The 120,335-nt window shown below is 42.9% G+C and overlaps 2 protein-coding genes, 1 non-coding gene and 1 pseudogene across 19 annotated transcripts; 2 read left to right on the top strand and 2 right to left on the bottom strand.

Moving 5' to 3' along the window:
• Positions 1–12,974: 12,974 nt before the first annotated feature.
• Positions 12,975–60,349, top strand: LOC129033625 (zinc finger protein 620). Of its 7 annotated transcripts, XM_054482423.2 has the most exons (9): positions 12,988–13,180; positions 13,739–13,824; positions 17,714–17,867; positions 18,439–18,555; positions 22,634–22,763; positions 44,973–45,045; positions 50,400–50,526; positions 51,337–51,450; positions 54,774–60,349. In XM_054482423.2, the coding sequence occupies exons 2-9, from the start codon at positions 13,801–13,803 to the stop codon at positions 55,775–55,777; spliced, it is 1,743 nt and encodes a 580-aa protein (XP_054338398.1). In that variant the 5' UTR covers positions 12,988–13,180; positions 13,739–13,800; the 3' UTR covers positions 55,778–60,349. The 7 variants fall into 7 exon arrangements, with proteins under 7 accessions (XP_054338399.1, XP_054338398.1, XP_063517337.1 ...); XM_054482424.2 differs by lacking the exon at positions 17,714–17,867 and having other exon boundaries at positions 12,975–13,180; XM_063661269.1 differs by lacking the exons at positions 12,988–13,180; positions 44,973–45,045; positions 50,400–50,526; positions 51,337–51,450; positions 54,774–60,349 and adding an exon at positions 18,081–18,200 and having other exon boundaries at positions 13,194–13,824; positions 22,634–26,992.
• On the bottom strand, positions 37,770–37,881 carry LOC129034291 (U5 spliceosomal RNA). Its single transcript, XR_008501797.1, has one exon. It is a non-coding gene; the product is annotated as a U5 spliceosomal RNA (small nuclear RNA).
• A 3,379-nt stretch (positions 60,350–63,728) lies between the features above and the next one.
• Positions 63,729–76,366, top strand: ZNF621 (zinc finger protein 621). Of its 11 annotated transcripts, none has more exons than XM_063661272.1 (6): positions 63,772–63,956; positions 64,696–64,781; positions 67,278–67,379; positions 68,222–68,348; positions 69,115–69,222; positions 70,936–76,366. In XM_063661272.1, exons 2-6 carry the CDS (start codon positions 64,758–64,760, stop codon positions 71,994–71,996), a joined length of 1,422 nt encoding a protein of 473 aa, XP_063517342.1. In that variant the 5' UTR covers positions 63,772–63,956; positions 64,696–64,757; the 3' UTR covers positions 71,997–76,366. The 11 variants fall into 11 exon arrangements, with proteins under 11 accessions (XP_054338408.1, XP_063517342.1, XP_063517341.1 ...); XM_063661271.1 differs by having other exon boundaries at positions 63,772–64,192; XM_054482433.2 differs by lacking the exon at positions 67,278–67,379 and having other exon boundaries at positions 63,729–64,192.
• Positions 76,367–120,229: 43,863 nt separating this feature from the next.
• LOC129032898 (large ribosomal subunit protein uL18-like) overlaps positions 120,230–120,335 on the bottom strand; it is a 929-nt pseudogene continuing 823 nt past the window's right edge.

The following is a 120,335-nucleotide window of genomic DNA, read 5'->3' as shown; positions in this document are numbered from 1 at the left end:
ACTCCCAAGTAGCAGGGGTTAAATTCGTGCACCACCATGCCTCTCTAATTTTGTATTAGAGATGGGGTTTTGCCATGTCAGCCAGACTGGTCTTGAACTCCTGACCTCAGGTGATCTGTCCACCTTGGCCTCCCAAAGTGCTGGGATTACAGGCGTAAGCCACTGCTTCCGGCCAGGAATACATTTTAAATAAGTTCATTTTCTAACCAAAAGCTAGCTTCAGGCTTCACTGGGGTAAAGGAAAAAGCACATTGATTTGCTTGATAATAGGCAAGTGGTATGGTGTAATAAGGAAAATATGGACGATTTGGGATTACCTGTTCTACTCTGGGAGGTAGAGAATTGTCTAGAGAAAGTGGAATCTACAGCTAAAATAAGAAGGTGGTGGTATAAGGGGAAGAATGACATGAGATAGGAAATAAACGAACTGATAGTGTAGAGGACTGGCTTGGGACCACAGCAAGGAAGTAGGTTAGTGGTTAGATCGTGTGGGGGAACACAGGAAGCTACTGAGGGTTTTTTTAAATGGCATGATATCTCAGATTTAGATCATTGAACTGTTAAGACTGAATCTTACGGGATCAAGACTGGGAATGCTGGGGTTGGCAGTATGAAGTTTGGCAGTAAACCAAGGAAGTGGCAGTGGTAATGCCATTTAGGTGGTCTTGATCATGCATTGGACTGCAGAAATAAGGGAGAAAACAATGTGTCAGGGCTTCTGGTTTGTACCTCTGGTTCATTGGTTGTGAGGGAACATGAGGCAGGGTAAAGTTTATCCAGGTAAAATGAGTTAGATATCATGTGGACTATCTGGGTGTATATGCAAAGACTGCAGACAATCTATACTAAAATCCTGGCTCTGCCTCTTGAAAGCTATGTAGTTTAGGCACATAGTCAAAATCCAGTTTCCTCATCTATGTGGTACGCTTCAGAGTAGTTAATCATGATATGTAGTCCAGTGACTGGTTCCCCTGGGAAGAGCTGTGATAATGACACAAGGAGGAGAGGTTTCAGGACAGACTTGGGATTCATGAATATATAAGTGGTCACTGATTCCCCAGGGGTAGAATGACAACAATCGAGATGAGTAGAGAGGTCAGAAAGGAGTCATGAGGGGTGGGAAACTAGTAGGGGCACATGGAAGCTAGGGAAAGAATTTTGCTTGAGATCGTCAAAGTGAGGGGAAGAGGGTAGTAAGTGAAGGAGAAATGTTATATGGGGTTCGGAGGTTTTGTGTTTGTAAATCTGGAGTGATGGGCATGTTCAAATGCTTCTGGGAAAGGAGCTAATAGGAGAGAAGCTTAGCCCTTCGAAAAACAGGAAGGGATGGATCCTAGGGGAGAGGAGGAAGGATTAGCTTTAGAGGAAAGATGTCCTTTACATGAGGAAAAGGAAGAAAAGGTGGGTTTAGATACTAAATCTGTAGGTTTGCTGTTAGGAAATTAAGGACTTTTCACTTTGATCTCTGAAATTTCTCTGGAGTTAGCAAGGCAAGGTCATACACTGAGAAGGAGGGATGAGGGAATGTAGATTTGCAGACATACAGGTTGTAATTCTTTATGAAGAAAAGGGGAGAGCACTTCTGTCAGACTGCCCACGGCTTTGAGAGCCCTTTGGCCACAGTCCATGAGGTGCTCAGAGAATGAGAAGGCTTCAGGGTAGAAGCAGTATTCAAGCTGCACCTAGAAAATAGTGCAATACAGAACAGTGGAAATTGGAAATTCCAATCTTGGAATCTCTAGGAAAGTAACTGAGGCATACGATGCCTGAAAAGGAGTAGAAAATAAAATTAATAAGGTGGGACTGTATGATAAAAGATTTGAGGCCGGGCACTGTGGCTCACACCTGTAATCCCAGCACTTTGGGAGGCTGAGGCAGGCGGATCACCTGAGGTCAGGAGTCTGAGACCAGCTTGGCCAACATGGTGAAACCCCGTCTCTACTAAAAATACAAAAATTAGACGGGCATGGTGGAGCATGCCTGTAATCCCAGCTACTTGGGAGGCTGACACAGGAGAATCGCTTGAACTCAGGAGGTGGAGGTTGCAGTGAGCTGACATTATGCCATTGCACTCCAGCTTGGGCGACAGAGGGAGGCTCTGTCTCAAAAAAAAGACTTGAGCAAGGGCGTAATCTTCAGGAAGTTCAGTCTAGTAGCATAGTGTGGATTGGGTTGGGGGATGGGGAAGGAGAGCAGAAAATTATCGAAAATATCCAGGTACATAAAAGTCTACTTTTATGGAGAACTACACACTTGTTCAGTCACCCTCATTGGAGATGGGGGATGGCATACGAAAAGAATGCTGATTTCAGGCTGGGCACGGTGGCTCACGCCTTTAATCCCAGCACTTTGGGCGGCTGAGGCAGGTGGATCAGGGGTTCAAGACCAGCCTGGCCAATGTGGTGAAACCCTGTCTCTACTAAAAATCCAAAAAAAAAAAAAAAAAATGCTGATTTCAGAGTCATATTCAGGTTTAAATTCTGTCATTCAGCCCAAACTCATTACTTTATGTTACTTATGGGAACCTCATCTAAAAAGCAAGGATCCTGATACCTGCCTCATATTGTGGCAAGGATCAAATGAGTCAAATAAGATGCTTGTGAAAGTGAGGACAGGATCTATCCTCAACACCTGGTGCAATTCTTTTTACACATTAGGTACTTAGTAATTTGGATTGAATTGTGTTGAACTAACCTGGCGGTATAGGCAAAATTTGGAAGTTTGGTTTTCAGAAAGTCTTGACTTCATCTTATCTCTTAAGTAATTGGCATGTCCTCTAATTCATATTTTTCTCCCCTCATCTGTTGGGTGAAATACTGTTTATCCTTTACTACTAAAATTAAAAGTTACCTCATTCTTCTAGCTAGGTGATTTCTTTTTTAATCTAGACTAAATCATGAGTGCATTTACATTTAAATAAAATATTACAGTTGAAAGTAAAGGGTCCTTTCATTATCTCCACTTCCAATTCCAGTACCCTGTGTAAAGGAAAACATATACATCTTGCAGACATTTTTAAATGTATTTGTAGTATAGGCACATAAAAATATATGTGCTTGTTTTAAGGAAATTTCATACTCTGCAACTTGCTTTTTTTCTTAATACATTCTGGAGATCTTATCTAGTCAGCCTCTAAATTAGAGTTCAGAAAAACATCCAATGGGATGGATGAATGGGCTCAAGAGATTATGGAAACCAAGAAGTCCCACAAAATACCATCTGCAAGCTGGAGAACCAGGAAAGCTGATTGGGATAATTCAAACTGGGTCCAGAGGCCTGAGAACTGGAAGTGCCAGTGGTGTAAGTCCTGGTCTGAGACCAAAGGCTTGATCAAGAATCAAGAGCATCAACAACCGAGGGCAGGAGAGAATGGGTTTCCCAGATTTAAAAAGCAAATTCACACTTCCTCCCCCATTTTGTTCTATTTGAACCTTCCGTGGATAGGATGATGCCCACCTGCATTGGTGAAGGTCATCTTTACTCAGTCTACCCATTCAAATGCCAATCTCTTCCAGAGGTAATCTCACAGATTTAGAAATGTTTCGCCAGCTAGCTGAACAATCCTTAGCCCAGTCAAGTGCACACATAAAATTAACCATAACAATTCTTACTAATCTACCTCATTCTTTTTTATCTTCTGCATAATAATCCACAACATGAATGTTCACATTTGACCTCTATTGATAGACATTTAGGATGATGCCAATATATTTTTCTGGTTTTTTTTTTTTTTTTTTTTTTTTGAGACGAGGTCTTGCTTTGTCGCCCAGGCTGGAGTGCAGTGGGTGGGATGATCTCGGCTCACTGCAACCTCTGCCTCCCAGGTTCAAGCAGTTCTCCTGCCTCAACATCCTGAGTAGCTGGGATTACAGGAGCGTGCCACCACACCTGGCTAATGTTTGTATTTTTAATAGATACAGGGTTTCACCCTGTTAGCCAGGATGGTGGATTGGCATTTGAATGGGTAGACTGAGTGATCCTGACCTCGTGATCCACCCCCCTCAGTCTCCCAAAGTGCTGGGATTACAGGCGTGGGCCACCGCACCAGGCCCTCTTTTTCTATTTAAACAGTGCTTCCATGAATGTCCTTGTATATACCTCCTTCTGTACACAATGGTGTTTATCTGACGCACATTGCCAATCAGTGCACTTCCTGGATTGAAGAAAATGAGTGTTCGTATCACTCTTTCAGTAGGCTGTACCAATTTAGACTTGCTCTACCAATTTAGATTTCCATCGGCAGTAAACAAAGACATTCCTGCCTGGCAGTCTTGAACTCCTGCTATTATCTCCTAAATTTTTGTCAATGTGTGAAAAGTAGTATCTTACTTTAACTTGCATTTTCCTGGTCCAATAGTGCACTAAATGCCCGAGTTCTGTATTTATTCTATTTGGATAGCCGTTAGATAGCCATTAAGTCCACTCAGAGTTATTTTAAATGTTTTCCTTTAGTTTCCAACCACATTTTCAAATAAAATTTAGAATTAGCTTGTCAAGTAAGTTAAGTCATATTGTGATTTTTGAGATTGCATTGAATTTATAGATGTGTTAGATAGAACAAACTCACCGTCTTCATAATACTAACTCTTCCATCCAGGAGTATGGTATATTTCCAATTACTTGGGCCGTCATTCTTTTCAAAATTAAAAAAAAAAAACAAAAAAACTGTATCTTGGCTTATTCCTGGTGATTTTTTGTTTGTTTGTTTGAGATGGAGTCTTGCTTTGTTGCCCAGGTTGGAGTGCAGTGGTGCGATCTGGGCTCACTGCAAGCTCTGCCTCCTGGGTTCACGCCATTCTCCTGCCTCAGCCTCCTGAGTAGCTGGGACTACAGGCGCCCGCCATCACTCCCGGCTAATTTTTTTTTTTTTTTTTTTTTTGTATTTTTAGTAGAGACGGGGTTTGACCATGTTAGCCAGGATGGTTTTGATCTCCTGACCTAGTGATCCTCCTGCTTTGGCCTCCCAAAGTGCTGGGATTACAGGTGTAAGCCACCGCGCCCGGCCTCTGTTTGTTTTTGAGACGAGTCTCCCTCTGTTGCCCAGGCTGGCATGCAGTGGTATGATCTCGGCCCATTGCAACCTCTGCGTCCTGGGTTCAAGTGATTCTCCCCCCACAGCCTCCCAAGTAGCTGGGATTACAGGTGTGCACCACCACACTGGCTAATTTTTGCATTTTTAGTAGAGATGGGGTTTCACTATGTTGGCCAGGCTGGTCTCGAACTCCTGACCTCACGTGATGCACCCGCCTGAACCTCCCAAAATGCTGAAATTACAGGTGTGAGCCACCACGCAGGCCATATTCCTAGTGATTTTGAACTAGTATCAGTTCCTAGTTTTTTTTTTTTTTTTTTTTTTTTTTTTTGAGACAGAGTCTTGCTCTGTCGCCCAGGCTGGAGGGCAGTGGCGCGATCTCGGCTCACTGCAAGCTCCGCCTCCTGGGTTCACGCCATTTTCCTGCTTCAGCCTCCTGAGTAGCTGAGACTACAGGTGCCCGCCACGACGCCCGGCTAATTTTTTTTTTTTTTTTTTTTTTTTGAGACCGAGTCTTACTCCATCGCCCAGGCTGGAGTGCAGTGGCAAGATCTTGGCTTACTGCAACCTCCGCCTCCCAGGTTCAAGCAATTCTCGTGCCTCAGCCTCCCAAGTAGCTGGGATTACAGGTGCCCACCACCATGGCTGGCTAATTTTTGTATTTTTAGTAGAGATGGGGTTTCACTGTGTTGGCCAGGTTGGCCTCGAACTCCTGACTTCAAGTGATCCACCTGCCTCGGCCTCCCAAAGTCTGGGATTACAGGCATAAGCCACCGTGCCTGGCCCCTAGTATCTTTTCTAATTGGACGTTGATGGATGTAAAGGGGCTGAGGATTTTTGTATTTAACATCTTATGTGTGTCCACATTGCTGAACTTTCTTATTCTAATATAATTTTTTAGTTGATTTTTTTTTAAATTTTCTTTTCTTTTTTTCCTTTTTTTCCCCCCTTGAGACAATGTCTTGCTCTGTCACCCAGGCTGAGTGCAGTGGTATGATCATGGCTCACTGCAGCCTTGACCTCCCAGGCTCAAGTGATCCTCCTGTCTCAGCCTCCCAAATAGCTGGGCCTACAGGTATGTGCCACCATGCCCAGCTAATTTATTTTTATTTAATTAATTTATTTATTTTTGAGATGGAGTTTTGCTTTTTTTGCCCAGGCTGGAGTGCAATGGTGCAATCTTGGCTCATTGCAACCTCTGCCTCCCGGGTTCAAGCGATTCTCCTGCCTCAGCCTCCCGAGTAGCTGGGATTACAGGTGCCACCCCCGCCCCTCCCACCACCACCACCGTGCCTGCTAGTTTTTTTGTATCTTTAGTAGAGATGGAGTTTCACCATGTTGGCCAGGTTGTTCTCAAACTCCTGATCTCAGGTAATCTACCTGCCTCGGTCTCCCAAAGTGCTGGGATTACAGGCGTGAGCCACAGTGCCCGGCCTTTTTTAATGCTTTGTAGAGACAGAGTCTCACTATGTTGTCTAGGCTGATTTCGAACTTCTGAATGCATACAGTCCACCTACCTTGGCCTCCCAAGGTGCTAGGATTACAGGTGTGAGCTACTGCGCCTGGCTGGATTTCTTGGATTTTCTGTGAGGATGATTTTCTGTGAGAATGATGATGAAAATTGTATTACACATCAGTAGGTATAGAAAATCTCAATAAAATGATATATTCTTAGATATTTTAATGGATAAACATGCAACTCTTTTCAAATCTATATTATTGCCACTCCTTTCAAATAACTGTTTGGAACATTGCCCTCCCGGATGAGTACCACACTGTCTTATCTCCCATTCCTTCATGTCACAAGGCCCCAAGGCAATTCTTGGAAAATAACTGCCTGATTTTATATCTTTATAAAACAAATCCTGTAACTGTGACGTGCTAAGGAATAGAAGTGTAATTTACCCAGCCCCTGGTTAGTGAAAATTCCTCCTTTCCTCCAGTGAACATTTCATAATAATGAAGTCTTATCGTTAAATTCTGAGTCTGTGGTCTTTTCTATAATAATAATTATGTGATCTACAAATAATGATAATTCTGTTTCCTGTATCTGCTACATGTTTTTATTTATTTATTTTTATTTTTGCTTTTTTTTCTGATTTCTTCATCCTGTCCAACTGAAACTTTGTACCCTTTGACCAGCATGTCACCATTTACCCATCTCAGCTGCTGGCAACCACCATTTTACTCTCTGCTTCTGTAAGTTTAACTTTTTTGAGAGAAAGAGAGAGTCTTGCTTTGTCGCCCAAGCTGGAGTGCAATGGCGCAACCTTGGCTCACTGTAACCTATGCCTCCTGGGTTCAACTGATTCTCCCGCCTCAGCCTCCTGACTAGCTGGGATTACAGGCATGCACCACCACGCTCAGCTAATTTTTTTTTGTATTTTTAGTAGAGACGTGTTTTCACCATGTTGGCCAGGATGGTCTCGATCTCTTGACCTAGTGCTCTGCCTGCCTTGGCCTCCCAAAGTGCTGGGATTACAGGCGTCAGCCACCGTGCCTGGCCAACTTTTTTAAGTTCTACATATAAGTGAGATCATACAGTATTTGTCTTTCTATGCCTTATTCACTATGCATAATATCCTCCAGTTTCATCCATGTTGTCACAGTGACAGGATTTTTTCCTTTTAAAGGAGGAATAATACTTCATTTTGTGTGTGTGTGTGTGTGTGTATACACATTTTCTTTACCATTCATCCATTGATAGACACATAGGTTGTTCCATGTCTCAGCTGTTGTGAATAATGCTGCAATTAACATGGAAGTACAGATATCTCTTTGACATACTGATTTTATTTTCTTTGGAAATGTATCCATGTAATAGGATTGCTGAATCATGGTATTTCTATTTTTAATTTTTTTTAGAAACTTCCATACTGTTTTCCATGATGGTTGGACAAATTTACATTCCCATCAACAGTGTACAAGGGTTCCATTTTCTCCACCACCTACATGTTATCTGTTGTCATTTTATTTTATTTTGAGATGAAGCCTCACTCTGTCACCCAGGCTGGACTGCAGTGGCATGATCTCAGCTCACTTCAAGCTCCGCCTCCCTAGTTCAAGTGATTCTCCTGCCTCAGCCTCCCGAATAGCTGGGATTATGGGTGCCCACCACCACCGCCATCATCTGATTTTTGTATTTTAGTAGAGACGAGTTTTTGCCATGTTGGCCAGGCTGGTCTCTAACTCCTGAGCTCAAGCGATCCACCTGCCTCGGCCTCCCAAAGTGCCGGGATTACAGGCTTGAACCACCACACCCAGCCATCTGTTTCATTTTGATAACAGCCATTCTGGTTGGGCATGATGTCTCACGCCTGTAATCCCAGCACTTTGGGAGGTCGAGGTGGGTGGATCACTTGAGGCCAGGAGTTTGACATCAGCCTGGTCAACATGGCAAAACCCGGTCTCTACTAAAAATACAAAAATTAGTCGAGTCTGGTGGCATGCACCCGTAATCCCAGCTACTTGGGAAGCGGAGGCATGATAATTGCTTGAGCCGGGGAAGCAGAGGTTACAGTGAGCTGAGATCACTCCAGTCTGAGCAACAGCGAGACTCTGTCTTAAAAAGTAATAATAATAATAATACAGCCATTCTAAGAGGTTTATGGTGATTATCACATTGTGGATTATCACATTTGCATTTCTCTGATGATGAGTGATGTTGAGCATTTTTTCATCTTTCTGTTGGTCATTCATATGTCTTCTTTGGAGAAATGTCTATTCAGGTACTTTGCCCATTTTTTAATCTAGTTATTTGTATTCTTGCTATAGAATTGAGTTTCATATATACTTTCTTTTCTTTTTTTTTTTCACACAGGGTCTCACTCTGTTGCCCAGGCTGGAGTGCAGTGGTGCAATCTCGGCTCACTGCAACCTCCGCCTCCTGGGTTCAAGTGATCCTCGTGCCTCAGCCTCCCAAGTGGCTGGGATTACAGGCGCCTGCCACCACACCTTGCTAATTTTTGTATTTTTAGTAGAGACGGGGTTTTGCCATGTTGCTCATGGCTGATCTTGAACTCCTGACTTCAAGTGATCTGCCTGCTTCAGCCTCCCAAAGTGATGGGATTACAGGCATGAGCCACTGCGCCCAGCCAAGGTACATTCCTTCTTTTTTATTTTTTTGAGACGGAGTCTAGCTCTGCTGCCCAGGCTGGAGTGCAGTGGCACAGTCTCAGCTCACTGCAACCTCCGCCTCCCAGGTTCAAGCAATTCTCCTGCCTCAGCCCTCTATAGTAGTTGGGATTATAGGCGTGCACTACCATGCCTGGCTAATTTTTCTATTTTTAGTAGAGACTGGGTTTTGTCATGTTGGCCATGCTGGTCTCAAACTCCTGACCTCAGGTGATCCACCCACCTCGGCCTCCCAGAGTGCTGGGATTACAGGTGTGAGCCACCGCGCCTGGCCTGAGCCACCGTGCCTGGATGTACATTCCTTCTATATCTAATTTGGTGAGAGTTTTTTTTATCATGAAAGTATTTTGAACTTTGTCAAATGTTTTTTCTGTATCCATTGAGATGATCATATGATTTTTATTTTTCATTTTATTAATGTGGTATATCACACTGATCGATTTACATATGTTGAAACATTCTTGCATCTCTGGATGGTCAAGGTATATGATCCCACCCTATCATGGGCAGGAGAATCGTTTGAACCCAGGAGGGGGAAGTTGCAGTGAGCCGAGATCGCGTGACAGAGGGAGATTCTGTCTCAAAAAAAAAGAAATCAGAAAAATAAGAATAATCAAACATGAAGTATGAGTAAAACAGAAGAAAGCTTATAGACATAAATACAAGTATGAGAGAACCAAAAAGCTATAAAAAATTAGGCATGCTATTCAAAAAAAGCTAGAAAAAGAATATACGTCTCCCAAATTTTAAGAAATAATAATGATAAAATGAAACACAATGATATGGTATTAGAAGTGTTCATGAAAAAGAAAAAAATGATATTAAAAATCAATGATATAGAAAAAGCAATGAAATATGAGAAAAAAACTAAAAGTTGGTTCTGTGAAAAATTCAATAAAAGAGAAAAAGTATAGGTAAACAGTAATTGATACAAGAAAAGGGACAAATCCCTTCAGACATGGACATATAAAAAGTAAGATGATTTTGTATCAGTAAATTTGACAGCCTATGCCAAATTATTTTCTATGGAAAAAAGTACCAAAATTGGTTAAAGGCATTAAAAACCTGAATGGACTAATAACCACACAAGACACGGAAAAGTTGTCAAATATAAAAAGGTGTTGGGTCCAGAATGACTTATAACAGGTGAAATTTTCATACCTTTATAGAACATTTTGGCCCTCAGTTATGCTTTCCTAAATAATATGAAACTGTATATATACCTTCTATAGACATGGTCTCACTCTGTTGCCCAGGCTGGAGTTCAGTAGTGTAATGAGTTTCTTGGTTGGATGCAAACTGGTGCATTCACTGAGGTTGGGGAACCCTGGAGGAGGAACAGGGGGATGAGGGAAGGATGATGAGATTAGTTTGGAGCATTTTGAATTTTAGGCTCTTGTGGAATAATTAGAAATCAACAGGCAGTTTCAAACCCAGACCTCTAGCTCCAAGCTATCTGCACACTGCCTGGCCAATAGGAAGCACTATTGCCATGAGTATTATTAAATCTGGACTGCAGAAAGAGATACGGGAGTGTTTTACAGGAGAGTGGTGAGATACGCAAGAATAATAATAATGTCAGCAATAGTATAGCACTTATTTTGACTTAGTTTGGTACGGAACTGGACTCTGTCCATAAAAAGAGTCAAATTCTGTAAAATATTTAAAGAGATTTATTCTGAGCTAAATATGAGGACCAGTGACCCACGACACAGCCCCAGGGGGTCCTGAGATCTTGTGCTCAAGGTGGTCAGGCTACAGCTTGGTTTTACATGTTTTAGGAAGATAGGATGTACATTAGCTCCATCTGGAAAGGAGGGACAACTCGAAGTGGAGAGTGTGGGGGCACCTTCCAGGTCATAGGTGGATTCAAAGATTTCCTTTCCTTTTTCCTTTCCTTTCTTTTCTTTTGAAGATTTCTAACTGGCAATTAGTTGAAAGAGTTATGGACTGGGCACGGTGGCTCACACCTGTAATCCCAGCACTTTGGGAGGCCGAGGCCGGTGGATCACGAGGTCAGGAGATCGAGACCATCCTGGCTAATACTGTGAAACCCCATCTCTACTAAAAATACAAAAAAATTAGCTGGGCATGGTGGCGGGCGCCTGTAGTTCCAGCTACTCGGGAGGCTGAGGCAGGAGAATGGCATGAACCCAGGAGGCGGAGCTTGCAGTGAGCCGAGATCGCGCCACTGCACTGCAGCCTGGGCGACAGAGCAAGACTCTGTCTCAAAAAAAAAAAAAAGAGTTAGTAGCTAAAGACCTGGAATCAATTGAAGGGAATGTCTGAGTTAAGATAAGGGGTTTTGGAGACCAATGTTCTTATTATGCAGATGAAACCTCCAGGTAGCAGGCTTCAGAGAGAAACGATTGTAAATGTTTCTTATCAGACTTCAAAAGGTGCCAAACTCTCTTAGTTAATTCTCTACTGGATCAAGGAAAATACTTTGAAAGTGAAGGGGATTCTTTACAGGATGTAGATTTTTGCCACAAAAGACAGCTTTACAGGGCCATTTCAAAATATGTCAAAGAAATACATTTTAGGGTAAAATACTTCAGTTTATTTCAGGGCCTGTTATCTGTCACGTGAGACTATACTAGAGTCAGGTTAGAATTTGGTGTCTTATTGCTCTAAAGAGTTTGTTTTGGGCTGGGCCTGGTGGCTCACACCTGTAATCCCAGCACTTTGGGAGGCCGAGGCGGGCGATCACGAGGTCTAGTTCAAGACCAGCCTGGTCAACATGGTGAAACCCCGTCTCTACTAAGAATACAAAAATTAGCTGGGCGTGAAGAATACAAAAATTAGCTGGGCGTGTTGGTGCCTGCCTGTAATCCCAGCTACTCAGGAGGCTGAGGTAGGAGAATTGCTTGAACCCGGGAGGCAGAGGTTGCAGTGAGGCGAGATCAGGCCACTGTACTCCAGCCTGGGCTACAGAGTAAGACTCCATCTCGGAAAAAAAAAAAAAAGTTTTAGTCTCAAGATCTCTGTTTTAATGTTAATGCTGGTCCGTAGTGCCTGAATTCCAAGGGCATAATGAGGCAAGTCCGATCCCCTGCTTCCCATCATGGCCTGAACTAGATTGCCAGGTTTTCTTTGGAATGTTTTGGCCGAGAGGAGTGGTCCATTCAGTTGGTTGGGGGACTTAGAATTTTATTTTTGGTTTACAAAACTGTTGCATGAATTGACTCAGTTAATCCACTGAATTTATAAATTACAAACTTTTACTATTCTCAACTGATAAATTGAGGCAACAATTTAAGTATAACTTGAGCAAGTCCATATAGAGTGGAGCCAGGAACGCAGACAATGAGACACCATACCCCATGGTCTTAGGTCACAGTCATTAAGTGGGAGACAGGGGCTATAAATTCATTAGAAGGTTAAGTTAGGAATTAAGTAATTAGGTAAGGAGTTAGGAATTCAGTTAATTAAGTTACGAATTAATTATTAAATATGGAGGAATTTATCATGTAGTTGGGGAGTACTAAGACATAAGAGAAAATAATAAAAAAAACAGGAGCGGCCGGGCGCGGTGGCTCACGCCTGTATTCCCAGCACTTTGGGAGGCCGAGGCGGGCGGACAGGTTGAGCTCAGGAGTTCGAGAACAGCCTGCGCAACATAGCGAGACCCCCGTTTCAAAAAACACACAAAAAATTTAAAATTAAAAAACAAACAAACCAGACGTAGAGCGGTTGTGGAGAAGGGAAGCGAAGGGTGGGAGTTTGGTTTCGGGGGAACCATAGAGAAGGGCCAGCCTCCCGGCTTCCTAGAGAGGCTGTAGGGACCGACGGCCGGCCAGCTAATGCTTCCGTCTTGGCCCCCTTGCGAGCGCTCGGGTTGAGTTTCCCGGGCTTCCCTGACTCGGCTACCTGTTCTGGAGGTCAGGCTTTGGGCCCTTGCAGAGGTCGCCGGGGAGCGCGCGCCGCCGCCAGAGCCTGGGCCCAGTCCCCAGTCTTCAGAGACGCACTCGACCTTCCTGCTCCGAAGAGCTGGCCTGATGCCCTCGGGTCGCGGTATTCGTGGGGAGGATGGGAGCCGTGACTATAGGGTCTCCTGCTTCCCAGGGTGGAGCTTTCAGATCCCAGTTAGGTCTTCGGTCAGCATCACCCGCTGGGACATTGAGCGTCTTACCCTTGTCACCCGGGGCTAGGTCCACTTATATTTTGTCCTGCAGCCTGTGGTTTGTTTAGGGGTCCCCGTTATATCCTACTTTCTCTCCAGAGACTTGTTTTGGGTTTTTGCCATGAACACTAGAAGCATTCAATACAAACTACTTAGTAATGCATTCATAGTGGGGCCAAGAATTTTTTTTAAAAAACAGCCACGAATCCACTGCAGTTCTTGACTCTTGCTTTACAGATATTCTTTCTAGAGTTTCCAGTGTCACCAAGCAGATCTATAGGAGAATATGCAGAGGGAGCATTTGCAGCATCCCATGAATCAGTGGAGAGGGTGAATGACAACAGCTAGTGTGCCAAGAATATCTGCAGTGCTAGTGGCAGGAGACAGAGGGGAAGAGGCGGCAAATGTAGAAGACAAGACAGATCAGTCTCATTGTGGTTCTCTCTTAGCTCCGCAGGTTCTTACTTTTCCAAACCTAGAGGGCAGTGCATGAAGCCAGGGGTCATCAGCCATGCTCCAGACAGTGTGGTTCCAGGTGAGCAGAGCTTTCTTTCAGCTTTCCATACTCAGAACAGATATGGAAGGTCAGTACAGCCCCAGTAGCCTGACTTGGCCAGTCTCATGCTTAGTTTTACACCCTTCAATAGAGTATGTAAAAACAGTATGCGAGGGGAGTTTATGAACGAGAGTAGGTGAATTTGGGAGGGTCAGGTAGGTTGGAAAAGAAGGAATGAATTATCCTAGAAAGTGGGAATCTGCATTCATGAGAACTGAAAGTGTGGCCTGGAGATGAGCAGCTTTTGCATTACAGAGGGCGCTTGATAGGCAAAATGTCAGGCCCCCTCCCCAGATCTCCTAAATCAGAATCTACATTTTTACAAGATCTGGAAAATTAAAGGGCAGATTAAAATTTGAGGAGTGCTAGTCTGCGTCACAGTACACAAAGAAAAGCCATTTCTGAGGTTAAATAGACACTTCCAAGGGAGGAGTTTACCCTGCAGACCACTCAGTAAAGGTACAGTGAAGCCAGAACTGGAAACATCTGGAAAATGTAGTTTGATGAGGGAGATGTATTTTTGGAGGAATGATGAGTTTGGAGCTGAAGCCAGTGCCTTTAGCTCAATGCGAAGACATCAGTCTAACCTCTGTGAGAGTCTATATCCTTTCTTGGCTATAAATTCATGTAGCATTGGGAGCACTTTTCCCTCCAGTTTTCTTGGTGGTAGATGATGGTTTTACTGGATTTTTCTCCAGTGTCCTAGATCATGGAATGAGAAAGCTGAGTTTATCATGTGATGGATGTATCTTGTAATGAGAAAGCTCCATCCCAAGGACTTAAAAACAATGTGTGTGTCCTTTTGGTGGATATTGGACCATCCACTTCTGTTGGAGAACTTCAGCGAAAATTCATTCCTACAAGTCAGGAAGTGTGCTGTGGTGGTATGCTGTGCTCTCCTGGTGCTTTGCCTGACGTACAGTAATCACTTAGGATTAGATTCCACAAAGAGGACCCCAAATGACAGTGGATTAAACAAGATAAAGGCTTCTCTCTCATACAAAAGTATCAAGAGTCAATCCAGAGCTAGTGTGGCAGCTCCTCTATTATCATGCTCTCAGGCTCTGTCTTTCTGCTCTACCATCCTAGCAGTGTCTCACCTGCTCTAGGCCACTTTATTGTCCAAGGTGGCTGCTTGATCTCTAGCCATCATGTGTGCATTCCAGCTAGAAGAGGAGCTGCCCAAAAAAAGGTGAACCTGTCTCTTTTAGGAACCTTCCCATAAGTCCCCAACAATATTTATACTTGCATTTCATTGGCCCCACTTCGTTGCCAGGGTTGAGTGCAACCTCAAGTAAAATTAGGGTTCCAATACTAAGAAAGAAAGGGGGTACACACACACCTGTCAGTCTTTGCTACAATCTCTAAGAGGAACATTTGTCATTTAGAATCTTCTAGGAAGTTCCCCCAATCTCATCTGTGGTTGTAGTAAGTGCTGAGATTTAGATGATATCATGTGCCAGGTGATATCTTCGTGCGTTACAGATAATAACTTATGCCATCCTTGTAAGAGTCCTGGGATACTATTGTTATCCCAGTTTTACAAATGGGGGCAACTGAGGCACAGAAAGTTTAATTGTCTCATCCAAACTCATCCAAACTCTAATACTTATTAACAGCTAATGAGTATTAGAGATACTATTTGAACTTAGGGAGTCTAGCTTAGAGCAGGGTTTTTCAACCTTGGCATCATTTACATTTGGGCCAGATAATTCTTTGTTTGGGGGATGTCCTGTTCATTATAGGATATTCAGAAATAGCCCTGGCCCACTATCTACTAGATGCCGGTAGCACTACCGTTACCACCACACTGCAGTTGTAACAACTAAAAATGTCTCCAGACAGTGCCACATAGTCCCTGGGGGACAGAATTGCCCCCATGTTGAGAGCCACAGCCTTAACATCTGTGCCATTTGCCACTATGTTGTGCTGCCCCTGTAACCCACTTCCTATAGAAGGGAGTCAATAGCCCCACTAAATGGAGAAAGAGTAAGTGCAAGTAAAGGACAGAAGAAGAGTGATCACAGATAGAGAAGATCTGGAGAAGCTAAGTGTTTCAGAAAACAAGGAACCAAAGAATGTGCTGATAATTAGAGGGATGTTTCAGAGGTATGGAGAGGTAGAGCATAATGTCAAGAAAAGGTGGGGTCCATATTCCCAGCTAGTTGTTGACTCTGAAGGAAGTAAGAGAAGAGTATTAACAGATGTATCTGTTCTGCACTGTCCAGGAAGGTACGCCCTGGCTACATGTGCCTATTTAAATTAAAATCAATTAAAGTTCCTCAGTCATGCTAGCCACATTTGAACTTTCTGGCTAAGGGGTAATCTGATTACTGTATAGTTACTGTTTTCCTCTTGTAACTAATAAGCAATCTATGAGGAGACATTTAAGATCATACAAATATTCTGCTTCTCATCAAAATTTCCTCCTAGATTTAGCATCCATTGATGATTTTTGCCCAAACCAATCTTTACAATGATGACTGCAAATCTTCTAGTACTTCTTTTTTTTTTTTTTTTTTTTTGGAGACGGAATCTTGCTCTGTCGCCCAGGCTGGAGTGCAGTGGCGCAATCTCGGCTCACTACAAGCTCTGCCTCCCGGGTTCACGCCGTTCTCCAGCCTCAGCCTCCCGAGCAGCTGGGACTACAGGTGCCTGCCACCACGCCCAGCTAATTTTTTGTGTATTTTTAGTAGAGACAAGGTTTCACCGTGTTAGCCAGGATGGTCTTGATCTCCTGACCTCGCGATCTGCCCGCCTCGGCCTCCCAAAGTGCTGGGATTACAGGCATGAGCCACTGTGCCCAGCCCAAATCTTCTAGTACTTCTATGTTAGATTTCTTCACTCAGAAGAGGCTTAAGTACAAAGAGAAGGTTGTTGACATGATGAACTGAGAAAGACTACAGTGTGAGTCAGAGATAGATGTTATAATGGGACTAATTTATATAAAAGTGGTCAGTTCATTTTGAACTTTTTGCTTCCTTATACAACCTTGTAATAAATACTCAAAGAGGACTCCTTTTAGTCTATTTCAAAGTGCTTAATATTGCTGATTGCCATCATCTGAAAATGGAAATAATAATTCTTATTTCACAGATGTGCTATAATGATTGAGCAAATTGATTTAAAAGTGACTGACACAGGACAAAGCTTTAAACAACCTGTGATGGTGTCCTTCTTTCCTGAGAAGCTGGAGGTGGTTTTAGTGGGAAGCAGAAAGAGAGAGACACGTAGTGAAGAGGACAGCATTGGCAGGTCAGACAGAGCTTAGGTGATCAGTGGGCAGATCTCTGCGGATGGGAGATTGCCATCCTGTCCTGGAGTGAAGTGTGTTAGGAGACAAAGAAGTAACACTGCACATCACCTTCAAGGGAGAACTATTAATAGCTTCTGATAAGGCAAGATGATAGAAAGGGGAGAAATATCCAGGATGAAAGGAACTTTATCCACATGAAATCACTCCTCTGTCTGTAGCAGAAGATGTAGAGGAGGAAGACCAGAAAGAAGCTGGGTGGAGGGCCCTGATACGTGCTTCAGGATGGATGGAGGCAAGGTGAAAGACAGCTACCTGCTGTGGTCGATTTAGAAAGCATGCCAGAAAAATATACCTGGCCTGTGGAACCAGACATGGGTTGACATGATCACCCGGCAGAGAACAGCAGGTGCTGGGCTGTGTACTTAGGATGATAATATTAGGGCCCCAGAGGTATGCACATGGAAAGTTGGAATGCTGGCTCGGGGCTGCCCCTGCTGGGGTCCTGTGTGGCTCTCCTTGCCAGTACAAACCTTCCATGGGGCTCAGTGCCATGGATTCCAGTAAATTTATCCCTTTCCTGGAATTCAGGCCTCTCCCTCTGTTCTTGTGCAGGGCTTGAGCAGGAACCTGTTGTTTCAGGAGCCAGTAACCTTTGAGGATGTGGCTGTGTACTTCACCCAGAATGAATGGGCCAGCCTGCACCCTACGCAGAGGGCCCTATACAGGGGGGTGATGCTGGAGAATTATGCAAATGTGACTTCCTTGTGTAAGTCCTCCTTCCTCTCTGAAACTCAGCTTCTGCCCTTGGGGGCTCCTAGATTCCTCCTTAGCGGAACTAGGATCTCTTTAATACCATCAGAATTGATGCCCTATGGGCTGAGCTCCCTAATCCCCAGTGCCAGGGGTAGCTGGATGGAGAAAGAGCTGGGTTCACTTTGGTGTTTAACAGGACTTTTCTCTTCCCTGATTCTTAATGGAGACCCAACTGCAGGGGGCTTTCCTCTGGGTACAGAGAGAACTGAGAAGGTTCCTGGTGCACTGTCTTCATTCCTTCCATCTTCCAGTTCCCTGGAGCTGATCTTGGCCCTATTGCCTATGTGTGAGTCCCCTAGGGCCCTCGTGTACACACCCCCCAGTGACTCTGGGAGCATTCTGTCCTCTTAGAGGCCAGAGTAAGCTTCAAGCCCTTCCTTAGATTCTGCAGATTCACTCCTCCCTGACTTCACTTAGTCTCCTGGGCCATCCTCTTCTATTTTCATCTGGCAAAGCAGAGAGTAGTCTGAGGGAGGTCAGTGTTGATTCTCCTCAGCTTCATGTTCCTTTTCTTTCTCCTGTAGCAGCATTTCCATTCCCCAAACCAGATCTGATATTCCAGCTGGAGCAAGGAGAAGCAGCATGGGGCCCAGATCCCTGGACACTTGATGGGGGAGAGGCCCTGAGAGGCATGTGCACAGGTGAGCAGGAGAGCCTACCATCCTCCTTTCCAGCTTTGCCTCCTCCTTTCTTTTAACAATTTAGCATGAAAAAGGCTTTTCCTTGTCATATGATGGTTGTGGGGATTAAAATAGTCACTCTTATTCAAAGAAGTGTTGCTTACCAGAACTTCATCCCCAAACTAGAAAAGACGAGTCCCGCCATTTTATTTCTGCCATTTTTCTTTGTAAAGCTAAAGGATTTCAGGCTGGATGTGGTGGCTTACACCTATATCCCAGCACTTTGGGAGGCCAAGGTGGGAGGGTGCTTGAGGCCAAGAGTTCAAGACCAGCCTGAGCAACATAGCAAGACCCTGTCACTACAATAAATAAATAAATTAGCTGGGCATGGTGGCATGTGCCTATAGTGCCAGCTACTCAGGAGGCTGAGGCTGGAGGATCCCTTAAGCCAGGAGTTTGAGGTTGCAGTAAGCTAGGATCACACCATTCCACTCCAGCCTGGGTGACAGAGTGAGACCCTGTCTCTAAAAAACAAAAGATTTCCAACAGGCATCTGTTGGTTGGTCAACTCAGGAATATAAACACAATATAGTAAGAACTTGGTTTTGGTTTTTTTTTTTTTTGAGATGGAGTTTCGCTTTGTTGCCTATGCTGGAGTGCAGTGGCACAGTTGTGGCTCACCACAACCTCCGCCTCCTGGGTTCAAGTGTTTCTCCTCCCTCAGCCTTCTGAGTAGCTGGGACTACATGTGCGCGCCACTATGCCTGGCTAATATTTGTATTTTTAGTAGAGATGGGGTTTCATTGTGTTGGCCAGGCTGGTCTCGAACTCCTGCCCTCTTGGTCCGCCCCACCCTCAGCCTCCCAAAGTGCTGGGATTACAGGTGTGAGGCACCACGCCTGGCCAAGTGCTTGGTTTTTTAAAAATAAATTTATTTATTTGTTTGTTTGTTTATTTTTTGAGACAGAGTTTCACTCTTGTTGCCTAGGCTGGAGTGCAATGGCGTGATCTTCACTCACCGCAACCTCTGCCTTCCAGGTTCAAGCGATTCTCCTGCCTCAACCTCCCAAGTAGCTGGGATTATAGGCATGTGTCACCACACCCAGCTAACTTTGTATTTTTAGTAGAGATGGGGTTTCTCCATGTTGGTCAGGCTGGTCTCGAACTCCCAACCTCAGTTGATCCACCCACCTCAGCCTCCCAAAGTGCTGGGATTACAGGCATGAGCCACCGCACTTGGCCTATTTATTTATTTCTTGAGACAGAGTCTTGCTCTGTTACTCAGGCTGGAGTGCAGTGGCACTATTTTGGCTCACTGCAACCTCTGCCTCCCAGGTTCAAGTGATTCTCCTGCCTCAGCCTCCCAAGTAGCTGGGATTACAGGCGCCCACCGCCACACCCGGCTAATTTTTGTAGTTTTAGTAGAGACAGGGTTTCACCATGTTGCCCAGGTTCGTCTTCAACTTCTTACCTCAAGTGATTCTCCCGCCTCAGCCTCCCCAAGTGCTGGGATTACAGGCATGAACCACCGCGCCCAGCTATAACTTGTTTTTATAAGAACATTTTGTGTGTGTGTGTGTGTGTGTGTGTGTGTATAAAACTATATATGTAAATGGAATTTTTCTAAATTCATAAACACTGAATTTTACATTTATGTATTGGGAATGAATGGTTTTCTTTTTTGAAAGATACTGAATTGAGTTAAATGTAAAGACCAATCAGAGATTTGGTATACAGCTTTCCTCATTCTGTGGGCTCTGTTATCATATTCTGTCAATCTTTTATGCTATTCAGAGCCTCTGTAAGGCAAATGCTCCTTTCTAATTTCCCCACTTTGCCTTAATCAATACCTTAAATTGATTTCAGCATTTCAGATCATCTAGGGGCTTTCCCAGTATCCTTCCTGCAATTGTTAGTGTTTCCCCTTGCCACAGGTGTACATTTTCTATTTAGCCTGCCAGGTGAATCACATGAACACCTGAAGTGTGCCTAGTGCAGCTGAGGAACTGAGTTTTTAATTTTATTCCATTTTAATTAATTTACATTTAAGTAGCCACATGTGGCTAGTGGCCACCTTTTGGGAAAGTGCAGCCTTAAACAATGAAAAGAGCAGCCTCAATCTGTTTTTTGTAGTTTATTGATTAGTAAATTTCAAACTCTGGTATGTATCAGAATTACTTGCAGAGCTTGTTAAAACACAGATTGCCAGGTGCCACCTCCAGAGATTCGAATTCAGTAGACTGCTGTGGGGCTGAGAATTTGCATTTCTTTTTCTTTTTTTTCAAGATAGGGTCTTGTTATTTTGCCTAGGCCGGTCTCAAATTCCTGGGCTCAAGTGATTCTTTCACCTCTGCCTCCTAATTAGATGGGACTACTGGCACACACCACCAAACCCAGCCCCATTAATTTGCATATCTAACAAGTTCCTAGATGATACTGGTCCAGGGACCACCATTTGAGACCACTGTTCTTGACGATCTAGAAGCATATTCTTTAAACTCTGGGTTGCAACTCATCAGTGAGTTGTTACCAGCATTTAAAAATTAGACTACATTGTATTAGGTGTAGATAAAGACTAAAGTAGTATAAAGTCTATTGTGAATGCATCACTTTTTTTTTTTTTTTTTTTTGGAAACAGAGTCTCGCTCTATCCCCCAGGCTGGAGCGCAGTGGCGCAATGTTGGCTCACTGCAATCTCTGCCTCCTGGGTTCAACCGATTCTCATGCCTCAGCCTCATGAGTAGCTGGGATTACAGGTGCCCGCCACCACACCTGGCTAATTTTTTGTATTTTTAGTGGAGACGGGGTTTTGCCATGTTGGCCAAGCTGATCTCGAACTCCTGACAGGTGATCCACCTGCCTCGGCCTCCCAAAGTGCTGGGATTACAGGCATGAGTCACTGCGCCTGGCATGAATACATCACTCTTAAGGACATTGTTTTGTTTCGGTTTCAGCTGTGTGTTTGTGTGTGTGAGCATATCTGTATTGTTTTAGGATCCAAAATGTGAGTCATGGTCAACAAGCCTCAAAAAACACTAAGATGAAAGTTTCATTTGTCAGATCTTTGGTGCTTGACAGGCAAAAAAGGTTTCTATGTTGTGGTGCTACCAGTGAAAGCATGATCCCCATACCCCTGCTCCAACTGCCGTCTCCATTATGGGCAGGTTCTTGGCTGGGCCTTTTTTCCTTTCAGAGGTCACTCTCCCAAAGGACAGCACTTGGGTTTTAAAATTGTGGTCTTCTCATGAACCCTTTGTAAGCAGCAGTGCTACAAACTGCTTTCTGTCCAGCCAGGCTTGTGATAGAGAACTAGAGAACATTTATTTAAACATTACAGAATATTTTAAAGTATTTTGACAGGTTTTATGCCTTGATTGGACTTTGAGATCCACTGTTGTAGACAGTACCTCCCAGCCCTCTGGATACTATGTGGTGCTAGAGCTGCCTACCCATCTTTCTCTTCTCTGGTTTAGAGATTGCTTTTCTCACCTTTGGCTTCCTCTACTTTTCTTCATTGCTTCCCCTTCCTGCAACTTCACCCCATTCCCATTTTTCTTTAACCATTTGCCTCAATTAATAGCTTCTGCCATCCACACTGTTTTTGTCATCCATATGGGATTGCTTACCTTCTCAACCTCCAGTTTGTTTACTTTCCCTTTGAGGTACCATCAGGTGGCTCTGTCTCTCTCAAAAAATTCATGTGTCTTGTGGGCGTGGTGGCTCACACCTATAATCCCAGCACTTTGGGAGGCTGAGGTGGGCAGATCACCTGAGGTCAGGAGTTCGTGACCAGTCTGAACAACATGGAGAAACCCCATCTCTATGAAAAATACAAAAAATTAGCCAGATGTGGTGGCACATGCCTGTAATCCCAGCTACTTGGGAGGCTGAGGTAGGAGAATCACTTGAACCTGGAATGCAGAGGTTGTGGTGAGCCGAGATCATGCCATTGCACTCCAGCCTGGGCAACAAGAGCGAAACTCCACTCAAAAAAAAAAAAAAAAAAAAATGCATGTGTCTAGGGCAAGCTGATACTGATTAACCCTTTTCCCTTCTGGAATAAATAAGGGACTCTTGTGTTTTCTTTTTATCATGCTAGGTGGTAAAACCAAGACTAAGAATGAGGAACAAACTGCACAGCTAAACATTTCTAAAGAATCAGAGTCCCACAGACTGATAGTGGAGGGACTGCTGATGGATGTTCCCCAGCACCCTGACTTCAAGGACAGGTTAGAGAAGTCACAGCTACATGATACAGGGAATAAAATAAAGATAGGGGATTGCACAGATTTGACAGTCCAGGATCATGAATCTTCCACCATTGAAAGGGAGGAGATAGCCAGGAAATTGGAAGAAAGTAGTGTCAGCACACATCTCATTACAAAGCAGGGCTTTGCCAAAGAACAGGTGTTTTATAAATGTGGTGAGTGTGGCAGTTACTACAACCCACATTCAGACTTTCACCAGCATCAGAGAATTCACACTAATGAGAAGCCCTACACATGCAAAGAATGTGGGAAAACCTTCAGATATAACTCAAAACTGTCACGGCATCAGAAAATCCACACTGGAGAGAAACCATACTCATGTGAGGAATGTGGACAAGCCTTTGGTCAAAATTCCCACCTTCTTCAGCATCAGAAGCTCCATGGTGGACACAGGCCCTATGAATGTACTGACTGTGGTAAAACCTTCAGCTATAATTCAAAACTGATTCGGCATCAGAGAATCCATACTGAGGAGAAGCCATTTAAATGTAAGGAATGTGGGAAAGCCTTCAGGTGTAGCTATGACTGCATCATCCATGAACGAATTCACACTGGGGAGAAGCCCTATGAATGTAAGGAGTGTGGGAAGAGTTTGAGTTCTAATTCAGTTCTGATTCAGCATCAGAGAATCCACACTGGGGAGAAACCTTATGAATGTAAAGAGTGTGGCAAGGCCTTCCACTGCAGTTCAGTATTTCTTCAGCACCAGAGGTTCCACACTGGGGAACAACTCTACAAATGTAATGAATGTTGGAAAACTTTCAGTTGTAGCTCCCGCTTCGTAGTGCATCAGAGAATCCACACTGGGGAGAAACCCTATGAATGCCAGGAATGTAGGAAGACATTCAGTCAAAAGATCACTCTGGTTCAGCATCAGCGAGTTCACACTGGGGAGAAACCTTATGAGTGTAAGGAGTGTGGGAAAGCCTTCAGATGGAATGCAAGTTTCATTCAGCATCAGAAGTGGCATACTAGGAAGAAACTCATCAATGGAACAGGGCTATCTGCAGTTAAGCCCTACTGTCCCTCCGCCATCCTCTCTCCTCTGCCTCCCCAACATACCTGCTCTGCCCCAGCCCCACCAGGGCCTCCCTTATCTTCTTCACATGCACTGGTACTTCCTCCCTCTGTGCCTTTCTTCCTGCTGCTTCCCTCATCTGAAAAGGCCAGCCCTTCACCCGTCCAAATAGTACATTTTTTTCAGGATCTCGCTTTTCCTGGGAAGTCATCCCTTCAAAGCCCGAATCCTTTGTCTCATTCCCTGTAAGCCCCATCACGTTCTCAACATCCTTTGCACCTCAAGTTAGGGATTCCACTTGTCTCCTGATTGTGTCTATTGATATTCCTCTGGTCTTGTCTTGTATAAGTTGTTACTGTTTTCCTAACTTCATTTTAAATTCTCACACTTAAGGACCATGTTTGATTAGTTTCTTTTAGCCCCTGGCAGGAAATGGCAGTACTTATTCTTTATCGTGTCCACATTTGGGCTGTATTATCAATCTGCATCTCTCTTCTGGGGCTACTGGAGTTGGAAGAGTTTGCAGAACATTTTGGGGTTTAGGGCATATGGCATTATGATTATGATGAGATGGGGCATTATAATTAGAGACTAGGAGAAATGCAAAGCCTAAGGGAGAACATAATCAGATAAAGTGTCCAATGATTGCTTTCAAGAGTTTTTTTTGGGGGGGGTGGGGGGCCGGAGTTTCACTCTTGTTGCCCAGGCTGTTTGCAGTGCTGCGATCTTGGCTCACTGCAACCTCCGCCTCCAGGGTTCAAGTGATTCTCATGCCTCAGCCTCCCGAGTAGCTGGGACCACAGGCATGCACCACCATGCCCCGCTAATTTTGTATTTTTAGTAGAGACAGGGTTTCAGCATGTTGGCCAAGCTGGTCTCAAAATCCTGACCTCAGGTGATTCACCTGCCTCAGTCTCCCAAAGTGCTGGGATTACAGGCATGAGCCACTGCATCTGGCCTGCAGGAGTTAAGGAGGGCCATTTGGTGGACCAGAGGCAAGGCTCACTGAAAGAATGTAAGACTTGGAATTTTTTATTACCTTGATAGTACAAAAAATTATGAGGGTCCTGTTTATGCAAAAAGAAAATGAAGTGATGAGTTGGCATTGATAGCAATAATGTAAAATTATGTCTTTGAGCTTTATTGGAAGGGGGATATGGTTTTTCAATTTGGGTTCCTTCTCTGTTTTCATTTTCCTTTTTTTGAGACAGGTTCTTGCTCTGTCATCCAGGCTGGAGTGCAGTAGTGTGATCATGGATCACTGCAGTGTTGACCTTCGGGGCTCAAGCATTCCTCCCACCTCAGCTTCCCAAGAAGCTGGGAGGTAGTGCAGCCTCCCAGCTTCTCAGAGGGCTGAGGTGGGAGGATTGCTTGAGCCCTGGGGGCATACACCACCACACCCGGCTAATTTTTGTATTTTTTGTAGAGACAGAGTTTTGCCATGTTACCCAGGCTGGTCTCAAACTCCTGGACTCAGATGATCCTCCCACTTCAGCCTCCCAAAGTGCTGGGATTACAGGCATAAGCCACCATGTCCAGCCTCTATTCCTTTTCATATCTGTTGAATTTCAGTACCCACTCATATATGCAGGTACAAAAAGTGACTTGGACTTGTACCCCTTAGGGTAGATGCCTGAGTATAGTAATCTCTAAAGCTGTACATGGATGGAACTTGTTGGCATCACACTGGTGAGCACCAGAGGCAAAGAAGAGAAACCTGACCATGACTTGCTGTAGTTCCTCAGAAGTGAGTCCATTCCTGATGAGTTACTATGCAGGCCCTTGGATATGTCCTCACACCTACTCCAGATTTCCCTATGATTAAATCTGAATTTTATTGGTGGCACTTTTAAATTAATTTTATAAAGAACTGTTTTGGTGACACCAAGAAATGTTTTTAGTGTGCAGATTGCTATCGTTTGAATATCCCCAGCAAAATTCATGTTGAAACTTAATCCCCATTGTAACAGTACTGGGTCGGGGGGTCTTTAAGAGGTGATTAGGATTAGCTAAGTTCATCAGGGTGGAGCCTCCACGATGGGACTGGTGGCTTTATGAGGAGAGGAAGAGCAACCAGAACTGGGACACATGCTTGCTCTGTCTTGCCTTTTGATGCCTCCTGCCATGTCATGATGCAGCAAGTAAGCCCTTACCAGATGCCTGCACCTTTATATTGGACTTCTCAGCCTTCAGAACTGTGAACTAAATAAACCTCTATTCTGTATAAATTACCCAGTCTGTGGTATTCAGTTAGAGCCACACAAAATGTAACAAGACAGAATATTGGTAGCCATAAGTAGGTTTGCTGCTCTGACATTTACATAAAAATGTAGAAGTGGCTTTGGAACTGAGTAATGGGTAGAGGCTTGAAAAATTTGGAAGATCAGGTCAGACAAAGCCTGTATTATCTAATGGAGCATTAAGGGTGATTTTGGCCAAGGCTTAGAAGAGAAGACTAGGGAAAGTCTGAATCTTCTTAGAGATTACAGTAGATCCTTGAACAACTTGGGTTTCAACTGTGTGGGTCCACTTATGGACTTTCTGCCTCTGTCACCCCTGAGATGGCAAGACCAGTCCCCCTCCTCTCCCCTTCTCAGCCTGCTTAACAAAATGACAAGGATACAGACCTTTATGATGATCCATATAATATAGTGAATTTTATTTACTAAATATAATTTGTCTTATGATTTTCTTAATATTTTCTCTAGGTTTATTATAAGAATATAGTGTCTAATACGTATAACATAAAAAATATGTGTTAATCGACTATGTTTCAGTAAGGCTCTGGTCAACAGTAGACTATTAGTAGTTACATTTTTGGGGAGTTAAAAGTTATACATGGCATGGGGGTTGGCGCCCATAACCCCTGAGTTGTTCCAGGGTCAACTGTACTTAGGTGATCATGACAAGAATGTTGATATAAATATGGACAGTAAAGGCCATTCTGATGAAGTCTCAGATGGAACTGAATAAAATGGTATTGGAAACTGGAGCAAAGGCCATCCTTGTTATAAAGTAGCAAAGAATTTGGCTGAGCTGTGCCTGTGCCAGGCTTTATGGAAGGCAGAATTTAAGAGTGATGAACTGGAATATCTGATGGAAGAAATGTCTAAGCAGCAAAAGCATATAGGCTATTGCATGGCTAGTTTGAACTGCTTACAGTAAAATAAAAGGAAAGAGATGATTTAAAGACAGCTTACAACTGAAAGGGAAGTAGAGTGGAAAGATCTGGAAAACTCACAGCCTAGAAGACTGCCACCAAGACCCCCAAACTATAGAGCTACCAATGTGCAATACCAGCATGGAAGAGCTGTGGTCATGAGACTCCGACTTCAGAGAGCTGAAGTGTGGACCCAGCCCAGCAAAGCCATAGGGGTGGGGCTGCCTGAGGCTTTGGAGGCCCAAACTTCTGAGTGTGTCCAGAAGATTGCACATGGACTGAAAGAGCATTCTGAAGTTTTAAGATTTAATGGCTTTTTTTTGGCTGGGTTTTAGACTTACTTGGGACCAGTTACCCCTTTTTTTCTTGCCTGTTTCCCCCATTGGAATGGAAATGTCTATCTTATGCCCGTTTCACCATTGTATTTTGGGAGTAGATAACTTGTTTTGACTTCACAGGTTTACAGCTGGAGAGAAATCACTTCGGGAGGAATCATCCCTTGAGTTACGCCCATATCTGATTCAGATGACACTCTGGACTGTTTGAGTTGATAGCTAAGTGAATTAAGACTTTTGGGGCCAGTAGGATAGAATGAATGCATTTTGTATGTGAGAAGGTCATGAGTTTGGAGTCAGTTGGCAGGGGCAGAATGCTGGGGTTTAAATATCCCAACCAAAACTCACGTTGGAACTTAATCCCTGCCGAGCACGGTAGCTCACGCCTGTATTCCCAACACTTTGGGAGGTGAGGAGTTCGAGACCAGCCTGGCCAATGTGGTGAAACTCCATCTCTATTAAAAATACAAAAATTAGCCGGGTGTGATAGCAGGCGCCTGTAATCCCAGCTACTCAGGAGGCAGATGCAGGAGAATCGCTTAAACCCAGGAGGAAGAGGTTACAGTGAGCTGAGATCACGCCACTGTACTCCAACTTGGGCAACAGAGTGAGACTCTGTCTCAAAAAAAAAAAAAAGAAAGAAAGAAACTTAATCCCTATTGTAACAGTATTAAGAGGTGGGGCTTTTAAGAGATGATTAGAACTAGACACAGTTATCAGCTTGGGGCCCCTATGATGGGACTGATGGCTTTATAAGAAGAAGAAGGGAGACCTGAGCTGACATGCATGCTCTTGCCATCTTGCCATGTGATGCTTTCCATCATGTTATGACACAGCAAGAAGGCCAGATATGGCCCCTCCACAGTTCCCAGCCCTCGGAACCATGAGCTAAATAAACTTTTCTTTATAAATTACCCAATCTGTGATATTCTGTTATAGCAACAGAAAACAGACTGACACTGATCTTACCAGACATTATGATCTCACTGGTTTGGCCTACTGCCTAGAGACTGACCCTTCTCAGAATCACTGCGTCAGGACAGTATAATGACATGCAAAGGTTTATTTATTTATTTATTATTTTTTGAGATGAAGTTTCACTCTTGTTGCCCAGGCTGGAGTGCAATGGCGCAATCTTGGCTCACCACAACCTTCGCCTCCCAGGTTCAAATAATTCTCCTGCCTCAGCCTCCTGAGTAGCTGGAACTACAGGCATGCGCCACCATGCCCGGCTAATTTTGTATTTTTAGTAGAGATAGGGTTTCTCCATGTTGGTCAGGCTGGTCTCAAACTCCCGACGTCAGGTGATCTGCCTGCCTCAGCCTCCCAAAGTGCTGGGATTACAGGCATGAGCCACCACGCCCAGCCACAAAGGTTTTTTTAAAAATGTAGCGTTTTTTAAAAAACAAAGGTTTTTTAAAAAAAACCTTTGTGGCCGGGCGCGGTGGCTCATGCCTGTAATCCCAGCACTTACTGTAAAAAAACAAACTATGAAAAATATTTCAGAGACGTTTAACCTGAGCCAATGTGAAGTGACCATGGCCTGGAGAAAACACAAACCCAGGAAACCTTGAGTAAGTAGTCCTGAGGCAGTCAGAATGTAACTCTGTTTTATACATTTCAGGGAAGCAGAAGCTACACAAAAAGCCATCAATCAATACATGGAGGTTATACATTGGTTTGGTCCCAAAAGGCAAGATATCTTGAAGCAGGGGAATACAGGTCATAGGTGGGTTCAGAGATTCTTTTTTTTTTTTTTTTTTTTTTGAGACAGAGTCTTGCTTTGTTGCCCAGGCTGGAATGCAGTGGTGCGATTGAGTTGAGACAGGGTTTCACCATGTTGGCTGGGCCTGTCTCGAACTCCCGAACTCAAGTGATCCGCCCGCCCCCGCCTCCCAAAGTGCTGGGATTACAGGCATGTGCTAAGATTACACACGTGAGCCACCGTGCGGGGCCAGAGATTATTTAATTTGTAATTGTTTAGAAGAACAAAGTGTGGTCTAAGAACTTGGAGTTACCAGAAAGGAGTGTTTAAGTTAAGGAAGTTTGTAGCCAGATGTGGTGGCTCACACCTGTAATCTCAATACTTTGGGAGGCCAAGGTAGGAGTATCACTTGAAATCAGGAGTTCAAGACCAGCCTGGGCAACATAGGAGAACTGTGTTTCTACTAAAAATAATTTTTTTAAATTTAATTTAATTTAAAAAAGGATAATGCTAAGCATCATGTGATGCTATGCTAGAGTTGAGTTGTGAGACCAAGCCACTATATATATATTTTATAAAATATATATAATATAGGCTGGGCGCAGTGGCTCACGCCTGTAATCCCAGCACTTTGGGAGGCCGAGGTGGGTGGATCACCTGAGTTTAGCAGTTTGAGACCAGCCTGGCCAATATGGTGAAACCCCGTCTCTACTAAAAACACAAAAATTAGCCGGGCATGGTGGTGGGCGCCTGAAATCCCAGCTACTTAGGAGGCTGAGGCAGGAGAATCGCTTGAACCTGGGAGGTGGAGGTTGCAGTGAGCCAAGATCATGCCATTGCACTCCAGCCTGGGTGACATATCTGGAAAAAAAAAAAAATATATATATATATATATATATATATACACACACACACACACATATATGTGTGTGTGTGTGTGTATACTGTGTGTGTGTAGTGGGTATGTGTTTGTATATATATAGTGTGTGTGTATATATTTTATATATATATATATAAAAAATATGCACACATATATAGTTGACTGGCCTGCTGACATGACTTTCCAGGCCTCTTAAGGAGTTTGAGTAAAGAGTAAAATATGTTAACACCATAAAATTATGTATGCAAGAGAGGGCATAGAGAGATTTTGTTTTTGGTTTTGGTCAGGTTTATTGAGATACGCTCTACATACAGTAAAATTCACCCTTTTTAAGATGTACAGTTGATGACTTGACAAATGAATATAAATGTATAAGCAAGGAATTAGAAAATTTCCACCACCCCAAAAAGTTACCTTGGCATAGGGATAAATTAAATGGTTGGTGAGATGTTGGGGACTTTATTTTCATTCCTCGATAAGGTTTGTACAATACATAGAATTTAGGAGAAGAAAAAGCAAAAACCAAATTTGATTTTCCAGCTGTAGTCAGATCTTGCAGAATACGCAAAGAACCCAGAATTACTGCTAAGAAAAGCAGTCAAAATGTAGGAATATGACAGTGAATTTAGTTTCTTTGTATATTTTGGACATAGACACATATACAAAATTTTAGTTCTATTTACTTCTCCAAAGCACCATTAAACAGAAATGGCCTTAGGGGTTCTGGGAGGATTATAGCAAGGAAGAGGGAATGAGAGACCTCTCAACTAGCCAGGCTTCATCAAAGAGGAGCTTCTAAGTATGGTTTGGAGGATAGCAAATTGTAAGAGGAGAAGAAAGCAAGGAGTGTAGGGAAAAATAAATGGATCTGCCTACTTTTCATAGCCCAGAGATTTATGGATTTGACTGGTGAAGTTTATTTTCTCATTTATTTTTTTCTTTATTCATTGAACAGGTATTTAGAGGAGTTCCCCTCCCCCACTGCATTGTTACACAAATGTTATTACACAGCTTCCACAGTACTTATAGTAGGTGCTGAAAATAGATGAATAATTTGTCATTCTTTTTAATTCAGGTACTAATGATGCCCGGTTTTCTGATACTTAATACTCAGGTGTTTTCTGATAGGGGCCATGAGTTTCACAGTGGGAACAGATGTGTAAAAATAAACTCATTATCACTGAAATTCCAACATAGTGCTCTTCCAAGGAGTTTCTTTTTTTTTTTTTTTTTTGAGATGGAGTCTCACTCTGTCGCCCAGGCTGGAGTGCAGTGACGCAACCTCGGCTCACTGCAAGCTCCGCCTCCCAGATTCATGCTATTCTCCTGCCTCAGCCTCCCGAGCAGCTGGGACTACAGGCGACTGCTACCACGCCCGGCTAATTTTTTGTATTTTTAGTAGAGATGGGGTTTCACCGGGTTAGCCAGGATGGTCTCAATCTCCTGACCTTGTGATCCGCCCACCTCAGCCTCCCAAAGTGCTGGGATTACAGGTGTGAGCCACCGTGCCTGGCCCTAAGGAGTTTCTATTTCTTCTTTTTCTTTTTCTTTTTTTTTTTTTTGAGATGGAATTTCACTCTGTCACCCAGGCTGGAGTGCAATGGCGCAATCTTGGCTCACTGCACCCTCCGCCTCACGGATTCAAGCGATTCTCCTGCCTCAGTCTCCTGAGTAGCTGGGATTACAGGCATGAGCCACCACGTCTGGCTAATTTTTGTATTTTTACTAGAGACAGGGTTTCACCAACGTTTGCCAGGCTGGTCTTGAACTCCTGACCTCAGGTGATCCGTCTGCCTCGGCCTCCCAAAGTGCTCTGATTACAGGCATGAACCATTGCACCTGGCCTTCTATTTCTTCAGAAAGTGAAATGGTTATAGCTAAACATACTGACTTTTCCCCCTGTGGTACTGTAATACAATAAGAAAGATATATTTGTCCTTTTCCCCAGTTTCTGGCATAAAGCTGCTAAAATCCTTGTAATTTCCTAGTAATAAGAGCATCTTTTGTTATAATATTCAGTCTTAATTCTTGGCACGTGAACTTCTGAGACCCTTACAACCTCTAGAGTGATGTGTCTTTTGTATGCTAATGAGATGACTGGTAGCTGAGGTCCCTGAGATAGCTTAGGGTTGGGGTCTGGTGGCAGAAAGATCAAGGAATAATTAGAGGGCTGGAACATTCAACCCCAGCCTCCAACCTCTGGGAAGGGGAGAGGGGCTGGAAGCTGAGCTAATCATCAATGGCTAATAATGTAATCAATCATCCGTATGTAATGAAACCTCCATACAAACCCTAAACAAGGAGGTTCAGAGAGCTTCCTGGTTTGTGAACACATGGAAGTGCTTGAAGGGTGGTGCATGGAAGGTCCATGCCCCTCCCTCCATACCTTGCCCTTTGTGTCTCTTCCATTTGGCTGTTCCTGAGTTGTGTCCTTTATAATAAATCAGTAATAGGAAGTAAAGTGCCTTCCTGATTTCTGTGAGCTATTCTAGCACATTATCAAACATGAGAAGAGAGTTACGGGAACAGAAGTACAGTGGCCCAGAACTTGTGATTGGCATCTGAAGTGGGGACAGTCTTGTGGGACTGAGGCTTTAACCTGTATGGTTTGATGCTAACTCTGGGTAGTTAGTGCCAGAGTTGAATTGTTAGACACCTAGCTGGTGTCCAGAGAGCTGAAGAATTGGTTGTCAGTGTGGGAAGAAACCCAAATATTTATGTGAGAATTTGAGCAAAAACAGTTCATACTCCCCTCTACTTGCTAGTTCAAGATTTGCATAAGGAATGTCCACTTTCTTCAGGAAAGACATAGATGGATGGCTATTAACTAAGTTGTGTTGTTTTCAGACTTTTGCCTTTAACAGTGACTTAGCTAAGTGTGCTATTTAGGATTCTGTTTAAAAATAGCAGAAACCTACTTGAATTAACTTAAATACACTTAATTTATTATGAGGATTTCTGCATGTACCCTGGCACCCAAAGGCAAGAATGCAACTAGAAGTTCTGGAGCGTGGAAAATCCAAGCAATCAGGAACAACAGGCAGCACACTCAGGTTCAATCTCAGCTCTTTCCTCACTTCTGATCCCTTTTTTGCTCTTTGCTTTCCTGCTTTCTCTGATCCTAGGCATAGGGCAGAAATTGCCAGAGGTCCCAAGTTTACAACTCCATTTCAGAGACCAGCCCAAATTCAGTTAGAATCTCTCAGACTTAATTGCTAATTCTTGGGAGAGAGAATCGGATTTGCTCAGTTTGGGTTGGGTGTTCACTTCTGGTCTGCTCCTATGGCCCGGGGGGCTGGGTCATGTAATGTAAATGAAGCTTCCAGGGCCCCATCCTTTGGGAGGGGGTGGTTAACTGGGCTGATCAGACACCCAAAAGGTGCCTGTTGCTAATTAGATCACAATCTTTTCCCTCATTTCTATTGCTCCATGTCTCCTGACAACTGAGATAACTGAGTTGAGAGAAGCTTCAGGATTTTTTTTTTCTCTTCTGCCTGGAAGCTTTCATAAATTTATCTTTGACAATTCATTCTGCCTTGGTGTTGGTTATACTCTATTAACGTTTTTTGGCTCTCAGTGATCTCTCAGACTGCATTCAAATCTTCCTCTGATGATAGTTTGTGACTGGCCAGTGGGTGGAAGAGCTGGTGGGGTTAGGGAAATGGGGATATAGTCTCCTCTGATTTCCTTGGGGCTCTGTCTTTGGGGTAAACAGCCACCTCTGGCCATAGCTGAGTGAGTTGGGTCTTTCTGTTTGGGATATATGTGTGCAAGCAACTCAACAGTAGCAAGGCTGGCTCTCTGGCTATAGCTCTCCATTTGATTCAGTTCTGGTTATCCCTCCCCTCCCCACTCCTCTCCTTTTTTTTTTTTTTGTATTTTCATATCCACTCCAATATGGAAGCTGTCTTGGTGGTAACAACAACTGTGTGGCTGCATGATTTCTCCTTTAATTCTGTCACTACTGCCATTCCTCCTAATAAGTCTCTGGAATCTCCTATTCTACCAGAATAGGTCTCTGGTAGGGTATTTCCTGCCTCTCCTTGAATGCCCCTGCCCCTAGCCATCATATTCCCAAGCTGAGATTTCTTAGTAGCACCTTCAGACACATCTCATTCCATAAACTCCCCGTTCTCTATATCTTTTTTTTTTTTTTTTTCCCGAGAGGGGGCCTTGCTCCCATAGCCAGAGTACAGTGGTATGATCTCGGCTCACTGCAGCCTCCACCCCCTGGGTTCAAGTGATTCTCCTTCCTTAGCCTCCCAAGTAGCTGGGATTACACGCATGTGCCACCACGCCCAGCTAATTTTTGTATTTTTAGTAGAGACGAGGTTTCGCCAATTTGGCCAGGCTGGTCTCGAACTCCTGACCTCGTGATCCCCCCACCTCAGCCTCCCAAAGTGTTAGGATTACAGGCATGAGCCACCGCGCCCGGCCTGTTCTTTATATCTTAACAGCAGTTAACAAGCTGTGGGGGAAGAACCCTGCCTCTTACAGTTCAGTCCAAATTATAATAAGCTTGGCTAATACATCTCTGCACTTGAGAGTATGAAATTGGGCTACTTCTCTAGTTTGTAGGCTTCCCCTTGGGGGAGGGTAACACTCAGTATGTCAAAGCTTGCCGTGTTAACAAGGACTTTAGAGGGAATGGCGATGGAGCACAGACTGGAGATGGTTAGATTCATCTTTACCAGTCCAGCCCCCCTGGACAAGGTCCTAGGAATGGTGAGGGCTTATAAAGAGATACAAACAGCTATTAATATTTCCCTATATGATGCCATGCCTTGGAGGCCAAATCCTCCTCTCCTCTTTTTTTTTTTTTTTCCTTGACAGGGTCTCACTTTGTCACCCAGGCTGGAGTGGAGTGGGGAGATCTTGGCTCACTGCAGCCACCTCAACCTCCTGGGCTCAAGCGATCCTCCTGCCTCAGTCCCCCAAGTAGCTGGGACGACAGGCATGCACCACCATGCTTGGCTAATTTTTTTTTGTTTTGTTTTGTTTTGTTTTGAGACGGAGTCTCGCTGTGTTCCCCAGGCTAGAGTGCAGTGGCATGATCTCAGCTCACTGCAAGCTCTGCCTCCTGGATTCACACCATTCTCCTGCCTCAGCCTCCCGAGTAGCTGAGACTACAGGCACCTGCCACCACACCCGGCTACTTTTTTTGTATTTTTTTAGTAGAGACAGGGTTTCACTGTGTTAGCCAGGATGGTCTTGATCTCCTGACAGCCAGGAAATGATAACTGTAATGTTATAGTATGGATTGATATATGGGTACAGCAAATTTCCTTTTTCCCCCAAAAATATTCTTACTAGTCTTTTCATCTGTCCCTCTGTATAAGCTTCATAATCCAGATTCTTTAGAACTTTAGAATAAAAAATTATTTCCTTTGGGATTGCAGTGACTTATAGATTAAATGAGAAATGACAGTTTTAGGAAAATAATGCTTTCCACTTATGAACATGTTCTCTCTCGTCATTTATTCAGTTCTTCTTTTATGTTTTTCAGTGAAGGGGTGTGTGTGTGTGCGTGCATGCGTGCACATGTGCATGTGTGTGCTATAGGTCTTGTCCATCTTGCAACTGAATATTGGGGTATACTATTGATTTTCTATCTTGGTCTTCATCTAGCCATCTAATTATCTACAGCGCATCTGCCTCCTTCCCGCGTTCCCCACCCAGGGCTTGAGTAGGAATCTTTTGTTTCAGGAACTAGTGACCATCAAGGATACAACTTTCTATTTCACCTACAAACAATGGGCCAGGCTGATGCCTGCTCAGAAGACCCTGTACAGAGATGGTATGGGAGATATAGTCCTGTTGCTTCTCTGGATGAGGCCCTCTCTAGGACTCAGCCTTTGTACTTTGGAGCTTCCTGGCTTCTTTCCTCTTATAGGCTGAGGTATCTTTCATAAGCTCATTTTCAGAATTCCATGAGCTGAGTTTCCCAGCTCACACGCCTCAGGGACTGCTGGCCAGGGAGAGCCCTAGGTTCTCTGTAGTATTGAAACAGATGTCCCCAGTTCCCTAGTAGAAGCTCTGCTTTGGGCAAAATGGGAAATGAAAATTTTTTTGGTGCCCTAATTGAGCCCTCTGTCCCTACACTATCCCTGTTTTCTTGAGATCTTAAGACTCCTACCATGTGGGTGGGATACTACTACTTTTTCAGCCCACACTCTCACAGGGCCACATGTGTTATGCTCCTTCCTGAGTAAGACAGTTGGGCTCCTTTTGTAGAGTGCTCCACTTTCCCTGAGATCCCGCCTCACTTGTTCTCCTGGGTGTTCCAGTTCTTCCTCTACTTGCTAAAGGCAGAAGATGGGCTGAAAAGAGTTCCAGATATCAACTCTGGTTGACTCCCCACATTTTCCTCTTCCTTTTTTTTCTCCTTGAGAAACATTTTATTCCCAAAGCAAGTTCTGATATCTCTGCTGGAGCAAGGAGAATACCATGGGGCCCAGATCCCTGGGTGCTGCTTGGCAGAGAGGCCCTGAGAGGTGTCTGTTTTGGGGAGTGAGAGAACCTGTGAGCTTCCCTTCCTGCTTTTCCTCTTTGTTTATTGTTGTTTTTGTCTGTTTGCTTGTTTTAAGAGATAGGGTCACCAGGCACAGTGGCTCATGCTTGTAGTCCCAGCACTTGGGGAGGCTGAGGTGGGCGCAGCACTTGAGGTCAGGAGTTTGAGACCAGCCTGGCCAACATGGTGAAACCCAGTCTCTACTAAAAGTACAAAAATTAGCCAGGCGTGGTGGCAGGCACCTGTAATCCCAGCTACTAGGGGGTGCTAAGGCAGGAGAATTGCTTGAACCCGGGAGGCGGAGGTTGCAGTTAGCCGAGATTGTGCCACTGCACTCCAGCCTGGGTGACAGAGTGAGACTTTGTCTCAAAATAAAAAATAAAAATAAAAATAAAAATAAAATAAAATAAAAAGAGATAGGGTCTTGCGATGTTGGCCAGGCTGGTCTCAAACTCCTTACCTCAAGTGATCCTCCAGCCTCTGCCTTGCAAAGCACTGGGATTATAGGCATGAACCACCATGACCAGTCCTTTGTTTTAATAATTTGTCATGCAAAAGGTTTTTCTTCTTTTATATGGCTGCTATGAAGGATGAAAGTGGTCACTCTTACACAGACAAGTATTACAGAGCACCCCCTACACGCCTTTTTCTACTTAATGGGAGAATTAAACTTTCTACTATTTTTAAAATTATATTTTAAGTTCTGGGTTACATGTGCAGAACGTACAGTTTTGTTACGTAGGTATACGCGTGCCATGATGGTTTGTTGCACCCATCAACCCGTCATCTACATTAGGTATTTCTCCTAATGTTATCCCTCCCCTAGCCCCCCACCCCCCGCAGGCCCTGGTGTGTGATGTTCCTCTCCCTGTGTCCATGTGTTCTCATTGTTCAACTCTCACTTATGAGTGAGAACAGGCAGTGTTTGGTTTTCTGATCTTGTGATAGTTTGCTGAGAATGATGGTTTCCAGCTTCATCCATGTCCCTGTAAAGGACGTGAACTCATCCTTTTTTATGGCCACATAGTATTCCATGGTGTATATGTGCCACATTTTCTTAATCCAGTCTATCATTGATGGACATTTGGGTTGGTGCCAAGTCTTTGCTGTTGTGAACAGTGCTGCCATAAACATACGTGTGCAGGTGTTTTTATTGTAGAATGATTTATAATACTTTGGGTATATGCCCAGTAATGGGATTGCTGGGTCAAATGGTATTTCTAGTTCTAGATCCTTGAGGAATCACCACACTGTCTTCCACAATGGTTGAACTAATTTACACTCCCACCAACGGTGTAAAGCATTCCTATTTTTCCACAACCTCTCCAGCATCTGTTGTTTCCTGACTTTTTAATGATCGCCATTCTAACTGGCATGAGATGGTATCTTAAGACTCAGAGTTGTTCCTCTGCATGGAAATCTTTAGTAAAAGGTGAAAGATTTATATGATCTGAAGAGAAACCAGAGTATAATTTTCTACTATTTTCAATACAAAGATGTGTTTTCATTACAATTAGAGGAATATAGGCTTCTGTGAGCTAGCCTGGAAGCAAACATAATCATTATTGTTCATTGTTTCTGTGAGAAAATGTAATGCTGTTTCTAAATATTGACCTAAAAATAAACTCTGAGGAATTCATGATTGTAACTGGATAGAAACTGGCTTTCTTCATTTGAAATAAATTAATTGAACAAGATAAAAAAAATCCAGAAACATATATTTTGGCTTTTCTTCTTATTTTCAGCCTGTTCCAATTTCAAGTCAAGCTATACAGAATCCTTTTATAGCATAGTGCCTTTCAATCCAGCCCCACCATTACCTTGAAGCACTCCATTCCCAGTAATGACCCTGCCCTAGGACTTAAGGCTATTTCGGTAAGAAAACTTCCCAACAGTCCTTCTGCATCTACTTGTGAATCCTCTTTGCTGCAGCTATAGGTCATCTGATTAGTCCACTAATGGCCTTCATTAATGAAAAGAATAGCCTTCTAAAATTGTAAGAATTTTAGAATATTCCTTATTCTAAAACTAAGAATATTCCTTATGCAGCCAGTAGCTTTCTTATCTGCTTTCGGTATCAGCCAACTTTCTGATGAAGATTTTCTCTCTTATCACAGAATATTTCATGGGTAATATTTGAACATAGAATTTTCTGGAAGTAAGAGTCGTTGGTTGGGTGTTGGAACCCTCGGTTCCTGGTCTGTGCTTCTCAACCTGCTGGATCTGGTGTGGTGCTGCAGCTGCTTACCTAGCCCTCTCCTCTAGACCCAGGCACATCCTGTTTCTTCTTCCCATGCTCTTGCTGCTGCTTCTCCCTCTTCCACCTCACTCTTTTCTCTAACCTCCTTCCCATCTGGAAGGGACCTGTTCATCTCCCTCTACACTCTTTAATTCTTGTCGCTCTGCTTCTGGAAACAAAATAGCTCCTCTTTTGACCCATCCCGTTAATTACCAGCATCTTCAGTTTTCTGTGGGATCCCATTAGGTCTCTGTCCTTGTTTCCTCTGGCCCTTATGCAGCCATTTTAGTCTGTTGGGAAGAAACCATGTACTCAGAAAGTAACCTAGTAACACTTGATTGACTTTCTCCTCTAGCCCAGCTAATGATTGAAATTTGACGCTTCCTTCCCTCCTTCCTTTCCTTTTCCTTCCTTCCTTCCTCCCTCTCTCCCTCCCTCCCTCTTTCTTTCTTTCTGAGTCTTGCTGTCACCCTGGCTGGAGTGCAATGGTACAATCTTGGCTCGCTGCAATCTCTGCCTCCTGGGTTCAAGCGATTCTTGTGCCTCAGCCTCCCAAGTATCTGAAACCACAGGCACACACCTCCATGCCCAGCTAGTTTTTGTATTTTAGTAGAGATGGGGTTTTGCCATGTTGGCCAGGCTGGTCTCAAACTCCTGACCTCAAGTGATCTGCCTGCCTCGGCCTCCCAAAGTACTGTGATTACAGGTGCAAGCCACCATGTCTGGCCTTGTCTTTTCTTTTTGTTATATCACCAGATAAGACCAGAATTGTCATTAAGGGACTAATCCACAGTTGCCAACTTGTGAAGAAATAGAACCCCAAGGACTGACATCAGCAAGGGATGCAGTCTAGCACTCTGACCATTAGGGCAGCTTAGAGTGGCAGCAGGGTCATTGCACAAGGAAGAAAAAGACAAAGAAGAGAGGTTTCATAGATGTATCAGTCAGGCAATATAGGTCCCTCCACTGTTCAGAAGAGAAGTGTAAGAAATTAGGTAAAATCATTAGTGACAGCATGCACCTTGTTACAAATCTGAGAGTTCATATAGAACAGATGTAATGAATGTGGTGAGTGAAGCTGATCTTTCAAACTAAGGTCAGTCTTTCACCAACATCAGAGAATTTACCCTGGGAAGATATCATACAATTGTAAAGAATGTAGAAAAGCCTTTAAATATAGGTCAGAGCTTTCACAGCACCAGAAAATCCACATGGGGAGAAACCGTACACCATGTAGGGGAGTGGACAAGCTTTTAATCAGAACACCCACCTTCTTTTTTTTTTTTTTTTTTTTTGAGATGGAGTCTCATGCTGTCACCCAGGCTGAAGTGTAGTAGTACAATCTTGGCTCACTGCAACCTCTGCTTCCCGGGTTCAAGCAATTCTCCTGCCTCAGCTTCCTGAGTAGCTGGGATTACAGGTGTGCATCACCACACCACACCTGGCTAATTTTTGTATTTTTTTTTTTTTTTTTTTTTTGTGACAGAGTCTCACTCTGTCGCCCAGGCTGTAGTGCAATGGCACGAGCTCAGCTCACTGCAACCTCCACCTCCAAGGTTCAAGCGATTCTCCTACCTCAGCCTCCCGAGTAGCTGGGACTCTAGGTGCCTGCCAGCATGCCCAGCTAATTTTTATATTTTTAGTAGAGACGGGGTTTCACCATATTGGCCAGGCTGGTCTCAAACTCCTGACCTTGTGATCCACCCGCCTTGGCCTCCCAAAGTGCTGGGATTACAGGCGTGAGCTACCGCGCCCGGCCTAATTTTTGTATTTTTAATAGAGACAGGGTTTCGCCATGTTGGCCAGGCCAGTCTCGATCTCCTGGCTTCAAGTGATTGGCCCGTCTCTGCCTCCCAAAGTGCTGGGATTACAGGCATGAAACACCTGCCTGGCCAGAACACCCACCTTCTTTAGCATCAGAAAACTCCACAGTGATGATGGCAGCTGTATAAATGGATGGAGTGTGGAAAAAAACTTAAGCTCCAAGATTGCCTTGAATTCTGATTCATTCTGTACCAGAAACTAAACATTCAGAAGACACTTGTTCAAGGCCAGGCACAGTGGCTCACACCTGGAGTTCAAGACCAACCTGGCCAACATGATGAAACCCCCTCTCTCCTAAAAATACAAAAATTAGCCAGGTGTGGTGGTGGGTGCCTGTAATCCCAGCTACTTGGGAGGCTGAGGCAGGAGAATCACTTGATCCCAAAGGTGGAGGTTGCAGTGAGCCAAGATCGCACCATTGCACTCCACCCTGGGTGACACAGCAAGACTCTGTCTCAAAAAGAAAAAAAAAGACACTTGTTCAAGAGTAGGGCTGTCTACAGTTAGACCCTGCTAAGGAATGACTGTTCGTTATCTCAACTCCTAATTACAGGGAGAGAGTGTGGTTTGGCCCCACTCAGATCATATATTCATTCTTGATTAATTCAACTATGGGTGGGGGAGCAGAATTACACAGTATTTACACAGCTATCTGGGACTCACTGCTGTTGGTGAGGAGGCAGTCAAGGGGCTGTTGTATACTGATAGGTACTCTAGAAAGACCGTAGCATGTTGAGCATATACTTCTTAGACTAAGTTCATTTCCCTCAACACTCCATACCAGAGGCTCTTAACCCAACTGCCCATTAGAACCACTTGGGGTGTTGTGTTTTTGTTTTTGTTTTTTAATACCAATGCCTAGGCTGAATCCTAGACCAATTATTTCAGAATCTCTGGGAGTAGGTCCCAGGTATCAGTATTTTTTTTTTTTAACTCCCTAGGTAATTATAAGGTGATTCTACAAAGAACCACCTTTTTTTTTTTTTTGGAGATGGAGTCTTGCTCTGTCACCCAGGCTGGAGTGCAGTGGCGTGATCTTGGCTCACTGCAACTTCCACCTCCCAAGTTCAAGCAATTCTCCTGCCTCACCCTCCTGAGTAGCTGGGATCACAGGCATGTGCCACCATGCCCAGCTAAATTCTTTTTTGTATTTTTAGTAGAGACAGGGTTTCACTATATTGGCTAGGCTGGTCTCAAACTCCTGACCTCAGGTGATCCACCTGCCTCAGCCTCCCAGAGTACTGGGATTACAGGTGTTAGCCACCGCGCCCAGCCAAATAACCACTTTTGTAGACCTTTGCTACTCAAATTGTCACCTGAAGACCAGCAGCATTGGCATCACCTGGGAGATTTATCAGAACTACAAGCTCACTGAATCAAACTCTACTCTTTGACAATGCTACCAGGTGACTTTGTGGACACACTAAGGTTTGAGAAGCATTACTCCAGACCCTGCTCCATGTGTGTGTCTTGGCATCTAATGTTGCCAAGAAGAAGTCTGAGGCAGCCTGATTTTGCTTCCTTTTCAGTCTGGAAATTTGCAGAACTTTAAATCTTAAATTTTTGTAATTTCACTAGGATATGTCTTGTTGCTGGTTTTTCCCCATTAAAATTTCCTAGAATTTAGAGAGCACTTTCAGCCTGCAGATTCTCCTCCCCGATGAATGGCTTTTTCCTTCAAGCTTGTCGTATCAGGATTAGAACTAGGGTTAGATTTAAGGACACAACCCATTTTAAGATTATGTTGTCTTTCTAGTATGTATATATTTTTTAAATTGAGGTATCACTGACATACAATAAGCCATGCATAAAGTGTAAAATTTGATAAGTTTTGCCATATTATTTTTTTTGGTGTGATGTCTTTCACACCACAGAATTATTTTGAGATTCACCCATGTTGTTGCATATATATCAGTAGTTCATTCCTTGTTATTACTGAGTAGTATTCCACTGTATGGATATGCCACAATTTAACTCAAATGATGGCCATTTGAATTGTTTCCAGTTTTTGGCTATTATAAGTAAAGCTGTTATGAAAATTTGTATGCAAGTCTTTGTAATGTAAGGACATATGTTTTCATTTCTCTTGGGTAAATAACAAGAGTGAAATGGCTAGATAATAACGTAGGTGTATATTTAATTTTTAAAGAATCTTCAAAGTTTTTCCAAAGAGACTGTGCCATTGTTCATTTCCATCAGTATTGTATGGGTTCCACTTCTGATACATCTTTGCCTACACTTGATGTTGTCTCTACTTTTAGCTTTTCTAATAAGTGTGTAATACTGTTTCATTGCGGTTTTAATTTGCATTTCTCTAATGACTAACAATGTTGAGCATCTTTTCAAATATTTAATTGCTTTCCATATATCTTCTTTGGTGAAGTATCTGTTCAAATCTTTTGCCTATTTTTAAAAATTGGTTTATTTTCTTATGAGTGAGTTTTGAGAGTCCTTTATATATTTTGGAAACAAGTCTTTTATAAAATATTTTCAATATTTTCTCCCAGTCTGTGGCTTGTCTTTTCATTCTCTAAAAGTATCTTCTGAAAAGCGAAGATTTAACTTTGATTAAGTCCAATTTATCATGTTTTTTTCCACTGGCTAATACTGTTTAGAATTTGTGGTGTATATGTATGTATATTTATGTGCACCCACATATGCATGTTCATTCATGGTAAATGTTCATTTTAATAGGTTTAGTGAAGGAACAGTATGCACATGTATGTCCTTGTCATGCCATTGTTTCTGGAAATCTAATTATCTAAAACAATTGCTGTGCATAAACTTTAAAGTAAGAATACTATAGATTTTATAAAATGAACTGTTTCTGTGACAGTTAAAATCTCTGTGCTAGGTGGCCCCACAGTGGCTCCCAATGATTCTCATATCCTGGCGTTCAAACCCTTGTGTATCTCATCCCACACTGGATCATGACTAATCTGAGGAGAATGTATTGAGGAAATCATGGTGCATGATTTCCAAAACTAGGTCATAAAAGCTTTGGCCTTGGCCTCTTGGATTGCTCACTTTGGGAGAAAGCTACATGCCATGTTGTGAAAACCCTCACATGGGAAGGAACTGAGGCTTCCTGCCAACAACCAGCACCCACTTGACAGCCATGTGAGTAAACCACCTTGGAGGTGGATCCTCCAAATTCAGTCAAGCTTCAGATGACTTCAGCCCCACATGACACCTGACTGCAACCTCAGCAGAGACCCTCAACCAGTACCACCCAGCCAAGCTGCTCTTGAATTCTGGGTCCACAGAAACTGTCAAAGATAACAATGTTTATTGTTTTTAGCCACAAAGTATTAGAGTAGTTTATTATCCAGCAGTAGATACATAATATACTCTCCATGGCAGGACTTGTTTTGGAGGTGGTGGATAAATCTAATTCCTGTGGAAGGAATAACTAAAATCTGTCTCCAGGCTGGGCCTGGACACACATCCCAGTACAGGGCAGGAAAGGGCTCTAAGCCAAATGTTAGTAGCCCTTTCGCTAAACTTCGAAAATTGTCTTTAAAAAAAAAAAAGCTATTTCCCTAAAGCACGCCACATATTGGAGTCCCAGCAGCACCTATTTTTTGTCTTCAAAAAACACAATTGGAAAGCAAAACAATACAAACTCACGGGCACATACTATGTGCCAGGCACAACTGTAAATAATTTGCCTATCAATTAACTAATTTAATGAATTAACCGTGAACAGCCTCAAGAGGTTGGTACCACCATCGTAATACCCATTTAATAGACAAGGAAACCGGGGCAAAGAAACTTGCTGCAGGTCACACAACCAGTAAGCGGTGCAGCTGGGTTTCTGGACCTACGTAGTCCATACACATTCGGCCTTCTGAGTGATGGGTCCGACTTTCCCCACACCCACTTTTCCCACTGCAGCGCACCCACACAATCCTGATAGCTTTGGCGCATGTGAAGGGCGCGATGGTCCCTTCATTATCTGGAAGGACACCCAGAGTGGCAAATGCCAGATAAGCACGAATAATACCCAGGATAGTAACCATTCTGTGAGCTGGCCAGACGTCATGCCCCGAAGGAGCTACCAGGTGTGGGCGCTGCAGGACCCCCGCCTGGGGTCGCCCGCTCGGGCCCGTGTTGTCTCCGGTAGTAAGGACACTGGCGCTGGCGGCTGGGGTAGGAAACCACAGAGACTGGCAACTTCCCAGGTTCCTAGAGAGGAGGGGCATGGAAAACGCACTTCCGGCGGAGGGTCTCAAGCTTTCCCCAGTGTCGGCGGCAGGTGGAATTTCCACGCTTTATCTGCGCCTGCGCCGCGCGGGATTCGCGGTGGGAGCAGAAGAGGTTCGCGGTCCGGGTAACTGATTGGTTTCCCTGGGGCTTGTTCTGCCTGGTTTTCCAACCCCTTTGCTTTGTGGGGTGAGGGGTTGGCGGAACGGAGAGGGGCCCAAGTCGCACAGAGGGCATTTGCGGGGTGCGAGGTAGCATCAATCTCACCGGTGCGTCTTTATTTTCTCTTCAGTTTCACTTCTCCGAACCCCGAGGCAGTGTGTGAAGCTGGGACGCCAGCCATGTTCCAGACCGCTTGGCGCCAGGTGAGTGAGCATCCTCTCCCTCCCTCCCACCCTGCTATGTCAGGAGAGAGCAGGTGTCACTTCTGCATTCAGATCTTGAGTTGTGTAGGCCAGTGGCTTCCATTGTGCATCTGTCACTATGAGAGGGATGGAGAGGTGAGAATGCCCAAATTAAGACTAGAAAACTAGTGAGTGTGGGAGGATTGGTTGGGATTTGGCAGTTGAAGCCAGCTTAAAAATAAAAATTATGAAATGTGGAAATCTGCATTGTTACATCCAATAAAGACCCCTTTCACCCTAGTCCGCAGGCTTGGAGAAGTATTTATTTCTTCAGTATAGCAATTCTAGTAACTGTTTTGTAGATTCCATTGTATTTTCTACATAGGTCATCTATAAGTAAAGATAGTTTTACTCCTTTCTTTCCAGTCTGGATGCCTTTTATTTTACTTTGTCTTGCCTTACTGCCCTGGCTAGAAGCATTATTTCAATATTGAACAGAAGTGGTGAGAGCAGATATCTTTGTCTTATTTATGCTTTTAAGGTGAAAGCATTCAATCTTTCACACTGAAGACTGATGTTCACTGTAGGTTTCTTGCTTTTTTGTTTTGTTTTGTTTTGTAAATGTCCTTTATCAGGCATTCTCTTCTATTACTACTTTGGTGAGAGTTTTTATAGGAATGGATGTTGGATTTTGACAAATGCTTTTTCTGTGTCTATTTAGATGACCATATGATTTTTCTCTTTTTTTTTTTTTTTTTTTTTTTTGAGATGGAGTCTTGCGCTATCGACAGGCTGGAGTGCAGTGGCACGATCCTGGCTCACTGCACCCTCCATCTCCGGGGTTCAAGCGATTCTCCTTCCTCAGCCTCCCGAGTAGCTGGGACTAAAAGCACGCGCCACCACGCCCAGCTAATTTTTGTATTTTTAGTAGAGACCAGGTTTCACCATGTTGGCCAGGATGGTCTCGATCCCTTGACCTCGTGATTCCCCCGCCTTGGCTTCCCAAAGTGCTGGGATTACAGGCATGAACCACCATGCCCAGCCTCTCTTTGTTAATGTGGTGAATTACATTATTTTTCTTTCAAATATTAAACCAACTCTGCATTGGGATAAAACCGACTTCGTCATGGTGTATTATTCTTTTATTAGTACTATATATTGAATTTAATTTGTTAAAATTTTATTTAGAATTTCTGTATCTATGTTTATGAGGTATTGATTTGCAGTTTTCTTGTGATGTCTTTGTTCCATAGAATGAGAAATATTCCCTCCTCTTTAATGTTTTGGAAGAATTTATGTAGAGTTGACTGCATTTCTTCCTTAAATGTTTGGTAGAATTCAACAGTGAAGCTATCTAGGCATGGAGTTTTCTTTCTGATAAGGTTTTTAAGTACAGTTTTGAGTCCTTTGGTAGATATAGGGGCTACTCTGGTTATCTGTCTCTTTTTATTTATTGATTGATTTTTATTTTTTGACACGGTTTTCTCTATGTTACCCAGGCTGACCTCAAATTGGGCTCAAGCGATCCTCCCCACTCAGCCTCCCAGGTACCTGGGAGTACAGGCATGCATCACTATGCCCAGCTTAAATGAGTTTTGGTAACTTGTGCCTTTCAAGGAACTTATCCATTTTTATCTAAGTTGTAGAAATTATTCACATAAAGTTGTTCATAATATGTCCTTATCTTTTATTATCTGTAGTGATGTCACTTCTTTTATTACTAATATTAATGATTTGTGTATTCTTTCTTTTTTTCTGGTCACTGGCTAGAGGTTTATGAATTTTATTCATTTTTCTTTAAGAACTAGCTTCTGGTTTCATTACTTTTGTGTTTTATGTCATTAGTTTTCACTTTGATCTTTAATGTCTTTTTTATATTTATTTTGTGTTAAATTTGCTATTCTTTTTTTAGTTTTAAGGGGGAAGCTGAAGTCACAGATTTGAGATCTTTTTTTTTGTTTTGTAAAATAGGCATTTAGTGCTATACATTTCCTCCCAAGTACCACTTTAGCATTATCCCGCAAATTCTAGTACATGGTGTTTTCATTTTCATTCGTTCAAAATACTTTGTACATTCTCTTATGGAAGTGTGCTACTGACTTTACAAATATTTGGGGATTTTCCAGGAGTCTTTCTGTGATATTAGTTGCATTACAGTCAGAAAACATACTTTGTATGACTTGAATCATTTTGATTTTATTGAGCTTTCTTTTATGGCCCAGAATATGGACTGTCTACCTATCTGCATTGTCTTATATGAATTTAGCCACTGCAGCTTTTTTTTTTTTTTTTTTTCTTTTGAGACAATCTTACTCTGTCTCCCAGGCTGAGTGCAGTGGTGCAATCACAGCTCACTGCAGCCTGCACCTCCCAGGCCTAAGTGATCCTCCCAAGGAGTTGAGACAAGTTGAGACTACAGGTACAGACCACTGTGCTTGGCTATCTTCTTTTTCCTACAGACAAGGTTGCCCAGTCTCGTCTCAAATTCCTAGATGCAAGCCATCCTCCCGCCTCCACCTCCCAAAGTGCTGGGATTACAGGCATGAGCCACCATGCCTGGCCTTACAGTTTTCTTTGGCTAATGTTGTCATGGTATATCTTTTTCTATTCTTTAGCTTTTAATTTATCCCTGTCTTTATATTTAATGTACATTTCTTGAAGGTGGCAGATAGTAGGTTCTTATTTGTTTAAAAATCCAATATGACAATGTTTGCCTTTTTGGATGTTTAGATTATTTACATTTGATACCATTATTGATATGGCTGGATTTGGGCCTATCATCTTTCTACTTGTTTTCTAATGGTCCCATCTGTTCTTTGTTTCCTTTTATTCTCTTTTTCTATTTTCTTTCTTTTCTTTTTTTTCTTTTGTTTGAGACAGAGTCACTGTGTCACCCAGGCTGGAGTGCAATGGTGTGATCTCGGCTCATTGCAATTTCCGCTTCCTGGGTTCAAGCGATTCTTGTGCCCCAGCTTCCCACGTAGCTGGGATTATAGGCACACACCACCATGCCTGGCACATTTTTTGTATTTTTAGTAGAGATGGAGTTTCATCATGTTGGCCAGGCTGGTCTCGAACTCTTGGCCTCAAGTGATCAGCCCACCTCAGCTTCTCAAAGTGCTGGGATTACATGCATGAGCCACCGTGCCTGGCTCTTTTTTTTCCATTTTCCATAGGATTAATGGTGTGTAAATATCAGGCATTGTTCTTTTCAGTCTTTCCAAATGATCCTTTCTCTGGCCTTGGTTAGTTTTCCCACACCCATGTACTGACCTGTATTTTGTTGAATACTCTAAAGGGACCTTCTGCTTATAATTGAGATTCCATCTTTATGCAGCCCTCTCCTCTCTGGCATTCTGTCCTATAAACTCAAGCTGCCTTGGTCTCTTCAGACTCTACAAAGAAATATGTCAGGTTCTGCCTCAGTTCCCCCTTCCTGTGTTGCAGCCTGGAAATTCCTCAGGGTAGTAGCTTAGGGAATTATAGGGCTCACTTCTTTTCTTTCCTGTTTCTCAGGGATTGTTGTCGTTTTTTGCATGATATCTTGAAAATTATTGTTTTTCGAATTCAGTGTTTAGCTGATACCACAAGGTAGTATCCTAAAATTATGCTGTAAAAGATATAAAGATGCTGTAAGTGACTCAGAAACCTAGTGACTTTGTAATGCAGTTGATTCTTAGAATACTGTCACTTTAACAGAATAGGAGCTAGGAATGAAGAAATATTTATTAAATTACTAAAATAGAAAATTAATTGATACATGTAAAGTGACATTTGCTTAAATATTGAAAAATTTGCAGTACTATTTCCTTGCTTTAGAAAATTATTGTTTTATATAATTTGTCCGGTTATTTTGTTTCAGGCAGGAGGGGAAATCCAGCCCCCTTGATTCCACCTAGATAAGAACTGGAAGTTTTCCCTTAGCATTTTTTTTTTTTTTTGAGACAGTCCCACTGTCACCCATGCCAGAGTACAGTAGCACGATCACGGCTCACTGCAGCCTCAACCTCCCCTAGGCTCAGGTGATCCTCCCACCTCAGTCTCCCAAGCAGCTGGGAGCACCACCTTGCACGGCTAATTTTTGCATATTTTGTAGAGACAGGGTTTCACCATGTTGCCCGGCTGGTCTCGAACTTCTGAGCTGAAGCAATCTTCCCACCTTGGCCTCCCAAGGGGCTGGGATTACAGGTGTGAGCCACCGCACCTGGCCTACATTTTCAAAAACACTACCCTTTTACTTTTGCTGTTTAGTCTGTTGCCATCTCGACTTCCCAGTCTTCCTGTGTGTTGTTTTTCCTTCTCTGAAAGCCTGTAGGATCTGTTGTGTATTCTCATTTTTCTGAGATGTCTCAGTTACATGTCTATGTGTAGATATTTTTCATTCATTGTCCTAAATACTTTGTTGGTCCTTCCTTCTCTATGTTGCTTTTAAGGAGATAGAATATTTTACCAAGTTATAAACAACAGTGCACATTTACAAAATCCTTAGCTCATCCTTAGTTCTGTGGTGTGAATTGGGCCCCTTTTTGTTTGCTTCCCCTTCTGCCAGAAGTTGAGTTTCATCTTTGTCTGCTTTTCTAGTCTAGTTATCATTCATTCTCTTTCTGCCTTCTAAAATTCTGTTTATACCTCTAGTTGGCTTTGATTCTTCTCTCTCTCTCTTTTTTTTTTTGAGACAGGGTCTCACTCTGTCACCCAGGCTGGCGTACAGTGGTGCAAACACAGCTCACTGCAGCCTCAACCTCCCCAAGCTCAGGTGATCCTCCCATCTCAACCTCCCAGGTAGCTGGGACTACAGGCATGCAGCACCACACTTGGCGAATTTTTGTATTTTTTGTAGAGAGGGGGTTTCATCCTGTTGGCCACATCGCCAGGCTGATCTCAAGCCATCCGCCCGCCTCAGCCTCCCAAAGTGCTAGGATTACAGGCGTGAGCCACTGTGCCCGGCCTGCTTTGACTCTTCTCTTGGGCTATTATGTTACTATCACTTTAGTGGGGTTAGGGAGAGAGTGAAGATCAGTACAAAAGTGTTATTCACCATGTTTATACAGATGTCCCCTGTGCATGTGCACACAAAACCCACACTGGGGAAAGGAGCCCAGAGGAACAGATGGGCACACAGAGCAGGGCACAGTGGAGGCAAACAGAGATCAGCAGATGAAAATAGAGCTGTTTTCTGGGGATGACCACAAAGGGGTGCAGTGACCCTTGGACTCCCCTGTTGGTGCGGGCAAAGATGGCTGAGAGCTGGCCTCATGGTGGAGTGCCGGATAACTGTCCTTGGCAATACCACTAGACCCAGTAGATCTCTGCCCCACTACTTAGCCTGGTCCTCTGCCCTCACGCAGGGTTTGAGCAGGAACTTGTTGTTTTAGGAACCAGTGACCTTTGAGGATGTGGCTGTGTACTTCACCCAGAATGAATGGGCCAGCCTGGACTCTGTGCAGAGGGCCCTGTACAGGGAAGTGATGCTGGAGAATTATGCAAATGTGGCTTCCCTGGGTAAGACATTTCTTCTTGTTTTTGGCCTCTGCCCTTTGAGCGTCCTGGCTTCTTTATTCCTTAGAACTTTGTGGGGTTTCTTTTTTTTCTTTTCTTTTTTTTTTTTTTTGAGACAAGAGTCTCACTCTGTCGCCCAGGCTGGAGTGCAGTGGTGCAATCTCAGCTCACTACAACCTCCACCTCCCAGGTTCAAGCGAGTCTTCTGCCTCAGCCTCCCAAGTAGCTGGGATTACAGGTGGGCGCCACCATGCCCGGCTAATTATTGTATTTTTAGTAGAGATGGGGTTTCTCCATGTTGGCCAGGCTGGTCTCAAACTCCTGGCCTCAAGCGATCCTCCTGCCTCAGCCTCCCAAAGTGCTGGGAAGACATGTGTGAGCCACTGCTCCTGGCCGGAGAACTCTGGGGGGTTTCTAATAACTCTGTTGCCCTGAAGGCTGAGCTGCCTGGAGGTTTCTGGGTGGAGAGAGCCCTGCGTTCCCAGGTTTTGAAATCAGCTGTCCCTCCAACCCTGGGAGGGGCTGTACCCAAAACATGGGAGGGAAAGGAGCTCTTGGGAGCACCGCAAAGCCCCTTGTGTCTTCCAAGTTCTCTGAAGAAAACTTGAGATTCCGTTATGTGAGTGTGGGATTATTCTGGGACTCTGTGCCACTTTGTGGAAAATTTCTGTCCTCCAGCAGCATAGATTAAGTTTCTCCCTGACTCACCTTGTCTCTCACTACCTGGCTCAGCAGATAAAGATAAAGGGGGCTGCGAGAGGATCCTGGTTCCTGATTCCCCTTACCTTTTCCTGTTTCTTTCTCCCTGGGCAGCATTTCCATTCACCACACCTGTTCTGGTCTCCCAGCTGGAGCAAGGGGAACTGCCATGGGGCCTCGATCCCTGGGAACCTATGGGCAGGGAGGCTCTCAGAGGTATCTGTCCAGGTGAGCATGAGAACCCACTAGCTGCCTTTTTGGATTGGCTTGCTTTCTTGTTTTCACATTTCATTGTGCAAGAAGTGTTTCTTCTCTTGGGAGACTGTTTTTGTTCCTGTGGAATCATTACATGTGATTCTCTGAGTTCATGGTGGTAGCCTACCTCAACTGGGGAAGGGCCAGTCTCTTTTAAGACAGGAATGACTGTAAGATTTCTTTGCATATTCGTCTTTGCCTCTCCTCCTCACAATCTGCCAAGGGAGACTGTCTGATTGGGCAGCACTTAAACCAGCTCATTTCTTCTCTGTCACATGAAAACATTTTATTTTTCTGCCAGTTTGTTTTTGCAAAGATGAGGATGTCAGCCACCTTTGGAGGAAAATAGGCTTCTGGCAACATGGCTGGCCATCTGCATATCATAGGCTATATTGTTTAAGCACTGACTTAAATAATAAAAAGTTTGTTTTTATAATGCAAATTTTCAAATATATGCAACCACCAGCATAATGCACTCCATGTATCCTTCATCCAGCTTCAACAGTCACCAATATCCTTTGATTCTTATTTCATCTTTCCCCCACAGATACTTAAAAAAATTTCTGAAGCAAAATTTATTGTAAATTAAAGGTGAATAACTTCCTCACTTCGATGGCTATTGATATAAGAATTAAAAATAGGCTGGGCATGGTGGCTCATACCTGTAATCTCAGCACTTTGGGAGGCCGAGGCAGATGGATCAGTTGAGGCCAGGAGTTCGAGACCAGCTTGGCCAACATGGCGAAACCCCGTCTCTACTAAAAAAAAAAAATATATATATATATATATATATATATATGGCCGGGTGTGGTGGTTCATGCCTGTAATCCCAGCACTTTGGGGGGCCAAGGTGGGTGGATTACCTGAGGTCAGGAGTTCGAGACCAGCCTGGCCAACATGGTGAAACTCCATTGCTACTAAAAATACAAAATATTAGCATGGACGTGGTAGCACATGCCTGTAATCCTAGCTACTCAGGAGGCTGAGGCAGGAGAATCGGTTGAATCTGGGGAGTGGAGGTCGCAGTGAGCTGAGATCGCACCGTTGTACTCCAGCCTGTGGGTGGCAAGCCACCCAGGTGCCAAGGCAAGAGACTGAGGGCACAAACTGTTCCAGTATAATAAAATATATAGAATAAGAATAATTATACTAGAAATAGATTATAGATATGATTATATATTAATATTATTAATCATTAGTTTGTAGCATTACTCTTTATTCCAGTATTATAATAATCTCTGTTCTACAATTATAACCTAGGAAAAACCAGGCCATACAGAGATAGGAGCTGAAGGGACACTGTGAAAAGTGACCAGAAGACAAGAGTGTGAGTCCTCTGTCAAGCCCGGACAGGGCCACTAGAGGGCTCCTTGGTCTAGTGGTAATGCCAGTGCCTGGGAGGGCACCCGTTATTTAGCATACCTTGGTCTAGCGGTAGCGCCAGTGCCTGGGAAGGCACCCGTTACTTAGCAGACCGGGAAAGGGAGTCTCCCTTTCCCCGGGGGAGTTAGAGAAGACTGCTCCACCACCTCTTGTGGAAGGCCTGACATCAGTCAGGCCCACCCGCAGCCATCCAGAGGCCTAACCATCTCCCTGTGATGCTGTGCTTCAGTGGTCACACTCCTGGTCCACTTTCATGTTCTGCCCTGTACACCTGGCTCTGCCTTCTAGAAGAAATAATGACGTAAGCTGTCCCCTCTCTCTCTCTCCACCTCGGCTACCAAATAGGGAAGGGCCCCCTGTCTGGTGGACACGTGACTCGTGTGACCTTACCTATCATTGGAGATGACTCTCACTCCATACCCTGCCCCTTTGCCTTGTACACAATCAACAACAGCACAGCCAGGCATTCGGGGCCACTACCAGTCTCCGCATCTTGGTGGTAGTGGTTCCCCGGGCCCAGCTGTCTTTTCTTCTATCTCTTTGTCTTGTGTCTTTATTTCTAAAATCTCTCGTCTCTGCACATGAGGAGAAAAACCCACAGGCCCAGTAGGGCTGGACCCTACACCTCTGTCTCAAAAAAAACCCAAAAACATCAAAAATTAGCCGGGTATGGTGGTGTGCACCTGTAGTACCAGCTACTGGGGAGGCTGAAGCATGAGAATCGCTTGAACCCAGGAGGTGGAGGTTGCAGTGAGCCAAGATTGCACCACCACACTCCAGCCTGGGTGACACAGCGAGACTCTATCTCAAAAATACATACATACATACATACATACATACATAAAACATAGTATATTTTTTAATCTTTCTTATTCTGCTTCACCCCTTCTCTGCTTGTGAAAATTTTCTGTGCTCTTCTGCAGAGAATGCCCATTACTGATCCACTCCCAAGTCTTGAGTTTAAGTTGTACCTTTCTGGATGTGACCTCAGGACCCTACGTCATCTGAGTAAAAATATTTTCTGAACAATTTTTTGTGAATGCATGCAGGCTGAAGATTTTATTTAGTCTGCAAAAGGTTTTGATAGTGGAGGGAATATTTCTCTTTGGTTTTCCCTTATTATCATGTGAGTTTAGTAGTTCACTTTTCAAACTGTTGTATTAAACAAATGCACAACCTATGAGACCTTTTAGGAAAAATGGCAAGCATTGTTACCAGGCCCTCTTTGGGACTTACATTCACTCTTGGAAGAGTTCTTCACATTTCCAGTGCTTTTTGGTTTTAAAGGCAAGCCTCCAAACCTTCCTTTCTCCTGGATGCTGTGGTGGTTGCCATGCATGGCGTCCTCAACCACTGCATGGGAGCCTGCTGCTTTACTAAAGCCAGCTTGATGGTAGAGATCAGCTCTCTTTTCAAGGTTATGACATGCATGATGTCTTTTAACAAGCATCTCTTAAGGAATCTCAGCCTGTGGGACCTGTTGTAGTACTTGAGCTGCTCAGCCTGCCCCTTCTCTAATCTCGGGAGTCTTCCTCTCACTTATGGATTTCCATTTGTTACTTTTCTATGTTTGCGTCTTTATCCACCTCATTCATTTTTCTCTTAGTCTTTCTGCCCTAATTAACAGTCTTTGCAGTTTTCTGATTTTCACACTGTTTATGGGAATGCCTCCTGTCCTTGCTTGCTTCCCCTCTCATAGAGTTTTCATGTCCCTTGCAGGGCTCTGTTGTGTGGTGATCTTAGGCAGCCATCTTGTGAGCATATTAGAAAATATCCATATACTCAGGGCAAATTAGAACCACTTGATTCTGTTTCTTCTTCAGCACAGATATTGTGTGTGTGTGTGTGTGTGTGTGTGTGTGTGTGTGTGTGTGATATCAGGGACTGACACTTGTATTTTCTTTTTGTGATAGGGGATGAGGCCAGAACTGAGAAGGAAGGATTAACTCCAAAGGATCATGTGTTCAAAGAAACAGAGTCCTTCAGACTGATGGTGGGGGAGCTGCCAGGGAATGTTTCCCAGCACCTTGACTTTGGGAGCAGCCTAGAGCAGCCCCAAGGTCATTGGATAATTAAGACAAAGTCAAAGAGGAGACATTTCACAGATACCTCAGCCAGGCACCATGAGGCCTATGCAGTCAAGAATGGAGAGAAGTTTGAGAAATTAGGAAAAAATATTAGTGTCAGCACACAACTCACTACAAATCAGACAAATCCTAGTGGTCAGATATCTTATGAATGTGGACAATGTGGCAGATATTTCATTCGAATGGCAGACTTCCACCGACATCAGAAATGTCACACTGGTGAAAAGTCTTTTGAATGCAAAGAATGTGGAAAAGACTTCAGATATAACTCATTACTTATTCGGCATCAGATAATTCACACTGGAAAGAAACCATTTAAATGTAAAGAATGTGGAAAAGGTTTAAGTTCAGACACAGCCTTGATTCAGCATCAGAGAATCCACACTGGAGAAAAGCCCTATGAATGTAAGGAGTGCGGGAAGGCCTTCAGTAGCAGCTCTGTCTTCCTCCAGCACCAGAGGTTCCACACTGGGGAGAAGCTCTATGAATGTAACGAATGTTGGAAAACTTTCAGTTGTAGCTCAAGTTTCACTGTCCATCAGCGAATGCACACTGGGGAGAAACCTTATGAATGTAAAGAGTGTGGAAAACGATTAAGCTCCAACACAGCCTTGACTCAGCATCAGCGAATTCACACTGGGGAGAAGCCCTTTGAATGTAAGGAGTGTGGGAAGGCATTCAATCAGAAAATAACCCTGATTCAGCACCAGCGAGTTCACAGTGGCGAGAAACCTTATGAGTGTAAAGTGTGTGGTAAAACCTTCAGCTGGTGTGGAAGATTCATTCTGCATCAGAAACTACACACTCAGAAGACACCTGTCCAAGCATAGGGCTATCCATAGTTAGGCCCACTGTGCCTCTCCTTTTTTCTCTTTATTTTCATGCTTTTTATCAGTGTCCTCGCTGTCCTTCCTGGGTAGACACTTGGCTTTCATCATGAAATCTTCCTTAAGTTTTTTGAACCTGTTTCCCCAACATGAAGTCTCTTCATGGTTAGAGAAGACCAAAAAACAAACAAACAAACTTAGAAACAAAAGGAAATGTAAGTTAAAGGATATGCTGGGTGCCCAGCAGGATGGATTCAGGGGAAACCTACATTAAGGAAAATTGCTGTGAATTATGAAAACACCAAGTTTGAATAAGAGGATCATGGATTAAAAATGAGACCCTAAAAAGTTTCTAGAGAGAGAAAACAAAAGATCAGAAATGAAAGTGGGGCCAGGCGCAGTGGCTCGTGCCTGTAATCGCAGCACTTTGGGAGGCCGAGGCGGGTGGATCATGAGGTCAGGAGTTCGAGACCAGCCTGCCCAATATGGTGAAACCCTGTCTCTCCTGAAAAAAAAAAAATACAAAAATTAGCCAGGCATGCTGGTGCATGCCTGTAATCCCAGCTACTAGAGAGGCTGAGGCAGGAGAATCACTTGAATCCCTGAGGCAGAGGTTGCAGTGAGCCGAGATCACACCACTGCACTCCAGCCTGGGCGACAGAGTGAGACTTTGTCTCAAAAACAATAAAAAATGAAAATGGCATTAGATTTTTCAACAGCAACCTTCAAAGTCAGATGACAATGTGTATGCCTTCAGACTTCTCATGGAAAATGTTTTCCCCTGCAATTCTATACTCCAAAGTATAAGTATAGAATAAACGCATTTCAGACCCTTTAAATCTGAAATCTTTATCTCCCATGCATCCTTTCTCATATGTGCAACACTACACAAGGAGTAAACCAGTAAATAAAAAGACAGATATATGGATTCCCTATTGCAGTCCGTATGTCAGAAGTCTCCTAAATTCAAAAACGGGCCCTGTCCATGTGGAGCCAAATGCATCTTGGAAGACATTTCTAGTAGGGTGCAAACTTCCAGAGACTTATCTCAGGTTCAGTGTCCACCCACCCTACTTATTCTTCAGTTTGTCTTCACTAGACAGTTGTAGTCTGTGCCTTTGCAAAAGTCAGGATGTATATAGTCTTTGAGTCAGGTGCAAGGCACCATTTGTCTTAAATTTATTCTTATTGCTGTTTCAAGTGACCTCAAAGCAGGCAGCATTTTCTTGCAATTCCATCTAGTTATTTTTTATGATCATGGAAGAACCTACCATTATTGCTGTTATCTGTGGAAATGAGGGAAGATGTAAATGTGTTAGGTTTTAGCATCCCCTCTGGCAGCCAGCTTGATTTTGCCCATTGCAGGAAGCAGAGAGTAGTGATTAATAATACAGAGCCAGGCAGACTTTGGTTTGAGCCCACGTGTTTGTCCTTGGTTAAGTTACAAAAACTGCACTAGTTTCCTTATCTGTAAAATGAGGATGACAGTTAATCTACCTCATAGGTTTGTGTTGGGGATTAAATGCATTAATACTTGTAGAAGTGTTTCAAACAGTGACTACATATAATAAAAGTATTACCTATTATTGGCCGGGCGCAGTGGCTCATGCCTGTAATCCCAGCACTTTGGGAGGCTGAGGTGGGCAGATCATGAGGTCAGGAGATCAAGACCATCCTGGCTAACACGCTGAAACCCTGTCTCTACTAAAAGTACAAAAAATTAGCTGGGCGTGGTGACATGCGCCTGTAGTCCCAGCTACTTGGGAGGCTGAGGCAGGAGCCCGGGGAGGCAGAGGTTGCAGTGAGCCAAGATCATGCCATTGCACTCCAGCCTGGGCAACAGATTGAGACTCCATCTCAAAAAAAAAAAAAAAATTATTACCTATTATTATAATCCTATTGGTAAGTTTTGACTTATCAATATACTAGTGAAACAATTATCACAGTTCAAGATAATAATCAGCCACCACCCCAAAACTTTGCTTGTACCCCTCCATAATCCCTTCCTCTTGGCCCTTCACAGGCAACCACTGGTTTGCTTTCTGTCACTTGGATTAATTTTCCTTTATTTTTTGGTCTGGTGTCTTTCACTCAGCATAATTACTTTGAGATTCACCCATGTTGTTGCATATATATCAATAGTTCATTCCTTTTTATTGCTGAGTAGTATTCCACTGTATGGATATGCCATAATTTGTTTATTCATTGACCTGTTGATGGCCATTTGGATTGTTTTCAGTTTTTGGCTATTACAAATAAAGCTGCTATGAACATTTGTGTCCACATCTTTGTAAGAATATATGCTTTCATTTATCTTGATACCAGGAGTGGAATGGCTAGGTCATTAGGTAGATTGGTATAGATTAAATGTTTTAAATTTTTATTAGATTTTTATTTTTTAGAGGTTGGTGGGGGGCAGTTCTTGCTTTGTTGTTCAGGCTGGACTCAAACTCCTGGGCTCAAGGTATCCTCCTGCCTCAGTCCCTCTGTCCTACTCTTAGTAGCTGGGACTACAGGTATGCACCACCATACCCTATTTAACTTTTTGAGAATCTTCAAAACTGTTTTACGAAAGAGATTGTGCCATTGTACATTTCCACTTGCATTGTATGACAGTTGTACTTCCAATACATCTATGCCTACACTTGATGTCAGTTTTTAAAATTTTAGCTATTCTAATTGTTTAATGCTATCCCATTGTGGTTTTAATTTGCATTTCTCTAATGACTATTGTGCTTATTTGTGTTCCATATAACTTATTTGATGAAGTGTCTGCTCATATTTTTTGCCCATGTTTTTATTGTGTTGTTTTTGTTTTATTAATCTTCGAGAGGTCATTATTTATTGTGGATACAAGTCTTTTTCAGATATGTGATTTTTAAATATTTTCTTCTAGCCTGTGGTTTGCCTTTTCATTCTCACAACAGTGTCATTTTTTTTTTTTTTTTTTTTTTGAGATGGGGTCTCACTCTTACCCAGGCTGGAGTGCAGTAGCACCATCTTGGCTTACTGCAACCTTTGCCTCCCAGGTTCAAGTGATCCTCCCACCTCATCCTCCCGAGTAGCTGGGATTACAGGTGCACATCATGACAGTGTCTTTTAAAGAGCAGAAGACATTAATATGCATGAAATCCAATTTATCAGTTTATTTTTTATTTTTAAATAGAGATGGGGGTCTCACTATGTTGCACAGGCTGGTCTTGAACTCCTGGGCTCAAGCGAGCCTCTTGCCTTGACCTCCCAAAGTGCTGGAATTATAGGCGTGAGCCACTGTGTCTAGCTTGTTTTTTTTTAATGGATCATGGTTTCAGTGTCAAATCTAAGACATCTTTGCTGTACCCACATTTGCAAAGATTTTTTTCCTAAAATTTTCCCTTTAAAAGTTTTATAGTTTTTTTGTTTGTTTGTTTGTTTTTTTGACAGAGTCTCACTCTGTTACCCAGGCTTGAGTGCAGTGGCAGGATCTCAATGAGTGCAGCTTCGGAGGTTGCTCACTGCAACCTCCACCTCCTAAGTTCAAGCGATTCTCCAGCCTCAGCCTCCTGAGTAGCTGGGATTACAGGCATGTGCCACCATGCCTGGCTAATTTTTGTATTTTTAGTAGAGATGGGGTTTTGCCATGTTGGCCAGGCTGGTCTCGAAATCCTGACCTCAAGTGATCTGTCCACCTTGGCCTCCCAAAGTGCTGGGATTACAGGTGTGAGCCACCGCACCTGGCCAAACGTTTTATAGTTTTAGGTTTTACATTTAATTCTATCATCTATTGAGTTAATTTTTGTCTGAGGCATGGATCCAAGTTTTTTTCTTTTTCTTCATATAAGTATCCTATTGTAGCACCATTTTTTTTTCTTTTTTAAGAGATGGGTCTCACTATGTTGCACAAGCTGGAGTGCAGTGCTATTCACAGGCATGATTACAGTGTACTGTACCTTTGAATTCCTGGTCTCAAGTGATCCTCCTGCCTCAGCCTCCTGAGTAGCTAGGACTACAAGTCTGTGCCACTATTGCCTGGCCTGTAACACCATTTTTTGAAAAAAGTTCCCCCACTGAATTGCCTTTGTACCACTGTTGTGAAGCAGAAGTCCATATATGTATGGGTCTATTTCTAGATTCTGTTCCATTGATCTGTTTGTCTGTCTTGATGCCATTAAGGCACTGCCTTTATTATTATAGTTATCTAATAAGTGTTGAAATCTAATAAGTGTTGAAGTCATATTCTTTGTCAAGGTGTTTTGGCCGTTAGAGGTCCTTTGCATTTCCATATGAATTTTAGAATCAGTTTTTCAGTTTCTACAAAACACCTCCTGGGAGTTTGATTGGGATTGCATTGAATATAATGATCAACTTATGGAGAATTGACAAATATATAGAGTCTTTTGACCCATGGACATGGTAGATCTCCCCATTTATTTAGATATTTATTAATTTCCTTCAACAATGTTTTGTAATTTTTACTGTGCAGAGCTTTCACACTTTTCCTCAGATGCATCTAAAAATTTCATCTTTTTCATGCGTAAGTACTTAATAACTTATGATACTTGTAATAATAAACAGTAAATTTCCAGTTTTTGCTGACGTATAGAAATTTAATTGGTTTTATTTATTAACCGCGTATCCTGCAACCTTGCACAACTCACTTATTGGTTCTAGTAACGTTTTATAGATTCCATAGGATTTTCTAACATTGAGAATCGTGTTTGCAAATAACAGTTTTACTTCTTCCTTTCAAATTCTGGATGGTTTTTTATTTCTTGCCTTATTATAGTGGCTAGTGGGTGGGGATAGTGTGTTTTTAGGGAGAGCTAATCTCTCTGGCATTGATCAGGTGAGAGACATTCAGCTCCAGAGACTTTAATTTTGCTGTTATGTGAACCGACTCACAATTGCAAAGTCTGAAGTTTCCCATATCTTTTGGTTCACTTTGCCCTTTAGCTTCCTCTAGGCAGCACTGCCTATAGTTTGTTTCTGTTGAGGCTGTTCTGGAAAAGAATGGGCCTCTTGTAGCATGGTCCCAATTTTCTCCTCTGACTGCTCATGATTCCTGTCATGGTTCCAACCTGGGGATTTTAGGCACTTAGCCTTGCCTACCAAAACTTTCATCTCTTCTCTCTGCACCATAATACCAAATGGAGGAGTTACATGTCCAATCTTGTTCCCTCTAGTTAGTTCAAGTTAGAACTAATTGTAATAACTGTCTTATACTCTTTAGAGTTTGTGGTGTAAAAATGTGTATGTGTATGTACACCAATATATGTGTGTCCATTTCTCTAGATTCATGGTAGATACTCTTTTTGATAGGCTTAGAGAAGGGGCAGTATATAAATATATGTTCTAATGCTATTGTTCTTGGAAATCTAATTCATCTATTTAAAAGAATTGTGCTTCATAAATGTTACAATAAAAGTACTATAGATGATAGAAAGGACCATTTCTGTGGTAGGTAAAAAATGTGTTTAGCCAGCTCCCAAAATGGTCCCCAGTGATTCTCATTCTGGCATTCACACCCTTGTGTATCCAACACTGAATCATGACTGGCCTGTGATGATAGTATATTGAGGAAATGACAGAGTGTGACTTCCAAAGCTAGGACATAAATGATATTGCCCCTTCTGCCTTGGCCTCTTGGGTTGCTCACCTGAGATGGAAGTGGAAGTCTGCTCCTGTGTTGTCAGGAGACTCAGCCATGTACAGATACCCGGTGTGCAAAGGGAGGTTTCTTTTTCTTTTCTTTTCTTTTTTTTTTTTTTTTTTTGAGACAGTCTTGCTCTGTATCCCAGGCTGGAGTACAGTGGCGGAATCTTGGCTCACTGCAACCTCCGCCTCCTGGGTTCAAGTGATTCTCCTGCCTCAGCCTCCCAAGTAGCTGGGATTACAGGTGCCCGCCACCAAGCCCGGCTAATTTTTGTATTTTTAGTAGAGACAGGGTTTCGCCATGTTGGCCAGGGTGGCCTCAAACTCCTGACCTCAGGTGATCTGCCTGCCTTGGCCTCTCAAAGTGCTGGGATTACAGGTCTGAGCCACTGCACCTGGTGCAGGAAGGGAAGTTTCACACTAATAGCTGGCATCTATGTGCCAACCATGTGAGTGAGTTACCTTTGGGGCAAATCCCCAGCCTCAGTCCAACTTTCAAGTGACTGCAGTCCCGGGTGACACCTGACTAGACCCTCATGAGAGATCCCAAGCCAGTACCATCCGGCCAAGCCACTCCCGAATTCCTCATCCACAGAACCTTTTTTTTTTTTTTCCTTTTTCTCTTTTTAGGACTGACTGACCTATGTTCACTGATTCATAGAAACTGTAAGAGATAATAAGTGTGTTTTGTTTTCAGCCATAAGGTTTTAGGGTGATTTGTTATGCAGCAGTAGATACCTAAGATACTCTCCATAATAGGACTTCATAAGTCAGTCTAATTCTTAAGAAAGGAATAGCAAATCCAAGAAGTGGGACCCCTGTAATAAAGCAATATATCTAGATATCCAGGATCATTTTTTATCTTTTAGTGATGGGAGACCAATTCCCCTTTATAGCATGGAAATGCTTGGTGGTGAGGAGCCTGGTATCTGGACCTGTGTTCAGGAGAAGTATCAGCGTGATCAAGGTAAAACAAAGTCTGGGCCGGGCGCGGTGGCTCACGCCTGTAATCCCAGCACTTTGGGAGGCCGAGGCACGCAGATCACAAGGTCAGGAGATCGACACCATCCTGGCTAACACGGTGAAACCCCGTCTCTACTAAAAATACAAAAAATTAGCCGGGCGTGCTGGCGGGCACCTGTAGTTCCAGCTACTCGGGAGGCTGAGGAAGGTGGAAGGAGAACGGCGTGAACCCGGGAGGCAAAGCTTGCAGTGAGCCGAGATTGCGCCATTGCACTCCAGCCTGGGCGACAGAGCGAGACTCCGTCTCAAAACAAACAAACAAAAAAGCAAAAAAAAAAAAACCAAAAAAAAACAAAACAAAGTCTGTCCATCTTAGCAACCACTTTGATGCTGGAGAAAGGCTCCTGTCCAGAAGGAAGGGAACAGTAGTGAGGTACTTGCCAATGAGCTGGGTAGAGCTGCCACTGGCTGGCTTCGGGAAGTGTTTATCACTGACTGGCTCATGTTCAGAAGCTTGGAGTGAGGCTGTTGCATACTGGTTGATTTTCAGAGTACGTGTACTGATCTAAAATTATGTAAATTAATGGCAAGTACTTGTTAGTGACTTGGGACTTTGGTCAAAAAACAGTCTTCTCCTTTCCTGAATACGAAAAATAAGTTCTTTTAATTAGCAGCCTCCCCACTTCACTGTTTTTTCTTCCTGCAGTCCAACTAACAGAACAGACCATAAAGGATTGTCCAGATCATTATTTGTGGAAGTATGAGATATATATATTTCAGCTGGTGTTAACATTTATTTAAGTGCCAGTTACTGAGCAGAAAAATAGCTGTAACTACGAGTTTTTGTAATTTATTGGAAAAAGCTAAATATAAGACATTTAGGGTGTCCTGCCAAAGTCAACACAGGACAAGATCATTTAATATAGGACATGTCTTGTGTATACAGGATGCCTAGCAACTGTATGTAGCCACGGGTGTTCTGGTTGTTAAATGAATCTGTCCTAAAAGGTTCCACGCACATCTAGGTCCTTGGAAGGGAGAGGGCTAAAACGGTGAGTGGAAACCATGGTTTCCCTGAGGACTGCCCAGCTGAGGACCCAAGCAAGATCCTGGGCTTGGGCCTCTTAGAGATGACAAAGCAGGCGCCATTCTCCCCTCACCTACACGGCCCAGGCTTCAGGTGAGCCACGGGGTGAAGGCGGCCAACAGCTGAGGCGCAGCCCGTGAACTGGGGCCCCACTTGTGCCTAGAGGGCGAGGTCTAAGTAGAGCCTGGCTGCATCAGTCCGTGACACTCCAGCCCGAGGCGATGCCGACGGCTGCCGGAGAAAGCCGGGCTTAGAGCGCCACAATTCCACGCCCACCGCCGGCCTCTCAGCCCAGCCGGTCGCCGCAACCTCGCCTCTTTCGCAGGGCGGGGCCAGCCATGAGAGGCGGGGCGGGTCTGGCCGCGGGGCGACCGAGATGGCGGCCTCCGGGGGCCTAGAGGGACCCTGGGCACACACTCGCCTTTCCGGCTCGGCGTTTAGTTAGTGACCAGCTTCTCCGTGTTCTGCAGAGCGTGGGTTTCAGCGAGTTCTACGTGCCAGGTCCGCCCGGTGCCGGCTTCCTCGCTGCCGCTGGCGGCTCGTCAGCCCCCACTACCCCTGAACTTGGTCCCAATGGCGGCCCGCCCCTCCTTCACCCGGACCGTGGGCATCTGGGCCTCGCCGAAGCCGCCAAGGTGGCTGCTCGGGCTTCTAGAGCCCGTGTCCAGCCCTTTGCCACCGAGGCCTGATCCTCTTTTCTGCCCTAACGAACTTGCCCTGACAGCCTCTCGCTCCCGGTACTGACGTTTCTGATGTTTGGGGTCGCCTGCTTTCTTGGGTGGAGTGTTAAGATCCCGGTTGGGTGGGGTCTCCGGTCAGCATCACCCACTGGGACGCTGAGTATTTTACCCTTCATCCGCATTCAGCCACCCCAGTCCCTCTTCTCCTGAGGTTCTTTCTTTTGGGTCAACGTCATCGTCCCTGTAAGCATTCTGTAAAGACTCTCTACGTTTGTAGGGACCCAACACAATAAGGACAGGGCTCTTGGGTACCTCAGTTTACCCGTACGAATGGGCTCAAAGAAGCTCTTCGGACTGAGCAGGCAGGTGGAAGATTGTCCTGAAGACCAGGCAGAACAATTCATAAGAAGTCTGGGGCTATCAGCGTGAGAACAATTAGAGGGAGTCCTAGTAGAATCTCCGTGCATCCAGTGCTGGAAATGTGGAAACTGGGAGGGCCATAGGTTGCCGTAGGTGGTGGACGACGGGGTCCTTAGCACTCATGGCTCTTTTTCTCTTAGCTCCTGAGGATCTTGCTTGTCCAAACCCAGAAGAAAGTGCATGAAGCCAGGGGACATCCGCCATGCTCCAAACAACTTGGCCTCAGGTGAGCTGAGCTTCTTTCAGTTTTTTTGTTTGTTTTTGTTTTTTTACTCACATTAGCTATCAGATAATCAGGAAAGGATGAGGAAGGCCTAACTTGGCCAAGCTGTGTTTTCCCCTTTGTATCTATCTCCAGGGCTATGGCAGATGTAAATATGTGCTGGGGAAATAAAAGTTTTGTGTATAGAGAGTGGTGAGTTTGGATGTATAGATTTAAATGGAAGAAAGGGGACCTATACCAAGAAATTCTTTCTGAATGTGGAAATCCAGATCATGTTCTAGAAATTAAAGTCACCTACTGAAATCAGACTCTTTTTTTGTGAGACGGAGTCTCGCTCTGTCACCCAAGCTGGAGTGTAGTGGCACTATGATCTCGGCTCACTGCAGCCTCTGCCTCCTGGGTTCAAGTGATTCCCATACCTCAGCCTCCTGAGTAGCTGGGATTACAGGTGTGCGCCGCCACGTGTGGCTAATTTTTGTATTTTCAGTAGAGACGGGATTTACACTACGTTGGCCAGGCTGGTCTGGAACTCCTGAGCTCAGGTGATCCGCCCACTTCGGCTTCCCAAAGTGCTGGGATTATAGGCATGAGCCACTGCACTAGCCTGAAATCAGAAATTCTTTATTGGAGAGATTGCCCACAAATTGTATTGTATGTATTCCAGAGAGACTAGTATTGTTGCTTTAATATACGTTTTCTAAATGCTAGATGCAAGGACTCTGAAGTTGGAGAGAAAGCTGGATGTACTCTAGAAACTGGAAGGGGTCAGAGAAAGTGGTTCAATATGAGATGGAAGAAATAGATACCTGTATTATAGGTCATGGTGAGGACAGTGGTTTCTGTACTGGTTCATTGGGAAGGCACTGAAGAATTTTAAGCAGGGGGATGACATGGTTGGATTTATATATTAAAAAGATTTTCCCAGCCCTTAGTGGCAAACTGACGGTAGAAAGGTGTTGGTCAATTAAGAAGACATTAAGTGTTGTCCTTTTTTTTTTTTGTTTTTGAGACGGAGTTTCCCCTTTGTTGTCCAGGCTCGAGTGCAATGGCACTATCTCGGCTCACCGCAACCTCCACCTCCCATATTCAGGCGATTCTCCTGCCTTAGCCTCCCAAGTAGCTGGGATTACAGGCATGCACCTGTTTTTTGTTTGTTTGTTTTTTTGAGATGGAGTCTCACTGCTACACCCAGGCTAGAGTGCAATGGTGCGATCTTCGCTCACTGCAACCTCCACTTCCCTTGTTCAAGTGATTCTCCTGCCTCAGCCTCCCGAGTAGATGGAATTACAGGTGCCCGCCACCACGTCCGGCTAATTTTTGTATTTTTAGTAGAGACGGGGGTTCTCCATGTTGCTCAGCTGATCTCGAACTCCTGACCTCAGGTGATCCACCTGCCTCGGCCTCCCAAAGTGTTGAGATTACAGGCGTGAGCCACTGCGCCTGGCAAGTGTTGTCCATTTTTAAATTTTTTTTATTTTTGAGACAGAGTCTCACTCTGCCACCTAGGCTGGAGTGCAGTGGCACGATCTCAGCTCACTGCAACATCCGCCTCCCGGATTCAAGCAATTCTCCTACCTCAGCCTCCCGAGTAGCTGGGATTACAGGTGCACGCCACCATGCTGGGCTTATTTTTGTATTTTTAGTAGAGGTGGGGTTTTACCATGTTGGCCAGGCTGCATTTTACTTTTTAATTTAATTAATTTATTTGTATTTTTATTTTCTGGAGCAGTTTTAGGTTCACAGCAAAATTAAATGGAAGGTACAGAGATTTCCCATGTATTCCCTGCCCCTACACATGTATATACAAGTTCTGATAGAAGTTCAAATACAAGTCTGGTATCAGCACAGTACAATGTCAGTGTCTTTAAAAGAATGGAAATGCTTTTTTTCTTTCCTTATACTCTGATATGTCCTAAACAGCATATGCAGTTTGATTGAGAAATAACTTACCCTAAAACTATTTAACACTGGTACTTAAAATAGTTTTTTAGAGCAGTTTTAGTTGATAACAAAATTGGGCAGAAAGCAAGAGTTCCCATTTATCTCCTGCCACCACAAAACACACAACCTTCTTCAATATTAATATTCCACACCAGAGTAACACGTTTATTACAGGAAGTGAACCTACACTGACACATCGTCATCCAAAGTCGATAGTTTACATTAGGGTTCACTCTTGATGGATGACACGTATCCACTATTATAGTATTATGCAGAATAGTTTCACTGCCCTAAAAATACCTTATGCTCCTCTTACCCGTCCTTACTTTCCCCTTAGTCCCATCCCAATTGACAACCATCAATTGATTTTTGTATTCTTTTCATAGTTTTGCCAGTTCCAAAATGTCATATAGCCAGAATCATACAGTATGTAGCATTTTCAGATGGACTTCTTTCATTTAGTGATAATGCATTTCGTTTCCTCTGTGTCTTTTCGTGGCTTGATAGATCGTTTTGTTTTAGTGCTGAATAATATTCTATTGTCTATATATACTACAGCTTATCCATTCACCTACTGAAGAACATCTTGGTTGCTTTCAAGTTTTGGCGGTGATGAATAAAAGCCCCTGTAAATGTCCATGTGCAGGTTTTTATGTGGACGTAAGTTTTGAACTCCTAAATTTAGTTAAGCACCAAGGAGCATGACTGCTGTGTTGTATGGTAAGAGTGTGTTTAATTTGTAAGAAATTGACAAACTGTCTTCCAAAGTGGCTGTCCCATTTTGCATTCATTAGCACCAGCAGTGAATGAGAGTTCTGTTGTTTCACATCCTGGTCAGCATTTGGTGTTGTCAGTGTTTTGGATTTTGGCCTTTCTGATAGGTATGTAGTGGTGTCTCACTGTTTTTATTGCAATTCCCTAATGACATATAATCTTGAGCATAGTTTCATATGCCTATTTGCTATCTGTATATTTACTTTGTTGAGGTGTCTGCTGAGGTCTTTTGCCTATTTCTTAATTGGCTGGTTCATAAAGAGTTCTTTGTACATTTTGGATAATAGTGCTTTATCAGATATGTCTTCTGCAAATATTTTCTCCCAGACTTTAGCATGTCTTCTCATTTTCTTAATGTGTTATCCTTTTAAAATATAGTTTAATTCCCCCTCATTTTGTTTTCAATTGTTTTTTCCAAAACATTGTTTGCTAGTTTTTCACACATGCCTGTAATCCCAGCCTGGATGCCAGGCTGTAAGAATCAGCAGCAGTTAGGGGCTCCAGAGCTGGGTAGATGGGAGAGTGTTGGGGCTCCCCATTTGAAAGTGGAACTCTACTGGCTGAGGGCTCGCCCCTGGCTGTGGTAGTGGATGTTCTTGTTTGAGCAGACCTTCCATGGCACTCAGAGTTGTGGACGCAGGCAGGTTTATCCCTTCCCTGAAGCTCAAGCTGCTCCCTTCTTCCTTCTACTTTTCACTCAGAGATTGAGCAGGAACCTGTTGTTTCAGGAGTCAGTGACCTTTGAGGATGTGGCTGTTTACTTCACCCAGAATCAATGGGCCAGCCTCGACCGTGCGCAGAGGGCCCTGTACGGGGAGGTGATGCTGGAGAATTATGCAAATGTGGCTTCTCTGGGTAAGGCCTCCCTCTGTGGCCCTTTGTAACAGTTTGCTGTCTTCCTCAGATATTTTGGGGATTCTAGTAGCCCTTAGGTTTGATGACTTCAGAGGAGAGTTTTGCAATCACCAGCCTCCAGAAATACTGGGTAGGGAAATCCTTGGTTCTCTTTGGTTTTTGTTTGTTTGTTTGTTTGTTCTGTTTATTTGTTTGTTTTGAGGCAGAGTCTCGCTCTGTCACCTAGGCTGGAGGGCAGTGGCATAGCTATAGCTCACTGCAGCCTCAAATTCCTGGGCTCAAGCAATTCTCCTGCTTCAGCCTCCCAAGTAGCTGGGACTATAGGCATGTGCCACTGTGCCTGGCTTCTCTTTGGTTTTGAAATTAGACTTCCTTATACTCCAGGAACAATGTGGTCCTGGGCCTGAGGGAAAGCATTCTTTCTGGCACCCTAGGTGAGCCCTTTGTTCCTTTGTCCATCCAGTTTTCTGGGGATGTTGGCCCTCCCTTTGTGGAAGGTTCTCCCAGGGGAGCAGTAGGTACATTTTTCCTGAGGGAGTTTGCCTTCTTCTGAGTCAGGGCCAGAGTGCAGTTTCTTTCTGAGGAGAATCATACCTCCTCGGCTTTATTGTGGAGCACAGTTTGGACCTCCTTGTCAGAACTCTCACTTGGTCTGCTGGTGTTCAATTTCTCTCCCAGGTAGCCTGATGGAGGGTGGGCTTAGAAAGATCCCAGGAATAGCTCTGGACATCTCCCCTCAATTTGTCTTTCTCTTTTCTTCATGAAGTAGCGTTTCCATTCCCCAAACCTGCTCTGATCTCCCACCTGGAGAGAGGGGAAGCACCATGGGGCCCAGATCCCTGGGACACCGAGATTCTGAGAGGCATCAGTCAAGGTGAGTATGAGAATCCAGTAGTTAAGTTTCTTGTTTTGCCTTCCTGGTTTACTAGGTAAGAAGTGTTTCTTATGCTGCAGGGAACAAATCTCCCAGTTATTTATAAGTCGATACTTACTGTACTCTCTGACCTCACACTGAGTTCTGACCCTGAGCTTTGAAAGACCGCCTCTAGGAGTACATGGCCTCACGCTGTCTGCACATTCATGTGGCTGTCCTCCAAGGCAGAAAAGCTGTGACCCAGTAGCTCCTAAACCATTTCTTTCTTACTTACTGGTGGAAAAGTTTTAACTGTATGCCATTTTTCATTGCAAAGAAGTGGGGTTTCAGCCAAATTTAAGGAAAATATGATTTTTGGGGGCCAAACTGATTTATTTGTGCTATAGCTATAAATTTTACTTTAGGCCTTCAGTCCTGAAAAGAATGGCTTTAATTTGCCTTTTTAGTATCTAAATCACTTAAGAGTTTCATTTCCCATAATCTTTAGATCTACATTATATTTACCATAGCTGGGACTATAGAGGAAAGGGCTAGGAATATTCTCCCATCATAGCCCCCTACGCACACACATGCATACACACAAACACACGCACACATGCATATGTGCACACACACATCACCTAAAATTTCCCTGAGATGGCTTACCAGTCCTGGAAGGTTTTGTTTACTTGTGTTTCCGTTTCTTCAGAAGAAAATTTTCAAGCCTTCTCACACATTGATGCTTTTGTATATAGTGGTTCCTTTAGCACAGGTACCACAGTGGCTTACAGCTCTCTGATCCAACTTCTGTTCCAGCTGACTTTCTGAAACTAATCATCTTTTATCCCAGAATATTGTGTGGGATATTTAAATATAGGATAATTAGGACATTGTTTAGAATTTGGGGTGATTGCCTGGGTTACAGGTAGGGCACTGGGATCCAGTTTTTTCCTGGTTTGTGTTTCTCAGTCTGCAAGACCTCTTGTAGTGCTGGAGCTGCTTCTCTATTCTTCCCAGTCTCTCATTCCTTTCTCCTCTTCTGGGTTTCTGTCTCTAAACATTTTTCACATTTCTTGCTGTTCTTTCTTATTCTCTCCTTCTTTTTTCCTTTTTGTCCCTCCTGCCTTCTTTCCTTCTCATTCTTGATTCTCCTTCTTCCCATTTCACCTACCTTAGTTCAATTTTCCAGCCTTCCTCGTGGGGAGCACTTCCTGGATATCTTTCCTGTTCCATTTCTGTGTCTTTACTTCTCCAATTCTATGTCATTATTTTTCTGTTTTTTTGAGACAGGGTCTAGCTCTGCTGCCCAGGCTGAAGTGCAGTGGCATGATCTCCACTCACTGCAACCTCTGCCTCCCGGGCTTAAGTGATCCTCCCACCTCAGCCTCCCTAGTAGCTAGGACCACAGGTGTGCGCCACCATGCCCGGCTAATTTTTGTATTTTTTTGTGGAGACGGGGTTTCACCATGTTGCCCAGTCTGGTCTTGAACTCCTGAGCTCAAGCCATCCGCCTGCCTCAGCCTCCCAAAGTGCCGACATTACAGGCATGAGCCACCACACCTGGCCTGTCATTATTTTTCTTTGTCTCTCTCATCTTCCTTTATAGATGCTTGTATATAACCATTTCACAGGTATATTTTTAAAAATTACATTCTACAAGAGAAAATTAGGAACACTGGATCCTACTTTTCTTCCAGTTTTGTAACTAGGAGCACTTGTGGTTTCTTTGGTCAGGTGGTGAGTCCTGGATCAAAAATGAAGGGCTAGTTATAAAGCAGGAAGCCTCTGAAGAAACAGAGTTGCACAGAATGCCAGTAGGAGGACTTCTCAGGAACGTTTCTCAGCACTTCGATTTTAAAAGGAAGGCACTGAAGCAGACTTTCAATCTAAATCCAAATCTGATACTTCGAGGTGGAATGAAGTTCTATGAATGTAAAGAATGTGGGAAAATCTTCCGATATAACTCAAAGCTTATTCGGCATCAGATGAGTCATACTGGGGAAAAGCCCTTTAAGTGTAAGGAGTGTGGCAAAGCTTTCAAGTCCAGCTATGACTGTATTGTACATGAGAAAAACCACATTGGAGAAGGGCCCTATGAATGTAAGGAGTGTGGCAAAGGTTTGAGTTCCAACACAGCCTTGACTCAACATCAGAGGATCCACACTGGAGAGAAACCCTATGAATGTAAAGAGTGTGGAAAGGCTTTCCGTAGGAGTGCGGCATACCTGCAGCATCAGAGATTACACACGGGAGAGAAACTCTATAAATGTAAGGAATGTTGGAAAGCTTTTGGTTGTAGGTCACTTTTTATTGTCCATCAGAGAATTCATACTGGGGAGAAACCTTACCAATGTAAGGAGTGTGGCAAAGCCTTCACCCAGAAAATAGCCTCCATTCAGCATCAGAGAGTTCACACTGGGGAGAAGCCTTATGAATGTAAGGTGTGTGGGAAAGCCTTCAAATGGTATGGAAGTTTTGTTCAGCATCAAAAATTGCACCCTGTGGAGAAGAAGCCAGTCAAGGTCCTTGGGCCATCCCTGGTCAGTCCCCAGTGCCCCTCTCCAGCCTTACCTCCTGTTCTTCTCCAGGGATCTTGTTCTGCTTCAGCCGTGGCTGTGCCTTCACTGACCTTTCCACATGCTGTGCTCATTCCTACCTCTGGGAATTTGTTCATGCTGCTGCCTACATCTGGAATACCTTCTTCATCTGCCCAAATAGTGCGTGTCTTCCAGGGTCTTACTCCCACTGTGAAACCTTCCCCAGTTATTCTCACCCCTTCTTCTCACTCCTCATGAGCTTTATCTTGGCAGTCTTATGGCTCTTATGCCTAGCAAATCTCCAGCCTAATTTTATATATTTTTTTGAGACAGGGTCTTGCTCTGTCACCTAGGCTGGAGTGCGGTGGTGTGATCTTGGCTCACTGCAACCTCCCCCTCCTGGGTTCAAGCGATTCTCCTCCTTCAGACTCTCGAATAGCTGGGATTACAGGCGCGCCTCACCACGCCCAGCTAATTTTTGTATTTTTAGAAGAGATGGGGTTTCGCCATGTTGGCGAGGCTGGTCTCAAACACCTGACCTCAAGTGATCCACCTGCCTTGGCCCCCCAAAGTGCTGGGATTACAGGAGTGAGCCATTGTGCCCAGGCTCCAACCTAATTTGAGTTTCATTTGTATTTTTTTCCTCACCTTACATGTGTTACAGCTGTGTCAACATAAACTCCATTATAATCTATATACATTTAAAGACCGTGTTTACATAATCTCTTCTGGGTAGAAAATGGAAATACTTAACCTTTGCATTGGTCCCTTTCAGGCTTGAACAACAGTGGCTGTATCTGCATTGTGGGGTTGCTGGTGGTAGAACACTTTGGTGTTAGGAAAGTTTGGAAAAGAGGATATCCCTGTATTAGGCCATTATGATCAGAGATAAACAGCCTGGGAGAAACATACAAGACCTGTGGCTACTGGTAGAGAATTGGAATAAGCTTCCAACAAAGGACTGTAGAGATGAATGGAGATTGTTTAGTGGGCCCATGGCTAGGTGGGGTATTAATACAGTTGAAGTTATGTTGCCCTTGGCACAGATCTTTGAGAATCTCATACATCTATGCAAAAGACAATGTGAAATAGTAAAAAAAAAAAAAAGTATGTTGATGGCAGTGAGAGTAATATGTCTTTAAACGTGAAGTTTTTTTTCTTTAGTTTTGCTCTTGATAGCTAGATGTTTCTTTTAACTTTTATTTCCTAAGTAAATATACACAAAGGCATTCATCTTTGTTGAATCTGTTGTGCAGATTTTTCTTGATGAGCATTCTGTTTTTTTTTCTTTGTGAGCACTGGCTTCTATATTTTATTTCATATTTATGAATTGTAAATATGAATTTAATGAATTACTAAAGAAATAAAAATAATGATGTCAAGCCAACTCGAGGGGAATCTGAATAAGCCTCCAAAATTGTTTTTTTTTAAGAAATAAAGGGAGCTGTGTAGTGGGTCAGTGGCTAGGCTTATGTGGTAGGTTAGTGAAGTGGAATTTGGGGTTGCTATTGGAAGTGGCCTTGATGAGGATCCTTTACAACTATTCAGAGGACTGTGTGAAGTAATTACTGGAAAAAGAACTTGAATTTTGCATTTACTGGCATTAATGTAAACATTAAGTCCTAAGCATTGATGGAAGGGTCCATACATTTTTTTTTTTTTTTGCTGCTGTTGCTATCTAGATGTTTCTGTATAGCAATTAATAGCAAAACCTTTACATTCTTGGTTTTTAAACTTTACCGTGTGCCTGAATTACATAGTGTGCTTGTAAAAAGAAGAGTTTTCTGTCTTGTACAAATTCTGATTTTGGCTATCTGTGGTGATGGCCAGATCTTTAGCATGGACCATACTCTGAGAGATATGCTTCAAACAGAAAATGCCCACCCCTCCTCCTTTACCCAGCATAAACTCTATGGTTAATTCTTAAAATAATTGCCTTACAGTCTCCGTTAACTCCCTTGCCCTTCTCTTGCTTTGTCATGCTCGCTTGGCAAAACCTCATCTCTGACTAAATGCAGTTCTTTGCCTTCTCTTTTCCTGCACCAAAAGTGATCAGGAGAAAGCATATTACCAGGCTGAATTGTCACTTTAAATTCATGACCAGTAACTTCATGGAGGCCCTTAATGTTTCCTGATGGTCATACTACAATTTTTGGAGTCCACTTAACTCCCCTGCTTTCCTAGGCCACTACTTTATACTTCCTCTCTTCTGTAACTTCCAGAGCATCCCTCTCAGTTCTCATGCTCAGCTGATGGTTATGTTTCTGCCTTTGGCGAGAGAACAGCAAGCTCCAGAAAGTGGCTGCGCCTTCAGCCCCATGCTAGAATGAGAACATATGGAGCCAACTTGAGTTCGGAAGGGCTGTGGCCACCTCGTTTCGCCCATCTACTTTTCAGCTTGCCGTATCTGATTCTTCACCACCATATTCTCAGTCACTTCCACTAAACAGTGCCACTGTTTTAAGGTTCTGTCACTCTCAGTAACCCACTTCTGGTTCCTCATTCCATGTCAGTGATCAGCAGTAGACTGAAGAATCCACCTTAGATTTGCTCCATACTATTAATTAGCTTACAAAATGTCTAAGAGGAGCTAAGCTGGGATGCCACATAGGCAGAAGCCAGGAAAAATGACCAACCACAGAACCAAGTGGTTCCAGTGGAAACTCAGCAGCTGCTGGTGCCTGCTACTGGACTGCCACCCCCATTGAAGAGACTGGACCACCAGGAAGGTCGTTTCACATTCTGTAGTAAAAATACCCCTACAATCATTTTGGTAGGGTCTTCTGTCTTCAGCTAGGGTGTACCTGCTCGATGGGAGTTGGTTATATATGTATGTCCAAGTTGCAGGGGCTTCTGGGAAATACAGTTTTTGAATTCTGCCTGGGAAGAGAGTCATAATATGAAGAAGTCTGAAAATGGGGAACGGATTTTCAGAATATGTTGGGCAGCTGTAAAATATCAGATACCCATTATAGGCATTGAAGGTTACCTAAATGACAGAAGGATGCACTATATTCATGGGTAGGAAAGATTAGTTTCATCAAGATTTCAATTTTTATCAATTCATAAATTAAAAACAATATCAAAATTCCAGAGGGGTGTGTGTATAGAGAGGCAAAGGACACAGAGTAGCTAACCCAGTTTTGAAGAACAAGATGGGGGGTTTTATGCTACCAGATATTATATACAATGATCATCAAACACAGAACAAAGCAAAAAACAAACTCACCAAACCCAAGTTGAAACAAAAAAAAACCCCACACTGTAATAGTATTATTATTTTTTAAGATGGGATCTTGCTCTGTTGCCCAGGCTGGAGTGCAGTGGTGCAATCTTGGCTCACTGCAACCTACACCTCCTGGGTTCAAGTGATTCTCTTGCCTCAGCCTCCTGAGTAGCTGGGATTACAGGTGTGTGCCACCACGCCCAGCTAATTTTTTAATTTTTAGTAGAGACAGGATTTTACCATGTTGGCCAGGCTGGTCTTGAGCTCCTGGCAGCCTCAAGTGATCCACCCACCTCGGCCTTCCAAAGTGTTGGGATTACAGGCGTGAGTCACTGCACCTGGCCTGTAACATGATTTGCTGAAATTTTTAAAAATCTAAAATAATGTACTGTTTAGAAATATACATATTTTATACAAAATTACAAAGAAAGCATAGAGAGGTAAGCATTAGTGGCACAGCTGAGAAGATATAAAAGGTGGTTCTGTCTCTATCCTGTCTCCTTTATTCTGCTACTGCTCTCATTCTGTCTCATCCCAGGAATCCAGTCCCAAGTGCTGCCTGCCAATTGTCCAATACCCTCCACCTTTGCCACTTATTTCTTGTTGTAAAACAGATGTTTATTTCTAAAATATAATGAATTAATGATTATCAAAGTACAGTCATACCTCATTTTATTGCAGTTTTATTGTGTTTTGTGGATATTGCATTTTTTACAAACTGAAGGTTTCTGGCAAGCCTGTGTTGAGCAAGACTATCAGTGCCATTTTTTTTCAACAGCATGTGCTCACTTCATTTTTCTGTGTCTTACACAGAAACTTACAATATTTCAAACTTTTCATTATATGTGTTTTGGTGATTAGTGATCTTTTATGTTTCTATTGTAAGTGTTTTGGGGTGCCACAGACTGCATCCATGTAAGACAGTGAGCTTAGTTGATGTGTGTGTGTGTGTTCTGATTACTCCACTAACTGATGGTTCCCCATCTCTCTCCCTCTTCTCAGACCTCACTATTCTCTCAGACACAACAGTATTGAAATTAGACCAATTGATAACCTTAAAAACACCTTTAAGTGTTTAAGTGAAAAAGTCACATGCCTCTCACTTTAAATCAAAAGCTAGAAATGATTAAGCTTAGTGAGGAAGGCTAATGTCAAAAGCTGAGATAGGCCAAAAGCTAGACTGCTTCTGCCAAACAGTCAAGTTGTGAATGCAAAAGAAAAGTTCTGGAAGGAAATGAAAAGTACTACTCCAGGGAACACATGAACGATAATAAAGTGGCCGGGTGCAGTGGCTGACACCTAGAATCCCAGCACTTGGGGGAGCCAAAGTGGGAGGATCTCCTGAAGCCAGGAGTCCGAGATCAGCTTGGGCCACAAAGTGAGACCCCTGTCTCTACAAAAATTTAAAAATTTAGCTGGGTGTGGTCGTGCATGCCTGTAGTCTGATCTACTTGGGAGGCTGAAGTGAGAGGATCCCTTTAGCCAGGGAGTTCGAGACTGCAGTGAACTATGATTGTGCCACTGCACTCTAGCCTGTGTGACAGAATGAAACCGAAAAAAGTGAAACAGTGTTATTACTGATATGGAGAAAGTTTTAGGGGTCTGGATCAAACCAACCACAAATTCCCTTAAGCCAAAACCTAATCCAGAGCAAGGCCATAACTTCCATTGTATGAAGGCTGAGAGAAGTGAGGAAGCTGCAGAAAAGTTTGAAGCTAGCAGAGGTTGGTTCATGAGGTTTAAGAAGTCATCTTATCATAAAAGTGCAAGGTGAAGCAGCAAGTGCTGGTGTAGAAGCTGCAGCAATTTATCCAGATCTAGCTAAGTTAATTGATAAAGTTGCTACACCATGAGATTTTCAGTGTATTCCAAACAGCCTTCTTTTGGAAGAAGAAACCATCTAGGACTTTATGGAGAGGAGAAGTTAATCCCTGGCTTAAAAGCGTCAAAGGACAGCTCGTCTCTCTTGTTAGGGGTTCATGCAGCTGTTAACTTTAAGTTGAAGCCAATGCTCATTTACCATTCAGAAAATCATAGGGCCCATAAGAATTACCCTAAATCCACTCTGCCTGTGCTCTAGAAATGGAAGATCAAAGCCTGGATGACAGCACATCTGTTTACAGCATGGATTACTGAATATTTTAAGGCCACTGTTGAGACCTATTAAATATTAGGAAAAAAGAATTCTGTCAGGTGTGGTGGCTCACACTTGTAATCCCAGCACTTTGGGAGGCCAAGGCAGGCGAATCACTTGAGGTCAGGAGTTTGAGACCAGCCTGACCAACATGGAGAAACCCTTTCTCTACTAAAAATACAAAAATTAGCTGGATGTGGTGGTGTGTGCCTGTAATCCCAGCCACTTGGGAGGCTGAGGCAGAAGAATTGCTTGAATCCAGAGGCAGAGGTTGCAGTGAGCTGAGGTTGCACCACTGTGCTTCAGCCTGGGTGACAGAGTGAGACTGTCTCAAAAAAGAAAAAAAAAAAAACATTTCGTTCCAAATATTACTGCTTGTTGATATGCGTCTGGTCACCCAAGAGTTCTGATGCAGATGTACAAAGAGATTAATGTTTTTATGTCTGCTATACAACATCCATTCTGCAGGATCCATTACTCCATGGTTCAAGGAGTAATTTTGACTTTCAAGTATTATTTAAGGAATACATTTTGTAAGGCTGTGGCTGCCGTAGTGGTTCTTCTGTAAAAAATAACTTGAAAACCTTCTGGAAAGGATTCATCATTCTAGATGCCATTAAGGACATTTGTGATTCATGGGAGAAAGTCAAAATATCAACATTAACAGGAGTTCAGAAGACATTGACCTCAACCCTGATGGATGATTTTGAGGGGTTTGAGACTTCAGTGGACGAAGTAACTGCAGATGTGGTGGAAATAGCAAGGTAACTAGACTTAGAAGTGGAACCTGAATATGTGACTGAATTGCTGCAATCTCATGATAAAACATGAACAAATGAGGAGTTGCTTCTAATGGAAGAGCCACGAAAGTGGTTTCTTGAGATGGAACCTACTCCTGGTGAAGATCCTGTGACCATTGTTGAAATGACAACAAAGGACTTAGAATATTACGTAAACTTAGTTGATAAAACAGCAGCAGAGTTTGAGAGGATTGACTTCAATTTTGAAGAACGTTCCACTGTGGGTAAAAGGCTATCCAACAGCAACACATGCTACAGATAAATCTTTGGGAAAGGAAGAGTCAGTTGATGTTGCAACCTTCCTTGTTGTCTCATTTAAAGAAATCTCTAGAGCCACACTAACCTTCAGCAACCACCACACCGATCATTCAGCAAGCCATCAACAGTGAGGCAAGACTGTCTTCCAGCAACAAAGACTCACTGAAGACTCAGATTATCGTTAGCATCTTTTAGCAATAAAATATTTTTAAATTAAAGTATATACATTGTCAGATATAATGCTATTGCAAACTTAATAGACTATAGTATAGATTAAACATAACTTTTATAGGTACTAGGAAATAAAAATAATTGTGTGACTCCCTTTATTGTGTTAAACATTTTATTACAGTTGTCTGGAAGCAAACCTGCAGTATCTCCAAGGTATGCCTGTATTTTTCAAAATGTGGTCTTTTAACATTGCTATGAAGTTTATCAGTAATAATATCTTATTTCATGGTTGTCCAGAAAGAAGTTACATAACTTGTCTTAATCTACAAATCATATCATTTAAAAAGCCTGATGATTTAATATCTTTCATAAAGAAAACTTTTGACAATTTGTTTTTAAGAGACAAAGTTTTCTATGTTACCCAAACAATTTGAACTCTGGGGTCAAGCGATCCTCCTCCCTCAGCCTCCCAAGTAGCTGGGACTACAGGGCATTTGACAATTGTATTACATGAAACCCAATTGCAAGGCTAGCTTATATCTTTCTCTTAAATGAATCAGCAACAAGTGTTACGATTTCATTTCCACTGATCTGCTTATTTGTTTCAATGGATTTGTGGTGGTATATGAAATTTCAGTTGGCCCAAAAGTTTCAATCTACTCCATTTTGCTGCTTCCACAAGGACACCTTGGATTTTAATAATGATAAAAAGATATACTTTCCTGGTACTACTCCCCATTTGACATTTAAGCACAGGGCATTGAAAGGTTAGATTTTTACATTTCAGGTTTGTATAAAAAGAAATGAGGCTCCGGAGAGAGTAAATGACCTTGCTAATGGTTGCAGTGGTTGGGGACAAAGTTGAAGTATATTGATGTGCACACTCAGCCCTGATGCTAACTTTCTAACAATAACAGTCTCAAGTTATAACAGCAGTTTTCAGTGTATCAAGTAATTACTTATATGAAATAGGGGTTTTTTTTTGTTTTTATTTCTGTTTTTGCAGGTAGTCTTAGCAGTTCAATTGTAATTTTTTCTTCAGTAACTATCAAATTGGTTAATTGTGGAAAGAGTGATGTCCATTAGATTGTAGAGGTGTAAATAATGAGTGTCAAATGTATAGGCAGCAGAAATCTGAAGACAAATTGTGCCTGTTACTGAGAAGGGAGGTTCTCTTCACAGCTGCTGTGAGCTGGGGACAGAACAATTTTCTTGTACTTTTCAGATCTCTCATTTTCCATAAACAAAGTGCTTAATTGTTTTATAAACAACCTAGAAGGGATGTCTATATCACTTGTACAGATTGTACATTTTTAATATCTTGATTATATAAGCAGCTTTTTTTTTTTTTGAGACGGAGTTTTTGCCCTTGTTGCCCAGGCTGGAGTGCAATGGCATGATCTCGGCTCACCGCAACCTCTGCCTCCTGGGTTCAAGCGAGTCTCCTGCCTTAGCCTCCTGAGTAGCTGGGATTACAGGCATGTGCCACCATGCCTGGCTAATTTTGTATTTTTAGTAGAGACGGGGTTTCTCCATGTTGGTCAGCCTAGTCTGGAACTCCCAACCTCGTGTGATCCGCCTGCCTGGCCCTCCCAGAGTGCTGGGATTACAGGCGTGAGCCACCACGCCGGGCTATATAAGCACCTTTTAAATTTAAAGAATTGCCTGGCACGGTGGCTTACGCCTGTAATCCCAGCACTTTGGGAAGCTGAGGTGGGCGGATCACGAGGTCAGGAGATTGAGACCATCCTGCCTAACACGGTGAAACCCCATCTCTATTAAAAATACAAAAAAACTAGCCGGTCGTGGTGGTGGGCGCCTGTAGTCCCAGCTACTCAGGAGGCTGAGCCAGGAGAATGGCATGAACCCAGGAGATGGAGCTTGCAGTGAGTAGAGATTGCAGCACAGCACTCCAGCCTGGGCGACAGAGCAAGACTTCGTCTCAAGAAAAAAAAAAAAAAAATTAAAGAATTGTTTTCTACTCAAGCAGGGAACTGCTTAGGGCAAACCTGCCTTCTATTCAAAGTCACTCCTCTGCTCACTGAGATAGATGCATATCTGATCTGCCTCCTTTGGAAAGAGGAATCAGAAACTCTAAAGAATGTAACCCTTTGTGTATCACCTAGCTGACCTGGAAGCTCCCTCCCCGCTTCAAGTCTTCCTGCCTTTTCTTCAAGTTGTTCCGCCTCTCCAGACCGAACCAATGTACTTCTTACATATATTGATTGATGTCTCATGTCTCTCCCTAAATGTATAAAACCAAGCTGTGCCCTGACCACCTTGGGCACATATCAGGATTTCCTGAGGCTATGTCACGGGCACATCCTCAATCTTCGCAAAATAAACTTTCTAAATTAACCAAAATAAATAAATAAATAAATGTTTTCTAACTATAAAAGAAATATGTGCTTAGAGCAAAAAACTTACCTAGAAAAGTACCTAGGCCTGAATTCCACCACTTTTAATATTTGGTGAATACACATATGTACACATACACAAATTATAAATTGCATATTCTATTGTACGTTTCTGTTTCTCAGCAGAATATCATGCACATGTCCCAATTAACAAGCTATAATATGTTTAATGTATTCATCATATTACATTCCATGGACTTACACTCTTTACGTAAGGAGTCTTATTATTGAACATTTAGGATATTTCCATTTTGAATCTCATTTATTTATTTAGAGACAGGATCTCGCTCTGTCACCCAGGCTGGAGTGCAGTGGTGCAATCACGGGTCTCTGCAATCACTGCCTTCTGGGCTCAGGTGATACTCCTGCCTCAGCCTCCTGAGTAACTGGGATTACAGGCATGTGCCACCACAACTGGCTAAGTTTTTCATTTTTTGTAGAGACAGGTTGTCACCATGTTACCCAGGCTGGTCTCAAACTCCTGGGCTCAAGTGCTCCTCCTTCCTTGGCCTCCGAAAGGGCTGGGATTACAAGCATGAGACACCGTACCCAGCCTTTGAATCTCTTTTAAATACTTTGAGAAACAACTTGTACATACATGATGATACAGTCATGATTTTTTAAAGTTTATTTCCAAGGATTTTTTTTTTTTTTTTAAATAAAAGAAATAGGGCCAGGTCTGGTGCCTTGTGCCTGTAAATGCAGCACTTTGAGAGGCTGAGGCAGGTAGATCACTTGAGCCCAGAAGTTGGAGACCAGCCTGGGTAACATGGTGACAATCTGTCTCTACAAAAAATGAAAAACTTAGCCAGTTGTGGTGACACATGCCTGTAATCCCAGCTACTCAGGAGGCTGAGGCAGGAGTATCACCTGAGCCCAGAAGGCAGTGATTGCAGCGACCTGTGATTGCACCACTACACTCCAGCCTGGGTGACAGAGTGAAACCCTGTTTCAAAAAAAGAGAGATATAGAGAAGAAAGAAAGAGAAAGAAGGATGGAGGGAGGGAGGAAGGAAGGAAAAGAAATATTTAAATTAAAGTGAAGGGAGGAAGGAAGGAAAATATTTCAATTAAAGTGAAGATCCATTTTGTTGTTCTCCCTGTTTCACTCTGTTATTTTTCCAGAGTTCATAAGGAATATATAATATTGCTTTATGTATTTATTTTTGAGACAGGGTCTTACTCTGTCACCCAGGCTGGAGTGCAATGGCCCAGTCATGGCTCACTGCTTCCTAGGCCTCTTGGTCTCAAGCGATCCTCCTACCTCAGCCTCCCTAGTAGCTGGGACTCCAGGTGTCCATCACCACACCTGGTTAATTTTTTAATCTAATTTTTGTAGAGATGGTTTCTTTTTTCTTTTCCTTTTCTTTTCTTTTTTTTTTTTTTTTTTTTTTTGAGACAGAGTCTCCCTCTGTCACCCTCTGTCACCCAGGCTGGAGTGCAGTGGCACGATGTCGGCTCACTACAACCTCCACCTCCTGGGTTCAAGCGATTCTCCTGCTTCAGACTCCCAAATAGCTGGGATTACAGCGCCTGCCACCATGCCCGGCTAATTTTTTTGTATTTTTAGTAGAGACGGAGTTTCACCCTGTTGGCCAGGCTGGTTTCAAACTCCTGACCTCAAATGATCTGCCTGCCTCGGCCTCCCAAAGTGCTAGGATTACAGGTGTGAGCCACCGCGGCTGGTGAGATGAGTTCTTGCTGTGTTGCCTAGGCTGGTCTCGAATTCCTGGCCTCCAGCCTCGGCTTACCAAAGCACTAGGATTGCAGATGTGAGCCAGGAGACTCACATCTCCTGCATCCATTAAACATAGCTTACTTGTTAATTGGGAGATGTGCACAATATTCTGCTAATTTGTACATTTTAAAAATTTGTACATAGATGCTGTTGTTCCAGGGGCACTGGAGACAGTTATGCCATGTACAACTATGTACAGTGATTCTATATTAGTTTCAGTGTATCATTTAGCAACTTTTTTCTATTAACAAATTGCTTGAGATATAGTACTATAGAACATGTGGTTTAGCAAAATTAGGGAATAAACCAAAAAAGAGAAAAGCTTTGTGTCCAGGAAATGGAGGACCAAATATTCATAGAAAAGTGAAGGAACAGGAAGACAATGGTGCGCCTGTCTTAGGCAACAACCAGTTCAAATTGGTGGAGGAGGAGGAGGATGAAAAACTGAGAAGAAGGACTCCAGGAAAAAAGGGCAAAAAATTTAAAAATCTCAATCCATTATTGTACAATGTCAGAACAACAAAGATAAAGAAAAGATTACATATCAGGAAATTGGATTCGGAATGGCATCAGGCTTCTCAATAGCAACATGGGATGCTGAAAGATAGTGAAAGATTGCCTTCAAAATCCTAAAGAAAATTATTTTCAACCTAGAATTACACCCATAGTCAAATATCCATCAAAAGTAAATTAATGTGAGCAGAATGCCACGCACTGACTGATAAATGTACTGAGAATGCTGGAGTTAGAAAAATAATCATATTGCAAGCATTATAGTAAAGATTGGTTCAGGTAAGAATCATTAATGGATGCTGAATCTAGAGGGAAATTTAATGAGGAGGAGAATATTTGTATAGTCTTAAATATCTACCCATGGAAAGCTTATTAGTTGCAAGAGAAAGCACAGTAAGCATCTAGAGATTGTACAACATCTTGACGACTCAAAAAATTACCACCACCAATGAGGAGTATATAGAAATTGTGACCTCCATATGTGATGATCTGAGAAAGGTACATCACTTGAATGAATTTTCTAACCAGAGACGAATATCTGGATCTAACCACAAGGATGCACCAGATAAGCCCAAAATAGAGTATGTTATATTACAAAAGGAGTTTCTGTATTCTTAAAAAAAGTGTTAATTGGTGTAAAAGACAAAGATTGAGAAAAGATTCCAGATTATGGGTGACTAAAGAGACGTGTCAACTAAATGCAATGCTTGATCTGACTGAATCTTCTACTAGAGGAGAAATAAACTGCTAAAACAGACATTGTTGGGCCAGTTTACAACATTGGAATCTAGACAATATACAAAAACATTGGATCAATGTTAAATTTACTAAAGTTGATAACTGTGTTATGGTTATTTGGAGAATATTTTATTCCATGGAAATATTACATATACACTGAAGTGTTTATACATGAAGGGCTATGGTGTATGTAACTTTTTTTTTTTTTTTTTTGAGATGGAGTTTTGCTCTTTTTGCCCAGGCTGGAGTGCAATGGCATGATCTCGGCTCACTGCAACCTCCACCTCCTGGGTTCAAGTGATTCTCCTGCCTCAGCCTCCCGAGTAACTGAGATTACAGGCGTGTGCCACCATACCTGGCTAATTTTGTATTTTTAGTAGAGATGGAGTTTCACCATGTTGGTCAGGCTGGTCTCGAACTCCTGACCTCAGGTTATCTGCCCGCCTCAGCCTACCTAAGTGCTGGGATTACAGGCATGAGCCACCACACCTGGCCTATGTAACTTATCCTTAAATATTTTAGAAAAAAATGATTATTTGTCTATCTAATATTCTATCACGTATTCATTCACCCATCCACAAGAGAGAAAGAAAGGAAGAAAAAGAAAACACTAAAGAAAATTGAGTAAAATATTAATAAGTGAGTCTGGGTAAAGGGTAACAAGTGTTTCATGTATATTCTTATTCTTAACAGCTCTTCTATAAATTTGAAATTTTTCCAACACAAAAAAAATTATAAAGATATTTTAAGCATTCAGGGACTAAATAATTTAACCATCATGTTATAAGAATATGTGTGTTTCAGAAAAATGAGGAAATAATAAAAAGATTTAGGGGATCCAGGAAATTGGGTATCCAGTACAGAAGAAGGAGAGAATGATTCTCCTTCTCTCGTGCAATTGTATACTAGGGTTAGGCAGCAACCAATCAAGATTCTAATAGAACAATAAGAGGTTGTGAGAGGGAGATCTTCTGGAGAAAAAAAAAGGTGGGGGGAATTGATAGATTGCTTGAGGTGCCTAAGTGTTGGGGAAAATACTGTTTGACAGGTCTGTGGGAGAAAAGGGTCATAAAAAACGAAGCAAATTACAAAAATAATTCAAGCAACTGTGAACTACAGGAAAAACAAAAAGTTGAGTGAGAAAAAATGTAATTAGAAAGCACTACTTAGTTTAGAAAGTAATATTTATGCAGCCTTGATAATGTAAATGCTGCATTTCGTTACAACCAAAATTTATGGATATAATAATATTGGGAGAATGAGAGTAATAATGTTGGGAGAATGGGAGTATAGTGAGATGTAAAACAGCTAAATCCTCAATAATTGCAACAAGAACTTAACTGATTCTAGCTAAAATGGATAACTGCCTCTATGAAGAGCAGTGTAAACACATGTGGCAGCTACAGTTGATTGTCCACAAAACATCCAATCTCTTTCTTCCTTCTGTCTGGGTTTTGTTCAGCATTCCCTCCCTCCATTAGCCATGCACAGCAAGGTGCATCTCCAGAGGGCAGACATTGCTTGCTCCAAGTCAATTATGGTGTTTCTGTACCCCTTCCTGACCAGCTAGGGCATAGCAATGTGCTGCAATTCTAGCCAATAACACACAAGGGAGGGCTTCTTAGGAGCTTGAAGGAGTAAATTTTTTACTCTTACAAAAGAGACACTGAGGAAGTGGCCTTTCGGTATTATCATGTCTGGATGTGGTATTCAGAGCTGTTGCATTCATCTTGTGAGCCTAAGGTGAGCCAGACAAAATGACAGAGGGCAGACAGAGCCCAGATAATCTCCCAGAAGTGGAGCCCGGATCACACTACACCTTATATTTTCTTTTGGAAACATCTTAAAAGATAAAATCAACATAAAATAAATATAAAGTAAAAAAAAAGAAAAAAGAAACTGGTACTTCTTGCCATCTAAATCCTTCATCCAGACGTTATTGTGAACAGGGTGCACATTATTTAGGTCATTTTCCATATGCATATGTGATTTTAAAAATATATGTATGCATGTTCATACATACATGAACACATATACAATTTCTAAAAAGCCCAATGGGGATCATACTATAGGCCAGTGATTCTCAAACTTGAAAATGCTTAAGAATTCTCTGGAGGGTTTCTTAAATACAGATTACTAGATCCTATTCACAGAAATGCCACACTGCAGGGCATGCTCAGTCCTTCCAAGGATTAGTGTGCAGACTCATCTGGAGGCCTGGCCACCTCAGACCTTCTGAACATTCATGAGTCATGTCTCCACTCCTCCCACTGCTCTCTCAAGTCTTGAGGGAATAATCCCATTCTAGATTCCCTTTCTCAAACAGAAAAACACAAGGCCTGCACTGAATCCTCTCTCCAGGCTAGTTAATTCTCTCAATAAACTTAGGCTTTTTAACAGAAAATGCCTGTTTTTAGGGATTATTTTCATGTCAGTAGATTCCAATGTGCAGTTGTTTTCCCTCCTTCTCTCCCTCCCTCCCTCCCTCTCTCTCTCTTTCTTCTTTCTTTTTCTTTCATTCTTCCTTTTATTTAAGAAACATAAACACTTTTATTATTATTATTACACTTTAAGTTCTAGGGTACATGTGCACAACGTGCAGGTTTACTACATATATATACATGTGCCATGTTGGTGTGCTGCACCAATTAACTCGTCATTTACATTAGGTATATCTCCTAATGCTATCCCTCCCCCCACCCCCCACCCCACAACAGGCCCCAGTGTGTGATGTTCCCCTTCCTGTGTCCAAGTGTTCTCATTGTTCAATTCCCACCTATGAGTGAGAACATGCGGTGTTTGGTTTTCTGTCCTTGTGATAGTTTGCTCAGAATGATGATTTTCAGCTTCATCCATGACCCTACAAAGGACATGAACTCACCCTTTTTTGAAACACAAACACTTTTTAACTGCTCCCATGAAAAGAGAAAAATCCAGATTTTAGTACCTGAGATACTGGCTACTCTCCTGGGAGAGGAAACAAAAATAACTCACTCCTTGATGGTTGGCAGCAGCAAAATCAAGCAAATGAACCATAAGTCACTTTCTAAATTGCCCTGCCACATCCACGGTATGCCAGATGCTGCAGTAAGACCCATCAGATGAACCTTTTCAAGATGCTTTCTGCCTGATTTACTCTTTCTGCTCTTTACAATATATTTTCCCTGCAAATGAGTGCATGCTCATTCTGTCTGATTTTCTACCTCCTGGGAAACCTACATTGCAAAGATACTGAGAAACAGGCTGGCAAAAACCTTCAGGGAACATCAGCAGACTTGAATCTAAAATGATTGTGGGCCTGGCGCGATGGCTCATGTCTGTAATCCCAGAACTTTGGGAGGCTGAGGCGGGTGGATCACTTGAGGTCAAGAGTTTGAGACCAGCATGACCAACATGGTGAAACTCCGTCTCTACTAAAAATACAAAAATTAGCTGGATATGGTGGCGGGCACCTGTAATTCCATCTACTCGGGAGGCTGAGGCAGGAGAATCACTTGAACAACGGAAGCGGAGGTTGCAGTGAGCCAAGATCGTGCCATTGCACGCTAGCCTGGGTGTCGCAGTGAGACTCTGTCTCAAAAAACAAACAAACACAAAACAAAACAACAAAAAAATGATAATGATTGGCTGGCATGGTGGCTCATGCCTGTGATCCCAGCACTTGGGGAGGCCGAGGAGGATGGATCACTTGAGGTCAGGAGTTCTGACCAGCCTGGCCAACATGGTGAAATTCTGTCTCTACTAAAAAATACAAAAATTAGATGTATGGTGGTGTGCGCCTGCAATCTCAGCTACTCGGGAGGCTGAGGCAGGATCATTGCTTGAACTTGGGAGGCAGAGGTTGCAGTGAGCCGAGATCATGCCTCTGCACTCCAGCCTGAGCGACAGAGTGAGACCCCATCTCAAAAAACAAACAAACAAAAAAACAGAAAAAATGATAACTGTTCTTTGGAGATGAATTTATTCTAAATTAAGTGTGCTTTTCTAACAATAATGAGATATGTGATAGTTGATGACACATTGGTGAACCCACTAAACAAATTAATTCATTCTCTTAACAATACTTATTGGGTGCCTACTATGTGCTAGGCATTGCACTAAGACTAAGATATCGTGATAAACAAGTCATCCCCTCTTGGACCTTATAATCTTTTCAGGGAGACAGTACAACAGATAATTGAGCAAGTTATGATAATTTTGGTAAGCACTTGAAGGAAAGGTATGGGGTATTGTGAGTAAAGAGGAGGGGCTGAGGGAAAAACGCAAATGTCCTGGAATAATCAGGTACATGGCTCATTTGAAATACTGAAGGAAGTTTGCTGGAATAATGAGTGAAGGATGGAGAAAATAAAACTACACGATAGCATCATTTTACTAGTGTAACTTGCTTGCTTGTTAAATAGAGATTTTTTTAAAAAAATCTTTTTGTAGAGATGGGGTCTCACTCTGTTGCCCAAACTGGTCTTTAACTTCTAGCCTCAACTGATCCTCCCACCTTGGCCTCCAAAGCACTGGAATTACAGGTTTGAGCCACTGCACCTGGCCTCTATCAATTATTGAGAATAGAGTATTGAAGTCTCCAACTATTATTACTGAGTTATCTCTTTTACAATTCAGTTCTTTTAATTTTAGTTTCATGTATTTTGGGGCTCTATTATTAGGTGCATCTATGCTTATAATTATTATTTCTCCCTGCCAAATTGAGTTTTTTTTTTAACTGTTACAAAACATCTTTCTGTCTCAAGTAACTTTTTTTTTGTCTAGAAGTCTCTTTTGTCGATATAGTACAACTACTTCAGCTCTCTGATGGTTACTGCGTGCATAGCATATCTTTTTGTCATGATTTTATTTTTAGTTTAATTGTGCCTTTGATTCTAAATTGTGTCTTTTAAGACAGCATATAGTTTGATTATTTAAAAAATCTATCTGCTACTCTGTGCCTTATAAGGCCTACTTCATTTAAACCTAATGTAATTACTGATATGGTAGGATTTACATCTGCAACTTTGCCGTTTGTTTCCTATATGTCTTATGTCTTTTTTGTTCCTGTGTTCCTCTACTGCATTGGCCTCTCAAAGTGCTAGAATTACAAGCATGAGACACCACACCCGGCCCTGGACTCATGTTCTTAAAAGGTTATTATTCAATGTGTTATAACCAATTTCAGTCATTATTCTTATTCTTTTTTTTTTTTTTTTTTTTGAGACAGAGTCTCATTTTGTCACCCAGACTGGAGTGCAGTGGTGCCATCTTGGCTCACTGTAACCTCCACCTCCCAGTTCAAGTGATTCTCCTGCCTCAGTCTCCTGAGTAGCTAGAATTAGAGGCCATGCCACCACACCCAGCTATTTTTTGTATTTTTAGTAGAGACGGGGTTTCACCATGTTGACCAGGTCTGGTTTCAAACTCCTGACCTCAAGTGATCCACCCACATCAGCTTCCCAAAGTGCTGGGATTACAGGCATGAGCCACCATGCCTGACCATTATTCTTATTCTTGAGTTGTCTTAAATTTGGCTTCTAGGAGCCCTTTCATTCTGGCTCCTGTGTCCTTTGGCCCTACTCCAACTGGTATTTGAGCATTTTTGTGCTTGCTGGTGCAATATGATGTCCTACACTTAGTTGATACTTCTTGTCTCAGCCCTGGAATCAATGATTTCTCTGAGGAGCTCTGGTATGGGATGGTATTTAGACACCAAGAGCTGGCTAGATAGCTTGTTATCTTCACCATGGATTATTCAAGACTAGTTCATTGGTGTGGGCTGCTGGACTTTTCTTTCCTTCTTTCCTTCTTTCCTCCTTTCCTCCTTTCCTTCTTTCCTCCTTTCCTCCTTTCTTTCTCTCTCTCTCTTTCTCTCTTTCTCTCTTTCTTTCTTTCTGAGGGAGCCTCACTCTGTCACCCAGGCTAGAGTGCAGTGGCATGATCTCAGCTCACTGCAACCTCCGCTGCCCAGGTTCAAGCAATTCTCCTGTCTCAGCCTCCCAAGTAGCTGGAACTACAGGTGCACACCACCATGCCCGGCTAATTTTTGTATTTTAGTAGAGATGGGGTTTTGATGGGGTTGCCATGTTGGCCAGGCTGGTCTCGAACTCCTGACTTCAAGTGATCCACCCACCTCAGCCTCCCAGAGTGTTAAGATTACAGGCATGAACCACCAGGCCCAGCCTGGACTTTTCTTTATGTCTTGAATGATAGCTTCATGTGGAAACCCAAAGTGAAGAACAAGATCGATTGCTATGATCTTGGTGCTGAAGGATGATGACCAAGAGATTTCAACTGTTGGTTCTCATTTGAACCTTAGTCATTGTGGGATTTTTATTATAAGAAACAAGTAGGCCGAGCGTGGTGGCTCATACCTGTAATCCCAGCACTTTGGGAGGCTGAGGCAGGTGGATCACCTGAGGTCAGGAGTTCCTGACCAGCCTGGCCAACATAGTGAAACCCTGTCTCTCCTAAAACTACAATAAATTAGCCAGGCGTGGTGGTGGGAGCCTGTAATCCCAGCTACTGGGGAGGCTGAGGCAGGAGAATCGCTTGAACCCAGGAGGTGAAGGTTGCAGTGAGCCAAGTTTGCTCCACTGCACTCCAGCCTGGGCAACAGGAGTGAGAGTCTGTCTCAAAAAAAAAAAAAAAAAAAAAAAGAAACAAGTAAATAATTTATGATTGGCTGACATGTCTACTTTATACAGCTATCTGATTTCCAAATAACTAACAGAGTACTTGGCATATTTGTAATCACCAGGGAGGTTCTTCCTGCCTGTTGCACAGACAAAACCAATTCACTGAGACCATATGGCACTGCAATAAAGTAAGAGTTTAATTGACATGAGGTGGGCCATGCCATGCAGGAGAGAACGTTATTATTCAAATAAATCTCCCTGAAGGTTCATAGATTAGAGGTTTTCAAGGATAGTTTGGTGGACTGGGGACTAGGGAATGGGTAATGCTGATTGGTTGGGGATGAAATCATAGGGGTGTGGAAAATGGTCCTTGCTGAGGTGCTGAGTCTGTCTCTGGGTGGGGCCACAGGACCAGTTGAGTCATGGGTCATGAATCCAGGTGGGGTCAGTCTGAACAACATTTCAAAAAACCATTGTTAGGTTCTACAATAGTGATGTTATATCTAAAACTAATCTTAGGTTCTATAATAGTGATGTTATCTATAAGCAGTTGGAGAAGTCACAAATCTTGTGAGCTCTTGAACAATGGCTGGTTATCATTTAACTAAACCTACATCTTAACAGAATTCAGGCCCCTCTCTAATCCTAAACTTGTGGATTTTCACTAATTATACAAAGACAGTTTAGTTTTGGGAAGGGCTATTCATCCTTGCTTTAAGGTTAAACTATGAGTTCTCCCAAAGTCAGCTGGTCTACATGCAGGAATGACCAAGTATAGCTTGGAGGTTAGAAACAAGGTGGAATCGACTATGTCAGATTTATCTTCTGTCATAATTTTGCAAAGGTGGTTTCGGTGAAACTCCGTCTCTACCAAAAATACAAAAAATTAGCTGGGCGTGGTGGCAGGTGCCTGCAGTCCCAGCTACTTGGGAGGCCGAGGCAGGAGAATGGTGTGAACCCAAGAGGCGGAGCTTGCAGTGAGCCAAGATAGCACCACTGCACTCTAGCCTGGGTGAAAGAGCAAGTCTCCGTCTCAAAAAAAAAAAAAAAAAAAAAAAAAGGGTGGTTTCAATCTCCTCTTTGGGTTTTAGTGCATATCAATCCTGAGGTGTGAGCTACGGAGATGGGGATGGGAAAAGGGGAATGACTGCTCTTCTTCCTGTTGACAGGGGAATAGTTGGGGTAGGGTTGCCCATAGGGTAGGAGGATTGAAACCACCTAGCAGTTGTTTGCATGTATTCACAGGTCCCTGGGTTGGGATACCAAGGTCTTCATAACAAAAACATTAGTACTCTTATCCACACCTTTAGCACAGCACTTAAGTGAATAGCAGACTATAAGATAAATAATGAGCCCAACTTAAGGAATGATAGTCTTAGCTTCAGGAATCCCTGTAGAACTGACCTGAAGCCTTGAGAGATCCAGGTGAATGACTCTGAGAACCAATCAGATATTGGATCATTAGCAGTAACTGAAAAACAATGGACAAGGTTGGAATCTAATAACAGGCAAACTATAGTTTTTCTGAAACATAATTTTTCTCTCTCCAATTTTCCATTTCTACCTAAGACAAATCATAATAGGACCAATTTATTTGCAAAATAAGTTTTAGTTTTATAATATTTGGCTCAATTATTTGTATACTGAGCAGGAAGAATAAGTATTTGCTATATAGGCTCTTTTGTTTTTAATAAAAGGCTTTCCTGGAATTTATTTCATAAGGAAGCTCAAATTAAATCTTTTAAAAAGCCTCTTGAGCCCAGCCAACTATTTATCTGTGCCTGCAGATACCTGTACAAATTGAGTGAGTTCTTCTCTTCTTGAGATCCCAGAATAACTTGGGGTTCCTGGGCCTGTCAGAAAGCAACATTCTTTCTTGGTCATGAAAGGCAAAGGAATTGTTCCAGATTAAAGGAGATTGAGGAGACATGACAACTAAATTCAATGTGTGATCCTAAATTTGGATTCTAGATGACAAAAAGGACATAAGAACATCCTAAACTTAGATTCTAGGTGACAAAAAGAACAATTGGTAAAAATTTGAATAAAGTTTGTAGGTTAGATAGTGCTGTATTAATGGTAATTTCCTTGTTTCGACAATTGTAATATGGTTATGTAAGAAGTTAACATTTGGCCGGGTGCGGTGGCTCATGCCTGTAATCCCAGCACTTTGGGAGGCCGAGGCGGGCGGATCACGAGGTCAGGAGATAGAGACCATCCTGGCTAACACGGTGAAACCTCGTTTCTACTAAAAATACAAAAATTAGCCAGGTGTGGTGGCGGGCACCTGTAGTCCCAACTTCTTGGGAGGCTGAGGCAGGAGAATGGCATGAACCCAGGAGGCAGAGCTTGCAGTGAGCCAAGATCACGCCACTGCACTCCAGCCTGGGCAGCAGAGTGAGACTCCATTTCAAACAAACAAACAAACAAACAAAAAAAAGTTAACATTTGGGGAATCTGGATACATACAGGATTTTTGTACTATTTTTCAACTTTTTTGTGTGTCTAAAATTATTTCAAAATAAAAGATTAAAAAAAAAAGAGTGACATTCTTTACCTACCACAGTTTAGAAACCCTGTAAAGGATAAAGTATGAGGCCAGTTTTTCCAAAGAGCTTTTACTGGCTCTATTAGATCAACCTCAGTTCCTCAAAACAGTCTGAAAACATGTCATTCCAGCCAAAACAATGGTAAAACAGCCAGCGTCTCCAATTGTGTCCTGTTACAAAAGAAAACAGATCCTTATTGAAATTATACAAATAACAATATTACCATAAGCTAAGAATACTCAGAAATAGCTTCCAAATTCTAGAGAAATCAGGTAGAGAGAAATATGCTTTAAAGTTCGCTCACAGGAGTGTACATTACTCAATTGTTAAAAGATGTAAATAGCTCAAAAGACAAGAAATTTTTTGACTCTGAAAAACAAAACACAAAGAATCAGCCACATTTCAAGCAAAAAGTCATAAAAAGATTATTTCAGTCTTCTATTAGTTCAGTTCATGCAATTAACTCCTGCTCTGCTTGATGTTGATGAACATATCAGCTCTCCTGTGAGAGTCCTGGAAGTTCTTCCCTCTACTTTAATGGCACAGTTTCCAAAGTTACCAGAAATCTGCAGCCAAGAGTATCTTTTAAAAGGCAAACCACCTTTTACTTATTTTATTTTTTAGAGTCAGGTTCTTGTTCTGTCTCCCCAGCTGGAGTGTGGTGGTGTGACCTTAGCTCACTGCAACCTCAAACTCCTGGGCTCAAGTGATCCTCCCACCTCAGCCTCCCAAATAGCTGTGAATATGAATGCATGCCACCATCTCTGCCTAATTTTTATAGAGATGGCGTCTTACTTTGTTGGCCAGGCTGGTCTCAAACTCCTGGCTTCAATTGATCCTCCTTCCTTGGCCTCCCAAAGTGCTGGGATTACAAGTGTGAGCCCCCATGCCCAGTCACAAACCACCTTTTAAAAAGGATCAATCAAGATAGTAATCATCTGTGACAAAAGTCTCAGGACAGCAGTGGTTAAAGACACAATCAACAAGGAAATCTGGTCACCTCTATGGCACACAACAATTGAATGTAACAATTATAAATATTATTAATAACATATACTGAGACATATTAGAATTATAGGAAGCTTAAATAATTTTGGAACACATACTGATAATATATTTATATAAATATAACCTAAATGAAATTAAACACCGTTTTATATTTGTCAATGTTTTCTGTATGGTTTTAGTATGCCAAAGGTGACTATGTCTCTTTTGGACTTTAGGGGACCCTCAAAAAAGACTTACTTTAGTATTTGGTTTTGGAAAGTGTGTCAAATATCAAAGGTTTAAAACACTTGATACTCCAAAATAGGATTATAGGTCATTTATTTACCTGAAGTGATAACTAAAAAAATTTTAAAGTGCAAAAACCTTTACTTGTTGGTAGAAAGGAGGCTCAGCTTTCCAAATAAGACCCAGTAAAGACAATATGAGCGCAGTTGAGCCTGTCTCTTTTCTTTCCCCTCTTTTTCTCTTTTTTTCCTGCAGTTTATTTAAAAGGTAAAGAAAAATCTTTCATCATCTCTCAATATTATGTGAAAATCTTGTTCAAAAGGGAAAACCAAATTCTACCTTTTCATTGTATTATTAATGTTAAACCTAATTTTTAATAAAACCTTATAAAATCATTCTTAATCAATTTCACCATATGGCAAGATTTCCATAAACTCTCTATAATTCATTATAATTTTCTATCAAAGAACAGATCAATGTTCCAAGGTAACCCTGTTATTCTGACACATGGGCCCAGATTCTAGCCCTGCATCACTGTGCTTTTTATTTTAATGTTTAATTTATAGAAAAACTAAATAATCTTTTTCAAATGTTAGCCAACTTGCTTAAACACATAGAACTTCCTTTACAAGATCGACGTTTTACAAATCTTTTACAACTTGCTTAGCCTTTCAGTTTTGTCCTATAATTTTTTTAACTTAAGATAATCGTTAAAAGTTCTAAACTAGAAAAAATTACTTTCTCTTTAATAAAAACCATACTTCTATGTCTTCTTATAATCTTTTATGAAAACACATTCTACTTTCCTTATATGCCTTGCATGTAAAACTATTTCTCGCTAGTCTCAATTACGTATGTTACAGTGTTAACTCTTAGCAACTTTTATTTTTGGTGAGGAACCTGAAATATAAGCAAGTTTAACCATGTATCAGATTGCAGAGCCCAGGATAAGGATAGAGCTGCAGACCTGTCTGACTCTTCCCAGCATAGCCAGGGGAAATGGCTAACTCCATGTCTCCAGGCCTTGCCTAAAATTTAATGGCTGTAAAACAGGTAAGTCAAACAATTATTAAAAAAAGTCATAAAAGCAGTTTATGACTTTAAAACTTATTGCAAACACCATATCTGATCTGCCTAATTCAAACCAATTGTCTAAATTCTGAAAATGTTTTCATTTTATTTTACCAATAATTTTTAAAACCATATTTACCGAAGATTATAAAGTGATTAAAGTTTCTATTTTTCTGGCAAAATATTCGATTTAAGTGCCTTTTTTTCTTTTCTTTTCTTTTTTTTTTTTTTTTTTGTTTTTTTGAGACAGAGTCTCTCTCTGTCACCCAGGCTGGAGTGCAGGGGCATGATTATGGCTCACTGCAGCTTTGACCTCCTGAGCTCGTGATCCTCTCACCTCAGCCTTCTGAGTAGCTGGGACTACAGGCATGCACCACTGTGCCTGGCTAATTTTTAAAATATTTATTTTTTATTTTTAAATTTTTTTTGTTTTTGTATTTTTAGTAGAGATGGAGGTTTGCCATGTTGCCCAGGCTGGTCTCAAACTCCTGGCCTCAAGTGATCCACCTGCCTCAGCCTCCCAAAGTGATGGATTACAGGCATGAGCCACCATGCCTGGCCAAAATGTATTCTTATTTTTATTTTTTAACTTTTATTTTAAGCTCAGGGGTACATGTGCAGGTTTGTTACATAGGTGAACTTGTGTCATCGGGGTTTGTTGTACAGATTATTTTATCATCCGGGTAGTAGGCCTAGTACCCATTACTTATTTTTCCTGATCCTCTCCCTTTTCCCACCCTCCAACCCCTGATAGGCTCCAGTGTATGTTGTTCCCCTCTATGTGTCCATGTGTTCTCATCATTTAGCTCCCACTTATAAGTGAGAACATGTGGTATTCGGTTTTCTGTTCCTGTGTTAGTTTGCTAAGGATAATGGCCTCCAGCTCCATCCATGTGCCTGCAAAGAACATGATCTCATTCTTTTTTATGGCTACATAGTATTCTACGGTGTATATGTACCACATTTTCTTTATCGAGTCTCTCATTGTTGGGCATTTAGGTGGATTCCATGTCTTCATTATTGTGAATAGTGTTGCAATGAACATACACATGCATGTGTCTTTATAATGGAATGATTTATATTCCTTTGGGTGTAGACCCAGAAATGGGATTGCTGTTGAATTGTATTTCTGTCTTTAGCACTTTGATGAATCGCTACACTGTGTTCCACAATGGTTGAACTAATTTACACTCCCACCAACAGTGTATAACCATTCCTTTTTCTCCACAACTTTGCCAGTCTCTGTTATTTTTTGACTTTTTAATAATAACCATTCTGACTCATGTGAGATGGTATCTCATTGTGGTTTTGATTTGCATTTCTCTAATTATCAGTGATGTTTAGGTTTTTTTTCATATGATTGTTGGCTACATGTATATCTTCTTTTGAAAAGTGTCTGTTCATGTTAAATTTATTTTTTTTTGAGACGAGGTCACACAATGTTGCCCAGGCGAGGCAGGATAGTTAGTCAAGGAAGTAACCATGTCCTCAGGATGCAGCAACCGTGATGACCACGCTCATTCAAGTATAGCTATCTCTAGTAGGGAATTGCCCTGTAGAGAGCATGTTGATTTTACCTGACCTCAGACTGACCCTTTGTTCATTACAATAGTAAAAAACACACCCCTGGGTGGAGACTTAAGATGCTAATGAGACATGTGATGTATGAACAAGCATATACAACTACTGCACATGTGTGTCGAGAGGACCGTCCAGAACATGCTTGTTAGTAACACCTCTTCCCACCCCCTTTTGAATAATCACGTAAGACTCCTATAAAGGGAGTTTTACCAGTAACAGCCAATGCTGTCTTATCATCATGAGCAGCCTACTCTGAACCCTCTCTCAGGTTGTACTGTTTATTCTGCCCCTAACTTTCAGAGTATTCTTTCTTCTTTGCTATACATTGCTCTATGCTGCATCTCCTTTTTCATGTGCCTGTCGTTTAAATTCTTTTAAACTGAGAAGACAAGAATTGAGGTTTCACAACAGCCATCAAAAAGGCTGGTCTCGAAATTTTGGGCTCAAGCAATCCTCCTGCCTTGTCCTCCCAAAGTGCCAGGATTATAGGTGTGAGACACTGCTGCCGGCCTAAGTGCTCATTTTTCTTTAAGCCAATTAATTAGAGCTCTTTTATATATTTTGGTAGTGAAACATCACACACCTGACACATATGAATACAAAGACAGAAGTAGATCTGGTAGCATTATAAGATTCTTCATTTGCCAGTTTTTAAGTTTCTCTTCCTTTTTTATATGGTCAGTCTCTTGATTACCTGTTCCTTGCCCTAAATAATTCTTAGACAGGCAGTCTCTTGATTACCTGTTCCTTGCCCTAAATAATTCTTAGACAGGCAATTGTAAATTTGCATTTTTTTTTTTTTTTTTTTTTTTGAGACAGAGTTTTGCTCTTGTTGACCAGGCTGGAGTGCAATGGCGTGATCTCGGCTCACCACAACCTCTGCCTCTCAGATTCAAGCGATTCTTCTGCCTCAGCCTCCCAAGTAGCTGGGATTAGAGGCATGCGCCACTACGCCTGGCTAATTTTATATTTTTAGTAGAGATGGGGTTTCTCCATGTTGGTCAGGCTGGTCTCAAACTCCCGACCTCAGGCGATCCATCCACCTCGGCCTCCCAAAGTGCTGGGATTACAGGTGTGAGCCACTGCGCCTGGCCTGTAAATTTGCATTCTTAAAGGGACAATTCTTAGGTGAAACAAGATACAGAATTTGTGTTTTACTCAAATCATGGAAACTGGTGTAAAAGTCCAGCTAAGAATGCCAGGAAAAGACCTTTCTTTATACATGGAGTATTTCTGTAAAGATTTAAGTTTATAAATTGGATTAGTGGCTTTAGGGTGGAACGTTTTAAGGAATGGGCCCAAGAAAGCATGCAGTTTCTAGGGCCTAATAAACAGGAGTAGCTGGAAGGCAAAACAGATCCTCCAAACTCAAGGATCTCATTTTTACACTGGATCCTGGGTCCCCCAAAACAGGAAACCGCTGTGGGATGAGACAGTGCAATGCTTTTACCATGCATGTCACTGCAAGGATATTCTCTCGAGGCCTGTGAGCAACCCAAAGCCAACCAGCACATTCTGTAATCAGCCCATCCCCAATCCTTACCTACCAGGCGCCCAAGAGCATGATTTTCTTACCCAAAGAACCGGCATCGCCCTGTAGTAATATCCACTCACTGTAAGCAACTGCCATTACATTAGCCATCCCTAAAATTATACTTTCTACCTAGCTATTACACACCAAGGCTAACAACCCTTTCATAACGCAAAGTAACTTCTGATGCCCCAAAAGTCAAAAAGGCCAGGTAACGCAATGAAAAACAGAGCAGGGCCTTAGATTTTGAGAGGGATCTGTCTGCTTACACTTTTTGGGATTCCATGAGGAAAACAGGTTTTTCCCAAAATGGGGTCTGTAGCATCTCCTCTGTTTCTCCCAAAAAGTCCCAGGCTCTCTGGAATTACCTTAGGTCTTCTCATGTGGGCATTGAGGGTGGCAACAAGACAGACAAAAGTAAATGGAGAAACAATTCAGTTGACTGAGAGGAAAAAATCTTTTTTTTTCTCTAAAAACAAGACCCAAGAGGAGAAAAAAGCATAAAGGCCTTTTGAATATATGCATAGTTTGGATATCCACTTTTAATTAAGTTGACTTTTAACCATAGAGCTCTTTTAAAAAAAATCATTTTAAATATCTTATTACCAGACTCTAGCCAGGACAAACAGCCAACACCTCTGGCTTTTAAGCTTTATTTTTCTTCCCCAAAGGTATTTTCCCAAGTGAACCCAAAATCCTTAATTAAGGTTATGATTTATCTGTGGACACATGAAGTGTTTCCAAAGAGATGACAAGCGGTTTTTACAAGATCTAGAATCACCACTGAGGTATCTCGGAGAAAGGAAAACTCAAGATAGAAAATCAGAAGCTGTCCATGGAGGGAAAAAGAATCAGTAAACAGCAAAAGTCCCACAATTTTTTTTTTTTTTTTTTTTTTTTGAGACAGAGTCTCACTCTGTTGTCCAGGCTGGAGTGCAGTGCCGCAATCTCGGCTCACTGCAACCTCCACCTCCCTGGTTCAAGCAATTCCCCTGCCTCAGAGCCTCTTGAGTAGCTGGGATTACAGGCGCACGTCACCACGCCTGGCTAATTTTTTTGTATTTTCAGTAGAGACAGGGTTTCACCATGTTGGCCAGACTGGTCTTCAATTCCCGACCTCAGGCAATCCGCCCACCTTGGCCTCCCAAAGGACTAGGATTACAGGCATGAGCCACCGCACCGGGCCATTCCCATAAGTATTAAACCAGAAAGAACTCATTCCCTAAGCCAGGAATTGAACCCAGGCCACCATTTTGAAAGGGAAATGGCTTAGCTACTGAACTACAGCATGAGGCAACTACCATCTTCTTTCCCAGAAGGAGTCTAGAGCAGTCATTTTCAAGCTTCAGAGGATTTTAACTGCTCAAGAGGATTTTCTAAGACTAGCCATGGCATTATCATGTGTCCTTCTTTTAATTCAAACCTTTAAAAAAATGTTGCAAGTAAAAGTTCTGTAAAATCCTTTTTAAAAAATGGCATGCTTAATTCCAATAGTGTCTCAGTTCAAAAGCCAGTTAAACCAGATGGTAACTTTCCCAGATTTTACCACATAAGCAAGAAGTATTTCTACAGATGGGGGAGAGGAGACATGTCTATGGTCCCCAAGAATTCACTCTCAGAAATGGGCTTAAGATAGTAAAAGATGACTGTCAGGCCTCTGAGCCCAAGCTAAGCCATCATATCCTCTGTGACCTGCACGTACACATCCCGATGGCCGGTTCCTGCCTTAACTGATGACATTCCACCACAAAAGAAGTGAAAATGGCCTGTTCCTGCCTTAACTGATGACATTGTCTTGTGAAATTCCTTCTCCTGGCTCATCCTGGCTCAAAAGCTCCCCCACTGAGCACCTTGTGACCCCCCCACTCCTGCCTACCAGAGAACAACCCACCTTTTTCCTTTACCTACCCAAATCCTATAAAACGGCCCCACCCCTATCTCCCTTCGCTGACTCTCTTTTCGGACTCAGCCCGCCTGCACCCAGGTGAAATAAACAGCCATGTTGCTCACACAAAGCCTGTTTGGTGGTCTCTTCACACGGACGCGCATGAAACTGACAAAAGCCTCATAGGATGGGGCCTTTTAAGACAAAACTCACCCAAGTGCTTGACGCATTTGGGATGAAGAGTGTACTGACACATTTCAGACACTTGGTAACTTCAGACTGGCTGCCTGACATGAACCTGAAAATTTCTGCCTTCCAGATGGTAGAGACAGAGAATACTCCCATACGGTTGCAAAGTCAAGCTCTCAAGGACATAAAACAAGATGAAAGGGAAACCTCATCTGGTTTTTGTTTCAGGGACCTGAAGCAAAGTTTGTAACTGACCGGTCTTCAGGGCTAGCTTGAAGAGAGGGCTTATAAGGGACCTACAGCAGCGTTTTATCCCATGGTACCTCTCTTTATGACAGAATAACACAGAAGGACAAATTTATAGCACAAAGTACACCAGGTTTGCTACAACCTAAGATTTGTCACACAAATCCTTTTTCTCATTAATCAAAACTTTGCAGAGGAGACAAGCGGTGATTTTTACCATTCACTCAGCCAGTTTGCACAGAGAGAGAGAAGTCAGAAGCCTGACTGTAAGAAATCTTTACCCTTTTGCCAACTTGCCAGGTTTCTGGGTTCCCTTTCTCCAAGTGGTTTTGATGACCCTGTTTGCTATACTGTAGCAGTGGGGACCAAGCTGCATTACAAAAGAAAATCATCTTTTTCTGTTCATGGAAACATAGGGAAAAGCCTCTCAGTTTTGCATGATGCAGCCCAACTGGCTGCATGGGGAAGTGAATTAACGTTTTCCATTCAGGCCAAAACAAAATATACGTGACAAAACACAGACACCAGTCACCCCACTCAGCACCGTAGTATCAACCTGGCAAGGCTCAAACTTGCCCCTGTTGGCTCCTGCTGTCTTTGATCCACTAAGTGGGGTGGGATGACCTCTGACCAGGAGTATCAATGGGTGGCTTCCAGGTAAGATAGAAGAGTGGACGGTCACCATGAGTTATGCCTGTTGAGCTTCCTTCAGGGCTCACTGAATGTGACTGATCAGACAAACTAGGAGAGCCTGCTGGACTTCTGTCAGCAATTTCCATGGGGAATCCTCTCCACACATACAAACACTCACAGCAAGGTAAAGACAAACAAAAAGGCCTTCCAAACCAAGATTCCAGACCAGAAGAGGATTCTCCCAATCTAACCTCCTATTCTCTGTCTAAATGGGGAGAAATCTTCCCAAACTGAGGTTCATCCTACTATTTAGGGAGAGCCAGCTAAGACCTTGGAAGGAGCCAAACTGAGACCTCACAGGAGTCAAACTGAGGCCCTCCATAGGTGCTGAACCAAGACCCCTGAAGGTGTTGAACTGAGATCCATCCTAAAAAACTGAGACTCCCATAGGAGCCGGACCAATTGGGAGAAGGAAAGAGATGCTAGCTGGGCTTAGAACACTCACCAGACCAGTTTAAAAACATCTTTCTAGGGTGTAGAGTGGTGGCTCATGCCTGTAGTCCTAACACTATGGGAGGCTGAGGCAGGCAGATCACTTGAGGCCAGGAGTTCGAGACCAGCCTGGCCAAGATGGCAAAACCCCAATTCTACTAAAAATACAAAAATTAGCCAGGTGTGGTGGCACATACCTGTAACCCCAGCTACTTGGGAGGCTGAGGCATGAGAATTGCTTGAACTTGGGAGTTGGAGGTTGCAGTGAGCCAATATCAAGCCTCTGCACTCCAGCCTGGGTGACAGACGGAGACTCTGTCTCAAAAAGGGGGAAAAAAAAAAGAAAAAAAAAGACATCTTTCCAGGAACTAGTTCTTTATTGCATTGCAATTAGCCTCAAGCACCTTAGTCAACATCACCTTATTGATAGGGAGAGCACCAGAGATGGCCTTCACTGCAAGAGAAATAAGTGGCCACCAGAGCTCACCTTCAGGTCCATTATACCAGTAGGAGGTTAACAAACCATGAGCAGGCACCCACCCACAAAGGTGGATCCTAGATGAGCCCTCAAATTTGTAACTGCTTGACAGGTTCTTCCTGCCCACTGCACAGACAAAATCATTTCACTGAGACCAGGGCACTGCAGTAAAGTAAGAGCTTAATTGACACAAGACAGGCCATGCCACATGGAGATGAAGTTATTAATGAAAATCAATCTCTCCAAAGGCTCAGGGGTTAGGGGTTTTCAAGGATAGCTTGGTGGGCAGGGGACTAGGGAATGGGGAATGCTGATTGGCTGGGGATGAAATCACAGGGTGTGGAAAATGGTCCTTGTGTGCTGAGTTTGTCTCTGAGTGGGGCCACAGGACCAGCTGAGTAATGAGTCACAAGCCTGGGTGGGGTCAGTCTGCAAACATCTCAAAAAACCAATTATGGGTTCTACAGCGGGGATGTTGTCTACAGAAGCAATTGGGAAAATCACAAATCTCGTGAATTCTGGAACAGCAGTTGGTTATGGTTTAAGCCTATATGTTAGCAGAATTCAGGCCTTTCTCGTAATTCTAACCTTGTGGACTTTCATTAGTTTTACAGAGGCAGTTTAATTTTGGGAAGGGCAGTTATTATCCTTGCTTTAAGGTTAAACTATAAACTAAATTTCTCCCAAAGTCAGCTTGATCTACACCCAGGAATGACCAAGGATAGCTTGGAGGTTAGAAGCAAGATGAAGTCTACTGTCGGATTTCTCTTACTGTCATAATTTTGCAAGAGCAGTTTCATATTTAAGGGTTTCAACATGTGCTTTTTAAATAAGTAAATTACTAAAACATCTTTGTATAAATAGTTATTGCCTTTATCATAATTCAAGCTGCAGCTTAATGTCACCAGAAAATTAAACAGTAAATATAGAGAGGCTCATGAACTACAAATTGTAAAACAGCTCTCACTGTAAATTAAAATACAGATAAATAATTTCTACAGATATTTGTTTATAAATTGAAAAAACTGCTCCCATAATTATAGAGTTACTTTAAGGATATACAGCAAAAAAAATCTTAAAAATTAAACTTGTATATTGTATAGACTTGTATATTGGTAGGTAAATGTTTGTTATTAGCATAAGGGAAGGACATAATGTGGGAATCAGCTGGTTTGGTCTTTCCTTATTAGTGGGGAAAGGGGCAAAATTAGGCATTGTTTACAACTTTATTTGACATGACCCAGATTTTGAGAAAATTGTCTTTTTATCTTTCATTCCTATATTGACAATTGTCATGTGAGAGAACACAGGTCAATCATGGAAACAGACATTTTGAGTCATTTCAACTCATCTAGCTGGACACGCATAGACCCAAAACATAGTTCAATTTATTTCTATTCCAAAATAGAGTTCAATTTATTCCTCAGGAACCAACTGAGAGGTCGTCTGACTTTGCTGGTATGCTAGTGTAAACCAATAAGTATCTGAGACAGGTCTCAATCAATATAGAGGTTTATTTTGCCAAGGTTAAGGACTGTGGCCCATGACACAGCCTCAGGAGGTCCTGAGAATATGTGGCCAGGGTGGTTGGGTTACAGCTTTGTTTTACACATTTTAGGGAGACAGAAGTTACAGGTAAAGACATAAGTCAATATATTGAAGTTATGCATTAGTTTGGGCCAGAAAGGCAGGACATCTCCAAGCAAGGGTAGAGGGTGTAGGGGGTTTCCAGGTCATAGGTGGATTTAAAGACTTCCTGATTGGCCATATGGTTGAAAGAGTTAAGCCCTGCCTGAAGAGTTGAATTCAGCATAAAGAAATGCTTGAGTTTAGAGAAGGGGGTTGTGGAAGCCAGGGTTCTTGCCATGGAGACGAAGCCTCCAGGTAGCAGGCTTCAGAGAGAACAGATGGTGAATGTCTCTTACCAGACCTTAAAAGGTGTCAAACTCTCTGGAAAATACCTAGTAAGGGAAAGAGATTCTCCACTGAAAACAAATTTCTCTCATAAAAGACAGCTTTGCAGGACCATTTCAGAATATGTCAAATAAATATATTTTGGGGTAAAATACTGTGATTTCCTTCAAGCCTGTTATCTGTCATCTGATACTATACCAGAGTCAGGTTGGAATTTGGTATCTTACCGCTACAAGGAATCTATTCTGCCAGTTTTAAGATCTCCGTTTTAATGTTAGTGCTGGTCAGTTGTGTCTAAACTCCAAAGGAAGGCAGGTACAATAAGACATGTCTGACCTCCCACCACCCTTCTCATCATGGCCTGAACCAGTTTTTCAGGTTTCTTTGGGGTCCCAGTGGCCAAGAGGGGGGTCCATACGGTCAGTTGAGGGGCTTATTTTTGGTTTACACTAGTAATCCAGAGAGGGGATTAAACCCTGTTTAACTCTCCACCCTCATTTTCACCTTGTTTGAAAAAAGATTCACACAGATTCACCAATCAGTATTATTATTATTATTATCATTTCTGAGGCAGAGTCTTGCTTTGTCACCTAGGCTGGAGTGCAGTGGTGCAATCCTGGCTCACTGCAACTTCTGCCTCTGGGTTCAAGTGATTCTTGTGCCTCAGCCTCCCGAGTAGCTGGGACTGCAGGTGTGCGCTACCACACCTGGCTAATTTTTTGTATTTTTAGTAGATACAGGGCTTCACCATGTTGTCAAGGCTGGCTTTGAACTTCTGTCCTCATGTGATCTGCTGGCCTTGGCCTCCCAAAGTGTTGGGATTACAGGCATGAGCCACCACGCTCAGCTACCAATTATTATTATTGTTAATTTTTTCTTTTAACACACTGTTGCTGGCTTGAAATTTTTTTAACACTTTTTTTTTTGTTTTGTTTTGTTTTTTTGTAGAGATGGTTCTTGCTATGTTGCCCAGGCTGCTCTTGAACTCCTGAGCTCAGGCAATCCTCCCCTGTCAGCCTCCCAAAGTGCTGGAATTATAGGCATTAGCCACCACACCTAGTTCACCAATTATTAACAATTTCCGTAGTTTGGTGTCTCTCTCTCTTTCTCCACACACACACACATGCACATGCACATGCACATGCACACACACCTTTTTTTTCTCTTTTTTGTCTGAACGGTTTGAGAGTAAGTTGCAGACATCATGTCCCTTCACCCCTTCACCCCTAAATATTTCCATGGCTATATCCAAAAAGCAATAACATTTTCTTATTTAGGTAACCTCAATATAGTTGTTCAAATTTAGGAAATTAACATTGATCCAATACTATTTTCTAATTGACTGTATATATTCCAGTTTTGCCAGTTGTCCCATGAATATCCTGTATAGCTATTTTTATTTCTAAGCCAGGACACACATTGGATTTAGCTTTCATAGCTCTTTAGTCTCTAATTTGGAGCACTTTCTCAGCCTTTCTTTGTTCTTCATGACTCTGCATTCTTTAACCTAGGTTTGTCTGATGTTTTCTTATCTTTGAATTCAAGTTATATGTTTTGGACAGAATATCCTAGAAGAAATATCGTGTCCTTTTCAGTGTATTATACCATGAGACATACACTGTGAGACTGTCCCATTATCCATGACAGGAATGGATAAGGTGGTGTCCATCAGGTTTCTGCACTGCTAAATTACTATTTTTTTCTTTTGTAATTAATGAGCACTTTTGTGGGCGATAGGGTGTATGTGAATATCCTGTTCCTCACAAACTTTCACCTATTCTTGGCTGAATTATCACCCTAATTTTAAAATATAGATAATACACAGATATATATCTATATCTATATCTATATAGGTATATATATCTGTATAATCAGTGGAGCATGAGACAGAAACTGAATCAAGTTTTATAATTCTACTAAATTAACCTTGGCACGTAAGATAGTTGCAGAATGCCAGCAAACTTCTGACTAGTTCTTCAGTAGATTGACAAACAAACCAGTCAGGTGAAAGCTGCAGATATTTTTAAACAAAGCTATGAGCAACCCCAAGAAAAGAAAGAATAAATTCAGGCTGAGACTGAACCTGGTAAATCCTCAGGTTACATTCTCCTGCTACTCAGAGCCAGATAAACCTTGACTGTGTGACCCTCAGGCAATCCACCATTAATCTCAGGACTGGGAAAACCCTTTATTTCTCTACGGAGTTACTGAATGCTTACTTTCAAAATATGCTTGGTTTCCAAGGTGGAAGTGCTTTCCTGAGGAGGGGCTTTCCTTGTTTGCAACCAATCTTGACTAGTAAAGGAAGTGTACAGGCCACACCCACCTTGTGCTCCTCCAATGCCTGGCGATTAAGGGCAGAGAGGTCCCTGGCTTTGTGGGGATGGCTGGGATTGGGCTTTCTCTGGCTGCTTACATGTGGTACATTTACTTCTTTCTAAAGAAATCATTTGTTTTATATTCATTGGTTCTGCATGTCCCCTGACATATATCATATGAAAAAGTGGTGATTCAGAAAGAAGACCTCAAATCGGATGGTCCATCAGTTACAAAGTTCTGCTGGGCTTTTCTAAGCACCTGTGGCTCCAGGATGGAATTATTCTAACAGCCAAGTAACAGTACAGTTATTTTCATTCATCTGTTTACTTGAAGAGAATTAATATCTATGGGCTTATACAGAAATTTATGTATAAGGAGAGTTTCCACAGCATTATCATAAAGAAAACTGATGGTCAGAATAAGTGTTCTTCAAGCAAAACAAAAAAGCAAAAAACAATCTACTAGAATGGCAAGAGACCAAACTTAGTTTTTATTCAAATATAATTAACATACAATGAAATGCACATATCTTGAGCATTTGATGAATTTTGACAATTGTATATACCATGCATCACCACCAAAACAAGATATATAGAAAATTTTCATCACTTCAGAATGTTCTCTCCTGTTTCCTTCCAGTCACTACCCATTACCTACAGGCAGCCACTGTTCTGATTTCTATCACTACCTTCCCCTGCAAGGTAACCACTATTCTAACTTGTATCTTGAAAGGTTGGTTTTGCCTGTTTTTGACCTTCATGTAAAGGGAATAACACAGTATGTACTCTTTTTGGAGTTTAGTTTCTTTTTTTTTTTTAGACGGAGTTTTGGTCTTGTTGCCCAGGCTGGAGTGCAGTGGTGCGATCTCGGCTTACTGCAACCTCCACCTCCTGGGTTCAAGTGATTCTCCTGCCTCAGCCTCCCAAGAAGCTGGGATTACAGGCATGTGCCACCACGCCCAGCTAATTTTGTATTTTTAGTAGAGACAGGGTTTCTCCATGTTGGTCAGGCTGGTCTCGAACTCCTGACCTCAGGTGATCAACCTGCCTTGGCCTCCCAAAGTGCTGGGATTACAGGTGTGAGCCACTGCACCCCGCCTGGAGTCTAGTTTCTTTATTCAACATGTGAGATTCATCCACGTGGTTGTAATGTTTTATTGCTATGTAATATTCCCCAATATGATTTTGAAGCAGATTTCAGACATCATATCATTCTGTTTATAAATATTTCAGTAGGTAACTCTAAAAGATGAGGGGTCTACAAAGACCCTAAATTGTTATACCTGAAAGAAATCAGCACAAATGCTGTGGCACATTCTGGTTTTCAGTCTAAAGCGGGTGTTGAAAGTTGTGGCCCAGGCTGAGTCAGGAATAGGCAGAGGGGTGGGAGCCTGCTTGCGCCAGAGGAGTGAGGAGTTGGAGGAGAGAATTTATGAACCCTTAGTGGGGTTCTGGGGAAGGGCAAGGCACAGAGAATGAGGGAGGAGGGAGGATGCTGTCACAGCACTTGGGGCTTGATAAATGTATGTGGAATAAATGACAACATCAAGGACCTTGGATGGAAAAATACCCTGTTTTCCACTGCTTTTGTCTTTTAGTCCTGGGTTTTCAGCCCCCTGAACTACGTATGTTAAGAAACGTTTATAAGGAGTTATGTGTATTTATTATGCTTAAAGATTCAACTAGCCTGCCTTAAGGTACGTAATATCTCTCAACCCCAAATACCCTTTCTTCTCTTTGTTTAAAATGCATCTTTATTCATATACCCAATTTTTCCTTTTGTTGATATTAGATTTTGACTACAAGAGATTGGTCTCATTCCCAGGTTACCATGAATATGCCTGCATATCATCTTTTTTGTTCATTAAAAACATTTTTTCCCCATTTTAGTTTCCTATTCCAAAAAAAAAGTGTGTATTGACCCAACCTGCATGCAAATCAGTAACAGCACATTTCATGTTCTTGGTATATTTCCCTGTGCTTGCCTCTATTTCTGCAGCCCTCCTGCTGTTTTCCTGCCTGTGTGTTCTTTTATTCTGTTGATAGCTTTCATTTTGGTCTTCCCTTTGCATCTGGCCCTTCAAGCTGGGCTGCGGTTCCGCGCTGCGGTTGGGCCATTCAGTGATTGGACTCTGTCCAGCCCCTGCCAAATGCTGTCTCTTTCTGTAGCAGGAAGATGAGCTTAGGATATCTTTCTTATGGTGTCTTGAATGATGTATTTTGCTTTGGGTGCAAAAGCCCATACCAACTTGAAATGCTGTCTATGCTCTGTATTTAATAATAAATAGAATAGCAACAGTAATAATAATAGTAGAAACAGCCTTACACTTTTGGAGCCATCGTTGAGCACAGCCCTCCCCCTTGGCTATTATTTTTCAATAATGGTCAAAAAGGTCTATAGATTATATTGCAAAATATCTTCATGAATGTTTTGTTGTGCCAACATTTTTCCCTGTGCTGTTATGGATTGTATCATAGTCCTCTCAATAGAAGTGAAAATTTAAAAATGAGAATTATTCTAGCTGATGACCAGAATAAATATTTGTAAGAAAAAAAACTCTTCTATAATGGCAAGAGAGTAAGCCTTATTTTTATTGAAATATGATTAGCAGACAATGAAATGCACATCTTAAGAATTTGATGAGTCTTGACAATTGTATACAGTCATATACCATCACCAAAACAAGATCATAGATCATTTCCATCACCTCAGAATGCTCCCTCCTGTTCCCTTCCAGTCAATACTCACCCCTCAGAGGCAGCCACTGTTCTGATATTTATCACCATAGAGAGGTTTTGCCTGTTCTTGAATATTGTATAAATGCAGTATGAGTGCTCTTGTATCTGACTCTTTTTTTACTTATTATTATGTCTGTGAGATTTATTCATGCTATTGTGTGTATCTATAGTCCATTCCCTATTACTGCTGAGTAGTATTCCATTATGTGTCAGGTAATTTGTTTATCTGTTCACCTGTTGATGGGCATTTGAATTGGTTTCAGTTTTGGACTATTTTGAATAAAGTTGCTATGAACATCTGTGTGTAGGTCTTTATGTGAGTGTGGCAGAAGTCTCTAAAATGTCTCCCAGTGATCGCTGCCTCATGTTGTTCTTGACCCTGTGCAGTCACCTCTCTTGAGTGTAGGTGGGACTTGTGACTCCTTCTTACTAACAGAATATGGTAAAGGTGATGGGATGTCATTTCCATGATTATGTCACATATGACTGTATCTTTCATCCTGTTAGCAGGTGCTGTTGACTCTTTTGCTGGCTTCTATGAAATAAGCTTCCCTATGGAGACACCTACATGATACAGAGTTAGGGGTGACCTCTGATCAACAGCCAGTGAGAAATTGAGGCCCTCAGTTGAGAGTCTGCAGGAAACCAAATCCTGCCAACAACCATATGAGCTTGGAAGTGGTTCCTTTCCTAGTTGAGCCTCTGATGAGACCTGACCCCTGGCTGGCACCTTGATGGCAGTTTTATGAGAGGTGCTAATGAGGAGGACCCAGCTAAGCCAGGCCCAGACTTCTGGCCTACGGAAACTGTGAGCCAATAAATGCAGCTTTTTAAAGCTGTTAAGTTTGTGGTAATGTTACACAGCAATAGGTTAAAACAGTGGGCACGCGTTTTTAACTATCTTGGATAAATATCTAAGAGTGGAATGACTAGATCATATAGTAAGTGTGTATTTAACTTTTGAAGGAACTGTCAAACTCTTGTTCACGTGGGTGTATATTTTTATACTCCTACTAGCAGTGTATGAGAGTTCCACTTGCTCCACGTCCTCAACAACATTTTGTGTTGCCAGTCTTTTTGATTTTCCATTCCAACTGGCATGGAATTATCACATCGTGGTTTTTAATTTGCATTTACTTGATGACTAATGAGGAATAAACCTGTTTTAACCCGTTATGCAACTTGTTCAAAATTTGTTTTTCTTCCAAGAGAAATACAGCTTATTTGTTAGCTTAAATTTTTTGGTCCTTGTTATTTGAGATACACAGATGAAAAGACAGGATTCCTGACTTAAAGAAACATAATGTAAGGAACACATCAACATATTGTTGCATGTAAAATATAAAATGGGGAATAGAAAACATGAGATATTTACTATATACCTCATATATAAAATGAAAAATGAAATGGAAAAATGAGTAAATTAGTATACTCATTGTTAAGTGAAATAACATATACTACTATGCCTTAAGGTAGGTGTTTGCAAATTTCATTTTAACATAAGGAATCTGAAGCTTACAGACAATTACCAGTTGAAATGGGCTAGGCTATGCTGTAGTAACAAACATCTCTCCCTATTTCAGTGGTTTAAAACAGCAACGGCTTATTTCTTGCCCATATATACGTCCATCATGGGTTGGTCTGGAACTCTGTTCTGTATCTTTGTTGTTTTCATTGTAGACCTCTGGCTAACAGAGTGTGCACCACGTTGCTGATACAGTGGCAAAAGGAAAAAAAAGCATAGCAAAGATTGTACAAGCTCTCAAATTTTCACCTAGTAGTGACATATTCACTTTGCTCACTTTTGTGGACAAAGGACAAAGGACTCCAGTGGGGCAGGGAAATATAATTCCATCCTCTAGAGGTAAAGTAATTTACCCTAAAGAGCAGAATCTTGACTCAACCCAGATCTTAAGATTCTAAACCTAATGCTTTTCCTTCTACACTGTAGTTGTCCCAAATGATCCTTAAAATAATATTGTTTCATTTACCTACTGTTTCCATAGTGTTTTTGTTCTATTTCTAAGGTTGAAATATTCTCTTATTCATTTTTCATCAAAATGAGCCAGATAGCTCATGTAAAAAGAATTTATTTATTTAGCATGCCTGCTTATACACAGATGTGTATTTTCAATTTCTTCATTTCCAGTTCAGAAAGCTCTTTTGTTAATGAATTTTCATTAAAGTAGTACAAGATTGGAAAATAAAATAAGCTTCGACACATTTTCCAAAATAATCAACACAAACCCAGTGTGAGAACCAGTCAATTATTACCTCCAGAATCAGTCCCAGATTATTAAAATGCAATTATACTCAGAAAAGTAACCCAGCAGGGGACCACATTTTTTTTTTCTCAGTCGTTTTCACAGTAAATTTTCTTAGGGTCTAGTGGACACCTCTTCCACACTCTCCTCCTGATATCTGAACAACACTGTAGGTTCACCCAGGACTTAAGAATACCAGAATTTGTTTCTCCCTCCATTGGTTTCAAAGATACCAATTAGATACTAAATCGGATATGGTTAGATACGATCTGTAGATGGGTTTATATAGCTCACAGTGTTTACAACTTTAAAAGATTAGCTGCCAGTACTTAAAAATTGTGCATATAAGTTTGGATTTGCAGCTTCTCTTGGAAAACTGAAAGAGGTGACAACCCTGGGCCTCATTTCTATGTGGCAATACTTGCCTGATGCTGAGTAACAGCTGGCCCTTTAGGAGGGCCAGGTGCCACACAGATCCTCATAGTCCCCACCTGGGACCTCTTCACTTACCTGAGTTTCCCAATGAAGGTACACAGAAATTGAGGCTTTCTCAGCATCTCTCTCTTCCTGATTCTCTGCAGTTTTCCAAGTCCTAGCTGTCAGAAGCCCCCTGATGCCTTGAGCTACTCAGCAGGAGATCTTCCCTAAGAGCTGCCTGTAGGGATAAGAACCAGATGCCATAGCAGTAACGGCCAGTGAATTCAGCCCAGGGCAGTGCACAATTCCCTTGGCTCCTGTCAGGAATTTAAGGCAATACCTGAGCTTCCCCTGACTTGTTTCCCCAATTAGCCTTTTTGCTTGGGCCCTTGTTACACTGACAGTCGATCCCTTGTTCATTCCTATGAGGTGTACGGATTCTCAGAGCTGGCTGCAACCTTCTATTCCTTGATAGCCCTCTCCTGGTTTGGACCCTAGGCTTCCTGCTCACTTGTAGCCTCCGCTTACAGCCTAGCTACCTCCTTCGACTGCCATAGCTCAGGGCTTTCAGGTGGGCATGGCATTGCATCAAGTTGTTATTGGCTTACATTTTGTTATTTATTTGCACAGGGTAAACATGTAGCAGGGTCTTTTTTTTTTTTTGAGGTGGAGTCTCGCTCTGTCGCCCAGGCTGGAGTGCAGTGGCATGATCTCGGCTCAGTACAAGCTCTGCCTCCCGGGTTCACACCATTCTTCTGCCTCAGCCTCCCAAGTAGCTGGGACTACAGGCGCCTGCCACCACGCCCTGCTAATGTTTTTGTATTTTTTTAAGTAGAGACGGAGTTTCACTGTGTTAGCCAGGATGGTCTCGATCTCCTGACCTCGTGATCCACCCACCTTGGGCTCCCAAAGTACTGGGATTACAGGTGTGAGCCACCGCGCCTGGCCTGTAGCAGGGTCTTTGCCTTGGGAGGCGGGATGGTGAAATGACCAATGGGACAGAACAGGTAGTCCAGAAACTAGAAAAACACCTATATAGCCACCTGATTTATGACAAAGGTGACACTACAGTATAGTGGTGAAAGGTTGTATTTTTTATTTTTTATTTTATTTATTTTTTTGAGATGGAGTTTTGCTCTTGTTGCCCAGGGTGGAGTGCAATGGCGCTATCTTGGCTCATTGCAACCTCCGCCTCTCGGGTTCAAGCGATTCTCCTGCCTCAGCCTCCCAGGTAGCTGGGATTACAGGCGCACACCACCACACTCAGCTAATTTTGTATTTATAGTAGAGATGGGGTTTCTCCATGTTGGTCAGGCTGGTCTCAAACTCCTGAGCTCAGGTGATCGGCCTGCCTAGGCCTCCCAAATGCTGGGATTACAGATGTGAGCCACTGCGCCTGACCAGGTTGTGTTTTTAAAATAACAGTGTTGGGTGTATTGTATATCTTAAATATAAAAAGTCTATCTTTATCTCTGCCTCACACATACACCAAAATCAATTCCAGGTGAATTGCAGATCTAAAACAAGTAGGACTCTGAAAGAATACATAGGAGGAATCTTCAGGAGCCTGCCATACCACTTGTTTATTTAGTTCACTTTTTAAGTCATTCCACACAAAGTAGGATTGAGAGCCTATCATATATTGGGCTTCGTGCTGGGCAGCAGGGATAGAAGAGTGAACAAGACACACTCCTTGCCCTCAAAGAGGATGCAGTTTAGTTGTGGAAAGACACAAGAAGCAAATAAGTACAACAAAGTGTGATAAACACCCTAACAGTATATAAGGGAGCCCAGAGGTAAGGTGAGGTAGGGTGAGGGAAGACTTTCACCCTAGTGCATGAGGGAGGAGTTAGCTGGGAGGAGTGGGGATAAGGGCACGTCTGGCAGAGAAACCAGCATGTGCAAAGGCAAGGAAGAACTGGGCACACAGATTGCTACCCATTTCTTAAAAATGTGTAGAAACTCTCTTGGATTATATGCTGGCTTCTTGCTGAGAAGTATCACGTGTCAGTTTAGCACATATGCCACAACATGTGATGTCAATGATGGGTATTGTTATCCCAGTTTTACTGATGGGACACGTGGATTTGGGGCACTGGGATGATTTATCCAAGTCCATCCAGCTCTCTAGCGGAGATGGTGGAATTAGAACTCATGTCTTTGGATCCCTACTTTTGTATTCTTTCCATTATGCCATGTGGCTGCTAGTTCAGCCCAAATCGCGCCTTTGGAACATCATAGAGCCGAGGGCTTTAAGGGGAGTAGGAAGGATGCTCACACAATCTCTGGCTAGGTTTACAGTTGGCCAGGTTAATGCCTTCAGGCTGCCCAGCATACATAAAGCTAAGGGACCAGCAAAGGGAAGGTTATATGAACATGATCACAAAGGGTCCGGGTCACAGATGTGCTGAGTCGAAAGTGTCTAAATTACACTAAATGACTCTAAATGGAGGCGGGTGGTCCTGAAAGGAAACGCACACGTGGACGCCATGCCCAACATCTGCCACTAGGTGGAGCTCAGATGCAGGCATAAGCCCGCAGCTTAAGGGTTTGGCAGAGGCTGCATTGGCACAGAGGGTAGGTGACTGTGCTCATATCTCTAACAGAAACCAGGATGGAGGCAGGAGGCCTTGGACACAAGCAGGATGACAATCCCACTTGCAGGCCTGCTAAGATCTGCCTAGGTCCATTGCAAATCCTGGGCTGAATGTCATTGTTGGCTCCATGAGGTCTCTGTGCTCTGAAACCATCAGGGAAGCTGGAATTAGGAGCCTGGGCTCTTACCTTTTGCTCTGCCTGCATTTATCTATGGGGGTACACAAACAGCTGTATTTGGACTTTGAAGTGATTACGGTACCCCACCTTTTTCCCACATGTGTAAAACACAACACTGGCCCTACAAGACCCCAAAACGTGCATGATGCCAACTGGCAAGGAAGCATCTTTCTAAATTTCCTTGTGGCAAAATTCTGCTTGGGCTCATCAGACCTATTCTCTTTTTCTCCTTTCCTGGTGCCCTGTTTTGATATCCATTGGGAAATCCATGTGAATGACTAACAAATCTCTTGTCATTTCACAACGTCAGTGTTTTCATGTTGTGATGTGGGGACAGCTTGTGCCTTGTAGGGCTGCTGTGAGCAACACATGTAAGAACAGAACCAAGAGGGCTTTGCAAACTGTGAAGTGCTCTATATGCTTATTGCGGCTCCACTTATGGTGCCAAGTCCTCTGTTATGCTATTTATGCCTCCTCCTCCTAGACAGCATTTTTCATGTGCGAAGCATGGTTCTAAGTATTTTGTCATTCAGAAATCTTCCCATATCCTGTAAGGCAGGTGCTTCTATATCTCTTGCAGGCTAGTTTGTGGCAAAGGGGGCTTGAAATGCAGGTTCGTGGCTTCAAACTTTGAAATCAGGGGCCTCACTACTACCCACAGATGGCCTCTCCTGCTCAAAGACACGTTGCTGCAATGGAAATCCATGTGCCTTACTTTCCACATTTTCATTTGTTACCAGATGGAGGCTTAAAAGTAGTTCTCCCTGTGGTTCTCACCTCCCTTTGTATTCGCCTCCAGCCTCAAGGCCCTTGCTTGGGCCCAGCTGTTCTCCATGCCCCATCTACTTCTCTCTTCTGGGATGGAGCAGAGGAGAGGAGGAAGATTGAGGGGAGAGGGGAGAGCAGAATGGGTGAGCCCTACTCTCTGTGTGTCCTGCTGCAGGGAGGGTGGGAGTTGCTTTTGCAGGGATGAACAAAAAGTAAGGGGTCCCTCCACTCCCAAGCACCATTAGCCTTCTGTTAAGCATAGGGACACCTCCAGGGTATAGTTGTCATTGATCCATTTGGGTGCTGTTGGTTGAAGTCACACTGGGCATGGTGAATTAGAAAATGCAAGACACTTTTCTTCGTGGTAGCAGCCTTCTCCTTGCCTGAGGGTCATCACCTCCAACCTTGGGCCAGAAAGGAAACTCGTGATGCACCCTCCCTCCCTTCTCCTGTCAAAGGGCCAAAGGGTGTTCAGGAGCCTCCCAGGTCACAGAGCTTCATCCAGGAGCTGGGCAGGGAACAAATGGCATTGGACCTGGGGCTTTTTCATTTTTTGTAATTTCATGAAGGGATGCCTGTTTTTACAAGGTTCATGGTTAGTGCTCAAATTCTAAATTGATGAGAATAGTAGGGGGCTGTGCAAAGGGGGGAGAGACAGGAGGTATGTTTTATAAATGTATCAAGCTATAGCACCAGCACTGCATGAAAAGAAGGAAGCCAGCTAGACAGAAAGGGCATTGGTTGTTAAGGTCCCCTTTGGTCCTAAGATCTGGGATTCAAAGACTGGATCTTATTCATTTGTTTTCATTGAGGTGTAAATGACTGACACATTGTTCTGCTGTCCTTATGGTTTACTCAAGAATGATAGACAAACTTCTCTCAGCCAGATTCTCCAGGCAGCCATTCCAGGGGGAAACAAAAGGAGCTGCAGCTCTGTGAGGAGCCCTCCTGTAGCTCCCAGCTACATGCAGGAATAACCTCTGCCAACCCTTCCAGGAGGAGGAAGCTCTAGTGGGTCAGACAGGCCAGGGTGGACCTGGATCCATAGCTCAGTGACACCTCCTTGGGTCTGTCACCCCACCCCTGGGCTCCATCGGCACCTCTGGCCAAATCACACTGGAATGATAGAGTTGGCTCCTTTCCTTGGCTACCCTGGGGAGGGAGTGGGGCCAGAAGGGAACTTCTCCTCCAGAACAAACCCAAAGGCAAATATTTAGACCTGTAGACAGGTCTCAAGTCCCAGTTTCCAATGCAGCAAGTTTGGGTCCCTGAAGACAGGGGTGGTCATGTGCAGATGAAAAGCGATCAGGGAGTCAGCCAAATCTTTGCTGAGTGTGTTACACCTGACTCTATGTGGGAAGACAGGACAGTGGTGAACAACTGCATGGGGAAGTAAATGTCATAGGAATGCGCAGGTGGGGATGAGGTGGGAGCTTAGAGCAGGGCCGTGCAGAAGAGGGGGGAGGTTGCGAGAGTTGTCTGACAAGTCCGAGTCAGCCACATGAAGGAGGGGTAGAAGATTTTCCAGGCAGGGGAGCAGCTTGTGCAAAATCACAGAGGTGGGGCTGGGCACGGTGGCTCACGCCTGCAATCTCAGAACTTTGGGAGGCCGAGGCGGGTGGATCACAAGAGGTCAGGAGTTCAAGACCAGCCTGACCAATATGGTGAAACCCCGTCTCTACTAAAAATACAAAAATTAGCTGGGAGTGGTGACACATGCCTATAATCCCAGCTACTTGGGAGACTGAGGCAGGAGAATCTCTTGAACCTGGGAGGCGGAGGTTGCAGTGAGCTGAGGTTGCGCCACTGCACTCCAGCCTGGGCGACAGAATGAGATTCTGTCTTAAAAACAAAAAACAAAAAACAAAAAAACTCCAGAGGTGGAAGACAGCAAAGCAGCTTTGCCTTGCTGGGGAAGGAGCTGTTTGGGAGATGAGGTCAGAGAGGTAAGTGGGTCACTTAGGAGGGTTCAGAAAAGGAAGGAAAACTCAAAGGTACACTACAGATCCTTAAACTAACAACACTGGCAGAAAACCAAACGCCCTCAGGAGTGTCTGGCCTTGTTCCTGTGACAGCCAGGACCAGGCAGGCCAGAGGGCCCACAGCAGCGCTGGCCTTGCCTGAAGCAGCAAGGCTGGAGGTCCTTCACACTAGATTAAACACGGATCACTAGGAAGGCCCTTGCATGTCCAGGCCCCTCTGAAGGTCACTGATCCTGAGTGTCTGCCACTGATTTGTAGCTGCAGCCAAATGGGAAGTGCCTGGTCAGAGGTTATGTTGGCATGGTGTTTACAGAGTCAGTCCCTGTGTGAGGAGACACAACCCAAAACGGCCAGGGCTGGTGGAGAAATGCAGGGCGGTCAGGAGATTCCAGAGGCCAGAGTGTGGTCAGGATATTTCTCGCTCTACAAATTTTCCTGAGCCCTGGCTCAGGTTTTGGTACTCTGCAGGGGCCTGGGATCAAGAAGCCTCCCCTAACTGCCCAGCAGGGGTAAAGACCCCTAATCCAGGACCACATCCAGCTTGAGGGATGGGAAGATCCCTCCTGCTGCCCTACTCCCAGCTTGGCCCTGTGGGCCAGGTGTCTTCTGGGCTGGTATGGTCCAATTTGGGTATTGGAGCTGCAGTTCTATCATTCCATCTTCCCTGAGGCGAGGATCTTGGTGTTGATGGCCAACTGCACATAGGGCCATGGAAGGAGCACCGGTGTCCAATACCAAAACTGGATAAGCCAGTTGCATCCAATGGGTAAATCTCTTAACTTCTCAATTTTTCACCTGTGAAAGGGATTGACGTCTCTACCTTGCAGGGTTAATGGTTGAACGGGACAATGTGTGTAACGCTGAGGCCCAGGCCCAGCTCAGTCTTCCAGCCATAGCCTGGCACCTTGTAGAGGAGCATTCTCCTGCCGCCCTGAGCTGGATGGACAGAAAAATCTCCACTGAGGAGCAGAGGCCTGGCTGAGCCATTGGCTCCCGGACTTGGCTTGCTTTCTGGCCAGCCTGAGGCTCATGGCCTGCAGGGGGCAGCAGCGGGACACACCGCCTAGGCCAGGTCTCCTGGCCCGGCTGCTTGGCTCTCTCTGCAGAGTCTGGGATGGAAAGTTCTCCTTTGCGCAGTGAATGCAGCTTGGGTCGATTTGTTTTTAAATGGGTAATGTTTGCAGTTCTTTTATGCAAGCCCATCACATCTGGCATTCAAAGAAGATAATCAGTCTAGACTATCAGAACCGATAGCAGCTTGTATGAAATTTGGGCCCGACTTTGCTGTAAAAGTGCCTCCCTGCTCCACGCCGGCGCTCCCTCCCTCTCCCTCCTTCTCTTCTTGTGACCTTTTATCTCAGCGGGAGCCCTGACTAGAAAGAGGGTTCTGGAAATGTGGTGTGTTTCTCATTAAGTTTCTGCAGCATAAAAGTCACGTGATGCAAAGCTTTTTTTTCCCCTGTCTCCTTTCTTTCCCCTACGTATCTACAGTAACTCCTGCTGCTTAGGTTCCATTTAATTTGAGATGATTGAAGACCGAAATCTTGTTGATACGAAGATTAAAAAAAATCTGTTTCTAGCGTGCTGGTGGTATGTTTGGTTCATTTTTCCTTGGCAGTGAGGTGGTCAAACAATTCCAAATAGAATCGGTCCTCTGCTAGGGACCAAACAGCCCCTTTTCTTTTCTCTTTGCACATCTGTAAATTTCTTTCTTTAAAACTTGAGGCTCTGACTTGGGAGATTTTCATGCTGGATGGGCCCAGACTTCTGAGAGGGCCCAAAGGAACCTTGTGGGGCTGTGAGGAGTCTCAAAGCACTAGGAGGGCCACTGCCGTGAAGGGCTGCTATCTTCCTTGCATCTGTTGAGAGACTCTCATCTAAGCCCAGTGGTCTGTGGCAACAAATGGAGACAGAGAGCAAGAGAGAGCGAGAGGTAAAGAGAGAGAGAGAGAGAGCACCATAGGTTCTGACAACTGCTCGAGTCTCCTTTATCTTCTCCTGGGACCAGAGGCTGCAAGCCCTACACTACCTCTCTCAGTATAAAGCCACAGGTTAAAGTTTGTGCAGCTGATGTCTCAAAATAGGCCCCCAGCTTCATGCCTAAAGCACAGTTTCGTGAGAGCATGAATTGAGTCACACTTGTGCAAGTGAGCATTACAGTCACATTGTTGGTGTAGACCAAAGGTCCCTCCCTACCCACTGCTCTACAACGCTCAGCCACTGGCCTCCTCTTCCCTTGGGCCCCTCACCATGGTCTTCAGCAGCTGGGGGAGCGGCCAGCCTTGCATCTTCCTTTGAAGAACAATGACTCCAGGGGTCAGTATCATCACTGCCTTATAGTCGTTGAGGGGCTGACTTGCCCATTGGGAGGCAGATCCTCAGGTGATGGCTGTCTCAATACCTGGCTTTTTGCTGACTTTTGTCCTTCCCTTCCCCTCCTGCAGCATCATTTCACCCTCTATTACCAACATTCATAGAAGCCTTTACGATTCAGCCCCACCGGCTTAAGCTTTAGTTCTGAACAACAGAAGAGAAACGAGGAGAAGAGGTATCCATTTCTAGTCTGACTGCCATGAACTCCCTGGGAGACACTGGGCAGTCCCATCCACCATCTGTGCTTGTCCTTGTCTTCATAATCTGGGGTGGATTTGAGGTTTGCTCAACTCCCTTCCAGGTCAAACAGTTTGTAGTAGGGGTCAGGAAACAATTGCCTGGAGAGGTCTGCTTTTCTTTCCTTCTTTTTCTCTTTTAGCAGCTTAGTCAACAAATTTATTGTCTTTATCTGAAAAATTCTCATAGAAAATTGTTCGGTTTAGCTCTCAGCAGCCTGTTCTCCAGCTCTGATGAAGCTTGCCTTCTTTTGAGCTACCCAGTGTTTCTTCTGGGCAAGAGACGTTTTGGGATGAGGTGGAAATATT

This window comes from Pongo pygmaeus, chromosome 2 (genome assembly GCF_028885625.2).
Source record: "Pongo pygmaeus isolate AG05252 chromosome 2, NHGRI_mPonPyg2-v2.0_pri, whole genome shotgun sequence".
In the NCBI taxonomy this organism is placed as follows: domain Eukaryota; kingdom Metazoa; phylum Chordata; class Mammalia; order Primates; family Hominidae; genus Pongo; species Pongo pygmaeus.
The sequence above is the reverse complement of the archived record's forward strand: the minus strand, read 5'-3'. Positions and strand labels throughout refer to the sequence as shown.

Coding starts and splice junctions, on each gene's coding strand:
- LOC129033625 (XM_063661269.1), top strand. CDS start 13,801: ATGCTCCAGACAGTGTGGTTCCAG. Junction 17,868..18,080: donor TGCAAATGTGACTTCCTTGT/GTAAGTCCTCCT, acceptor TTCTTAATGGAG/ACCCAACTGCAGGGGGCTTT. Junction 18,201..18,438: donor CTTGGCCCTATTGCCTATGT/GTGAGTCCCCTA, acceptor TTTCTCCTGTAG/CAGCATTTCCATTCCCCAAA.
- ZNF621 (XM_063661270.1), top strand. CDS start 68,084: ATGTTCTTGTTTGAGCAGACCTTCCATGGCACTCAGAGTTGTGGACGC. Junction 68,349..69,114: donor TGCAAATGTGGCTTCTCTGG/GTAAGGCCTCCC, acceptor TTCTTCATGAAG/TAGCGTTTCCATTCCCCAAA. Junction 69,223..70,935: donor TCTGAGAGGCATCAGTCAAG/GTGAGTATGAGA, acceptor TTCTTTGGTCAG/GTGGTGAGTCCTGGATCAAA.